General features: G+C 43.3%; 2 protein-coding genes across 4 annotated transcripts in view; both read right to left on the reverse strand.

Annotated features, from left to right (window-relative positions):
• Positions 1-2295: 2295 nt before the first annotated feature.
• znf609b (zinc finger protein 609b) lies at positions 2296-93251 on the reverse strand. Of its 3 annotated transcripts, none has more exons than XM_084436941.1 (9): positions 92843-93251; positions 66487-67377; positions 21544-21769; positions 9794-9881; positions 5782-8086; positions 5215-5578; positions 4699-5067; positions 4097-4166; positions 2296-2692 (listed from the first exon to the last, which is right to left on the reverse strand). In XM_084436941.1, the coding sequence occupies exons 2-9, from the start codon at positions 67246-67248 to the stop codon at positions 2683-2685; spliced, it is 4194 nt and encodes a 1397-aa protein (XP_084293067.1). In that variant the 5' UTR covers positions 67249-67377; positions 92843-93251; the 3' UTR covers positions 2296-2682. The 3 variants fall into 3 exon arrangements, with proteins under 3 accessions (XP_084293067.1, XP_084293068.1, XP_084293069.1); XM_084436942.1 differs by having other exon boundaries at positions 4088-4166; XM_084436943.1 differs by lacking the exon at positions 4097-4166.
• An 11623-nt stretch (positions 93252-104874) lies between these two features.
• The window catches only part of trip4 (thyroid hormone receptor interactor 4), a 68241-nt gene continuing 28936 nt past the window's right edge, over positions 104875-144179 (reverse strand). The window contains exon 13 of the mRNA XM_084436944.1: positions 104875-105148. Coding sequence (XP_084293070.1) covers positions 105084-105148 — 65 coding nt within the window. The 3' untranslated portion in view covers positions 104875-105083. The remainder of the gene's footprint in view (positions 105149-144179) is intronic.

Genomic DNA, 144179 nt, shown 5'->3' on the forward strand with positions numbered 1-144179 from the left:
GGAGAGAGAGGGGCTGTAAACATCCTCGAAAGAACAGATGACTGATACTGTGGGTTCTCCACACGAGGGCTGAGAGGAGGGAGGGGTGGGTTGTAACATGCACTGCCTGGCGATTCGTGACATCAGAAAGTAGTACATCCTCATTTTCACAAGGTTAAGGATATTTTGAAGGAATCATGAAGGAGTAACAACGATTTAAATTTCTCCCCACATATAATAAAAGCCAGTCACAGTCAATAGTCTCAACCCCTATCTGGGCAACCCTGAACACGAGGGGCCCACTGCTGACCAACATGCTCAAACTATCAACAACCCAACTGCAACTGTGATATTTAATATGGTTAAGGTTAGGGATACAGATCATTATATTAGAAGAACCCTCCAAATCACCCCCATCTGACAGAAATTCTCCCGCCAACTCCAGGGGTAGTTAGAATTACACTCCACTGACTTGAAGGACAACATCACAGCTGCCTATATAACCCTACTAGATATGAGCGAGCTCTAACATGTCAAAACACTCACATTCAAATATACAGGCTGGACTATCAATCTGTTTAATAAGCACTCTTTACAAAGTGGACAAGCAACTGGCAATACACCAAGACCACATGTACAGTCTTAGAACTTTGCGTGAGGAAATCCCCATCCATGCCGTTTCAGGGTTGGGACATGACTGGTTTTGGCATTTTTGCCACCTGGCTCTTGATAGACAAGAATACCACTCCTCCCTCAGATTTCAACTGTATGCAGACTCCACCACTTTGGGAGTACATTGATGGGAAAATACATCACGATTTTCAGGGTCGCTTTATGCCATAGAAAGATAAATTCATGACACTGGTGGAATTTGCTCCTTAGTGCTTCAATGTAGGTTAACATCCCAGCATTCCCTCAAGATAGGATTTGTTGATTTATCATAATGGGGTCAAAACAGAACTACTGTAGTGAATACATAACTGAAAGCCCATCTCCTCCAAATGGAAGAGCATCTTCGGAACACAATACACCTCAAAAGCACTCATTGTAGGCTACCCCAAAATGCTTATCCTAGTCTAGCATGGCCAAATGCCAGCCGAACCCAAGCTTCGTTATAGTACCAAATTGCTATTTGCCTCGACCTTGATGTCAAATTGCCTAAATCCTGACTCCACTTCACCACACAGTCCTCAGACAGCCCAGAGCAGCAGCCCACTGAACAACGCCAATAGTCAGGGGAACAGAACGCCATTTCGAGACCGGTTGAGAAGTGAATGTGAGAAGGGAGTAAAGAAGAGATGGAGGAGTCCAGCTGAGACGAGACTATGTTCTGTATAAGTCTCTGAAAGACGGCCTCTGAAGACCTAACATATTAAGAGCTCAACAAGAACGTTCGCCAGGCTTTATCTAATGTACTGGGCTGCCATGTTGGCTCTGAGCTGCACCGCGGAAGTGGGGTGTCAAGGCTGGGCAAAGCGCTGTCTGAAATGGTGGTATAGTGGAAGTGATGGGAGTTATCCGTGGAACTAGCTACCGGTTGGGGTTGTTCCATTCTGTTTTCTTGTTACTGCACTTGTTCTACCTCTTGCTAGAACCTCTTCTTCCTCTGTCCATTCATAGTTACCATTGAGAGGATTGTGTGACAGTATTCTCACTGCAGAGAAAGGATTAACCTGTACTGTAGGCCGGCCTGATTCACCTGGTTAGAAAATGTGGATCCTCAGCGCTATAAGGTCACGCTTAGCCACTAACAACTACGTCTGAGGAGAAATCAACAAGTGTCCGTCAGCCAGTGCAATCTAGTAGTGTGTTTGTGTGTGAGGATACAAGTTGTTTCAGTGTAAGAAGAGGATGAGGCGAGACTGGGTTGAGGACGTTACCAGCTGAGGCAAGAGACATGGAGGAATCAAACCAACTGAAAAAGTTGGTAAACCAACAAGACAACTGTTAGAAAAACAAAAGCAAAAACATGGATATTGTTTTCTGGGGTAAACTGGATGCACCTCTCAAAATATGAGCTTATCCCTGAAAAATGAAACGAGCTGTTTATACCTTATACCTGCAAAAGAGGATTAACGGATGAGGGAGGTTAGAAGCAAACTGAAACTCAGCTCTTGCTCAAGTCTCTGTGGTTAGCATTCGCCAACCCAACGGTCCTCTTGACACGTAACCCGAACACACATCTCATCAGGATAAACTTGTACACTTCATACAATAAACCAAGAACATCAAGCTCAATCATTTCAACATGATTCACTTTTTTTGGTCAGTCTTTATTTTTTTGACCCTGTCCCTCAGCCACCCGACCCCTGCCATATTCTGCACATGACAAAAAACAACGCAGTCAAAACACGTTTCAGCTGTTCAGGCAGTTAAGTTTCTTTTTTGCATGTGTTCATCGACAGTGCAAAGACACAAAGATATCAGCAGTTGGTTGGTTGTCTGCCCAGTTGGCAGAGAGTGATGGCTTGGAACCTTGGTTGAGTTTATCAGTCCTGTTTTAGTCCACGGATAGGAGGGGGTAACAAGGTTAGAGATGCTAGGGAGGGGGAAAAAAAACTGCCGGACAATCTGCTGGACAATCAGGCAGAGAACTAAAAATATATAAACACCATTCAACTGATGTCTAAAATGGAGTTGGGAGAAGGATGTCCTCTCATGTGAGCCAGTCACATGAATCTTTGCAGGGTTGAGGTGAGTCGCTCAGGTCTCCCTGTGACAACATAAAGAGACACAGAAGCATATTTTAATGCAATGCCAAGAGCCAAACTCATGTTATCCTATTCCTAGAGGTCCCTCGGGACTGTTGCCAGACATATTTTAGGCCTAATCCTAAACTTAATTTCAGGAAATCATCCGATGTCCCAAACTAGTCTTAATCTACGTCCAATAATGACTCAAACTAGTACGGTTCGAAAGGAATTACAATTCAAAAAGCCGACTACATGACACATTCTAATCCCCGCTGTGTGTGTCTAAGACCTGTATAAGCTGTACTATAGTGGTGGGCCACATCCATCCATAGGAATCATAATCAAAACTTTCAGTCAAGACAAAGGAAGTATTCTGCCACTAGGGAGCAGTGCAGGCTACGGCACCGCTGTGACTCAGCAGGCAGTTTCTATCATAACCACTATGATCCAATGTAAGCTGCTGTCCTCAAAAGACCTGCTTCGAAGGGGCTAAGCGCTGCAGTGCATATTGAGGCGGGCACTGTGGCGCAGTGAGGACTTTGTTTAAAGCCTCTCTCAGTTCTAAGGGAGCTGATGCAAAGACTGGGACCAAAAAACATACTGTAGGGCAGGGCAACTGAAACAATGTGAAATGCAAAACAGCTGCATTTCTCAATGGCTTGAATGAATGTTCATTACAAGAAACAAGCCATGGGCTGACAACATTATGTCTCTACTAAGGACGCTTCTTGGCCAACATTTCTACACACGCCAGCACATCTGTTATTGAGATTATACCGCTCCATTGTTTACATGCCTGTCACCAGAAATGTCTTGTCCTGTTGTTTGTGTCTTTCTCAGTCTGTGGCTGAAAGTTCTCTTATGTCTACATTCATACATAAGACATTTCACAGATATGGAAATCTGTATGATCTACATGTCTTGTTTTGTCTCCTGGTCTGTTACATAGTATTTGATCGATACAGTTGCATATTAACCCTCATCTAAGACTACGAAGCCCTTTCATCAGAAAACCGTTTTTTGAGATCAGGTTGTGTCAACTTGACTTATGGTGCGTTCGTTTATAACTGGAAGGTGGCAATTTGTGACTTGCTACTAGGAATGATTAAATAAAACAGCATGAACTCGCACTTCCTCGTCGCAAATTCGGATATGTTTCTCAGCCCCCAGTTGCTCGAATGCACTAGATATAACTAGGTAACTGTGATATAATGGTATATAGCTCGAATGCACACAGGTCGGAGGTAGGTATTTTGCCACTTGCGACTTGCCACCTCCGACCACAAACTAATGCACCATTCATTTCCTCATATTTTATCTGCATGTTGTATTTGATCACTGTTGTGTTTGGTAGGTGCCGTGTGGTGGACATGCCTGATAGGTGTGTGTCATGGCTGGGTGTCTGAGGACCTTACCCTTCTCACCTCCGTGCCGGTGGGTAGAGTGAGGGGGCAGCTGCTTGCTGACTGGCAACAATAGCTGATGACGAGAGACCTGCGTGAGGTGGAACATGTATGTATGTCAGTCAGTTAGAGCGCCTATGTCAGTGTTTATATCAGTTATTTAAAAATGTCCAATGACCTCGTACTGCGAGAGATAAATAACATGACCATGTATGGGGAATAGTTCACTTTGAAATTGGATTCAGGCATTTCCATACTCAAACTGTGAATTATTTTTTTGGGGTCAGCTCATTAATTGCTACATGCCATTGATGGTGACACCTTATATCCAAAATGACTGGGAAGGATGAACATATTCCTCAACTTCCTATGACCACTATTGAGGTCTGAAACCATCTGAACTTACCCTTTTACCCCATCAAAACAACTACAATAGAGGGTTTTCACGGCCGGCCATGTTGGAAGTTTGCGCTTAGGTTTAGGCTGACGAGCTAGATAGATAGATCAATAGTCAGATGGATAGACCTATCTACCTAGCTTTCTACATTCAGTAGTCTAAAACCTCCAACATGGCCGTGAAAACCCTCTATAACAGCATCAGCGCTGTTTGTCTTGGGACTGACCTGTGGCGTAGGACAGATCGTACTGCCCCGAGAGCAGTGGGTATCCGAGGTGGTGATGGGAAGGCATGATGCGCTGGGAGGGCGATGAGCGCGGTCGGTCCACCTCTCTCTCCCTTTCCCTCTCCCTGTCGCGCTCCCCACCGCCTCCCCTCTCCCGTTCTCTCTCCCTCTCGTGGGAAGGCTTGTCAGCCACCGTGGGGGATTTGCTCTTGTACTGACTGGCATGCTGGTGTAGGATATCAAGGGCTTTAGAGTCTGACGTTGCTTTGCTGACAGTTGGGCTGGCGCGAGACTTGTCCCCACCTTCTTCTCCGGCAGCCATCTTGCCAGCATAAGGGGAGAACGGGTAGCCTGCAGGCAGGTAAGAACCTGGAAATGAAAAGAGGGACAGGTTGTCAATTAGTAAATGACTTATAGTGTTACAACTCAGGCTTCTAATTTTCCAAATCACAGAGTAATACTCAAAAAAACAAACTTGTATTATTTTGTATTATGTGTTGTTCAGGAGCATCATACCTGGGTAGTTCTGCATCATAACCGAGGGCATCCCCCTGTACCCTGGGTGACTGGGGTCATAGCCTTGACCGTAGGGGTAGCCATGCATGTAGGGCATGTAGCCCTGGTGCTGTGCCAGCGGAGAGGAGAACTGCATGTGGGCATTGCCGCGCGGGTCTTTGCCCATGCCCCGGTGGTCCTCGGAGGACGTCCGAGGGTCTGCTACCTCCTTGCCCTCCTCTTTGGGAACGCCGCTGTCCTTGGGTCTGGCCCTGTCCTCTTTTCCTTTCCTGTCCCGTTCCCGTTCTCTGTCCCTCTCGTCTTTCCATCGAGGCTGTTGTTGTTGCTGTTCGTCTTCTTGCTGGGGCTTGTGGTTATCAGGGTACTTGTAAAGGTAGACACATTACAAACATTAGCACAGGGCTGTCTTCACAAAAATGATGCAATAAGCCCTGAATATAAGGACTGGAACTGATTATGTTATATCATATTCAGCATAATACAACACTCACATGCATTTTCAAGTGAGGCCTATATTTTGTCCATGACATTGAGTAGATTTCAAATATTTGAAAGTAGGTCTTTTACCTGTCTGTGCCACATTGGCTGCTCCATCCCCACCTGTCCTCTATAATCCAGACCTGGCTTGGACTCGTCCTTCCCGTGGTGTCCCCCTTCATTCAGCTTCATCTTCAGTCCCTCTGACTGCTGGGACTTGGAGTCCTCTCCCTTGATTCCGCCAATGGACTTGGAGGGCTCTGAAGGGGAGTCTCTGGGCTTGCCGGGGGGTTGGGGCCCCTTTCCCAAATCTGTTTGGCCAGGGGCTTTGGAGAGGGAAGGAGGCATGGATGCCTTCTGTTTCCACTCCTCTTTCATGGACGCCTCGCGCTCCTTCATGGCGGCGTCAGACTTCTTCTCGGCGGCTCGGTGATGCTCGGCCACCTGCCGTTGCCGCTCCTCGTACTGCTGCCGGTTCAGTAAGTGGTTGTGGTAGGCCTGGTCTGGGTGGTATGCATAGGGGGGGACGTAAGCATACTGGTTGTAGTAGAGCGGTTGCATGTACATGTTGGATCGCTGCTGGATGACGGAGGGCTGTTGCGGCTGACTTGAGGCACTGATCTCAGCTTTGCGATCTTCGTGCGGTTCGACTTTGACCTTCCCCTCTCCTTGGTCCTGGTCTTCCTCCCTTTTGATCTTCGCCTGACCTTCTGCCATTGGTGTGCCCTGGTTGGGCCCACCTGGACTGGAATTGGTGTAGTTGGGTGAGTAGTAAGTCTCGTAGTTGGCATAGTATGGGGATTCCTTATTGGGCGTCGGGTTGGGGAAGAGGGCTTTCTTGGCGCTTTCCCGGACGGCTTGGTCTTCTGTCTTGACTTTCACTCCTTCCACTCTCCCCTCCCCGTCCTCTCCGGCATCCGAGATATCCGAGTATGCCGGGCTGTTGGTCTTTACGGAGGAATTGTCAGCGCCATTTTGGGTCACTACGTGGAGCGGTGTGAGGGGCTGCGGCATCCCGGCGCTATCGATCCGGCTGGCCACGCCGATGGACGGACTTGGGGCATTGTCAGTGAAGCTGTAGATCTTATCAGCTTCGGCCTTTATGCTGGCTAGCCGGCTCTGGTGTGGGTCAGAGGAGCCATTAAGGAGCCCGTCACTTTTGCTTCCTGGGTCAGATGATTCAGAGTATGGGCTTTTGCCCTCCTCTGGTTTCCCGCCTTTGCCGGGAGGCTTGGGGCTATCTGCCTCCTTCCCACCATCTTTCTTCTTTTTCTCCTTCTTTTTTTTGTCCTTTGAGCTGCAAGATGCAGGATTCAGGGAGGAAGGGTCTCCCATATGGGGAGGTTTGGGCTGGGAACCTTTCATTTGGGGGCTTTTGGGGACTGCCTGCATTATTGGGGACATTCCTGGGGAAGTGTTGGGGTTTCCTGCTGGGAATGAGGAGGCCTGAAGGGAGTAGAGTTGCTGGGATGCTGCGGTCCCCTGTGGAATCGGCCTGGATGACTTCTTCTGCGCAAGTTTGTCGGACTTTGCGCCACTGCTTGACTTTTTGGAGCCTCGCTTTTCGTCCATGCCGTCATTGCTAGCCTCGTCCGTCAGGCACGGCCCGTCTTCACAAGCGTCCATTGGTGTGCCACCAGCTTCGGGGTCTGCATCACTGCTCTTCTTTTTACTGGACGGCTTAGAGCCAAACTTGCCAGGGGATGGGGATGTACTTTGAGCATCAAAGCCCCTACCTTTGGGAGTGACTGACCGTGCAGGGGAGAGGCATCCTTTCTGGGTGATGGAGGCTCCATTGCAGTTTCCTGGTTCTGGGTGGAGAGTGGAATCCTCCCCATATTCGCTGTCCCCATCCAAGTCCAGCTTAATGTCATCGTCGTTGTGAGCGCGGGCTTGGTGGTATTTCAGACCATTGATGTGCTTATACTTTTTGTTGCAGTTGGGGTGTGGGCAGTCGATAAGGACAGGAGAAGGGCAGTTGCGGTCTAGAGGCGGTGGGAGGGGTTCAGTCTTAATGGAAGGAATGGGGAGGGAGGGTGGTATCCCCCCCCCACTATTAGAGTTGGTGCGCATGCGCTTGTTGCCTCTGGTGTCCTCGGAGCTGGAGTTGGGTTCCATGTCAGAGGTAGGTTTGGTCTTGCGCTTGCTGGCTGAAGAGGGGCTGGCCTTGATGTCCTCTGCGTTGCTGTTGGGCGGCGTGCGGCGCTCCGATGACGGCTGGCTGCCTCGTCGGCCCTTACTGCTCGACGCCGCTCGCGTCTTGTTGCCGTTGTTTCCCTTATTGTCTGAGGAGTTGCTGTTCTCATTGATGGGCGTGTTGCTGTTGGGCCTCATCCGCTTACCCCGTCCTCGCCCATTCCTCATCTCTAAGTCACTGGTCGGAGATTCACAGAACCTAGAGGCAAAATAAACACACATTAGTACAATGCATAAACATGAACAGTTTACAATGGCAAAATGAGGACAAATCAAATATATGAATATTACATACTATTACATTACTATAATGGAATGAATTTATGTGTCTTTAATTCTCTTAAAGCTGCCCAGACAAGCGAAACGTTAACTTATGATATCTGAAATGTAAATGTCTAAACAAAATAGAATAATTATACAGGTGAAAAAGAAAAAAGGAAGCACACTTTATCAAAGGCTTATAAGAAAAAACAATCTACATTTCATACTGAATAAACATACATTAAATGCTGAAGACTGTGAGCTTCTACCTGCTTTGTAATCAAAATGCATTACATTATTCACAAAAAAGCAGTCTGTCCCCATGTCTCTATAATTGTAATACCATTATCTCTCTGCACAACAGTGAAGTTTGTAGTCTGTGACAAAAAGACACTGGGATGAGTCATAGCTTCCTCCCTGCAAATATATCTTAACAATTTCAACAGCAGCAGGGAATATGAATGCATATTCAGGCTGACAGAGATGTATGAATTCAGACACAATACTCTTCTGAATTATAAGGATGTATTATGTTCAGTGAGTTTGTTGGAAGTCCTCTACGTTTGTAATTAGAAGAGAATCCCATCTGGCGCTCCAGCGAGTGCAGTGAAGTCAGAAGTAAGCGCTGCTCTTGGGGTTTTGGGAAATAAACAGCTGTAAAAAATATATCAGAGATCCCAGGCACTGGGTAGTAAATGGAGGAGGAGGAATGTAGATTAAAAAGCCTTTATTAAGTCATGGCTATAAAGAAGATCAAAAGCCGACATGGTTCGACCTCTAAGTTTGAGTTGGCAATGGCCAAAACGATTGGGCTGTCCTTGAAAAATGTCCTTCTTAAACTACAATATAATATATAATAGAATTATTTGTATCAGTCTAGATATAACACAGAAACATAACATATTGAGCAAAACCATATTTTTTTCCTTAGCATCCACAGATTGTGATACTTAATATTACATACTGATGTTTTTGAAAGTGCTATAGGTTGAGAATGTTGCCGTGTTTGATCAAAAGTTAACCTTTATGAGTTAAGACACCTGCAAGAAGACAATGCAGACTCGTCCCCCCCTACCCACTGCAGTGGAAAATGTGATACAGAGTTGGGAAAAGCTATTAGCACAATAATTGGATTCGTCAATCTGGCTTGTTAGAGGGGTTCTACTTCTATCACTTCCTCCTGGGATGTCAGCAGTTTGCCAGAATATGTTGAGCCCGTCTCCTCAGACTTTGAGATAAAGGCAGTTGTGGAGAGACACGCTCTGCTGCTTCTGAAGAGATAGCTGCTGAAGGCTCTATCTCAGAGCAAGGGTTGATATTAACAGGTTCATATATGAGCATGCCCTTTATACAGGGAAAGGTTAGGAGCCAAGTACTGGTAGATTACGGTATAGAGTAGCGATTGATAATAGAACCCCTCGGAATTCTCTTTAAGCATGACATTCTGTTTATATGACACCATTGTTTTCATGACTACAACATTATACTTAATACTCAATATGTACAATGCAGAGATGAGGTTATTCTGAAATGATTGCAAGCAGTGTTCTTTAATTTTCAATCTAGCATTTGCCACAACAGCAAATTTCAATTTATGGTGGCAATATGTTAATGCCTAGTTTTCAATCAAGGAGAGATCTCTCACCTTGGGGGTGCCCAGTCGTGCCGTGTACAGTCCAACAGGGTGCCCACATAGGTCTTGTTTCGCCAGGTGACGTTAACCACCAGCATGCCTGGAAATAAAAATGTGAATTGATGTTTCAGCCAAGGAATTTTCATTCATAACAAAAACTATGATACTGCATCAACTGATAGGACAAATGGTCTAATAGTTTAATCAAGGTGTAATAATACATTTGTCATCTCATACATTCACATGAATGCATACCCACAGCATTGGCTTTCAAAAGCCTGTAGTCATTCCTAAATCATGTACAAGGCATTCTTCGGATACCACAGATCACTGTAGCAGCTACCATTTAGATTAATCAAAGCAAAGTTTCAGGGTTTGAACAGAGCAATTTCAATGGGCCAGTTCATCATAAATGCAACAGGGACCTTGAGAAAGGAGATTTATTTGTATGCTAAATGACGCCATGTCCTTTCTGACTTTGCTGCTGAGAAGACCACTCATGTGAGAAATGCTGGTGTCAGACTTTGACATAAAGGCGGTTGTGGAGAGGTAGCCAGTGCAAAGAGATGTTAAATTAATGCATGGCATTACATCAGCAGAAGTGCACTAAGGAGACTCACTGAATCTGATACATGAAGGTGAGCATTTCATTATATATTTCATTTCATTGTAGCTCTCCTGATCTCTCAACTGTTGCAGATGACATAGGACAGGGTGCAGGACAGAGCAAAGACATGACAGTGCAAATGCAATACTAAACAAAAAAAAGTACAAACACAAAATACAGAGAAAACAAAATACAGTGCAATAAAAACAAAATACATAGAGATTGTACCTGTACCCTGTATATATAAACCTACTTGAAAGATTCAGAGGAGGACTGGGTGAAAGTGTTGTGGTCAGATGAGTCAAATATCGAGCTCTTTGGCATCAACTCAACTCGCCGTGTTTGGAGGAGGAGGAATGCTGACTTTGACCCCAAGAACACCATCCCCACCGGCAAACATGGAGGGGGAAACATTATGCTTTGGGGGTGTTTTTCTGCTAAGGGGACAGGACAACTTCACCCCATCAAAGGGAAGATGGACAGGGCCATGTACGCTCAAATCTTGGGTGAGAACCTCCTTCCCTCAGCCAGGGCACTGAAAACGGGTTGTGGATGGGTATTCCAGCATGACAATGACCCAAAACACATGGCCAAGGCAACAGAGGAGTGGCTCAAGAAGCACATTAAGGTCCTGGAGTGGCCTAGCCAGTCTCCAGACCTTCATCCCATAGAACATCTGTGGAGGGAGCTGAAGCTTTGAGTTGTCAAATGTCAGCCTCGAAACCTTCATTACTTGGAGAGGATCTGCAAAGAGGAGTTGGTCAAAATCCCTCCTGAGATGTGTGCAAACCTGGTGGCCAACTACAAGAAACGTCTGACCTCTGTGATTGCCAACAAGGGTTTTGCCACCAAGTACTAAGTCATGTTTTGCAAAGGGGTCAAATACTTATTTCACTCATTAAAATGCAAATCAATTTATAACTTTTTTGAGATGTGTTTTTCTGGACTTAGCTGCTGTACAAGCATAAGACAGCTATGAACAAAGGGAAGCCAGGCTGGAATGAATATGTCAAAGAGCTCCATGCAGAGGCTAGAAGGGCTTTCATAGCGTCAGGAAGACAAAAATGTGTGCCTGTATTTGAATATAAGAAACGAGCTAATGCCAACTTCAAATATGCTCTTCGTTTTATCAGAAGGAATGAAAATACAATGAGATTCGACTCACTTTCAAAAAAGCTGCAAAGCAATAGCCCTAAAGATTTCTGTAATGAAATCAGTCATGAACAACTGTAAAACATCTTTGCCATCAAATATAGATGGAGTTAGTGGTTCTGAGGAAATATCACAGCTGTGGCAGAAACATTATTGTGAGCTGTTCAATTGGGTCAAGAGCAGCAGCCCTTTCTCAGTGGGCATCATTGAAAAAAATCAAAATGTGACTGTGACCCCACAAGAAGTCCACGATGCAGTTATGCAGCTAGCAGACAGTAAGGCATGTGGTTTGGATAAAATAACTGCTGAACATCTTAAATATTCAGGTTGTAAGCTTTATCTTTTGCTTTCTATTTGCTTTACTGGTTTCATTGTCCATGGTATTCTACCTGATTCTATTTTATCTGTTTTACTAGTGCCAGTCATCAAAGATAAAGCTGGCAAAATAAACAGCTGAGAACTACCGGCCTATAGCTTTGTCCAGTATTTTATCTAAGGTCCTGGAGAGAACTGTCCTGGATAGACTTGAGCAGTTCATTCTGACCTCTGACAGCCAGTTTGGCTTCAAACCAAAATGGCACTGATATGTGTATTTTAGCTTTAAATGAGATTTTAGATTTATACAATGGACAAAATTCCACAATCTTTATGTGTTTTATTGATGCCTCAAAAGCCTTTGACCGCATTAATCATGTCAAACTGTTTGATAAACTTCATCAGAGAGGGGTCCCCAAGTCACTAGTGAGAATCTTAGTTTTCTGGTATGCTAACTAGCAAATGCGTGTCAAATGGGGCAACTCCCTGTCTGCTCCATTCAATGTGAGCCATGGGGTCAGGCAGGGCAGCATCTTGCCCCCTTCTCTATTTAATGTATATATGGATGATTTATCTGTACGGTTGAATGGCTGTGGAACAGGTTGCTGGGTGGGGAACTCGGTAGTGAACCACCTTATGTATGCTGATGATGTGGTGGTCTTTAGTTCTTATAGTGCTGGGCTCCAACAGCTACTGAGGGTCTGTTCACAATATGGCTCTGAGTTTGATATTAAATACAATGCCAGCAAAAGTAATATCATGATCGTCAGAAGTAGGGAGGATAAAAAGCAATTGTTTCCTGACTTCTTACTGTCTGGCTCTGTCCTAAAAGTGTGTGATGATATAAAATATCTTGGGCATTACATATTGTGTGTATATATATATATATATATATATATATATATATATAAAAAAAAAATATATATATATATGTAATGTACTGTCTTTACTATGTGGGCTACGAGCCTGTAATAAAGTTTATATATATATCAAGTGATCTATCTGGTGATAAGGATATTAGCAGACAATGTCGAATGCTGTATGCACAAGCAAACATGTTACTCCGTAAATTTAATATGTGCTCAGTAGCTGTGAAGACCACACTGTTTAGATCTCATTGCACTTCTATGTACACTGCCCACCTGTGGCGCCGCTACAGGAAGTGTAGTATGCAGAAACTAACAGTGGTTATAATGACTGCATGAGGCTACTGCTGAAGGTACCACGCAGTAGCAGCGTAAGACAAATGTTTGTCAGTGTCTGTGTACCCACCTGTGCTGCTGTGTTACGGAACCTAATGTACAGATGTATGTGTAGACTGTCTGATTCAATTTTTTTTATTTTATTGTAGCCCTAACTAACCCTGCACTGAGTGAGGTCAGGTTCGCATCCAGACTGTGGAACCATTGGCGTTTTAGCCTATATGTGCATATTGATTGATTAATGTATGTCTGTTGTTATGTCTGTTTTGTCGTGTTGTATATGGACCTCTAAGCTGTCTTTAATAAAGTTTCTACTACTCTCACTGTTAAAATAAACCTACCATTAAAATTATAGACTGATCATTTCTTTGTCAGTGGGCAAACATACAAAATCTGCAGGGGATTAAATAATTATTTTCCTCAGTCTACATACATTGTGTGCATACTTAATTTGAATTCAGTAGTAGTACATACTCATTGATACGTGGTAGGCAGTATGTTTTTATGCCATTTCAAACACAGCCTATGTCTCACCTCGGGGGCGAGACAAAAAGTGCACTTGTTTGCCATTGCTCTAACTTTGAGGCTCTCCTTGTAGGATATACAAACATTCCTTGATCAGCTAATGCTGATTAAGATCAACAGAAAATGTATAGGGTCAAATATTGCACAATCAATTTGCAAGGCAAATCCTATTTTTTGGGCAACAAAATAAAAAAGGGCACCAATGACCAAGGTGAAAACACAAGAGTTTATAAGTGGTCTCACTTAAAAATAAAAAAAAAAAGAAGAAAAAAAAAAAAAAAGGCCTGAATATACTCCTACCTGGAGTAATTGAAATCTCAACACTGAGCACTGAGGCTGCAGTGAAGTAACTTGTCTAATGGCACAAGAATGCTGCCTGCCAGCTTCCATTCCTGCTCACATTTTTATTAGCGTAGGAAACCTCTCTCTGTATTTCTCTCAGTACCGCTCACCTCCTCTCCTCTTCCCACTTCCCTCCCCATTCCCAAACTCCTCCACCTTCCCTACCCCTACCGCACAGTTCAGACCTCTTCCATCCCCATTCCCAAACTCCTCCACCTTCCCTACCACACAGTTCAGGCCTCTTCCCTCCCCATTCCCAAACTCCTCCACCTTCCCTACCATTTCCCAAACTCCTCCACCTTCCCTACCCCTACAGCACAGTTCAGGCCTCATTTGTCTTTGTTGAAGCGTCTCTGGCATGAAACCAGTTAGTGAGTGTATAAGGCATTTATATACGTTTAGAGGAACCTGGACAGTTGGCCACTGGCCCTCTGTTGCTCCAGACAGTAAACAGGACGGGTCACCTCTGGTCCTTGCTCTCTTGACCGGCACGAACTGGAATGCAGATTGTGTGGGTGCGTGCTCGTGTAAGCAAGGTCTTTTGAGTTTGTTCTGGCATCACATTAAAAGGATAAGACCTCTATGAAGTACCTTAAAACACCTTGGCCTCTTCTCCCTCTCTTGCTCAACAGACTAGCTCGATGGTACTGTCAGACAATTCTGTCTTCACACAGGACTGAAAGGAACTGAATAACTACAACAGGCCTACTTACTGAAGCAAAACATAATCTAGCTAAATTTATGCAATCTATGGGATTCGGTCAATGTCTGGCCAGTCTAAACAAAACTATTTGAGAGACTTTGCTGTAATATTGACAATGTCAACATTGTCAATGATGAATTTCTACATTGACAGATTATGATAATATCACACCAAATAAAAATAATAATGAATAAAAATTACCCTGATGTGCATTTTGAAAATGATACTCAAGCCATACAAATATAAGGGGATCTCAAAAGGTGTCAGTATGCATTTAATACTAAAATGAGAAAACAGTCAGCTTCAAAGCAGATCTTCATATTTATAAAAAAAGAACAAATTCGATTAGAAACCCCACCGTGTCTGCGTGCATTTATACACAAGGCAATCGTGTGTGTGTGTGTGTGTGTGTGTCTGAATTGAGTCTCTGAACTTGTTTGCAGACTGAACTGGAGGGAAAGAGGAAAAAAAAACAGGCCATCCCTTTAATCTGTTTGTAACCAGAGTCCAGTTGGGAGTGAGAAGGTGCGCTGGTGGCTGCCCTCCCCTTTCAATCTCATTAGTGTCGCTCAGGCCCACTGAGTGAAGCCAACATTAATGTGGGGGAATTGGCCTGTAATTTCACCTCTCATTTCCTCTCAAATGCCACTGAGAAACACACGGCGCCCCTCGTCCACCAGACCCCCAGTCCTTGGATACTTTTATTTAATAAGACCCCAATGGCAATCAGGGGAAGGGGATGTAGTTGGGTCTGGCTGCGCGGGTCACTGGCTCCCAGGTCCCCCCTGACGTGGATCGTTAAGTTGCAGTGGGACTAAATAATCAGGTCCCCTGCTGCTGATCAAGTCTTTAGGCCATGGGTTCAGCGCCTGACGTTTGCTACACACAGGCTCAATGTGGCTTCAACTGGTTTGTGGCATTTTCGTTGGCCGTTGTGGTCATTTGTGTGTCCACCTGTAATCTGCAAGGGTGGTTATCCTACCACCAACAATATGACCACCTATCAGATTGAAAGTTGCTATGTTTTATATTGTATTTCGATTTATATTATCTTTATAAATTAGCAAACCGACCAGGTTCTATCTGCAAGGTTGGTGAAGTGAATGTGTGTGCAGTATTTCTCAACATGCACATTTAAAATTGCAATATAGATATGAAGAAATGTTACAGGCAGTTAGATTAGACATAATGGGAAAATGAAAATGGCCAGATTTGCAGAAATGTAGCTTCTCTTAGAAGACCTTAGCATACATTGTTCATAAGCCTCAGAGCAGAGAGCAATCACTGCTGCTGATGTAAATCGAGCTGGTAATAAGGTTTGCAAGCGCTCAGTGTCCCTGTGGGGACTGCAAATCGCTAACACCAGCCATTTTGTAATAAGAGCTCTGTTCATTAGGGCTGGAAGTTGTTATGCTGGGTAGGTAATACACTGGAAGAGGAATGAATCAAACAGGAAGATTGTGTGAAAGAAGAATAGTAGAAGATTTGGGAAGTCAAGGTTTTGACATCTTTCAACTAACTCGTGGGAAGTAGAGCTCTTCCTATGTTCCTAGATGTTCTGGGGTGTTATAGGTGATGACCTCAGTTTTCTTGGCGTTCAGTTCAAGACCTATCTTGGCACATTCCTTTTCCCCTCTGGTCAGGAGCTCTTGTGCTTGCCTCACATGATTAGATATCAGGCTGATGTCTTCAGCATAGTCCAGGTCTGTACTACAGTACAGCGGGATACTCAGCTCAGCCTCACCCTTATGGAAACCACTCGGTGGTCTGAGCCCACAGTGCTGGATGGTTCAGCATTTGTGACTGAGTTCCTCCACGTGTGCCTTACCAGTATGGAGTCTAGCTGTCTAAACATTACGAAAGCCTGGTTAGCTTGGAAGAATAGGGCTGCCTCCAGCCAGCATTGGGAATTCCAATTCCAAATTTGTCTTGTGTGGTACCGAGTTGAGAGTACTGGAAATAGGCCATTTCAGCTGCAGGCCAAAGACCAAAGATGTGCAGTACCGACTTGAGTAGGGAGGGGTAAACGACAGGTTATGGAGTGAGAGAGGGAGAATGAAAGTGGGTGTATAGGAGTGAGTGTGAAAGGACTGAACAAAAGGCTCAGTTGAGACGGGGCGTTTGGATTTGACTTTTCTTTTCTCCCCAATGTGTCCCTAAGCTGAATACATTACTGAAGTGAACTACTCATGGGCAGATATGGGACCAGCACAGACAGGAAAATTGAAGAAATGGTGGATGATCATGGCAGTCTGGCTTTGCTTTCAGAATGAATTCATGTCTACATTGTTGTTGTATAATTATCTTGAATCTAGCTTGGCATTTGTGTGATGAATTGTGTAGCTTGTTTTTTGTGATCAGATCTGTCATTTGCATATTTTGTTTGTTTTATTACGACGATACGATATAGATAACTTTGTCAGCAATGCTGAATTTGGTCTTGCGACACAGCTCACATATGCAACACAACATAGTACACACATTTGACAAACTAAAAAAATAAGTACTACATCCATACACACAAACACACATGCATTACATGCATGCATGCATGCATACATACATGCGTACAGTAGATGCATACATGCATACATACATACATACATTCTAACATCCATCCATACATGAGAAACGTGAAAGACGAGGGCACAGATGACCGTTATTGTTTAACTGACTATGGCTCAAAGCTGGATTTAATTGTAAGGTTGACTGATGAACAAATGACTTTTTCAGTCTAACCTTTCTCAAGCCAGGGACTCTACAGTATATCTCCTTTTTGAAGGCATTAGCTCATATTCCCCATTCAGAACATGTCTACTATTTGAGGTGATATTCCTTGCTAGCCTTAGTACACTGTTGTTGTATGAAGCTTCATAGAGTCTCTCAAGTGGTTGACCAACAATCTTTGAGCAGATGTTCAGTTGCTGCAGCAGTTGTGATTTTAGGACAACAGACAGACATCCATACCACTATTGTGAGCTTCCTACTGGTCCCATGTCCTTTGGAGTTAGGTCCTGGTCCTAACTCCACATTTCCGCATTGTGATGGGGCTTTTGTCCAAACCTTGTAATACTCAGCCTAGATGCTGATCTACTGTAAGACCAACTTGTAATGGTAGAGGACACATCGAGTTTGAATTCTTTCTTCTTTTTTTTTTAACCTCTTTGGCCTGTGCAGACAGCTACAGGCCACTTGTCAGTGTTCGCTCCGCACTTCAAGGGTATCCTGGGAAATAACTCTCGCAGAGAGCAGCCAGGCAGTACTCCTTTGTAAAAACATTTCAATGAGTCTTTTGACAGGTGGTGTTCAAAAGAGCAAGGAACCATGGCCAGCAGTGAGCCTCAGACCAAAGTGCTCCCTTTCATACAATATGCTCCGTTCCAACAACCTGACACAGTGCCAAAAATAAAAGTCAGTGCAGGTTAAAAGACGTCTTGGAGTGTTTATACAGCAATATCCGTTTCCTTTCTGACCTCTTTTTGTACTCCGACACCCAAAGGATTATTAACGACAATGCAAAAGCTAACAATCCTCCAATGGTGAAACATGTTGGATACAAAGTAATCCTCCAATGGTGTAACATGTTGGATAAATAATCCACAAGAAAAACATTTCTTGCAAACAGCCTGTATTATTAAACTATTAAGGTGCTAAAGTGCCTGTGGGACCCGCCTGCTGTGGAGTGGAGATGGGGTTGATGGGATGTGAGAGGAGGCTAGGGGATACTGGCGTTAGTGTGCAGAATTTGGCTGAAGGGGCCTCTCTTAGCCTGGGAGCCTGAGCCAAAGCTTTCTGGGCCTCGCTACAAGAGCAATAAACTTCCCGAGCGTTTCAGACATGACATTTGGAGGTATCAGCATGCTGAGCCTGGGAGGGGTTGGCCCGCGGCTTCTGCCACTGCCGCGCTGAGGGATTTGTGTCATAGCTCAGCCCTAAAATACCATCCCTGCGTCTACCCTGGTCTTCGTTTCACGCGCCTCGAGTTGTTGCTCATGACAGAATCTCTCTCCCTCTCACTTGTTTGCTCCTGTCTAGTGTTGCCTGCATCAGCGCCCTAGTATACAAGGCATGCCAAAGGGAAATATCATTGATTCACACACAGATCTATATTACTCTTCAAAGGTCGGGATTTGCTAGCCAAATCTATTTCAAAAGATTGTTACTTTCAACAGAAAATTACATCAGACGAGTCATTCATTTGGCAATTTTGAATAATAAATGTAACCTGGGAAAAAGGTGAATCTATCCGTGCTTTCGGTTCCAGAGCCTTTCCTTCATCCAGTGTTCTATCATTTTGTCCTGGTGAGGTAGACGTTTAGCCTGCGTCTGTTGTTCATTTACTCCCACAAGGGCAAGGGCAGAGGTGAAGCAGCAGCTGTTCAGCATGCTAAATGATCTCCACACACAACTCACACACTGCATCGCATGCCTAAGCGGCTCAATGTGAGAGCCGTACAGCAGGGAGAGTGATAACTGCTCAACATCATTACTTAGGAGTCTGCTTTTACATATAGAAACTGGGCCACTGTAATAGTACAGTTTCTTGCAAAAGTCTGCATAGATAACTTGGTTTCCTCATTTGGTTTTCATTTCTTACAGTAGGTTGTGCCACTCTGAAGATCTCAAACTGCTACAGGACATTCAAAACTGTGTTTCAAACAAACAGTAGCTAATTAATTAGAATCATATTTGGTGCACAGAGAAAGGCTATTATTATGAGATTGTACATGGTTATATATAAATTATATGTTATATACATTATATTATATGTATGTTATATACATTATATTATATGTATGGTGATGTAATGGTCTGTCGATACTATACCAACTTGACGTGCTAGCATTTCTGACATTCCTGAGCAGCATTTGCACATTTTCTTTACTTCAGAATCGCCACTGATTACTGGGCTAGCTATAAAAATGCATGTGAAATTCACATTCGTTGTAGCTAAATCTGTCCATGGAAAATGTATTATTTTCAGCAGATATCTTAGTTACTACAAGACTGAGCTAGCAAGGCAGTTTTGTGTTTATATGTATAGTGTTTATTCAGTTTGGGAAATTCTACGACTGTAACAAAGCATTACTAGTACTAGCTCAGGCGGGAGCAAATGCTTTCTAACGTTCCTGGGAACGTTAATTGGACCAGTTTTATTTTTTGATTGGATGACTGGACATCAATTCATACACCTGGTCTCGCCTCCTAGGCACAAACAAGCATGTTAATGTGACGCGTCAGTATGGAAAATGGCTGCTGATTGGATCGTTGATTATTGGACAAAACCACGTTGTTTTTCCTCAGACCAAAATCTCCAGGTTAGAAAATGCAAATTAAGCTCGTTAATACCTTGTGTAGCATCTTAAACCAAAATGATTCTCCTCACAGATCAAAGAAAAGTCACACTGTAACAAAGCAGAGATATGTAACATTCTATGGGGAAGCTTTATAGGAAAGCTTTTTTAGGCTTGTCAAAGGGATGCTCCCCTACCACCACAGTGCTGAAGATTTGTCCGCCTCAAAGGATAAAGAATACCAGACTTCAAAGGGGGGGGGGTGCACCTTGGCCACCCCTATGTTTCTACAGCACCGGGACCGTGACCACCCCACACCTGCAGATCAGAGTGCCTTTACCCCCCCCCCCCCCCCCCCCCCACTCCCTACTAGGCCAGGTAGAGTCTCAGATGAAAACACTGAGGTCTATCAACCCTAACCACTACCTCTTTCAACTGAAATAACAGCTTGAGAGAGTAAGGGGAGCGGAGAGAGAGAGAGAGAGAGAGAGATAGAGAGAGATAGAGAGAGAGAGAGAGAGAGAGAGAGAAAGACACACCAGAGAAAAGGAGCCAGACTCTCTCTGAGGGAGGCAGCGACAGAGACAGCACACGGACTCCGGCTGGCTCGCTGCCGCGGCCGTGTCATTAACAGACAGAGCCTTGTCTACTGGCCGCCCTGCTTTCCCCAAGCCTGTCGTTCTCTCTCCCCTAGCTCAGAGACAGAGTCATGGCACGGCTGGCTGTGTGCTCTCCCACAGGTTGGAGAAGTCACAGAGGGCTGGGATGAATCAGACACACTGTCCATGGCTGGACCGAAAAGAGAGAGGGTGGAAAAAAAGAAAGAAGAAAAACACTTCATAGCTGGACTGTGTTGTGGGAATGTTTCTAGTGGCTGAGAGAACCAGCAGGCGGGCACACTGTCTGTGTGGGCGATTTGTACCCAGTGTGGCTGCTAAGCAATAGAAGACGAGTCTCTTTGAAGATTAGGTATTTACATTATTTTGCATGCATGACAGAAAATGAGGCCAGTTATTCAGACCAGACAAACTGGGCCTGCGAGTGATACATTTAAAAAATAAATATGCTGCCATCAAAGGGAGGAATTTTTGTGACTATATTTCACTCAGACTTTGCTACATTGTGGGAAAGACACCAATGTTATTACCTCTTGGAGGAGTGGAAAAGAAATAGGATACAGCTTTGTGTTCTGAGGCGTGTTGTTGAGAGCAGATCTCAGTGTTCATGTATGCCTACGAACTACCAGCCAATTACTATTATGCTTGGAAAATAACAGTTTGAGTTGTGAAAGACCTAATGTCATCCTGAAAATAATATGGAAATGTATGGAGATCCTCACGAAGTTAGACTTTCACACATAACATGAGCCTTGAACCCTGACAGAAAAGGTGATGAGAGATAGCAAGACTTCAAAAGACTAGGCTAGCGAAACCAATAGCTGTACCATGAACAGCTAGCTTGCCAGTGGGCAATAATTACTATTGCTTTTCATGATAAAAGAACAAAGGTTCAAGGTCTAGCCTTAACAAAACTGCTTTTGCTTATATTCAAGACGCAGCTGTTTTGTCTGTCTCAGTCTCAAAAGCATCAACGAAGTTGGTTAAACCCTGGATGGCACTCACCGTCTTCAGTCTCCTGCCACACAATGCCCTCCAGGTTGACACTGGTGCCGGGCTCACAAGGTCCCAGGCACTCGGGCTCCGTTGCCAATGCCACGTCCGACGTGTTCACTGCCACGGAGCGCGTGCGGACCATGATCTGTTCGCACGGCGAGGCGATCGCACTGTTGCCCACGGCAGCCAGGAGGTGGAGTGGGGGAGGGGCCGGTGTGGTTACTGGAGATTCCATCTGTAGGAGAGACAGAGAGAGAGAGAGAGAGAGAGAGAGAGAGAGAGAGAGAGAGAGAGAGAGAGAGAAAGAGAGGGGGGGGAGACATGAGACACTTCACTTTAAAAAACCACTGTATAAACATCGCCAGCAGATGTTAAATATGGGAGGGATGCCACAAAGAGAGGAAGTCAACAAAATATTCAACGCATGGGAGAGCTCAAGGAATGCTAGTCAGCCCTTGAAGTGAAGCTGATGCCTTGATTATTCAGAGGTGGTTGTTGCTGTAGCGTGGACTTAGCCTTTCTCCTCCTATTGTTCCCAGGTCTGATTAGCAAGCAGGTACAGTAGGCCATTGCAACTGCTTCAACCCCCCACAAAGGCAAGGGATGTGTGAGAACTAGACCACCCCTCCTCCAGCCTGTTCCACACAAGACAGATCTGTGACATCAAATCATCTCATGGACTGATCAGCCACTAGTTTACTCAATTAAGGAGCTGGTTGTGGTGAGGGAACAGGCTGTGGAGGGCCAGTAATTGATTCCACCTGTTCTGAGGTGTTGTGACAGTTGAGGAGAGGCAGTATGTGTTTAACGACCAAGTGAGCATACAGCAAGAGGGAGGGAGAGAGAGAGAGAGTCAGAAACTGTAGGATTTAAGCTCCATGGTGACAGAAGACTTAGAGCTCATTATTCAAGGCAGTCAACATTAAAATGTTTAAAATCATTATCACTGAGCTGCAGGAGGAACAGCAGTCCTCGAAATTGTGACCGCTCTGGTCGTATATGCTCCTGAAATTTAATCTGTGTGACCTCAAAATATAATTGGGAGCATTTGAGCGAGTGCAAATAATTGTTCTGGTGCAACCTTTTTTTTTTTCTCCCGACGAATGTCCCTTTCTCTGTATTTTCTAGTTAGTATACTTTAATGCTGATTTTAGATTGGTTAAAACTGGGGTAGGCGATTAGGCTCGGAAGCACTTGTTATATTTTTTGCAATTCTCTTTACATACTGACAGCAATCAATAAATAAAATGCTCTGACACAAAAAATATGTAATCTGTGGAGGGCGCAGGACTGTAATACATTTACCCAATCATTTCGAGGTACCATCTTGAAATAATTACCTGCCTGTCAACCTACCAACCTGTAGTGAGTGTTTTTAGTTTTCCCCAAATTTAGAGGAGTGGCTTTGGAGGGAAGCCCAAGGGAGGGGCGGGGATTTTGTCAGTTGCATTTTTCAAACTCTAGCTTACGGTACTCTCTCTGGTTTCTCCAAAATCACCTACCCTACCTTTAATATTAGCCTTCAATATCTCCCTTTCGTGGCACTCCACAGTCCACTGTCCATGATACAGCGAGCTAACGCATTAATGTAACTAATGTAACAATGTTTAGCCAACAGGTGCTCCTCTTAACATTTGTCCTTCAAAAAAGAAGAGAATCTGGTAAAAGTAACGTAGAGATTTGCTGGCTATCAATAATTTTTTTTATCAATTAAATTATATATTGTTGAGGTTAGGGTCATCACTGGGCTAATACCATCCCTACAGTCAAGCATGGCGGTGGCAGCATCATGATGTGGGGATGTTTTTCAGCAGCGGAAACGGGGCAACTAGTCCTGATAGAGGGAAAGATGAATGCAGCTAAGTACACCGATATCCTTGAAGAGAACCTGCTCCAGAGCGCTCTGGACCTCAGACTGGGGCGAAGGTTTACCTTCCAACATGACAACGACCCGAAGCACACAGCCAAGAGAACAAAGGAGTGGCTTCAGAGAAAGTCTGTCTTTCAGTGGCCCAGCCAGAACCCAGACCTGAATCCAATTGAACATCTGTGGAAAGAGCTGGACCTGACAGACCCTGCAAGGATATGCCAAGAGGAATGGGCAAAAATCTCCAGAAACAAGTGTGCCAAGCTCAGCTTCTTTCCCAAGATTGAAACTGTAATCGCTGCCAAAGGTGCATCAACCACATATTAGGCTACAGATATGTAACTCATTTTTATCAATCCTATCAAACCTATTTTGTCAGTAAAATAAAATGTCATATTTTCTATAAAAAAATAAAAATAATAAAAATAAAAAATAAAAATCACTGTCATTATTGCCTATTTGTCAATGTTGGAGGAAAATATGAACTCAATCTATTGTAGAATAAGTTTGTAACATAATAAAACGTGGAGAAGGTGAAAGGGGTCTGCAGACTTTCCGGCTTGAAGTTAATTTTGAGCCCTGAATAGGCAATGGCACAGACAAACAATATTAATTGGGTATTAACCGCTCCCTGCTCAAAAGGTGTTGCCAATGCAGGATCTAATTAAAATTATGATTGCAATTGGCACATGAGTTTTACAGGATATGACATGACTGATATGACTAGGCAGCATAGTTTGTTTCAATCTGTTGTCCAGAGCTCAAACAAAAAATGACATCAAAAGTGGTATAAAAAAATAAATTCATGATATTGGAATGAATAAAGAATAACCTTTTTAACCTACTCTGAAGATCAATATTTCAAGATATTAATTCAATTCCTTGTCTTTTTGAAGATTTTCAAGCGTTTCATAGAAATCCCTCTTGTCCCTTGCTTCAGTGATATCTTGTTGATTTTGAGTTGAGAGAGCAAATGAAGGTGGTAGGAGCTGCGGTCAGCTGGGCCTAATGACGTTGTAATCTTTCTGTGTCAGTTTATGATGCATGACTTGGCCGAGCTGTGGTTAGGCTGAGTGAATGGTACAGGACAGGTAATCACCCGAGCCGTCAACCTGCTCTGTTCCCAAGCCTTATGGAGAGGCAGTGTGCTGCCGACAAGCCCACACAATGAACCCTCCTTCAGTGAGTGACAGCGATGCATTAAGACAGCCACAAAGCAGAACGCGGCTGTACTCCAACACACTTTGCTTCTCGAGCCGTGTCACCACACAAATATTTTCACATATGGTTCTCTCTAGGGCCGTACAAGTTACACATCAATATGTTTCTATGAAACCGTATATTCACACCTTGTACTAGGCTAATATGGTTTCAAAAGCAAAATGTGCCATCAATAATACTTGAAATGTATGCCTCAAACTGATATAACCTGAAGCAGAGATTCATCTACACTGGACATTTATATTATTTGAATTTGCCTGTTACCATCACAGCTCTGATCACAATGCTGCTTCCAATTCCTTTCACACTCTGATTTAGATCCCTAGGAAACAACTTAGAAACAACACTGACAACAGGATGGCAGATATCCAGGACGTGTTGAATTAAAAGGATTCCCCAGATGGCATACATTAAGCCTCAGTAGGAGAGGCTGTTTGCTCAACCCAAGCCTTCAGAGAGAACTGCCTTGACTGAGAAAGCGGAGAGGACCCAGCTGAGCTCCAGGCCTACATTATGTCAAATCAAGTGGCAAAATTTGACCTGATTATGCAGTAAGAAATTCAAATGTGTTCCTAAGCGACCTTGGGTTTCATGAAAGGCGCTATATAAATTTAAGTTATTAGGGCCCGAGCACTGGCGGTGCGAGGCCCTATTGAATTTCGAAGGATTATTATTATTCTCCTTCTTCTCCTTATTCTCCTTCTTCTCCCCAAACAAATGCCTTTTTGGCGGCCTTAACATCGATGAAAACGGATGAAACTTTGCAGATACATCAGTCCCGGTGAAACTTAGATATTTCATGGGTGACGGAAATGGGCGTGGCAAAACGGCTCAAGAGCGCCCCCTGGAAAGTTTAAAATGGCGAGCCCCACCTTTCAGTTTGATGTAGGCGAACGAAATTCGGAGGGCACATGTATTTCATCGAGACACACTAAAATGTCTCTTGGAGCTATACCCAACATGCAACAGGAAGTCCGCCATTTTGCTCTTAATGTGCCATTTTGTCCTTGTTTTGACCATTTCCATGCCTCGTACTTCGACGAACTCCTCCTACAGATTTCATCCGATCAACTTCATATCGGGTCATCTTCATCTTAAGACCTTTGTGATCAAAAGTTATCAAAAAAATTGAGTTTTCACCAAACACCCTTGCCGTGGCGCCCCGCCAAAGTTTGACATTTCGCCATAAAACACGAAGTCTTCATAACTCCTCCATACATTATTCGATTTGTCCGATATATCTCACGCTTCATGACGGTTCTGTCCTGAACACATCTATGTGTCAGTATTGCGTCATACTAATAGCGCCACCTATTGGTGAAACAGTACGTCCTCATAACTCATCCATACATTATCCAATTTGTCCGATATATCTCACGCTTCATGACGGTTCTGTCCTGAACACATCTATGTGTCAGTATTGCGTCATACTTATAGCGCCACCTATTGGTGAAACAGGAAGTCCTCATAACTCCTCCATACATTATCCAATTCGTCCGATATATCTCACGCTTCATGAAGGTTCTGTCCTGAACACATCTATGTGTCAGTATTGCGTCATACTTATAGCGCCACCTATTGGTAAAACAGGAAGTCCTCATAACTCCTCCATACATTATCCGATTTGTCCGATATATCTCACGCTTCATGAGGGTTCTGTCCTGAAAACATCTATGTGTCAGTATTGCGTCATACTTATAGCGCCACCTATTGGTGAAACAGGAAGTCCTCATAACTCCTCCATACATTATCCGATTTGTCCGATTTATCTCACGCTTCATGACGGTTCTGTCCTGAACACATCTATGTGTCAGTATTGCGTCATACTTATAGCGCCACCTATTGGTGAAACAGGAAGTCCTCATAACTCCTCCATACATTATCCAATTTGTCCGATATATCTCACGCTTCATGACGGTTCTGTCCTGAACACATCTATGTGTCAGTATTGCGTCATACTTATAGCGCCACCTATTGGTGAAACAGGAAGTCCTCATAACTCCTCCATACATTATCCAATTCGTCCGATATATCTCACGCTTCATGAAGGTTCTGTCCTGAACACATCTATGTGTCAGTATTGCGTCATACTTATAGCGCCACCTATTGGTAAAACAGGAAGTCCTCATAACTCCTCCATACATTATCCGATTTGTCAGATATATCTCACGCTTCATGACGGTTCTGTCCTGAACACATCTATGAGTCAGTATTGCGTCATACTTATAGCGCCACCTATTGGTAAAACAGGAAGTCCTCATAACTCCTCCATACATTATCCGATTTGTCCGATTTATCTCACGCTTCATGACGGTTCTGTCCTGAACACATCTATGTGTCAGTATTGCGTCATACTTATAGCGCCACCTATTGGTGAAACAGGAAGTACTCATAACTCCTACATACATTATCCGATTTACTCCAAATTGCTCATGCTTGATGAAGGTTGCATCTTGAACACATCTGTAGGTCAGTATTGCGTCATACCTACAGCGCCACCTACTGCTTACAGGAAGTCCTCATAACTCCTACATACTTTGTCCGATTTACACAACATTTCTCACGCTTCATCAAGGTACTGTCCTGAACACATCTATGCGTCAGTATTGAGTCACGCTTAGAGCGCCACCTACTGGTGACAGGAAGTTTCTGTCAGTACTGGACACCGAAATAGCACACCCTTTAACGGCGCCACACCCCGACCCGCGTGGGGTGCGAGGGCCCGCTCACTGCTGCTCGCAGCACTAGTTATTATTATTATTATTAATGTGGAGAACGTCCTATGCAACAAGGCAAAGATGTAGGCCTAGTTGGAAGTTGTGACCAACACAATTGCATTTATGACCCTTTGACAATGAGATTCCAATTTTTAATTGGTCGCAAGGATGAAACGGAAAAATGTATCTGGTTATTTTTGTATTCATCTTGCTTTGCTCAAACGATACAATCAACTCTTCAATAACTTCACTTTCTCTATACTGTAAAGTATACTGTACGCTTAGATCACGTCGTCTCTCCCTTTGCCCTCCACATCCCAGATGGGCCACACAAAGATCTCAAAAGTGCTCAACTTCAAATTGGAAATTAATCTTATAAAGAATGGGGCATGCTAACAGGGGCATGCTAATTTAAGAGATGGCTAGTCATTGGCGTGGTTCTGTAAGAAATGCAGGTACTGTAGGACACGCCAGATCAGGCCGTGAGAAAATAGGTGTGAATTATGTGCTGGTACGAGCAACTGAAAATGCTGGCTGCACCAGTGTCACTAGTGGAAAACATTAGTCTGGAATCCTACATGCTTTGCTAGGTGGGATGTAACTACATGCCTCGCAATTGCACATGCTTTTTGTCGTTTACAGATAGATGTACATCTACATGCTCTGTTCAGTTCCTACTCACAGCCTATTTGATTAAAAGAAGTTAGAGAGTTTGGCGAGACAATTACTTTTACCCTCACAGAGGCAGGGGGGGGGTGGGAGTTACTTTCAGATTTGTCATATTCCATGTTCCACCATTCTCATATACTAACACTTTAATTCTGTGGCATAAGTATGGGCAGGCAGACAGCAAAATAAGTCCCAAACTGATCGATATTAAACAAGTCATAACTCAACACTCAGCCAACACAGAATTCTATAACTTTCCTTCATGCAGGATTTACAAAAAATCTCTCCCCATTGCAATGTTTCAGAGGCTTCTGCAGTGTCACGCAAGCCCTCCCTGCAAGAATCCCCTGACAATTTCTTGAGTAAGGCCACAGCGGCAGACGCTGATGATTAATTTAGGATGTCTATGGATTCAGGGCCGGTTTTGAGCTTACCCCATTGCTGACAAAATCACTTCAGATGTAATGAAAATCTCTGAATTTCTCGATGATCACCTCATGGTAATTTCCCCTGACTGGGGTGGAGGGTGGGGGATAGACTTCGTGCTGGACATATAAACACTGGCTTTAACTTGTTTATTAGAGTTGGGATTAAGAAATTGAAAGCATGGCTTGAGCAAGGATTACTAGAGGATTACGCTGCAGTGTCGTACTGAAACACCTGTTTCATTTGGGAGGTTGTGTAAACGTAATAAACTTCAGGGCTCTACAATGCAATCATTTTACATAGTATCGAACTAAGAATAGATGTGTGTGGGAAAATCAAGTATATGCCGTATGTTATTTACATAAAAAATGGTTTTGCCCTCATCTTTCTGCTATTTTGTTTCATGACTGACAATTACATGAATACCATAATACAACACACAGCTAAGCCTCTGAGTAGATACATTGAGACAATGTGTTTGCTTCGGTCAGGGAAGGATGAAGACCATAACAATTTACTAATTAATGCTACAACATTGATACAACAGGAACCTGAGACAGCAGTAAACTTGGTTACCACCATCATCACTTCGCTAGCCAGTGTCACTGCCGCCACACCAGGGAAAAAGAACAAGTACCAATCAGCGTGGGGAAAAGCGTACCCTGGGATTTGAGTTCAACAGCAAATCAAATCTTCTCATTTGTAACTGGGTCTGCACTTTTATGTCCATAAATCTTACTGCTTGCTGGGCCACCGCCGTGTGTCGCTGGCACGGAGTGGCTGCGTTGAACGTCACATCCATTTGTCCACTGAAGCTGAGGCAGCTGTGGACAACCAATGCTTCAGACAGCAATCTGGCATACCTGCCATCGCGGGATCTATCGACGGGACCAATGTCTGCATCCAAGCCCTTTCTGACCACGAATAAGCCTATGTCAACAGAAAAGGGTGCAGATCGCTTGTGATGCCAGCTACAAGATCTTCGACTTGGTGGCAAGGTGACCTGGATTCACCCATGACGCACGCATCCTCTGTGAGAGTGTGTTGTTCTGTCAGTTTGAGGCTGGGAGAGGCAACGAGCTGTTGTTGGGCGACAGAGGGTTATGAACTCAGACGCTGGCTAGTACATAGTAGGACCGAATAGAATAGCAATGAAATAACAATAGGCATATTTTACAGTGCTGTGCAACCATGCATTTTAGAGATTGGGCTGGACTTTTGACCCTTTTTCCAGCATCCTGTTCAAAATATGCTCCCGTGGCTATGTATGGAAGCAAATTAGTCATCAGTCTTGACACAACATAAGTCATATAATTAGCAAACACGTAGTCTATTTCGACCAAGCAATCACTTTGAATCCTACAATAACATTCTGGGCTTTAAAGTTATTTTGCTATAATTTAACTGTACAGAAGCCAAACGTGCGTCATCGTTATCAAAACGAGATCGCCTTCGCCAGCTCACACGAGAGCGGAATCCAGGAAAATTAGAACGAAAACACTCCTTGCAGCATTCTCAAAACTTCACAGGGTTTCACAACACAATCGGTGTGTTCGCGTAACTGCGAGGTGTAAACGAGAACCAGAAGTCCTGAAAACGGGGGGGGGGGGACAAGCTTGTGTAATCCAGGCCTCAGGCTCTCTTCTCTGGGTTCCTGCGTGTGTGGTGCTAGACGCAGCGTATGTCTCAGTTAGCAAAATGGTTAGCAAGTTGTTGGTTAAATGAATGATAATAAATACAACAATAGTACAATACGATATACAGAACAGGCCACGCTTGCTTTTGTCTTTTTGACCAGGTTTTTTCACTCTGAATAGTATATGCTGCTGGATTTTTACCTGATGGGCTTTGCACTGGTATTACATTTCAGATGCAGTCAGTAGACCCAGACACCATATTCACTTTGTATTTAATGGAATGCAAATTACTTTCAGGGATGTTCTGACAGAGCTCCCCTTTCACTTTAAAAATAATTTGATTCGGGTCCGGTTGTTATTCATTTCAGAGGACTATCTGACTGGCAATTCTGATACCGTTAGCCTACTCAATCCATGAAGGAGATCATCAAATATGAATTTAGCAATTTATTCTAAGGCAAAACTTAAATGTTTTGTTAAATAAAAAGAAGACGGCTCAACTTCTCCCACCTCCAGACCACAATCAGGGGGATTAATAAAGTACATTACATTAATTTACATTACAGTGATTTAGCAGATGCTTTTATCTAAAGCAACTTAAAATAATTACATTTAACGTAGGTAGTAGGGATGTGTGCAGCGACTATTTTCACTGACGACTAGACGGTGGTTTTGTAACCGATTATATGACTAGTCTAAAAACAGGATTCCCAAGTTTCTACAACAAGTGCTAGTTAGAAAAAATGAGGATGTTTCTCAAACTCTGCAAGCTAAGATGCATGACTATTCTTGATGTTTCCCAACCACTCAGCGGCAGACAATTTCCACGCGTTGCGCAGGGCTGTCACACTCTCCTTTGTTTGCCAGTGCAAAACAGTAGTTCAGCCTGTCCTTACAGCTTATTACTTAGCAAAGATATCAATGTGATTTATTTTGTTTAATTGAAGAAGAGTAGGCTAGCCTATAGCCTGTAGTGTTACAGTAGGCTAAAACTAGATTTCACATAAAGACCACGGATGTCAGAGAGGGCAATGCAATAATGTTCGAAAGCAAATTTATTCAAACATTGGTCCACAAATGATGATGAATGATGCAAATAATGAAGTGAAAGAAATACTAGCCTACTGTGCAAAAAATAGCCTAGACGAATTGTACATTTATGAAAGTGTTGTAGTGCGTGTTGTAGTGACCTGTGTGTCTGCAATAAAGACCTGTGATTGTTATTGCAGACCTGTCTGCTCTGCCTGCGAGCGCCTGGTGGCTGGGCTTACCACAGAGCCCGGCCGGGCCCAGCCCGAATGAGCAACGTGGCAACACCATCTCATCCTCCATCGTCCCGTGGACCCACCACCCGCAGGAGGAATTGTCGGAGTCGGGTGCGCTGCCAACTAGTTGGCGGTGAAGGCGGGGGGCACCGACGGACCGGACCCGGGCAGCAAAGGCTGGCTCTGGGGACATGGAACGTGACCTCGCTGGGGGGGAAGGAGCCGGAGCTTGTGAGGGAGGTGGAGCGATACCAATTACACCTGGTGGGGCTAACCTCCACGCACAGCACCGGCGCCAGAACCAAACTCCTGGATAGGGGTTGGACCCTGTTCTTCTCCGGAGTTGCTCACGGTATGAGGCAGGTGTGGCTATACTAGCTAGCCCCCAGCTGAGCGCCTCTGTGCTGGAGTTCACCCCAGTGGCAAGAGGGTTGCCTCCCTGCGCCTTAGGACTGTGGGGGGGGGGGGGGGGGACTCTGACTGTGGTTTGTGCTTATGCACCGAACAGCAGTTCGGAGTACTCAGCCTTCCTGCAGACCCGAAGTGGAGTCCTATTTGGGGCTCCTGCAGAGGACTCCACTGTCCTATTGGGGGACTTCAATACACACGTGGGCAATGATGGAGAAACTTGGAGGGGCGTGATTGGGAGGCATGGCCACCACGATCTGAACCCGAGTGGTGTTTGGTTGTTGGACTTCTGTGCTAGTCACGGTTTGTCCATAACAAACACCATGTTTGAACACAAGGATGCCCACAAGTAAACCTGGCATCAGAACACCTTAGGCCGAAGGTCGATGATCGATTTCGTTATCGTATCATCGGATCTGAGGCCATGTGTTTTGGACACAGGCAGCAGAGCAAAGTGGTCGGGCGAGAATGTAGGGCTCGACCATGTGCCGGAGGTACAGATGTGGGAAGTTAGAAATGTCACATGCTGCAGCATTTCACGTCGCGGTATTTGGCAGGGAAATCCCGTTGGAAATCTCGTGGGATTTCAGACGGGTGTTATTTCGTTTTAGTGATGCACCACCGCCAGGTGGCGTCTTTGAGTAGATTTAGCAGGCTGGGCTCAGTGTTTTTCTCCTATAGTCTACGAATGAAGCATCATTAAGTTTCACATTCTTTAATTTAAATGCTCTGTTGTAAAGCACTTTGAGCTGAATTTATCTGTATGAAAGGGGCTATACAAATAACGTTTAATTGTTATTATTACCTTGTTCTCAAACCCATGTTTTCTCCATCTCGATGTAATTTAATTATTACGAACACCTATAATATATCTAGGCCTACAGTAGCCTATCTATCTCGGCAACTGACGTCGGGTCAAGATGTGGTGTCTGTTAAGTCAAATGCGCAAAATAACAGTATTGTAAATATATTTGTTAGTAAAGATGTGGTGAACGTGAGGGTTTTGCGTTTTGTTTCTGGAACGCATTCAACTGGTAGGCTACTCGTAAACTCCGGAAGTAAATTTGAAGACAGGGCACCAGCTAATGTAGCCAAGTCTGAGCGCAGTAGGCTATATGGCTTCAGCACGATACAAAGAAAAAATAAGCTTGATCGGAGGTGTGGATCCATACAAAATTGAAATAGTCGCCATGAGTAAAGATCACTCATTGCCAATCATATCCGGACATTAACTATCTTGTGCATAGCGGCAGGTTTGACAGTGAGACATCAACCGATAATTGTAATAATGCGATTATTGAAATGGTCTTGTGAACGCCTTTATCTGATTTCCAAAATCGGGGTAAGGTCCATAGGACGATTGTGGGTTTTCATTTGCACATAACTATATTTTAATAAAACATTGAAGTCCGCCTGTCAATGACTTTCCCTAAAATTGTGTTCTGTTGCACCCCCTATTGTTAAATTATAAATGAAAAAAACATACACAATATTTTGTTATTTGAATGATCTTGAATATATATATTCAAGATCATTCAAATAACAAAATATCGTGTATGTTTTTATTTATTTATACCGGCCGCCAGCTGTTCAATGAACGGCTATAGGGAATGCGCAGTTTCGCGCTGGCTACAGCCTATTATAAGAACAGTTTCGCGCTATGTAGGCTATTATAAATAGGCCTAAGTATTATTCATTGAGGGAGCTTGGACTCGCTGGGGAATGGTGGAGAGACACAGAGCCTCCCCAGACGCGACATCTCCAGTTGGCTGTGTATTTGAGCTGCCGCCTCAACCGTGCGTATAAGAGCAGAGCGCATCATATAGCTACAACTAGTAGCCCATAGCCATTAAAACGGCTTATTGTTTTATTCATATATCAACTAGATAATTCGATAATAATGAGTAGCCTAGTAGGCTATAAAATGAATTCAATAGGGCAAGCCTTAAGTTGTAGCCTAGGCTACAGTACAATAACAAGACGCATAGGCCTAGCCTATCGTAAAAAGCGTTGCGTTCTCATAGGCCTATATTAACTTAGATAATTATTAATTATGCTCAGGTCATAATGTCCGTTGAAAATAATTCCCTCTAAGCAGAATTTGAATTGTATTAAAATAGGCTAAAATTAAATTTCCACATATTCTGATTCCTTCTAGGTCTATATAAAAAAAAACATTTTTCTAATGTGTAGCCTATAGGTGATGAACAAAACAGCCACAATGTAGCCTGCTTAGCGAGCGAGAGGGCAGTCTACCATAAAGTGTATAACCATAATGTAATATATCTAGACTACATGCATTGTGGTATTTCTTTATATAGCCAATTGTTTCTCAATAAACAGTTATGTCATCCTCTGAGTCCGAATGTAGGCTAATAGACCGGCAGCTCTAAATGCCTTCCCAATCAATGAGACATGGTTGTAAAAATGATGTTTTATTGATGAAAATGGTAAAACTGAAAAACATGGAGAGTCATTGCATTGATCGATGCAGTCCGCTACCAGCAAACACTGAAAATACAGGTCCTCCAGCGAACCTGGACTAGACTATTGTAACCCCCCCCCCCAAATTCTTTTATATTCAAATAAACTGGATGAACCGGTTTCCTAGCCCTGGATCGTGGGAGGGGGGTAGCCTGCGTTAGCGGGTGCTTTGCCATGACCGGCCATTGAATTCGCTAGTTTGATTGATAGATGGATGGATTAACGTCCAAAGTAGATTGTGCAAGTATTGTATAGGCCCATGTGTAAGAGATGAATGGCTAAGCATGAACTCAGCCAGAGGTAGGCCCTACTGTAGATTATCAGCATTATCACCAGTCTCAATTTATGTCTCAATTTATGTCTCAATTTATGTGTTGCCATTCATTTAAACCACCATCTCATCTAGACTACTTCTGTTGCTGCATATTTACATTTATGCTTTCATGATTTTAGAGCGCAATAAACATTTTACAGGATTCCCAAAAGTCCATCCATTCATCCAACTTTGCTCTGAGCGCAGCGCAGGCTGGTAGCCTACTGTCAAGGCTCACGACTGATGCACTCCCTTAACACGTCTCAACTCCCGAGACCATCAAGAGAATTTCAATATGAAAGACCTTGGGATTCCAGGAGTCAAGGCCGTTTCAGACGGGGAGCGACATTCCGCCTGCGTTCTCGCTCGGATCAGCGGGAGACGCACGCGTCCTGCGCGCAGCGGGGAAAGCTGACTACAATTCAGCTCTTGTCGCGGGCGGGCGTGTGCAGCCTAGTTCCATATGAGAACACTCCTCGGTCCAATTCCGTATAGTAGATCAGCCTGTGTACTTTCAACGAATTATTATTATTATTACGTATTATTAGACATAATATCATAATAATATATATAGCCTTCAACGACCTCCTGAGCTGCCTGCCTGATGGTCTCAGGGCTAAAGAGACCGCGCGTCGTTTTCCTCACCCTAACTATTGGCATGCTATCAATGAAAGAAAATACATTGTAAATAAACATGGTTTTAGGCTATTGTTTTTATGTAGGCCTATAGATTAAGCTATTTGTGTTCATAAGGTAACGTCATTGTAAACGAAAGTAGCCTATAGCCTATAATCCAATTGACTGGAACCAGGGGGTTTGACAAAAGTTATGAGGCAAAATAATTTGTCTTGACTGCATTCAAGATGTATCTTTCACATTAAAACTACATACAAAGCTGGGAATGCTAAGAAAATTGCATATGTTTGCAAACTAAAACAAGTGAACACAATTTTACAATCGAAAATGCCATTATTTTACTTATATGGGGCAAAAGTGGTTTCTCTTCCTGCTTCTGCCTAAGCCCTCCACAATACCACAACACAACGGTGTCATGTTTTACCGAAGGAGAAGTGAAGAAGACGGTAGCTAGCAGTAGCTAAAGCAGTTAGCTAATGTTAAGATCATTCCTCTAGCTGCTTTGCTGCTAATGCGAGTTCGTCTCCGTTCCTGCCCGAGAAACAGAAGTTGAACTAATAGCATCAAAATAGCTACAGCTGTACTATCGTGCAGCTTCACAGCCTGCTATTAGCAGACAGCACTAAAGTTGACAAAATCACACTTGCAAATCATTAGAATTCCAACCATTAATATGGGATTTATCATTCAACTAAACATGGAACCTGAATACTACCTGATATTTCAACCTGCTGCCATCAGTGATCGGCGCGTCTGCTTGTTTGAGTCATGGATATCTTACGCAGTTATATTCCATGTAGTGTCCCAAAACTGTTAAATCATTCCCCATGTAGTTCACTATGAGTCGCACTCAATACATCCATGGTAATAGGGAGGGAGTGAGTGAACCATTTCAAACACATCTCTGGTCATCTCCGTTAGCCATCTTCCTCGTCCTGATGCCATGTTCCATATGAGAACACTCAGCCTAATGTATTAAACTTCTACTTGTCCCGACAGTTAACAGATATAGACCCGGCGACATTTACAGAGATAGAAACTATAAATAGATAGGCTTTGTTCGTAATAATTAAATTACAACCAGACAGAGAACAAGGAGTTTGAGAACGGTAGGCTCATCTAATGTGCGAGATGAGCTACAGCGCTGGGTCAATGAGTGGTATTACTGCGCCCCTATGGGCAGGCGAGCGGTGGTGCGGAATGACGTAAAGCGCCTGTTAGAATACCGCGGGTCAAGTTACATTCTTATGTTCCCACATCTGTAGGAAGGAGCTGTTCTTGCATGACCTAAAGAGTATGCAGATGTAGTTTGCTTAGTGAGATTCCCTACCAGTGGCCATGACAGTTCACTGTTTTCAAACTGTCACAACTCTGCACATCCTCTGATTAAGCTGCTGTCTTTGGGATTTTTGAGGTCTCCATCCGGTATCACAGACACTGTTGCATTGTAGTTGCAATTTGGTTAGTCCACAGTACGTGTTCCCAGAAAAGAGCACTAGTAGACAGATTACACCAGAATTAACAGGGTCAAGGTTCGTGAGCAGCAATGAGTGTCGCTGTTAGCCTAAGTCAGATTGCCTTTGAGTCACAAGGTTCATCTTGCAGATATTTAAGTATGACCCAAACATACACTAGAAGACTTTGAAAACATTTGTAAAAGTCTGACACCCTCTCAAATCTAAAGACGTGAAGTTTTTAGTCACAGACTATACGATGTTGCAAAGACTGGGATCATGCAGGTCATTTGCATTTAGACTAAAAACTTCGGATAATATTAAACATGTTTGATTTTACCAAGCCAGAAAAGAAAAAGATTGATTTAAGACTCGGATTGCCACCTCAAACGAGAAGTGCAATCGGACTCTAGCAAAACTCTCATGATTTTATTCAGAGATTGGAAAGTGCAATTAAGTTTATTTAAATCATTTGTATGAATGGACAAAATTAGGTTATTCTCTTCTCATTCTCTTCCAGCAAAGAGAATCCTGAATCTTGAAAACAGCCACAAATCTGCAGTGTTGGTTGTCCACATCTTTTGAAAACTGAATATCAGGCAAACTTTTACCCAGGACTGCTCTAATGAGCCTATTAAAAAAGACACAGATGGTAGCCTACAATAAACATGGACCATGCACAGACCATGAAATGCAATGCGTCCCACAGCATAGAAACTTAACAATACAAGCCACACAACTCTTTTCGATTGGACCTTTACCACTGGGCCCTTGACTTGTACCGGTAAATCGACACCAGTTGCAATGAGGTCTGTTAAGCATGGAATAGTCTGACGTATCCACTTACACTCTAGGTGAGGTATGGGCAATTCAAAACCATCTTGAACACCAGAGAAGGAGAACACTATCAGTCTTGAAAGAAAGAGTACAGTGAAATGTGTGAGATGGCTAAAAGCTGTGTGCATGAATAAGTGGAAAACAATCTCTACGTAGTGTTCCAAATTACTTGAAATGCATGTTTCTACTTCTTTTATAATACATAGCCCTTTGAGGATTTATTATGTGTTGCAGGCATTTCAGGCTATCATCATCACCTCCTCTGACTGCTTTGTGTGAAGTCTAGTCTTTGCCTTGGTTACCAGTCAGACATAGGCAAGAGTGAACAGAAGTCACATGGTACAGTACAGTATATAGCCTTTGAGACCATCCTGATTTCACAAGCTCATATTCTGTTTCTCGTTCAAATCAGACGTTCTTTCTGAGGAGTTTGAAATACTAACAGGTATACTGAGCGAGTTTAAGTGTGATGAAAGTGAAGAGCGTTGAAGTTAGCGCGTGATAAACGGTGATAGAGAGATGGTTCAATCACCTGCCAAGTATTTTGGAAAGTGCCTGCCCTTTTCCAAACTGTTTCCAATGGAGAGTTCCCAGATGGTTAAGCGAAGCAAACCATCTGGTGTGTCAGGCTAAATGGTACAGTATACTAAGCTATCTGAAAGTGTGAAATGTTTAGCTCTAGCTCTATACACAATTATGTCTACCCTCAATACATGTGTAAACCTTTTGTAAAACAACTGACAAAATGACTGCTCTGGAGATCAAAAGGCGCACATCCAAATGAAAGAGGCACACACACATGTATAGGCTATCCAAATACAGACGACAGTAATTGTCCCAACTAATTGTCACACAATTAAAGAGCCTACTTATTGTCAGATAATGGCAGTATTCCCCTTTGTCTATTGTACTGTAAAATGCCTCACTTTAAATCCTTATCACTTTTAAGACTGATGATTGCCCCTACCTTGTCCATTCAGTTTCACACATGGGTCTCTCCTGGTATGGGGAGAGGTTAAGTCTCAGCTTGTGTAACACGATTCTCTGTGTAAAGAAGATGGACTGTTTCACACAGACCTTTTTTTCACACAGACCTTTTTTAAGGGAAAAAAGAGGAGGGGTGCACAACACAAACCGTGCCGACTGAAATTCTTCTATTTGCATATTTTCACTGCCAGGAAAATAAGTTCTGTTTCCTGCTGCATTTAGCCTATGGGTTTTTATGTACAGTACATACCCAATATTTTAACTTGCCGTACAAGTTTTGAGTAGCAATGTTCTATCCTTAGAGGCAAGTGCCTCTGTAAACATGTGTTGGAAAACGTTTAGTATTAGACATTCCCAAACATGTACATCCACTTGGAAGTACAGTAGCTCATTTATGCAACTGATTGAAAATGTGGGCTACTGTATGCAAAAATAACCCCACAACTGTTTTCAGAATAGGCAACAATATCAAATGGATGCATTTAACAGAACACAGTGGTACATGCAAGTGTCTAGTGTGTCAGAGCAAGAAGCAAGAGAGGGCTAAAACAGCTAGCGTGCAGAGAGAGAATGTTCCATATCATGTGCAGACCGCAAACAAGTCAATAACATTAACACAGTACAGCAGACAAGTGTACAGGTGTTCAAAAGTGTAGCCTACAAGTCCCTCTTTTCTTATGAGATGTTTTCCTTGCAGATGGCCATACATACATGGGAATGAGTGGAAGGCAGAGCAGACTGGCTGCAGGTTGCTTGTTTGTGGGGTAGCCTGTGTGACGGGACGCGTCTACGCGTTTCGCAACCCCGTTTAGCGATAACACCATTGAGTTTAGGGTTAAGGAAGACCCTAACCCCTAACCCTAACCCTAACCTTAACCCTAACCCTACACCTACACCTAACCCTAACCCTACACCTGACCCTCACCCTAACCCTAAACTCTATGGTGTTCTTGCTAAACTGGGTTGCGAAAAGTAATCTCGCTGATGGGACGCTTAGCTCCCAAAAAATGAACTACGGGAAGAAGGAGCAGAGCCAATGATTCAGACTGTTCAGTCGCTCCAAACTTTCACATTTGAAAGATTTACATTGTGGATCTAAATATCATTTTTAATAAAAATAGCTTTTCGCTCTATAAATTAGTTTTATTGCTGCGCTAATACTTCAAACATGTAGAAACAAAACCGAGTGAAATGTTCCGTTTTTGCACGTGTTCTACTTTAAGTATGCAATTCAGCTACCAAAAAATGACTTGGCTATTAGCCTAGACCTGACTTATCTCCATTGCAGATCTATACAGCTGTGTAATGTACCCTAGCGCTGTAATCGCAAAGACCAGCCTTCTGTCCTGAGAACTCTATCAATAAACAGAGAAAAAAAATGGTAGACAAACAGTCTGACAGCAGTAGTCTGTATGGTGCCTTCAGCTGGAAAAAGCCACTCTCAGTTTCCATGCAACTCTCTGTTTCAGCTGCTAATTGCAGGCTTACAAGAACAAATAACCACACATACATAACGCAGAACTGAAACTAGGCTGTGACCATGTCAGTCAGCCATAACCTAGAATTTTATTGAAGTCACGAGGCCTGAGCTTAGAACAGATAATGTTTGAGACAGAAGCTCATTATGGTATATTATGGTTCTGAAGCATGGAAAGGCAAGCACAGAGAATGAAAATAACTGTTTTTTTTGTCCAAGAATGAAAATGGCATTGATAGTTCATCAGAGGACTAATGATGGGACTAAATTAGATGTCAATTCCGCCTCTGGCATGCCTTGATATGAAACATAAATAAAGCAAGACTAGAATAGCTTGGCTTTTATTCTACGAAATTAAAAGGGTTTATTGTAGAGGTGGGGTGAACTGAAATGTGACACACCCGAACGTCACAAAGAGAAGGACAAACCAGGGGCAGAGCCGTATGCTTTCATCTCAGTGCCCGGCAACAGCTTGATCACCACGCTGTTACTAAGCAGAGAGAATCTTGGCATTTCCATAAAATTTTGAATGGAAACAAAATCAAATTAACAACTGTCTTTGTGGGACAACAAAGTGTAAATTAGCTGGCAATATGTGAGACATTGTTGCCCAAGGCTCAGGAGAGACTGGTGATTGAAGTGACAGGCCTCTGCACAGAGGAAGAGAAAGTAAACACGTTTCATGATTGGAAAGGAGCCACTTAGGAGATACAAGAGGCGCAGACACCTGTAATTCAGTGATGAAAGTAACAACAGCTGCATCAATAAATAAATTGCTCTTTGCACTACAATTGATGTGAAAGAGAGTAAAAGGGATAGTAAAGACAGAACGCATACAGGACTGGGGGGGTTGATCATCCAAGACAAGCAAAGCTCATCAATTTAATTCCAACTTAACCAATGGTCCAAGGAGAGAGAGAGAGAGAGAGAGAGAGAGAGAGAGAGAGAGAACAGTTTGCCAACATATGAGAATATAAAACATCCCAGAGTAACACAAGCTCAATACAGAACTAGGAGCTCTAATGATGAGGTGGAGGAATCTTGAAATACCATATTCAAGGCCATGATAGCTTAGTCTCCAAAGACTGGCCTGATTTAATGAAAGATACGACTAAAACAGTTTTCTTTTTTTATCCTGCTCTTAAAAAGTGGTTCCGACCTAATTAATGAAATTTGTAGCATGAAGCTTGGCTATAGCTGCAAAACCATAGCTATTGATGTTGTGGATTCCGGCTTCAGAGGCTCAAATTACTGTCTCCATAAATATCAGACAAAGTATGCCTAATGCATTCTGAATGACAGACATCAAACAACAATCGAGTGAAGGACCTTTCAAAAGTAAAGGCGTTCAGTAGTAACATCATAGCTAAATCATATTCACCTCAGAGGAAGCTGGCTCAACTACAGATGGAGTTAAAGTATTCATCACCAATTTAACAGCTCTACTCATTGCCAATTTAACACTCAACATTGGATATGAGATATTAGAAGCTCACAAGAGAGGTTAGAAACACCCAAATGAGTAACACATTTCATTTAGGATAATCAGAATCCAAAGTGCAAAACTCTACCCTAATTACCTCCGCCCCAGCAACAGCGCATGTTTTCTGTGGTGTGTGTTGGTGTGTGTGTGTGTGTGCATGTGTCTGTTAGCAGGATTACGCAAAAACTACTGGACCGATTTTCACAAAACTTGGTAGAAGCGTGTAGCATGGTACAACGTAGAACCCATTCATTTTTGGAGCAGATCCAAAGCATCGGATCTATGGGCTGCCCAAACAGGGCTGGCCATTTACCTCCATTCATTTTTTAAAACCAGGATTATGCAAAAACTACCTGGCCGATTTTCATGAAACTTGGTGGAGGGGTCTAGCATAGGCCAATTTACAACCACTTAAATCTTGGAGCGGAACCGAATCACGGGTCGGGTCCATGTGCCGCCCAAACACAGCTGGACTGGCCATTCACCGCCATTAATTTTTTAGCTGCGACCAGCAGCTCTATACATAGCTCGCTCTGTTGGTTGGTTGGTCGGTCGAACGGTCCACAAAGCTTTTCCTGGATTACTCAAAATGTTCTTGACCAAAAGTGCTCTACATTTGCATGCTGCAACTAGAGACCATGAGTAGCTATGTCAGAAAGACAATAGGTGGCGCTATAGTAACCAAACACATATTAAAACACATATTTCAAAATGCTGGCATTTCCACGCTGTTTGATGAAAATGTATGAAACTTGGTACACTCATGTCTTAAAATCTGCCTCATGAACCCATAAGGTCCGCCATAATGGATTTCTCTGCAGGTTGAAAATTTGGCAAAACCTATAAAAGGTAACTCCTGATAAACTGTAAGTCTGATTGGTCTGAAGTTTCACATATACATGTATGGTGCATATCTCCCCATGTTAAAAGCTGAGAGATCCAATCCAAGATGGAGGATAAAGTCATTTAAAAAAAAAATATAAACAAATTTGGATACAATTGTCAAGTGCTTACAAGTATAACTTGAAGTAACAGTTGTTTTTGTAGCCTACTCTGTGGCCATAACAAGCGATCGGGGAGAGAAGAGGCTGAATCAGTTTGATGGTACAAAAATCCAGTTAAGATTCTGGGATTTACAGCTCATCTGTACTCTGAATAACAGACTTCCATTGAATCAGCAGGAAATTGAGCAAGCTGTTCCACAACAAATACTCATGTTGAAGTATTGCAATGTGTCTTCATGAAGGCCACACTGCAGCTTGGAAGACAATAGTGTCAAGGGGTGAAATATTACAGTTAAGCTTTCCACATTCGCTAAGGTATCCTTGGGAGTACCATGGAATATTTGCCAACATTTTAGGTGACAATCAGCAAGTTTGTGTTCCCTAGATGGTCTTAATACTATTAAGAACAATAGACCAAACATAAAAATATACAAAATTCATATTAAAGTAATTGCCAAAGAAAAGTGTTTTCTGACTGTCTAGCATCCAGCAGGTGTTTTGGTACACTATCAGCCCCCCCTCCCCCAACCTTCCCTGAGGCAGCTGGCTGCCTTGTGCCTTAGCCTGGTATTGTTTGCTAGCTAGGAGGGCTGTGGGTGGGGGATGGGTAGGAGTATATTCTGGTAGACGGCTGGATATTGTCTGCGCTGAAGGCTCCCCAGGCAGATAGATATCCTTCTCCTCTTAGGGAAAGATGTAACCTGAACTAGCCTTAAAAGAGCACCTCAGATCAGACGCTAGGTGCTGGTCTGCGTGGGAAACTGCCTGCAACCATCACCCCACTCCTCTAACAGAAACAATCAGTATTTCCCTTGCATGATCCCTATACTTGGCTGTGGGGGTTCGATTCACAGTGTTGTAACTGATGATTGCATAGCCGGCTGGTCATTTATCAACAGCTACAGCCTCTTTAGTCTGAATATTAAGTGAATCTTGTTTGGTATTGAAGAAAAACCTTACATTTCTTCCCACACGACACGTTCTGACGAAGTTCCATCTGTGTAGTGGAAAATACCGGATATTCCCTCCCCATGGTCGCCTACTACCCCTTGCTTGGCCTCCCACTCTGACCGCAAGTCATTCTGCAACAACAGTATCTATTTACAATAATAAGCCACATTCTCGTCAAGGTCACTCACTCTGGCTCTGAAAGAGAGAGAGTCCTGGGCAGGGAGCAGAAATCCAGATAAGCCGTGCTGAGCCTCCGAGGATGTCTCTCCCCGGCCCTCTCCATAGTCATAAACCTTATCTCACACCAAAGGGAGACCTGACAACTATACTGTGGAGTTGACATCCACAGCGCAGCCGGCTGAATTCCTACCCAAACATCAAAACGATCTAGGGCTGCGACAAGGAATAGTGAAATCGATGACTTAGATAATTTAAAATAGTTAACAACAAATCCAATTCTTGATTTGTTACATGTATCCCAAACTTGAAGTGTGATTTGCATGTAGGCACTATTATCACTTGCCCCTTTGTGTAAACAACTATTTTTGAGTGACAGTTGATTCCATGTCCCGTTCTTGAAGTCCGAAAAATAATACAGTAGCATTTTTTTCTGCACTTCTCTGCTCATCTGATATCAGTGCATTTCTACTGTATGGGCAGGACCGATGTATAAACATTCCTGGCTGAACAATTGATTAATCTGTCTTGTTCTGTCCTGAAATTTGATCAGATCTGTCACTATAATAATAGTAATCATACTGTAACATCCCAGGGACTCCACAGAAAATCAGGCAACTAATAAAATTCCGATTGAAGACGTAGCGAGTGGTGTCCCATTTCTTAGGTAAAGATTTCAACCCCTATCCCTTGTGGCTCCGCTCTGAAGGGCCACTACCCAGTCAAGGGCACTCCAAAACTAGGGGCTAGGGCTAAGGGGGAGTATTGGGATTGGGCCTTTTTCATATCAATCGAAACCGTTGGAATAGTCCTATCACAGTATGTACATTAGTTCTTCAAACATCTTTGGTTGCTTTCATGCACACTGAAAAAAATCTGAGCCAATCCAAACTGACTGATTATTGATTTGTTTATGTGGAACAGCTGTGAAGGCAGGCTGTGGCAATCCATGATGCACACCTGCAAGTAAAAGCATTGTAGGCTACAGTATCGCTGCAATTTACTCCATTTTTAATGCACTAAAAACATTTTATGTATCGATAAATATTTACCCTACATATTCAATCAGCAAAATACACCTTTAAAATTCCAACTAATCAATTAATCAAATCCATAAACTAAAACATTTTCAAAATTGTTAGTTACAACTCTAATATAATGATTCCCTATATAACCTGATGTGAACACAGCTTTGACTAGATATACATACTTGTGGGATTAGACAGGAAACAAGTGGAATTGGTACAGTATGATTCGGAATGGTAACCAAAGCTAAAAAAAAACATAAATCCTCTCATGCCCTTGACTCCGTAAAAGACATGTTTCTTTCAGGACAGTTAAAGCTTGGCTTCCTCCAAGGCAAAGGCCTGAAGGAGTCTGTACACTCCAAGTCTCCAACTGAGCAACAATACAAGCTGCTAACATTTTTATGGACTAGCTAAGGCACAATGGATGTTTTATCGGAGCCCGCATATTAGACAAGGAAAAACAGTTATTATTCAGGCAGTGAGATTTCCCCAGACACCCCAACCACAAACTATTTATAGAGGTTCTGTTTGCCTGTTTCCCTTGTGTGGAGGCACCTCTGTGGGAGGCATCTTCTCAAACCACTTGCTAAAAATCCCTTGTGTTAGTCGAGTTTCTGTAGGAATGATTACCCATCTATCCCATAATAGGAACCTGTTAGAACTCCCATAAGAGCAACATAAAAATAAATGGTAAATGGACTGCACTTATATAGCGCTTTTCCACCTTAGCGGCACTCAAAGCGCTTTACAATGGCCTCTCATTCACCCATTCACACACCAATGGCGGTAGCTGCCATGCAAGGTGCTAACCTGCTCATTTGGAGCAATTTGGGGTTAGGTGTCTTGCTCAAGGACACTTTGACATGTGGACAGTCGGAGCTGGGATTCGAATCACTGATCCTTCGATCATTGAACGACCCGCTCTACCAACTGAGCTACAGTCGCCCCAGTCTAATAATATGAGTTATCCCACAAATGATGTTGGGCGTGTTAAATCAAACTAAATTGAAGTCAGGGTAGGCAGATGAGCTAAGGTTGCTCTGGGAATTGTCAAAAGAGGAAACATTCCATGGGAATTTTATAGAAATGTATAATTCTCTGACATACTGTTCGATACAAGTATACAATCAGTCCAATCAGTTTCACTATATTGAGCTTAATTGAACTACCACATTGTAAAAAAGAAAAAGAAAAAAAAGCTTTTATTAATGGGCAACATTCCCAAGCCAACTTTCTCCTTGTAATTTTTCAGAAATGTACCACCCCTATGGGTAGACCATAACCTTTGCGTCTATGGCTGGGCTTGTTGGTGTCTACAAATAGCCTAGTACCAGCACACTGTACAACCCTCTTCTGCCTCTCTAAGTTACTCTGGGACTTTCTACTTGGATGAAGACCAACATTTGGCTCCCTTACAACAATTCTATTGATCCATGTCTAGCATAACGGAGGTTGATGTACTCTACACTACTACTGACTAAGTAGTTCCTGGACTGTGGCTTCAAAATCCTGTACATGAACATTAACACAGACAACAATGCACAAAATGCACCAAAGGTGAAAAGTTAACACTACGGCGGTAGATTTAGCAGTGGATTTATCAAGCTGAACTGCTAAATGTCAATGTCAGAAATGACAAATCCAGCTAGATTGTACTTTGAAGTCATACTTAAATATCTGGAAGATGAACCTTGTGACTCAAAGACAATCTTAGGCTAACAATGACACTCATTGCTGCTCATGAACCTTGACCCTGTTAATTCTGGTGTCATCTGTCTACTAGTGCTCTTTTCTGGGAACACGTACTGTGGACTAACTGAATAACAACTACAATGCAACAGTGTCTGTGATACCAGATGGAGACCTCAAAAATCCCAAAGACAGCAGCTTAATCAGAGGATGTGCAGAGATGTGACAGTTTGAAAACAGTGAACTGTCATGGCCACTGGTAGGGAATCTCACTAAGCAAATTACATCTGCATACTCTTTAGGTCATGAAAGAACATAGGACTCAGTGTAAGATGTCAAGGAAGCAAGAATGAATTAAACTCCTTGAAAAACAGCTCTACTGGTTCCTTAAGCAAAAGTCTGCAGGCCAGCCATCAGTTTGATGACCTTGTTAGTTTAGTACCTAATCTGCTAATGCCCTGATAAAAATAAACAGGCAGGCCAGCCATGCAGATGCCCCCCACCCTCCTGCCCCCCACCCTCCAATACAGCTGCTATCTGTGGGCGCAGCTGATGCTGCCATCTCCACTCACCAGTGAGCACTGTCAAACTGGCCGTCTGTGTGACCCCACCTCCCAGAGAAGGGGTTGGCATTGGACTTCGCTGGCAAAGACACGAAGCAGGCGGAGCATTCAACAAACACCAATGAGTAATAGTTCAGGCATGCACAAGTGAAGTTAATGTCAATATCATGCTGTGGTACATTATGGAAAAAAAAAAGACAAACAGGGTCTTGAGGCGGAGACCAGTTGATGGAATGAACAGATGAAGGTCAGCTGTAGATCATCTAGAAAGTGATAGGCCATGTGTTTCCCCAGTTTATTAATTTCCTCTGGGTATATTCCATAACCAATTATCCTATAACAACGAATCAGCAGGAGCTCTTGAGTATTAGCCTTGGCTATGTTGTTAACATTCGGAAAATACTGTCATAATAGCATCTGACTTGAGTGAACAGCAGGCTGTCACATTCTCTTAAAGTCATACCTACACCTAATTGATTTGATTCATGTTAATTTGGTTTTCCAGATGGAGTGTTCAACTGTGTGAGCAGCTCCCCAGCCTCTCCAAAAAGAGGGGCTCATTACCATACAAAGTTCACCTTTATTGATCCAAGCACTTTCATGTCTGTCCTGGCCACTGCAGAAAAGCAGTGAAGCATTTGGATTGTCATTTCCAGATAGGTAGATAAAATAGATAAGATAGATTAGATAGATAAGATAGATAGCATTGGGTGTTTCAGCAGTGGAAAAGTACAGCAGCAATGGGAAAAAATTTGAGCAGAATAAAAGATACTGTAAGTACTTAGAAAATATACATAATAGATTAAATTACAAGACATATATATATATATATATATATATACACAGTAGGGGTGTAACAATATATCATGCCACAAAACATAGCGATACAGAAACGTCACAATACGTATCGTCAAGGTGAAAACAATATCGTGATATGTTTATTGTATATCAGTGAACGCTGGCTACACAACGTTGGTAACAAACACGTCTTTTGTCTCTAGGCCTATCCATGATATTACAACAGTTAAGCTCTAAATTCACAAAGTGTAGTGGAGTAGAAATGTGGAGAAATGCACTATTGGTGTGAACAGCAGCGCTACTGCAACGCTTCACACCTGCCCTTAGTGTATCGTATCGTATTGTTATCGTCAACCCAATACCGTGTATAGTATCGTATCGTGAGATTAGTGTATCTTTACACCCCTAATATACAGTATGCATAATTATAGAATATATACATACAAACATAAAAATCCCATTCTGTTTTATCCAAAATAATAGTGTAGCTGAAAACAGCACAGGTTGTTTGTGATGTGTTATTAGAAGGATCACACAGTCAGTTCAGGGGTGGGAGAAAAACGCAACGAGATGAGATAAAGCCAACAGAAAATAGTATTTTGAAGAAGCCTTTTCTATCCACAACAGACAGTGAGCATAGGACTCACTCCACCGACATCAGGGCAGACTGGCATTCATCAGTGCTCCTCTCTGGCGAAATGACTTTGATGTACGTGGTACCATAATTTGAGGAGACGAGAATGACAGTGAAAAATCAAACCTCCTTCTGCCTCATACTATTAAACCCACTGGCAAACAACCAAGTTTTTGAGGAGAGGTGTACACACTAGAGGTCTTCACGGGTCGGGTATACCCGAGGGACCCGAGACCGGACCCGAGACCCGTACGGGTTCGGGTCCACGTTTCCTCGTTTTATTATGGTCAGTCGGGTCCGGGTCGGATCCCATTCTATTACCGTCGGTCCCGGGTCTGTTTATCATTATGTGTAATACCCGAGTGGATCTGAGAAGATCCGTGATCAGCGCAGCGCTGAATCGTTTCTTTTTTTTAATCATTATTTTCTTTTGGCGCGCAGCGCTGAATCTCACGAGAGAAACGCAAGCGTGATTGCGAGTTGAGACAGAGCGGGGAAAATAGCAAACAAAGAAAGATGGACACCGTTAGCAGCTTGTCTGATGTTAAACTAAAGTTACAGAATAATGAATATAAAGAGGTCAAACCCACCGGCACCTCTTCTGTCTGGGCCAACTTCATGCATATTGTCAACAAAGAGGAGAAGAAAGTAGGCGCTGTTATAAATAGCGATTGATTTCATATTGCCTAGACTAGTTCTTCACGTTAGGTCTTTCTGTTTTGATCGATTATTTGATTGATTGTATGAGGCTACCATATGTTAGGGAGACTACGACCTGATAAACGTTTTTAGCAGTGTGGCATTTTAGTAGCAACTTTAAATAGTCTGTCGGATCCGCCGACCCGACCCGAACTCGGGTCTCTGTCCTACTCCTGCTCTCGGACATTTATCGGATCGGGTCTGTAATGTCTCGGGACAAATTCGGGTCGGTATTTTTTTTTTTTTTAAATGATCGGATCCAGTCGGATCTCGGAACGAATTTATCGGATCCATTCGGGTTCGGGTCCGTCTTTTTGGACCCGAGAAGACCTCTAGTACACACCTCAAGGAACATTTATCACAAGTGACATTTAAAGCTTTTAATATAGGAAAGCATGCAACTAAATGTAATTTGGATGTGAAGGGTTGGAGGGATGCCTTCTAAAAGCAGGTCTATGAAGACAAGACCTTGTCTAATCCATCCTATCTTCCTGGAAATTCTTCAATACCTGCTTCATAAAATATGTCAATGCATATGCCTCAACCAGCAAGTACAGGGTATCATTGCTGCCCTTATGAATAAAGAGCTCTTTTAAAAATTGTTTCCTTTTATAGTTCACTCCAACGGTTGGCCTTTCACAGAAAGACAAACATCACACAACACAGTGCCAGAAGGGAGACCACGACTCAGCCGGGCTGTGTAAACATGTTATGGCTCGTGTTCGGCGGTAAATATCTCGCAAATTACCGTGCACTCATAACACAGTGTTTGAATGGGTTGTTTACAGTACAGTCTACAGGGAGTTTACCCACGCTTGCGGCCCTGGGAGTTTCAATCATAACTCTATAGTCTAAGTGTCATGAAGCTGGCCAGTGTGTCTTTACTCCTCGGTGTGTGCCTTTGTTTGGTGCGCTGCGCCTGCACTCATCATGCGGCAAGTTGGCCCTGATGACAGAGCCAATAGCATGAATATAAATGTCATGTAAACACTCACTGGCCAGCGCACTACGCCAAAGTCAATGGTTCCATGTTACCGGGCTTTAAACCATTTGGCAGCTGAGCAAACCTGCGCTGTGAAGGAGATGTGAAACAATTCAACAGGAGTTGGGTCCCCTCAACAGGAGTTGGGTTAATGCTCTGATACTTCTTATCAGGGGCCATTTGATTTGGGTGAGAATACAGCGATTCTGTGTTGATGAGGCATTAGTCCAAGTCTTGGGTCAGCCAGCTGCGAGATGACTCACTGCCTCTGTCTCTGTCATGAACACACAAATTCTCTCCCCTCCATATTATTCAACAAGAGCTCCATTGCACTGGTATGAGAAGAGACCAAGACACAAGCCAAAGAGGGTTAGAGTAGGGGACCAGGTTGAGAGTAGATTGACCTCACTGACTATTCTGCCAAGAAAGGTTTGGCCATTAAGCCTATTCGAAATACACACAATTAGTGAAGCTTTTTTTGTGAGACATCAGTGTCGACAGATAAGCCTCAAGTTCAATTGAAAAATACTGTACGTTGAAGGCCTACAAGTTCTTGCAAAGATTGCATGTTCCCATGGTCTTTGTGGAAAACCAACTGAGCATCTCTTTATGTACTGTACATTCTATATCATTAGGCCAGTGGATAGCATGGTTAGTCTGGTGGGGGATGGGGCAGGTCAAGACTTCTATGAGCATCAGTTATGATCTCTCAAAATAAATCACCATATGGTGTAACCATACCAAGCTTGCACAGATAGTCATGAATGTCAGACATGGCTCCCAAAGAATGGACATGTTCCCTCTTTAATTTCTATCAGTGGCATAATCCCCTTTTGAGGTGAATTAGAAAGGCCCTTCATTCAAAGACATGGAGAGAGAACGGAGCGGTGATAATCACACGGGCTGAGCTGTTTGCCTGGATTAGAATAGGAAAGGAAATCCTTTCATCTTAGATCTGTACTTCCCATCTTAGACGCACGCATGCACACGTGCACACACACACACACACACACACACACGCACAGACACACACACACACACAAACACAAACACACAAACACACAAACACACAAACACACAAACACACGCACACACACGCACACACACAACTACGAATGAGGAAGCAGCAGAATACTTTTTGTGAATTTCCATTTTGGCAAAAAGCTATTTTTTCCTTGGAAATCAAATTATATGAATGTGTTTAAAGGAGACACTTTATTCCAGAGACTGGAGAACAGCCCTTGTGAAAGCCTTGCTCTGCTTGCTCTCCAGTTTGCTTCTTACAACACATAGCAAGCAATATGCATTCAAGCCTACTGACATGCAGTGGAAACACAATGTGAAGGACTGGACAATCTCCCCAGCTAGGCCATTACCTACAACCACATCAATCAATCAATCAAAGCTTTATTTGTATAGCGCATTTCATACCCAGAGGCAACACAATGCGCTTTACAGAGAACAAGGGAGGTGGGCATACGACCCACCTAGGGCTGCACAATTAATCGTGAATTATTCGAAATCGCGATTATGACTTCCGCAATTAACTAATCGCAAAAGGCCGCAATTAATGTGATTAATACATTTTGCTTTGAATTGAGTGTGTTAGGACTACACGGACGAATCACAGGCGCTTATGCTGTCTGACCAATCACATGCGTTTCCGCTGAGTGCGCTGTACGTAGCAATTTCACTGAGAAGACAGATAGCAGTAGGTCAAGACAAGTGTCACAAGAGTACCTGCAGCCGTGAGTATTGAAGAAATGAGCGAAAACGAGGTCAGTGAGTTAGTAACAAGAAAGGGATCAACGTCTGTGATTTGGGAGAATTTTGGTTATTATATATTAATATTATATATTAAATATTAATCGCAATTATTCAGCGTAATTACCATTTTGAAGCAAATAATCGCAATTATTATCTTTTGTCATAATCGTGCAGCCCTTGTCCCACCCCTACATATTCCAGAGGGAAGCAAAAACCAATATCACCCGGGGGCCAGAAAAGTGAGCTGTAAAAATTCTTCCCTGACCCCTCTCAACAAGGCAATCGAGCAAGCTCCTGGAGAATGTTTGTCTAACGGCTAAGTATATTTATAAAGCAATACATTACATTAAATTACATTTTCAGAGTAAGAGAGGCTAAAAACATCATAGGAGAGACATGGCAAACACTGGTGTACAGTACGTCAGTGTGTGCTGAATGTGCCTGGGCACAGATAGAGGCAGGGGTTGGGGTAGGAAAAGGATACGGACCCGGGTTAGGGTGAGGGGATCTGAGTCCAGGACTGGTGTATGTCTGTGTGTGTGTGTGTGAGTGTGCCTGGGTCCGGGTAGAGGCAGGGGTCGGGGGTAGGGTGGGGGTAGGAAAAGGATATGGACCCGGGTTAGGGTGTATTAAACAGTGGATCTTATCTCTTCAACGGCAGGGAAAATCAAGCAAAGGAGAGACAAAGAATGGGGAGACAAATACCGTGGGCATCAAACGGTATGGCGAACTGCAACGACTGCGCAAGGCAGGCACGCTAGCTACAGTATGAAGGGAACGGATTGCTGCTAGCTAGGTAGCTAGCATTAGCTTATGATGTGGGCTGCAATGTATTCTGGCCTGTTTCATCACATTCACTCTGTGACACCAACCTCATTAGAGTGCAAGAAGTTCAACCCACAGCCTCAGCTTGAGACGTATCAGTGAACCTGTTGAGATGCATCAGTGTACCTGTTACACTGCAAGGTATTGATTTTGCAATTTACCACTGTGTGGCTATTTAATTGGGCCTAAGTTTGGACTGCTAGGTCTACCAGGTTTTTCTTGCGATTCTGAGAGCCAAATATGAGCAGAAATCTCTTGCCTACACACAAAGGCTGCACTGTTATCCCGAGACACCGAGTTGAATGGAAATGCTGTAGCCTACACAGAAACGATTTGGCAAGAATTTGTGGTTCAAGAAAAATTGGGAACAAGTTTGATGAAATAGGCTAGTGGTTTAGCATGGGAGACCTTGTGATTTGAGTGTGAGGACTGACATTCTGATGAGTGCTGACAGTTGTAGTTGGCAAATGGCATACACAAACAGTAGAGTAGGGCTGATAGATTTCCAGTAGTTGAATATGGCACAATCTTTATGCTACACAATTACAGCAGGCTTATATTATAATACTATGCATGTTTCAACATCAACACATCTTTAACAAAAGTATAGTCATTTTATTTGAGAGTGGGCCTGTCAAAAATCAAAAATAAAAGCTAATGAGAATACTAGGCTTCATATGCAGAAGCTGAATCAAACAATCGGAGTTAAAGGAGTAGTACAGGGAAAATGCATGTTTAGCCCTGTTTTAAGGTTACTTATGATCATATACAATGGTTCAGATCAAAACGTTGTCAAAACTAGCACTTTTGAGAAAATCTGATAATTGCTCTACCACCGTTTTGGTCATACAATGGGTGGGCACCGTGAAAAATCATTCAAAAACATGTTAAACTCTCGATTTCAAAGACAAGAAGCTCACTGAGGTGTTAGTTGGCGTTCTGACATATAATTAATTAATTAATAATTAATAAGTAAGATTCTAGTTCATCTGGAAAGGCTTTTTAAAAAATACCAGGCTGCTTTTCATGAAACTCGGTGGAGGGGTGTAGCATGGGCCAATTTCTAACCCATTCAATTTTGGCATGCACTGAGCCCCGAAATGCATTGAGGGCGAAGGTCTGTGCTCTCTGAGCACCATCTCTTGTTTTTATTGAATCATTTTCTTTTTCTTTCTTAAAATTATTTGGGAGGACCAGCCTCCTCTGGTGTCAAGATATGAGGAAATGCATTAGGACTATGCTATACTTGACCGCTGAATGTACTGATTAGCCATCTGGCAAACTGGAAGGTCTGCAAAGTAGCCTATATTTTAAAATGACGGTGGTGATTTGTAGTGTCAGGGTGGAATGTGAGGTCATTACACTTTGCAACCCTGGTTCAGTGGGAACCAGGTTTAGGAATTTACTCCGATAGAATGGAACCTCAGTAGCCAAAGACCAAAACCTCTCTTTCTCAGGAAAGAACTGGCAAATACCTTTACTTAGCTAATCCTGTTTAAAACTAGACCCTTTCAATCTGCCGTACAAAAAAAAACCTTTCTATGAGAGAAGAGAGTGCAGGGAGGGGGAATGTTGGATTATACAACCGGCTCCGTGTAAACTCTCACACCCATTGCAAGCCTATAAAAGTGTCTTGAGAAACAAGGTGATAAATATAAACGGATACGAGTGTTTCATTTCAAGTGACTTGGTTTAACTGTCCAATTAGGCGACCAATGCTGGCAGGTTGAGCTAAGAGGTGAGAAAAAACAAATGTCATACATTGTTTGGTCAGTCGACCAAACAGGACTGCATTCATCGGGAATCTGTTGGATTTGTCAAGAGAGAAAGGAAAATATCTGTTACATAATGTTACTATGACAGTCTGAACTGAAATACTATTAACTGAAGAAAGAGATGAGGAAACAAGTTCAGGCAAAAGGGTATAAGGCCTATCAGGATAAATCAAGAATCAAGAGGGTTGAAGGCCTCTCAGTATAAACACAAAAATGAGAATGAGAATTCATCTTACTAACAGCCACCGACGATGCAAGTTACTATGACATCTGGCTTGCTCGCACAATCGTGATTGTGGAAGATAGCCATCTGTCTCAACTTCCATGCACCTTCAGGAATCAAGAGGCAAAATGTGTCATCGACCATCTGTGTGGCTTCACTTCAGAAAGCACAGTGACCATGCAAAACGCAACACACTTCAGAAAGCACAGTGACCATGCAAAACGCAACACACTTCAGAAAGCACAGTGACCATGCAAAACGCAACACACTTCAGAAAGCACAGTGACCATGCAAAACGCAACAAATGCTGTAAACTCATAACCTGTAAGTCTGGCACCACCACCAACCAGGTAGGTAGGAGATATGATGCACATCCAAATATTTGCAAAATGAGGGTCAGAATTCCTCATTGACAACTAACCTTCTTAGACCCAAATCCCGCCCGCGGGATTTATTCCATGTTTGTTATTTCTGACATTATAACCTGTTATACTGCACAATAACAGATAAGACAATCCATCAAACTTCTAGCCATGATTGTGCTGTTTCCATAGAGGTCCAGACTTCATGTATGCACTGAAAAAAGAGCCCACAGTACAAATAAATGTGACAAGAGTAAAAACGGCCCAAAACTGCTTTGGGTCCAACAAACATGAATAATGTTAGTTATGTTTGCTTAGTTAACTAGACAGCTTACTAAGCTAAATACCTGAAGACGATGTTCCCAGCTCAGGGTCATTCACTGCGGTGGACGGCATGAGACGGCATGCGATGGGGATGCTAACTGGAGAAGGATGCAGCTGGCGGCTGCTGCCAGTGAAAATTTGTTTTTTCAGCAATCGAAAACAACTCTGCAACTCTCCATCTTCATGTTGACTCCGTGGTGGTGACAGACTTTTAATTAATCTTGTATGTACAGTACTTGTTCATTTTGCATGTCAGCAATAATGTTGTATTGTTCATCATACATTTGATTTAGATTTTGACAAGATGTACAGTATTTTTTAATTAATCTTTGCAGTATTAGAATAGTTTTACTCTGACTGGGCAAGTAGCTTCATTGTGACATGATCCCTTGTCCTTCTCTTGGGCATTGGTGCATACTTCATTAATGAGAGGGGTAAAACTATATTCAGGTTAGTGAAAATTTAAATCCACTCATTCAACATAAGAACCTAAGTAAGAATCGTTTAGAAACCAGAAGCGAATTCAAAACCTGGAAACAGAACCGGTATCGGAAAATGTTCAACCATGCCCAACCTTAACACACACACAAGCACGCAGTTGCATCCTTTTATTTGTTCAAAGCTGCCTCCATCCTATCTTCTCTCCCATGGCCCTTTATACAAAGGAAGTTCTTTGCCCAGCCACTGTGACAGGTTCAATTTCCTACAATGAATAACTGCTAGACCCTGCTTTTGTTGTTACAGCACATACACATTTGTCAAAATGAAAATATGATTGTTTTGCTGTTAAAAAAGTAGTTATATATAGAGATTATATTTTTAACAAAACTTGAATGATGAATATATGATAAGATATGCTTATGCCCTATAGTTCCATTGTGTAATGTTTGTCTAGTGCTTTTCTGGGTGCCCAAAGTCTTTTTTTTTTTTCACCGCAAGACAGTATATTGGATATGCGATGGATATCACATTTTTATATTGCGATATGTCGTGACATGATCTATCGTCACACCCCTATCAAACAGTAAGCATTTCATCATGTAGGTAGGCTAGCACTTTGATTTGGACTAGTCTTAGTCTATTTGGATAGATTATGTTTGATGAAAACTAGCCTATCTACAAGTGACTCCACAAAAACAAATAATGCAATTACAATGGCAAATCTGTGGAGAATTATCTAGAGCCCTGAAATGAATAATTCACAGCCACATTGGTTCAGTAGCAAACCTCGTGCCAGATCTTCCCTCACAGGCAGAAAAATTGAGGCAAGGGAAAGAGCCATGTCTGCTCCTCCCTACTGTGTGGGCTTTGTTCTGCTAATCACACCACATGCCTCGAGGATTCAGGAACCCTGGAACTGACTCTACCTTAATAGTCCCTTTCAATCTGCCTCTCCCTCTCATTCCACCAGCTCCATGCAGCTGAAGGAGAGTGGACAAAATATTTAGTGTGTAAAGGGTTAAAGACTTCATCCATTCATAACAGTACTCTCTACCCCCCTTCACCTCAGTTAGGTCTTCTACCCATCAGCCCTCTCTCTCTTCCCTCTCACCACAGGTCAGCCATTGTACTTCCCCACGCAGAGCTAGGGTAGGAATAGATTCATAGTTTATGATTAGAAACTTGCCCAACCCCATACCCACCTGGCCTTAAATAGAAAAAATACATTGACTCAGAGCAATCAAAATCTCCAATCTGGCCCCTCTCTCCCTCTCTCTCTCTTCCATTCTTTGTTTGTTTGTTCCACTCTTTCCTCCTTCCCTGGCTCTCTTGCTACTCACGCACTGAGAGGCGAAATGAGGCGCGTTGGAAATTTGCTGGCTGACAATAGAAGACAGCTGCTCTTGCTGTATAAGTCTTTCATGAGCTGAATTAGCAGCACAGGGCTGCCTCCCCCTCCCCCCACATGCCTCTCTCCCAGCGCCCTGATCCAGACACACATGCCTTGTGCAAATCTTAAAGGAGTATTTTCCCGCTGGGAATCTAAAGGTCTATTGAAATTGTGTCACCTTCAGTAGAACTGTGCAGTTGTTTGTGTAATGTGTGCCTTATAGCCAGAGAAAAGACAAAATATGTTTTGCTCAAACAGAAGAAACCTACAACTACCACAATGCATGACGCTCGCTGCCTTCCGTGGCCACACCCAATGGGCGGTGTGTCAAAGCGGAACCGGCTGCCAGACTGTCTTGTGTGCAATCTTGAGCAAAACGCACTTGCCTACATGCTTTGGTCCCAAGCTAATAACTAGTAGAAGGATATCTGCACACTTTCTATGCTCCCAACGTGCTTTAATAAAGTAAGTTTCGACCTACACAGTCTTCATCAGGTACATCCAAGACCGTGTAGGTCGAAACATCTATCTATCTATCTATCTATCTATCTATCTATCTATGATACATTGTGATACTCTACATAATTTACTGAAAATGTAAAAATACAGCTGAAAATACAACTCCATCCCCTGCTCCCTGGATGTGATCCTGAGTGCGGAGGGAATGTAAGGACATTTTAAATCAATTTAAAACATGAATAATGTATCAATGATTGAATTCTATCCTACAAAAATACCTAAAGATATTCCTAAAAATACAAATAACAATAATAATAATTATGCCAATACTGTACCATAGAAAATTGATACAGTATTGCAGGAAAAAATATTGCGACATATGGCTGTATCGATTTTACTGCACAACCCTGATCTGTAAAATGTCTTTCTCCTCCACATAGTTAAGAGGACTATTCTAATTTGCTTCATGCCTATTAATTCACAAGAAAAAGCTAAATTCACCTGTCTTGTAAAGCCTCTTATTTTGTGACTACCAAATATTTAAGGACCAACTGTCAAATTATCACCATGGAAACTGGAATATAAATTATTTCAGCATGAAAGCTGCACATTTCCCACCAGTCACCTTGTTATCTTAACAGAGAAACAAAATGGCATGTGGGCCCCCTGCACGGTGTGGCAAGGTTTATTGGCTCCTCAACAAGCTTTGTGAAAGACAGTTTATTGCACCACTTTCAGAAGCAAATGAACAACGGGCACATTATCCTATTGACAAGGACCCCATATGTTAGTGAAAAGTAGGTTACAGACAACAGTTTTTTCTCAAATTACCCTGGATTAAAGTGCTTGATTAAAGTGAGCAACACAGTAAATCAGAAGCAAAACTAGGCTACAATTTGCAACTTACAAATTCAACAAGGAAGATGCTGCTTTCGGTATGCATTTATAATAAAAACATCAATAATAAAAGCATCAATGCGAAATTACATCTTGAATCTTTACAGATTCTGATTATCTCCACTTAAAACAGGTGCACAGTAAACATGTCCACCACCCTGGGTGCTTCACCTTTTTAGAGCAATGTTTGTTCATCTATGATACAAAAGCTTGCTGGGACTGTCAGTCATGACTGGCCAGTCAGCCAAGTATCAAACAAGCTTAATATTGTGGATAGTTAGCTAGCATTACCAGTTTGTTGGCAATTTGTTAAAACAACTGGTGAGTTGATATGTTGTACAGCATAGGTAATGTTAGCCAAGTTTGCTCAGCCACCATAATTACTACGGCTCGTTGTTTGTCAATATGGACTAGCAGTAAGTTATGTATACAGCTTCACTGACCCAATGTGAACCAGTCAGTGTTTGGCTTGCATCGTGGCAAAAGTGTTCCTGGTAATGTGAAACGACAGTCCGTTTGCACCTTTAACAAAAGGTTAAGTGTAGTATTATATGTAGCTTCTGTGCCTCAAAGAGAATTGAACGCAGAAATTGGAAACGGTGGTAGCCAGGCAGAGCTGCAAAGCAGGCCCAACAATGCACCGGCACCACCAGAGGAATGAAAGGGATCCTTGCCTGGGTCCAGAGAACGCCCTTCAGAATATCGCATCGGGTTATATCAACCTATTATCTACCTCCCAGCCAAGTCTACAACAAATGATAAGATGCCAGTCCGTAAGTTAAGGAGTGGTATAGCGCATTTATCTTCTTAGAATACTTGTTTTTGACGACTGAGCATTTTGTTTGTTTTCCTTGCCGAGCATTTGGTCATGACCGCATGGAACCAGCATTTCGAAGCAAAGGTTTTCAAGCATGGCATAAAGCAACTTCAGCATTCCGTGAGCACAGTGAATTACCTTGCCATTTGGATGCAACTGTGAAGTGGCAAGGATATAGTCACTAGGGCAGCATAGCTGGACAGCCAAAGATATGCAGCAGTGAAAGAGAATCACAAATACCTCAACTGTAATCGAGAGTATTCTGTTCTGTGCATATCAAGGCATACCGTTGTGTGGACATGAAGTTGATGGCTCTAATAACCAGTGAAATCTCAGAGAATTTATGAAACTTTGTTCTAAAGATAACAAGCAAACGAGGCGTTTCTTTTTTCCTTTTTTCTTTTTTTAAATTGGGGGGAGGGGGGTCTGTATTGATACTGTGCCATGGAAAATCGATACAGTATTGCAGAAAAATATATTGCAATATATAGCTGTATCAATTTAATTGCACAGCTCTAGTCAGACATTAGATTTTGTCAAGAAACTATGTGACAAAAATGGGTTTGCCGGCCCTTGAAGCCACGAAAGGGCATACAAAACGAGGCAAAGGTGACAAGACAACAATCACATACAACAGCCATCCCTTCACGCTGTAAACCTCCGCGAAATTCGGATTCGGATGAATTTCGCAGAGGTTTACAGCGTGAAGGGATGGCTGTTGTATGTTCGGTGAAATTAGTACTGTTTACAAGTTACTGTTGTTTCGAAATGCAGAGGCGAAAGGACCTATGGTGTTTACAGGACGACTTCAGAGCTTGGTAAGCATAAACCATGTAATTCCTGAACTTGAAATCCACGTATATAATACTTTTTAGAGTTTTTCGAGCGTGCCCATAGCTAGCAACGAGCCAGGGTGCGCGTGCCGACGTTATTGACACAGAACTCTGTACTGCACAAAACAGAAATATTTTAACCTGTACTAGGCAGATACATGCCAGGGAAGCCAGGGATAGGTCTAAACATGAAATTCAGTGTCCTTCTCCTTTAACATATAAACACTAATTGATGCCATATAAATCGGGAATATTCCATGCTACAGAGGATAGATCCATGAACAGTACCCCCCAGTCTCCCCGAGTGTAAAAGCTACTGTCCCACCAAAATCTCCAATCCAAAAAAATTTTCTATCCAATCTCTCAGGGGAGGAGCCTGGGGAAGAACTGAGCAGTTGGTGTCATACATTTGGTCAATGTTTCTCCACAACATGAGGTCAATGCCTTTTGTTAAGTGAATGCAAATGGGAGCAAACTTAAAAATCCAAAGCTCGACAAAATACAACCTGACAAAGCATACAGCTGCCAATGTAGAGAGGCCCAAAGAAATGCATGCAGATGTAGTATTGGGTAAAATCGCTAAAAGAAACAACCATTCACCAAACAGAGTGTTTTTTCTGCTTCATCATGTTGGCTCATCATATTCTCTATGGATGCAGCGATTGCACTTTTCTTGGCCAATTCTGATTTCCGATTTTTTTTGTCTGACCTGCCGATTCCGATTTGAGATTTTTTCTTTCTAAGAACTATAGTTGATTGCACACACAAACCTCTAACTTTTCATGAATGGAAAACAGAAATTCATTTGTCACGCAAGTGACGTGAGCTACCTCTGGGGATATGCCCCCCTCAATATTTAGAACGTGAAAGAAACAAGATTACTTTTATTTAGAAAAACTGCAAAAGACACAATGAAAGTGAAATCTATTAGCATTTTCACTAATTATCAGCAGAGACCCGCTCCCTTCTCAGCAGCGGCTGTCTCTCTCAAACACACACGTGAGGAGACTGCTCTGAGTGGACAGAATGACTCACTCAAAAGTTTGGTTGCCTTCCAACACTGCATTCACAAATGCATGCAGCGATTTGATGCTTAGACCTCTTATAGCAAATTAGAAACGGGAGGGATAAAAGTTGCAAGATAACGTTTATAGCCTAAATATATAAAGTACATTTCCAATACTGTCTCGGATACATGACATACAGTATACTAGCTGAAAATCGTCCCATTCCAGTCACCTGCTGATCTATCAGTGCATCCCTAATATTCTTTAATAGTGTTTAAGTGCTGAATATGGAAAGTTGGAGGAAACAAGACCTAGTCATACCAAAGCTAATCCCTTAAGCAAACTGCAGAAAACCTTGTAGCAAAAATGTTTGGTTTTGCCCTCATGGCGAAATGAAAAGTTTATTTTGTGCATTGCGCAAATGAGCAGTGGATACTATCAAGACCTTTAATGGCATAGCATGAACTGCATTTTAGTAATTATTCTTGTGGAAATCCACCGACCTTTGGGGAAACAAAAAGATAATGAATTAAATGTGTCCTATTCAAAAGGAGACAAACATAAATTAGAAGCTGAATTCAAATGCAATCTCAGCATAATTATGGATCTACAGCAATAAAGTCTTAAAGTCGCAGTCCAGACTTTTCTTACACTCATTTCTATATTAATAGTTAAGAGGTTTGAACTTTGACCTGACCTCAGATCATCAGCACCTCATGCTACATGAAGCAATTGCTTAGACTGCATGTGTCCAAAAAGGTTGGCACTAGATATGTAGTGGAGACACCTTCCTCATATTTCTCTCTACCTCCATTTGTACAGCCTGTTTGTGCTGAGCTTGTAACCCCAAAGCCTTACATTATTGTGGAGGCAGAGGCTAATGGCAGACATGTGGACAACAATTGATGTTGTGTTTTTCCTGCAGTGGGGAGGGGCTCCCCGAGTTTAAAACAGGCAGAAGCTGCAATGCAGGAATCTCAGCAGCCATCATTCGGATACAGCAAATGCTTCCCTTCATCTATTCCACTAACACACAACAACTTGAGCACATCCAAACAATATATGCCCACATATGAAAACATCTTTCAACAGTAGTTTGCTAACAAAAAACCATAGAAATAACCTCTATTGTAAAACAACTAGACTAATATTTCATCTAAAATGGGGACGACCAAGGATAGAAATCAATATAGCCAAGCCTCTATTCCTCCACCAGGAGAGAAATCAAAGATCACTCCATGGTGAGTGTGTGTGTGTGAATGTGGATCACCATGGCAATGTGAAAACATGTTGATCTCTAATCCAATGAATCAATCCCAAACAATCAGCAAACCAACCCAAATTTGAATACAGTAAAGCTTGTTTTTGAGGAACCAGGTTAAGGCATTTTAGGCACAGTACATGTGGGCTCGTGGATGTTTCACTGGATTAAGTTAATAATGATGATTGTATCATTTGCATTTGCCCAAGACCACAAAAAAAATGTAATTTCTAAGATTATACATGGTCTAAGACAGTGGTTCTCAAAATCTGGGTACTGTGCAAGACAGTCCCATTTACAGATGGATACACTGCTGTCATGAAGGAATGCACTTGATTGACAATGATGTTCAGATATCCCACATAATTCAAATGTTGTAGTGCCATGTCCACTTTCTAAATGATGTTCACATATCCTGTGCCATTCAAATGTTGTAGTGCCATGTCCCCTTTCTAAATGACGTTCATATATCCTGTTATTCAAATGTTGTAGTGCCATGTCCCCTAAAAATCAACATGCCATAATCATGAGGGCTCTGGAGGCACCTAAAGCGGTCAGTAGGCCTGGGATAATAAACACCACCATTACTTTCAACCAATTTAGTCTAAAACAATCACAATATTCATATTCAGATAACTTTATTGTCCATCAAATTTACAATTGACACATGATCTTTCCTCAGTCATGAAATAATTAGCATTTCCTCAGTAAAGAATCAATAGCAAAAAGTTGTCGTGTTGTATGTAGGCTACTATAGTTGGACGATTCTCCCCAAAAAAACAAAGCTCTTCATTTGCTACAATTTGCTTCTATCGTATCTATAAATAAGGAGTAGGGCTGAGCATTGTAATAAAATCCTTATTGGAATAACCTCATTCATTTTTATTGATTCATTTTTTATTGACGATTATTTGTTTACCCAAAATGGAAGGCATTTTTGGCTAATTGTAGGGTTGCAAATTTCAAGGAATTTCATTAATCAATAACTGTTAACCTTAACAAACAATAGTCGATTAATTGATAAGAACGTCCCACGCTGGACTGCGCTTTGCTCGCTTAATTTTAGTGTCTTCTTCCGCTGTGTGGTTGAAATTTGCCGGCATCCCAATCAGCCTTCACTACATGGCGTGGCGCCGCCCTCATATGCAGTCAGACCCTAAATCACAATTACATTTCACGTAACTCCCGTTGATAATGTTCATTCAAAAAAAAAGTTCTGTTCCATTAACAAGCAGTTAATCGAATAACCAAATCTTACGAGTAAATTCTTATCAGCAATTAATCGATAGTCAATTAACTGTTAAAATCCCTAACTAATTGTGTTAATTGTTTAATGTTGTCATATCAGACCATCATGCAGGTACTTCACAAAATAGTTTGCTTCTGATCAGTTCAACATAGAGAAGCAATGGTGGGTTCCATTTGCATCAGAAATGTCAACTGGAACGCCCCATGAACTGGGATTTCCCCTTGGAAAGTCAGAGGAACCTCACCTACCCAGACTTGACCTGACCACAACTTTGACCTCAAAAACAAGATGACTGCTCCGCGCATCAACAATAAGTGAAAGCTGTAGTAATACAGTTTTAGCATTTCTGTCTTATTTATGTCTCATTAAATCAGCCATACACACAGTACTGTTCAACTTATGTGGACATCAACTTATGTGGTCAGTGGGGATGCTCAATCAACCACAATTTTTTTTATAGTTATCGTTATCACAGTGTGGAGGGCCCTATAGTAAGGCAGTAGTTTAGGAAACCACAAACTCTACTTTGAGCTGGACAGAAGTTTTTAGCCCTGAGGTGAAAATAATGTGGTTTCATGGCTGAGCATTCCAAAAGGATCAAGCAGGTTATCATTCCAGTGCATATGTGTAAAAAATCAATGTAGAGGATTTGAGAATTGTTAGTATTAGGCTATCACACAAAACCTCATAGGAGAAAACAGAAAAGAGCAGCAAATAAGCTGAACAGGTATTAGCCCATTTTGCCAAGGTGAGTTATTCTATGACCTCCCTCTCTTCAAAACCCACTGATCCACTTTCCAGTCCTTAAAAGCCAGTCCTGGCACTAGTTAAAAGGAATGAGTTGTAACACAATAGCGCCGGTCAGTTGGTCTCAGGAAAGAAAAGGAAATCAAGCAAGCTCTCATGAGACACTATTCTCCCCGAGCAGCACATCAGCGGCTACGCTGAGTGGCCATGCTCTTTCACTCGAGAAGAGACTTTTTTTCTCTCTCCTTCCTCTTTTGAACTGACATTGCCAATGTAATTTTCCATGAGAGCTGTTCCATTCGTCAAGGCCAGCATCATGTCGAGGCAGCTGATGAATGCCTGGCTCCTCTAGGCTTGTATAATGAGAGGCGGAAGAGAGTGATGTGGGGTGGTGGGGGGGTGCAGGGCAGCATTGGAATTGAGGGAGCAGCGATGATTTATGCCAGCATCAAGAGCAAATCCTTTAGGGGGCTCTGTACTACGACAGACGGTTCGGAGAACACAGTAACACATTCCATCACAGTGGATAAGAGTGTTAGTGACTCATCGTGAAACTAGGAATAAAGACTTAATTTGGAATGGCTAAAATATTACATAAAATATCTAGGCCTAGTGAGTCAAATCAACTATTAATCCTATACCTCCCAGACAGTAACAACTTAAAAAGCCAAATAAAGTCCTCTTATTTCAAAGATGTAAACATTTTCAGCATGCAACCCACAAAATAATATTGTGCAGACTCACGACCCCCACCCTCACGGAAGAGCTTTCGACATAAACGCTCATGCACCAATATAGGCTCTACACATAACATAGCACGATAGCATGCTCTAAGGGCTCTGTCATTGGTTGATTTATATCCTTAAAAATTTTAGGATTATGACTTTTGTAGTTCATGACATAACAATGCTTTTGAGAAACATTATATTATATTATATTAAATAAATAAATAATTTCATATGAATAACCCCATTTTCCCTTTCAGATGACCCCACATGGGGTCACAACCTGTAGTGTGAGAACCACTGCCCCATTTGACTTGATGCTCACACCACTTGTGTTTTGATCTTCATGTCAATTTGAGTGGAGCAATCTCAAAAGACAGTGCCAACTTCTTAATACAATAACAATTTCAGTGAAATAAAATAATCAATCTAGAGTTAGCTCACTTTCATGAACACTTAAATTAGGAAAACAATATTTAAAAAAAATCAACCAGCAACCATTTACTGTAGATCCCCATGATCCAGTGTAAAATGTGAACCTAGCAGTGACCCCTTTCCTTTGTTCCAAGGTCATCAACCAAAGCATGCTCTAATTATAAAGCCTTTTGTCCTTAGAGTTCCTTTCGCATTTGAGTTATCTGAGGAGAATCTGAAGCATTTCTGACAGGAGGAACTTGGGTTTGACAGGAGTCAAACAGGCTTCTCTTTGCAGCCCTTCCTCCCACACTTCACTTTCAGAGCGCCAGGGAAGGCAAAGGCCCTCCCCCCACCAGGCATTGCTGGGGCTTGTGGGATTAAGAGTGGAACACGATGACAGACAGAACAGTCCCTAGCACCTCATTGCATTGCCATCTTTTATGCTGCGATAGAGCATGAAAAGGCAGCTCTGCTGCACACAATAGACAGCTCAATGAGACAGGGTAAGTGCGGGTAAATAGTTAAGCAACTGTTCATGAGTTTCTCGCATGACAATGTTCCTGTTCAGTGGGGCGAAAAATAGCTTTGCTAAGCAAGTCAAGAGCAGCAATCAGCAGTCATCAGAGATTTGAACTGATTCATTGTCATTATAAACAAAAAAGGAACATGTTCTGACATTTACTGAGATTAATCCTCACAGTAGGGATGCACAATTAATCGTGAATTAATCCAAATCGCGATTATGACCTCCGCAATTAACTAATCGCACAGGGACAAACTGTCCTGTAATAGGCAGGCTACACGATCTCTTATTGTTTTCACAAGCCTGTAGTGAATGACTTGCGTCGATGACTGACATCAACAACTTTCACACAGAACTAGAGCAACAAGAGACAAGAAAATAAGCACAATGATATTCAGAAATTAATATTGCTCTCTGTAGGTTAACTGAGAGGTCTAAAACAAAGCTAAAGAAAGGGAAAAAGGGTTAGATCCAAAACAGCAAATTAAGAAATTATGTTCTTACCTTTTCATTTTTCACCTTCTTCAATGTTCTGCATTCACTACTACTGTCCAGTTCCTCCGGTTCCGTTTTAATGGTCAACGCTGGGACTATCCCAACAGATTCAAGTGCAATATTCCCCATTTGATCGGCTCCAGCCAATTCTGACGATTGTGTGTGCTCAAAGGGGGCACTACGATTGCCCCCCACAGTTGTTTGAGCTTGAGAAACAACCTCCTTTTCAGCAGCAGCTATTGCCACCACTGGGCCTCCCTCGCTTTTCTCCTTCTTACTTTTCCCATTTGCCCCATCCTTGTCTTTTTTACCACTTAGCACTCCTCGGGAGGCTTTGCCACCTTTTTCCGTGCTTTTGCCAGTGGTGGAATTGTTGCCAGTGGCTCCCGTACTAGCTGCTGTGCCTGCTGGCTCCGCTTGAGTTCGGCCAGAGATTTCTTTCTTGGCCCCATCTCCAGCTGAGGCTCTGCTACTATTGTCTTTAGAGTTCTTGCTGCGTTTGGATTTGGATTTGCTTTCTTTACCCTGAGGGCCAGACACAGGACTAACAAACCTGATGTTGTCAGGCAACGCTGCCACAGCACTAGGTGGTGCTGCCATGGTCCCTCCGTCCTTGGTGCCAGACATCTCAAGTTTGTCCTTTTCTAAGTCTGCGTCAAGGTCAATGATTAGATTTCCTACACCGATGTCCCATTCATCACCGCTGTCGTAAGTGTCCACCGCATTCGAGTCCACACCTTTCCCGCCTGCAGTGCCACCACTTAGGGACATTTTAGTGCCAACGGCCCAGGTTTGCCTCAGTGAGGTCTGGCACCTTCTCAGATGGCTGGGGCACTGGGGCAGGGGTAAGAGAATCTTTACGGTCTAGGTGTCCCCTTCCCATTTACCCACATTGTTGCCCTGAGGGAATAAAAGAAAGAGAGTTAGGTAATGCACTTGGCCAAAACATTTTAAGCTCTTCCAACAAAGAAAGAAAACAAAATGGAAGGAGCAGCATCCTAGAAGATGCTAAACATTCCAAATGAGCATAGACTGCACTACTACCGAAAAGGTATTACGGATGGGGGAAGAAAATGATTCAGCTGAGTATGACTTATTTTTCAAGATTCGAAATTGATTCCCCGAGCCCTGGTATTGATACATTGTACATTAAGCCAGCTATTGTTCACATTAACAAATTAAAGGTTTGTTATATATATTTTTTAGGGGTGTGTCCGAATACGGTATTCGGATGAGCACAAATAGTAGCTTTTTTCCGAATAGTAAATTCGTACGAATATTGTAAAAAAAAAAAATTGGGGAGGGGGGAGAACAGTGAAATACTGTATGAGCGAGCGATACGCGCACGTTCTGTCTGCTTGTTGACATGACACGACGAGGGAGAGAGAGAGACAGAGGCGCACGCGCTTGCAGTCGTGCACCTGCTGTCTGTCTAGACCTCTAGACAACGCGGAGAGGGAGAGAAAGTTTGGAGCGCGCTGATGAGCCAGATAGTAGGCAGGCAACGAACGTAAGCAGCACCAAGGGCTTTTGTCCCTAGTTAACTGGTTTATTGAGACAGTTATTGGATTTTGTTTTCTTGTCGTAGCCTACCTGCTGCAATAGCCTATGTGAACTGTAGCGTTTTTTTGAGCAGAGGAGGACCAGTAGCTAGCTTGTTAGCTCAGTGTAGTATATCTAGCTAACGCTAGCTATTTCTGCTACGCATGCTCAGCCTCTCACTAGCCTATATAATATCCGGCTATTTTGAAATATGAAATAATTATGAAAGTATCTTTTAACAACTGAAACACAACTGATCAAATGTTTGATCCATGCCGTTCAGTTATCAGCACAACAGAGTAGTCTAGTGTAGGCCTAAGATAGGCTATAATCAAAGTCCTTATCTCTGATATAACAATAATAAACTAAAAACAGATGTAAAAAATAATAAGAATAATTTCACTAGAATACCCTACTTACCCATGGTTTAAGCACTGTTGAAACTTGAGTAGGCTATAGGCCTACAATTAGGCCTATAGTCATTTTCCTCAGCTTATTAGCTTATAGCCTAAGCTACATTTAATTTTATAAATAATTTCAATTATATTTATAGTAATACATGTTTATTGCTGGGTTTGTGATAACCATTGCTAGTAGGCTACACCACGCTGCCTGTGTCACATGGTTGCAGATAATATATTAGATATTATGACATGGGAGAAATAGAGCTACTATAGCTGTTCTAGCAAAGTTGCTATGAGGACTTATATTTTGATTTAGAAAAATTAAGTTTGTTAAATTAAAAACATACAGGATGATAATAATAATAATATATATATACAGCAATTCTTATGCTTATGCCAATTAATATTAGGCTAAAGAATTTCCGTTTACATTTCCCCTCAGTTTAAACAGTTTTGAACCGACTTCCGGTTTAAGCCCCGCCCACTTCTGAATATGAATACGAATCCGAATAATTAGCTGTCAAATACAAATATAAATAGTGGGCTCCCGGCACACCCCTAATATATATATATATATATATATATACGTAGTACACTGATATGTATGCTATCACGAGGCCCTTGCCAATACCCAGCCCTACAAAGTATGGACTTTAAAGGAAGTATTTAGAAGCCAATGCCCGGGTCAAGTCATAGTTTAGGGTTTTTAACACAATAATATAACCACTAGGCAACTCCGTGGGAATCCCACTGGTATAGCAGCCTTGCTCAAATATCCTGGGTCTAACCATTTCCCACAGTTACTATGGGAACCATTGGAAACGGATTGCCCAAATCCTGATTGACAGGCAATATGGCCCAACTGTTCTGACAGTCTCTTTTTTCACAATTAGCTGCTGATAGTGTCACTGTTGACAGATGAGGAATAACTGGCCTCACACACTCATAAGGTTTCAAGTGGATACTGACAACCCTGCATCAAGAGAACTGCTTTAAAAAAACAACAACACTTGACTGAAGCTAGTGGAAGGGAATTACACAATACTGAATTGTTATTATTTTATTGTTATTATTTATCTATTGAAGCTGCTTGTGTTGCTCATAGATATGCAGGTAGCAATGCTCTATTAATCTCATGTTAACCTAAGAGGGCTGCACTTTCTTTGACTGGAAACAGTAGACCTCCTTACACACAGGGCTGGCTGGAGTAATTTCAGTATTCCACTATTCGTTCGGTAGGTTGGTTTGGAGCTCAATTCAGTATTCAGAGCTTCATTTAAAAAAATAATAATTTTGCAACAAAACTCAGCAAAAGTAGCTCAAACTACAATAGTATTGGTACTGGGGCCAATACGGCACTCATGTACTCGTTCTTGTAAGAATGTCCCGATACTCCAAACTGATACCAACGTTGTCATAACGTTACACTGAGTGTGCAACTGAACTGAAGCAATTTTCAAATTTCAAAGCGATTTCAGCAATGGAATCAGCATGATTGAAAAGAGTGCTTGTGTTTCCTCCCTCACAGCAAAAGACTGACTCATTCTCTCCGTCTCTCTGAGTGGGTCTCTGCCTGGTGCATGTGTGTGTGCAATGTTGCCAACTTGGCGACTGTCGCTCTATCTGGCAACTTTCCAAACCTCCTTTGCAAAAGTGACCAGCGACAAATCTATCAGGTTTTATGGTCATTTGGGGAATGATTGTGTTGACAAAGCTCTGCAAAAGCATCTAACATATCCCGTTGTGTGGTTCATGTTACAACCGAGCTCTCGAGAGCCAAGTACAGCGAGGGCTGCCATCACCTCCTCCACAGCGCTCACACAGCGCTCACACGGCCAGACTGACTGGTTAGCAGCTCCACAGCCCCAGCAGCCAGCGGACACCGTGACCGCTCTGAGCAAGAACTGCTTTTCTATTCATTTTGCCTTTCAGAATTGCATATTATACAAATTAGTTGATTACATCAACTAGCTACCTCTTCTAACTACTTTTGGGAGAGCCAACCGTTACTTCCCTTACAGAGGAGTTGGCAACACTGTGTGTGGCTGTGTTGATCAATACCAGCTCCAGCAAGTATTCTTCTGATAATTAGGAATAGCAAAAATGCTTCTTAGATGAATATCTTAACCTTATTGCAAGTTAGAAACGAGGCTGGAGATGAAAGGTGCAAGATAATGTTTATAAAATAGCCTAACTTAGGCTAGCTAACGTTAGCTTACGTAACAACATTAGCCTCTGGCAGCTAGCACTGTTAGATAGCTTTGAGTGCTTCACTGAATCAAACCTGTGTAAGTTGACAGCCCTAACATAGCTACTAGCTTGTTATTCAGCTAGCATAGCTAAAACATCATCACATTTTCTCCATCAGGTAAGCTTATAGGCTTAATAATATAGGCTGGTAGGCTTAATAATACAGACTATGCAGTGCTTGATATTCGTTCGTTAACACCAAAAAGTATTCAAAGCCTGTAAAATGGTATTCGGGACAGTCCTACACATATGATTAAACAGGTTAAACTTTTATTTCATGGGGCTATGCAGCTACTACGCCTTAGCTAGGCCTGGGAACACAGGCTGAGAAGGAAGGAACACATTTGGATGACCCAGTCCCCCCTTCATAACCCCCTTGCTCCAAACAATTGTAAATAATTAACACACATCTTCAAGGGCAAACAAACCCAGTCTTGAGGACGCTTCAGAGCACTTGGCTGCCAAACGGGAGGGTGAATCAATAGTTCCTCAAAGAGGTCTGAATTCTGATGATGTTTTCAGGGTTATGCCTGCAGAGGATTTTTTGGCGCCCCCCAAAGAGATTTTAGCCAGAACCAAAGGAAAATCACCCGTGCTAAAATGCAAAAAAAAAAGAGAATAAAAACAGCAATTAAAATCCTCTCCAAATATGTTTGATAGCTTCTTTCAAGTGCAGCCCATCGCTCTTTCTTGCATTGTCCACGGTTGGGACGACTAGTAATCAAGATAATTAATAGACAGCTTATCAGAATCTTAAACATTTTGTCTTCATATCCATTTTGTGTCATGTCAGGAGATTTCCCGCGATTGTGAAAAGTGTGCTCAGTCAGAATGACAGCAAAGAATATAGTATATGGTGGTAGGCTACTTGGAATAAAACAGAGGTTTCCCTAAAAATTGTGTGCGCATCACCCCCCAAAGACCCATTCTGAGCCAGGAAAAACCCTGGCTCTGTACATGCACAGGGCTTTGTGTAACATTAGACCTAACCTTAGCCTTGACCTGATGGTCTGCCAGAAACAGTGGGGGACCAACAGATTGTTCTCTGTCTCTTTGGTTTGAGCAGGTCGTTGGCAAGAACAGGAATCTGCAGAAGATTCAGCACGTTGAATCTTCCGTCAGCCACTTTGACTTTGAGCTTAGAGAGAAGATTGTCTCTCAGTTGAACTAGTTATCTCATAGTTGTGTAGCAATCCTCTCATTCCAGGGCAAAATTGGAACCGGATTTAGGCCACAGTTCAAGAACATTTTGAAATAACACCCAACAAACTATGAAAATGGAGATTTGTTTATTAGTCAATGATTTGTAATGTAGCCAATACACTTAAATTTGAACCAGATTTCCCTTGACTGAAGTTTTGATAAACATTGCTAAATTGTTCAATAATATTTATTTCCATCTGGCATCATACATCCAGGCTCAGAACAAATTGAGCTGATGCACTGACAATCACGGTGATTAATCCTTTATATACTGTCATTTTGACACGGTTATTAAAACGTGCACTAGGTACTGTCACACTTGTGCCACTCAACATCAACTGTTTAGCTACCCCTTTTGGCTGGTCCACATCAGAGTGGGGGAGGAGGATAGAAAGTAGGCTAAAAGCTGTTCAAATTATTCAGCTGTCATTAAGAAAAGTCTTCTAAACGGTTGCCTCACAAATCACTAGCTTTTCAGGAAGTAGTGGCTCAGAACTAACTACTGGCTGGCAATTGATGTAAAACTGGTAAACTGCCATCTGATCCCCCTGCTTGCTCACCACTTGCAGATGGCTTCCCATTGGAAGAGGGAGTCGGGGAGAGGGGTCGGGTGGGGTGCAGTTGTCCCCGTTTGGCTGGGTAAACAGTTGCGGGTTCTAATTTGTACAACACCTCCACAAAAGAAGAGTTGTAACTCTATAGGCAGTTGACCTACTGTACTGCCCTTATAGCGGGAACTGCAGATCAAGCCCTTTTGAAAAGGCCTACTGAGGAAACGTCCCATTGAGCAGCATGTTGACCGAGAGGCATGGGGCTGTGTGCCTCCCTCAGCGCCTGGCCTTTTATTCTGAGATCCGATTTCCTCTAGTAATCCATCATCGAAGCCATGTTGGCTTGATTTTATCTCAGCTGTTCAAAGTGGAAAAAAAGAAAACACTTTTTATATCCACTCTTCTTAGTAAAGCTTATGTAAATTACCATTGTTCTAATTAAATGGCCCAGTCTAGAGAGCCTCATCTGTGTGTACACTGGTGCCAAGCACATAGCTCTAATCAGACATGGAGAACAAAGATTAGAATGGATTCAAAGACGAGCACCATCACACTCATTCTGCCGTTCTCTCCACGCTATCTTACTGGAATTGATCCCCTGTTAATGCTGCATACACATGAGCAGAATAGCAAAGCACATTATCGATCTCAACTAAAGTGAACAATGCAGATAGCCTAGATCTTTAAAACAATATCAATTTGAAGAACCCAAAGGGCTGTTTTTAACCTCACTCCTGACATGTGCTATGCAAACAGTCACACCTGGCAGTGACTGTGGCACCTGCCATTAAGAGCCCAATAATTTACTCTGGAAGAGTAATAACCCAATAAACAACTTCAATTCAATGTGAAGTCTGGCCAAGGTGCATTTCCTCTCTGCCTGCTGCTGGTTGAAGACAGGTTCCAGTCCAGAGAGTCACACAGTAACCTCCATGTAATTGGATTGTGTGCTTGAGCTGCTTCCCAAAATAGAATTGCACAGGGACACTCCAGGTGATGGGAATCCGGAGCCTGCGGGTCAACCAGCATCTATCTCAGCAAATGCAGAGCCACCCACTTCTAAACCAAGTGGAATCTAGGTTCATTTTCTGTGCCATACAAGAGAGTTTATTAAAGTGATCAGTCTGTTAGCATCATTAAGACTGCAAAAAAGAAGAAACATAAGGGAGAAAAGGTGTAATCTGAGGAAGTCCTTCATCTCAACCCAACATCAATGAGCAATGGTACTGTACACTAAAGCAGATCAGTATTTGTGATCGCCACTGGAGGTTTGGTCCTGATGCTGGCAGTACTCAAAATGCGCTAGAGGGTAGGGCTGGGTTTAAAAAATTGATTCAGAATCGATTCTGAGTCAAATGATTCAGAATCGATTCATGAATCCCAAAATTTATATTTTATTTAATGAATGAATGAATAAATGAAGGAATGAATAGTTAATTAATTCATTCAATGATTCATTCATTCATTCATTTTTGGAAATCAGTATCGATACCCAGCCCTAGTATTGATGTGTTGCATAACTTGGCAGTCATGTAATTAAGGTTACAGCTAGGTTTTAGTAACACTAACCGAATCGATATTGAATCGGAATCGAATCGATTCTTGAAATTCGACTCGATACCCAGCCCTACTAGAGGGCAAAAAAAACCCGGAGATGTTAGATGTAGATCTGAGTGAAATAGATAGAACAGCTAAATGATGAATAAAGCCCGATACATCACATTTCAGTCATTTAACTGACGATTTTATCCAAAGCAAACAATAATTGCATTTAATGTACTGAAGGAAAAGCTAATGTACTACTACTTAAGAACTCAAGTGCATCTCTTTTCGAAAAACAAGTGACTAACAGCATAATCTAGTGGAAGGGAGGGAGGATCATGGTAGTACTTCTTGAAGAGATGAGTTTTGAGCCTGCAGCGAAAGATGACCAGCGACTCTGCTGTCCTGACGTCAGTGGTTCGTTACACTACTGTGGAGCCAGGACAGAGAAGAGCCGTGACCGTGTTGGTCGATAAGAATCATACTTTGCGGCAATTGTTAGAACATCAACGAACACCAGTGACCATTCGGTGAGTTTCCTGCCTTTGAAAATGAGAATTGATGTTGTTTTTTAAGCAATTTGCACCTCAAGATCCATTGTGTATGTTAGCTGCGACATATCTTGAGAGTGCAAAGTTTGGCGAAATTTAGATATGGTCCGTTATATATGATATATGATGGATGGAGTTTAGCATAGTGAAAATTAGCATTGCGGCAAGTGGAAATTTTCTGACTGGGAGTGAGAGATGATGAAATTAAAATATGTTCTGTTGCTATAAATAGCTACATAAGTAATGTACACAGTTTAGTCTATGTCTTCTGATGTTAGTAACTGTACATTAGTAGGGCAGTGTAGGGCATATACAGTGGTGGCCAAAATTATTAGAACACCTGACAGATCTGAAAATATTGACCTTTTTTGCCTCCAAAACATGATTTCATTCCATAATGTTCATGAAACATGCAGATGGTTGCTCTGAGCACAACAAATATCAGATAAAGAGAGTCCTACTGTTTTTATCCACTTTTAACTTTAATATTTGGTGTCAATATATTTCCTGAGAACATCAACACCAATGTTATCCCATGTCTGCAACTCAAGTCAAAGGCTTTCCTTTGAATGTACAATAGATCTGTCCAGTTTATTTTCCAACTCGCCCCAAATTTGCTCGAAGGGGTTGAGGTCCGGACTTTGAGGGGGCCAGTCCATCATTGTCAATGTTCCAGAAGATTCCTTCCGTCACAGGTAGTTCCGGCAATAGTTAGAAGAATGGCCAATTCAACAAAAACTGAAAATTTTGGCCACCACTGTACTTTGTAGGCTAACATTAGTTGTGTGTTGTGGACTAAATGGGTTAGTTCCCATTTTTCCTCATTTAGGCTATGCTTTTCAGCAATGCTTTTGCTTTGTTTTTCTGCAATAATTTTTTTTTTCTAGTAATGTTTTTATTTTTTGTAAATAAATATTGTTAATATTGTTAATATTTATTTACCTAAATGCTAATTACCTTACTATACTCTGCGTCTATGACAACACCATGTTGACACCATGTATCTATGACATGCCCGCCCCGCGACAACACTAGTAGTTTTGGGGGGGGGGGGGGCTACCACCCCCCCTGAAAAAAATCCTAAGGGAAACACTGAACACTTCTACCTAACACCATCAATGACATACCAGCTAAAAAGCAATCCTTGGCTTCTCGACAGGTGTAGACTTGTGACCCGGAAGTGGCTCTTCTTCTACGGTAGCCTCCAAACTCAAGACCTCCCAGAGTTCAAGCGGAGGTTTACAAATGTATGTACTGCGAGTGAAAATAGTTCTTTGCTAAATGATACATACAACCTGATAGGAAGCATACTTTGTGGTGATTTTTTGTCAGAACATCTGTGACCACTCGGTGAGTTTCCAGTCTTTGAAAACAAGAGATTATGGCGTTTTTGAGGGATTTTGTCACCGAGTGTGTTAGCGGTGACAGGCCATATCTCGAGAATGCACCATTTGTCAAAATGTTAAATATCATATGTACACAAGTGTGCACGTCCTTTCATATGACACCTAAAAGTGAGCTGAGGTGCATTTTGTTTTGACTGATACTGCTTAATTGGAGTCCACCTGTGGTAAATTCAATTGATTGGACATGATTGGGGATTGCCAACCCCTGCCTAAGGTCCTACAGTTGACAGAGCTCCAGCGTGTCCTTGTGGAGATGGGAGAACCTTTCAGAAGATCAACCATCCAGGCAGCACTACACCAATCAGGCCTTTATGGTAGAGTGGCCAGACGGAAGCCACTCCTTAGTAAAACGCACATGACAGCTCGCTTGGAGTTTGCCAAAAGGCACCTAGAGGACTCTCAAACCATGAGAATCAAGATTCTCTGGTCTGATGAAACCAAAATGGAACTTTCTGGCCTGAATACCAAGCATCAGGTCTGGAGGAAACGGGCACTGCTCATCACTGGGCTAATACCATCTCTACAGTCAAGCATGGCGGTATCATCACCGGGCTAATACCATCTCTACAGTCAAGCATGGCGGTATCATCACCGGGCTAATACCATCCCTACAGTCAAGCATGGCGGTGGCAGCATCATGATGTGGGGATGTTTTTCAGCAGCGGGAACGGGGTGACTAGTCCCGATAGAGGGAAAGATGAATGCAGCTAAGGTACACCGAGATCCTTGAAGAAAACCTGCTCCGAAGCACTCTGTAACTCAGACTGGGGCGAAGGTTTACCTTGCAACATGACAACAACCTGAAGCACACAGCCAAGAGAACAGTGGCTTCGGTGAAATTCTGTGAATGTCCATTAGTGGCCCAGCCAGAGCCCAGACCTGAATCCAATTGAACATGATTGATTGATATATTTTATTAAAGTGTCATGCTTCAAAAAGCCCAGCCCATATGGGCTTACAAGACACTATTCAAAAGACATATAACAACCAAAGTAAGCAACAGAAGACAACAGAAGCAAGAGAAAGACAAACAAATACAGGTACAGCTCTACGTTTCTCCAAAGACAACATGAATAACATATGTGCACACACACATACACACACAAACAGGAACATACAGTACAAATACACTTACACAAACAAGCACATATGTCATTAACATCTGTGGAAAGAGCTGAAAATAGCTGTGTATCGACGCTCTCCATCCAACCTGACGGAGCTTGCAAGGATATTCCAAGAGGAATGGACAAAATCTCCAGAAACTAGTGTGCCAAGCTCGTAGCTTCAATTTCTTTTTTTTAAGTGCACTAGTGTGCATCACGCTCCTACTATGTGCAGGGCTAACCGGACACAGCGTCATGCGCTGTCGTTTTGCCTGCAGTTTGCGGGGGGCCATTAGATGCCAGCATTCTTTGCCAGGCTATAAACATTTTTGAATGCATCCCTTTGTTCCATTCATGGTAGCTATTTGTCACACAAGCTGCAGGCCAACCTGCTATTTGCTAGCTAGCCAGCCAGTCAGCCAGGTTGTTTTGCCAGTTCAGTCAGCTAGATAGAACAAGTCAGCCAACGCAAAACACATGCATATAGGTACCCTATGATAATCTTGGCTCAGGCCTTGAAGAAACATTTAGCCCATCAGGTCTGTTTAAGTTGCATATGGCTGTGTATCCTGCTGTTTTCTTAGTCATTGAGCTAGGCTACCTGATAATTGAAATCTAAATTTTCATTTCACAGCATCAGCTAGAAGATTGTTTTTAATAAAGTAGACTAGTGTATATTGAAGTACATGGGATTTGTTTTATTTACTGTGGTATCGAGAATCGTGGAATTTCACTGGTATCAACTACACATTTTTTGGTATCTTGACATCCCTACTAATTAAGTATCAATGCATCCTAATTCATCTTCAGGAACAACCTGACATGCCCCGAGACACTTCTGACACTTCACTATTGGCACTATTCATGTTACCTTTTAACCTTAAAATAACTGCCCTGTGCCTGGTCACACTGCCACCAAACAGAGGCTGAAAAAACAAACAAGGCTCGAAATAGCACTTCGCTCTCACAGGGTAGGGTAGAATACAGACAGCATAGGAGGGAACAATGACTAATTTTGGAATTCAGATGGGATAATGAGAAGACCTCATGTCCTCCTGTCTCCTCACCTCCTGTCTCCTCATCTCCTGTCTTATCTCCTAACCTCCTGTCTCACCTCGTCTTATCTCCTCACCTCCCTTCTCCTCATCTCCTGTCTTATCTCCTCACCTCCTGTCTCCACATCTCCTGTCTCCTCATCTCCTGTCTCATCTCCTCACCTCCTGGCTTATCTCCTCAGCTCAGTCTCTTCACCCTCCTCCCGTGTCCTCTCCACATCTCCTGTCTCCTCACTTCCTGTCTCCTCACTTCCTGTCTCCTCACTTCCGGTCTCCTCACTTCCTGTCTCCTCACTTCCTGTCTCCTCACTTCCTGTCTCCTCACTTCCTGTCTCCTCACTTCCTGTCTCCACATCTCCTGTCTCCACATCTCCTGTCTCCTCATCTCCTGTCTCATCTCCTGTCTCCTCATCTCCTGTCTCCTCATCTCCTGTCTTATCCCTCCTAATCACTGGAAACTACAGTACTACACAAAATGTGCACATGTTGGCACTCTATTGTTTTTCTTGTCGAGAGCTGGAGGTGGCACGCAATTTGACGGAGGCGGCCGCCTCGTAATTCTCTATGCAGGAAAAACCCTGAACCATACAGGGCAAAGTAGCATTGGTAAAACTAATATGGGTTGATATCTATGGAGATTAATTGTGGGGAAGGGCATGAAGGACCCTATGAAATCCATGCTATTTTTCCCAAATTCAGTTTTATTTTTTTCCCCATTAGGCTAGGACGTCAGAAAACGGCGCACACAGCCAAACTAATTAATGTGGTATTAAAACATGTCTTTGTTCATCATATTTTGTTTCAAACTGCTCAGAATCTTAACATTTCACAAACTTTAAAGCAATACATAGCGTTTTCTCCGGTTTTCTCGGAACTGCGCCCCCACAGGCTCTGCGAGTAAGTGCACTATCGTACTGTCGTAACGTTGCCAGATTGTCTTTTTCTTTTTCTGGCTTCCTCCGTGATGTTTCGCTTCGGTTTTCTCACCTCATCTCATCCAAAGTGAACAATATTGCACTTTGGATGCTTATTACTGTTGCAGACTATGCTGTCCGCTACATGCATACCCCAGGCTATAATAGTGCCACATCCAAGGATTTCCGCCACCCTCCCTCTGGGAATAGAAACACAGATTCAGTGAAGTTCCAGAAGACGACAAGTTGTGTTTAATATGTGATCGAGGGGAAAGTGAAATCCACTTTGTGCTTTATTTCCCTCTGTATGACAATCTACGACAGGTATTATTAGAAAAAATGTTTGGCGCCCACCCTGAAGCGGTGAATTATTCTTTAAAAGGGTTACTGAAAATTATTTGAAACTAACCAGGGCGAGTTTGTCAGCACAAGGGCACAATTTAAAAATAGGTTTTGAAGCCATCACGTTCAACTTTTGAAATGTAAGTAAAACGCAAAAAAAATGCTAATATCTTTCTCTATCCAGTATTGCAACTAATTTGTATTGTATCCTAACTAATGTGTATTGTATCCTATCATATTGCAATGTATTGATACAATCGTATCATGACCCATGTATCGTGATACGTATTGTATCATGAAGTCCTGCAACAGCGTATGCCTTAACCCTAGTCACATTCCTAGTATGTGTGAACCTTATGCATGGCTCATTAGCAGATATTGAATATTGAATACCCAGCCCAATTGCCTACATCTTAAGTTGAATTCTGATCTTTACCTGAAGGGGAAAATATTTGCACACTTATGCCATCTTGTCAAGTGAAATGGGAAAAGCAAAGCCTGCAACTTCCAGTAATTAGACCTTTGGTGCAGCTAATTAGACTGGTGCCTTTGCTACAATCTGTTACAATCGGAAAAGCTGCTTATGACAGAGACATAGCCTAATGAATGCCGGGCATACCATGTGATATATTGAACCAATGATTACTGTCAGAGCCAAGCAGGGTGAGACTGATTTATGGTGCCAACTTGTTCACAGTAATAAATGGGGATTAAGGACAGTTCTAAAAAGCCCCAGCATTACTCACACATTTCAAAAGCAATGTTTTGAACGTACTTGATGCAATTAGACAAACACCTGATTTCTATAGGATGTCAACACCCGATGTGTTGAGAAACATCCGCCCATGAATGCATTTTGTGGCTCTGTGCGTGCGCATGTGTGGTACTGCTGCATTTTTCATGTTGAGAGCTTTATGCCAGTCCAAACCCTGAGTCTCTGTGACTTTCCCATGTCAAAATATGGCCGTTTCAATTCTCCCGTTGAATTTTTTCCTCCTGAGCCTCAGTCCAAAAGAGGACTGGAGGTGAATGGGCAGCCGTGTTTGGGTGGCTCTGTGGCGCCCCCCCCCGGGTCACAGCAGGTGGGGGGCAGAGCACTGCACTCTGGGCTGTCCCTCTGCACACCTGAGTCCGTTTACACCTTGCATTAAAATGCATCTTGTATCGAGATTGTATCTAGATAATGATTTAGCCTGATTACATTTACACCTGGCATTAATATGCGTTTTGAGTATCTTCAACCCGATCCGTTCGAGTTCCGATCGACTCTGTCCAGCTGACAATCGAATGTCACATCCTGTTTGTGCTTGAATATTTTCGTCCGACCAAATTGAGAGTAGACTCGTCTGGACTCCAACCTTGACCAGGATCCATTTTAATGCTTTCTTGCTATCACAACATCAGCTTCCATAATATTAACTTGGTTAAAAAGCATCTAACTGCATCATGATGGTCAGCGATGAGACGGCTGATAACCCTCCGTCGCGGGAAGGGAAAGTGCATCAGTCGGCTGTAGGGCTGGGTTTAAAAAATCGATTCATCAATTCTGAATCAAATGATTCAGAATCGATTCATGAATCCCAAAATCTATCTTTTATTTAATGAATAAATGAAGGAATGAATAGTTCATTAATTCATTCAATGATTCATTCATTCATTTTTGGAAATCAGTATCGATACCCAGCCCTAGTATTGATGTGTTGCATAACTTGGCAGTCATGTAATTAAGGTTACAGCTAAAATAAAAAATGTTTTAGTAACACTAACCGAATCGATATTGAATCGAATCGAATCGAATTGAATCGTGATAATCGATTCCGAACCTTGTGAATCGGAATCGAATCGATTCTTGAAATTCGACTCGATACCCAGCCCTAGTCGGCTGTGATCCTTGACACTCCACTCCGAAAGCTTAGCTTCAGGTTAAGATAGGATTCATTCATAAACAATGGTTAGTTGCTGCTTCTTGCTGGTCAGAAACTGGCGCGTGCCAACGAATACGTATTTCTGCCCACGTTGTTCATATGTGGATTAAAAACGCATTCCCGTTTACACTTTTATTAAATGTGGTCGACATGCGTCCCTGACCACCTCCGGAGGTGGTTTGGCCGATCGGATCGCAATCCGTCCTCGAAAACGTTTTGGGCACATATACACCTGTACTTTCATGTGGTTTAGCATGATCAGATTGCAATCTGATCACCAAAAATGCATTTTAATGCCAGGTGTAAACAGGGTCTCTGTGTCTCTAGCTCCCCCACACAGGAAACTGGTTTTGTTCTAAGTTTTGTTTTCATTCGTGGATCCGGGCTGTGATTCAGATCCGCTCCAAAATGTAATGGGTTCCAAGTCTGCGCATGCTACACCCCTCCACCGGGTTTCATGAAAATCAGGTTGGTAGTTTTCGCGTAATTGTTGTACAAAAATGAATGGAGGCGAATGGCCGGCCTGGCCGTGTTCGGGCGGCCTTTGGACCCGTCCCGTGATTCGGATCTGCTCCAAAATTTAATGGGTTCTAAGTTGGACCATGCTACACCCTTCCATCGAATTTCATGAAAATCGGTTAATAATTATAATTCTGCTAACTAGGGATGGGACGGTTACCGGTGTCACGGTGAACCGCGGTGAAAGCGGTACAACCGGTTAAATTTTCATTTATCAAGATAACCGTGCATAAAAAAGAAAAAAAAAGAAAAGAGAACCGTGCATGACTATGTCACTGAAAAATCATACTAAATGCTGTCCGACTTTGAAAAACATCCTAACTGCTTTCTGACCCTCATCCACGTTCAATTTCCGAGGAAAAGCCACACAGGTAGCGCGTAGGCAGAGTTTTGACTTCAGGCGAAAACAACAACACTAGCGGCATGGCCGAAAGTGAGATGTATTTTGGCGGAGAGAATGGCTGAGCGCACAAAGTGATCTAAGGCGTGGTTACATTTCACAAAAGTGAAAGAAAAGGAGGAGGCGAAATGCAACCTGTGCTCTAAGATATTTTCTTGCAAGGGGGGAAATACAACTTCTATGCTAAAGAACTTAAATGGTGCCCATCAGATTAGAATTAGGAGTTGCTCTACATTTGATAGTCTCAAAGTGCGAGACAGACCAACTCCCTCGTCCTCTTCTACCACCCCAGGTATGCATGCTGTGCGCACCTCAATAAAGTAGGGTATCAATAGTGGGATCGATAAAGACTTGAATCATTAAGCAGTCTCAATAATGGTATCAGTATCGATAAAAATTAACGAGAACCATCCCTAATCGTGATAAAACCGTGAACCGTGATAATTTTGGTCACTATAACCGTGATATAACCATTTCAAACCGTCCCATCCCTACTGCTAACAGACAAACACACGCCACCAAAAACTTTACAGTACATCTTGCCCCTTAAAATCAAACGTGAACATGAATGGTGCACAGCAGAAATAGACTCAAGAGAAATACCAGTGTTTCACCTACCATTGACTTAAAGGTGCGGCCCGCCCCCCCTGAAAGACCCAAAAAGCCCAACATCGCATCACTTTTAGCATCAGTCAATGGAGTTTAACATAGCAATAATTTGCATCGGGAAATAAACATGCCTTGCCTAATAATGATGAACACAAATAGTGTAACAACCCATGAAGTGGGGCTTTCACATGTAAATTACTTAGTGACCAATTTTAATGCCAAATTGAGTGCTGCCCTTCACTCTGTGGCACCTATAAAACTGACAAAGGTCATGGCCAAACAAAAAGCTCCCTGGAGAAATTAGGAGATGAATCAACTTAAGAGAACATGTAGAAAAGCTGAGTGCACATGGAGGAAGACAATCCCAGGGTGGTTTTTTTCAACAATTGACAGCCTCATAAACCCTGCCCCTACACACCTGTCAACATGCTCTACACTTCCAAGTGTGAGCATTTGTAGCATATTTTAGAGATAAAATAACTGACATTGGGATGAATATCACCCAAGCAAGACCAAATGTTTTACTTGATGACCCTCTTCCTCCAGGAAGCAGTGGGATGAGCTTGTACTGATTGATACAGAGACACTGAGCAAAGTGGTGTCACAACTTAAGTCGTCTACATGCCCTCTCGATCCTATTCTCAGCAAGTTTTTTTCACTACTTTTTTACTATCTCTCTGAGGACACTTAAGCCATTGTTAACTGTTCCCTCAGTACAGGTTTTTTGCCATTGGCTCTTAAATGGCTCTTGGCTCTTTGCCATTGCCCTGGTAAAACCCCTCTTGAAGAAAAATAACCTAGATTCCTCAGTCCTCAGTAATTTTAGACCGATTTCCAACTTCACATTTTTAGGTACAATTCTAGAAAAATTTGTATTCAAGCAGTTAAACTTCCTAGATGGAAATTGTATCCTTGACACTTTTCAGTCTGGTTTTCGCTCTCATCATAGCACGGAGACAGCACTGGTCAAGGTTGTTAAAGCAATACATCGCGATATTTGGACCTTTACAAACATGTCTGGTGCTAATTCTCCAATTAGATTTACTAAAAGTAAGCTGAATCGTCCAAACAGTCTACTCAGAAAGATAATACATTGACCTTTATTACCTTTTAAAACTTGTGCCCCCGGGACGCAGCATTCAGTCGAAGTGCGCATGCGCAACATTGTGCTTAAACAACACAGTAGTAGCTAACTATTCCGGCGTCTATGGATATCATGCGTTTTTTAGCTCAAGGATATCATGGCTGAGGTGAGAAAACCGAAGCGAAACATCACGGAGGAAGCCAGAAAAAGAAAAAGACAATCTGATAACTTTACGACAGTACAACAGTGTTCAGTTCAGTTCCGAGAAAACGCTATGTATTGCTTTAATGATCTCAGAATCAACGCTGATGCGAAAAAGCTCTCTGTCCTTGTCCTCCTGGACCTGAGCGCAGCTTTCGATACTGTAGATCATGATATCCTTATTAATATTAATAACTTATAAGACTTGAGAACTGGGTTGGCCTCTCCGGTCCAGTCCTTGACTGGGGCGTTACCAACGGACGTAGATCAAAAAGCCTCTGGACACAATTGGATGGACCTACAACCAATCAGCGAAAATGCCTCTACAGCGTTCCGTCATCTTATTAAACCCGCCCCATATTAGATAAACAATTGTGATTGGCACGAAAAAAAATTCTGTTTGAGCGGATTCGTTGGAACAGTTGGATGTCCAACTAACCCCAACCCTAACCCTGTGAAAGGGAGAGACTATCTGGGCGCTGAAAAACACTGACACTGAACACCAAATGCCAAGTCAGAAACCTAGGTGTCATGTTTGATTCAGATCATCAGAATTTTGAGGCCCATATTAAGAATGTGACAAGGACTTTTATCACTTGAGAAAAATTGCTAAGGTGAAACTTTTTCTCTCCCAGGCCGACACTGAAAGACTAATGCAAGCTTTTATCAGTAGCAGGTTGGATTACCACTCTCCTATCTGGTCTACCAAAGAAAGTTATTAGCCAACTTCTAATAGTACAAAATGCTGCAGCATGTATCCTCAATAAGACCAGAAAGAGCGTTATCGAAATCAGGACTGGCATTTATCAATCAACCTATCAAATTCGCAGCAGACTAGCCTGGTGTCGCCAGCCTGATCTCACGAGCTCACATTCGATTTCACATTTGTGTAGTAATAGTCAGTAATATCCAACCAGTAATCCAGATCCAGATCAGTAATATCCAACCATTCTAACGGAATCTGCTCGAATAGAAATTTGCTCATGCCAATCACAACCGTTTATCTAATATGGGGCGGGTTTAATAAGATGACAGAACAGAGGAGCGTCGTAGAGGCATTTTCACTGATTGGTTGTAGGTCCATCTAATTGCGTCCATTTGATCTAGGCCCACTGGTAACGCTCCTTGGGAATCAGAAAGCAACCGTGCGTTTCCTGACCCTTTCATTTTTGTGAATTGGGTCTGGTGAAGCCAGGCTAGCGGCAGACCGGCAAAAATTTGAAATGGAATGGAGCGGTCACCGCCAACAGCACAATAGAAGCCCTGGCTGGAACTCGCTCCACAATCCATTAGTCCACTGGCTATGAAACACATTCATCCTGTTCATTTGAATATGAATTAACAGGTAACAGGGGGAGGGGTGTTGCAATAGCCTAGTACAGGTTCGTTGCTGGCGAGTAGTGAGCTAGTGTAGCAAGTCAAGCCATGGAAAAGTCTAGCTATAAGCTAGGTAATATGGAGCATATATCAACTGACCAGTTATCAAAATGAAATACCATCAAACAGGTTATGCTAGCTTGCTGTTTCCAAATAAATGTCAAGCTTGTTTGATTTGACTGCCTACATGGGCAGCCATCCAGTCGCAATTGACAGTCAAGCGGTTGCATTTCTTCTGAACCAGTCTAACTGAAATAATTATGTAATATTTCAAAAGCCAAAAAATCAAACACAGCAACCCAAGTGGCACAACCGTTAGTGCAGCAGACTTATAACATAAGCCTTGCGGGTTCAACTCCCGTCCTACCATTTCATGTTTGAGTAGGTAGTAGCCTACCTTTAGAATTCCATTAAATCATATTTTTTATTACAGTAGTTATTCCTAAACTCATGGTTGTGTCCTAGACTATTTCAGATCTCATAGGCTAAAAGTGAAAAATGAGGAAAATATAGGCCAGGTATATATTCACAATGAAACAGCTGTTGCACAAGTCATTCAGCCATTTTTGAAGCGAGTAGTCTAATAGAATGAGAGAAACAGCAGTAGCCTAGCCTAGTCCGTTTGCTCCAGCTGCAGTGGGTGGAGGGAGGCGACCAACCATGATAGCTACACTTATTTGATTCAAGGCATCCTCAAACACGGCAGCACAAGTGGCACAACCGTTAGTACAGCAGACTTTTAACATAAGGCTCGCAAGTTCAACTCCCAGACCTACCATTTGATGTTTGAGTAGGTAGTAGCCTTTAGAATTCAATTAAATCTTTTTTTATTACAGTAGTTAAACTCATGGTTGTGTCCTAGACTATCTCAGATCTCATAGGCGATTGTATCTTTTGCTTAAAGGAAAATGCTCGTTTTTGACAACCTGGACCTTATTTACGACATATTATAAGAAGTTTGACTCACCGAGATCACTTTGGTGTAGTTCGGAGGCCTGTAGAAGAAATTTAAAATCCAGCGCGAGCCAGTATATCCATGTAATGACGGTGGACGGGGCAACGAGAATGCAGTTTCTCAAAATCTATTTTCGGCCGCTAAACGGTTGTTTTCATCAATCAGATTGGATGAATCGACAGTTGAGATTCCTCAACGCGAGCCATTGTAGTGGTTTTCAAATACGGGGTCTTTAGCCTCTGTAATATGATCTTTACACGCCTTTCCCCACTTGCTCCAGCACGCATGCGCACAGGCCAGCGCGCAGACTGGCTATTCTCCGGCTCACATTCTCTGCGCTACGATCGTTGTTGGTGCCGAGAATATTGTCGTCGTCATTCGTCCGCAACAATCCGATCGTAGCGCAGAGAATCTCAACTGTCGATTCATCCAATCTGATTGATGAAAACAACCGTTTAGCGGCCGAAAATAGATTTTGAGAAACTGCATTCTCGTTGCCCCGTCCACCGTCATTACATGGATATACTGGCTCGCGCTGGATTTTAAATTTCTTCTACAGGCCTCCGAACTACACCAAAGTGATCTCGGTGAGTCAAACTTCTTATAATATGTCGTAAATAAGGTCCAGGTTGTCAAAAACGAGCATTTTCCTTTAAGCACCGTTGTGCAAGCACTGTTTCAAAATGTGTCTCACGAAAGTAGGCAACACATCAAATCAACAGGTGAGTGACCGAAATTAACATTATACACTCCTAGACCTGGTGCAGGGTGGTGTACTATTCAGGGCTGCTATACCCCGTAATACCACCCTGCCAGGGACCCTTCATTGCGCCACTGACTTTTGTCACTCAGTCTGTAGTACTGTCTACAGATAATATTTAGTTCACTCACCAAATAGGGCTGTAAGGATTTTGCATTACAGTTGTCTCAGAATTATTCACGATCAACAATATAATTGCCAAATAATGATTTTTTTTTGTAAAAAGTAAATGAATCTGTATGTGCAGTGAGTGTGCTATTTTTTTGGGTGCGCTTGCAAAGCATGCCTGACAGGAGATTTCTAGGTACAGGGTTTCCGTTAACCGTTAAAGGATCATACCGGTCTAAATATGATTTAATCTCCTTAAAACCAACGTATATCACATTCCCGCAATCAATTATCCGAAGTAAAGCTCACGTTAAAATATATTTGCATTTTCGCGTTTTACTTACATTTCAAAGTTGAACGTGATGGTTTCAAAACCTATTTTTAAATTGTTCCCTCATTGCCTAGCCTGGGGCCCCCGGCATCCACCATTAAACCCCTGGAACTTGTCCAGAAAGCTTTTCTTTAGATTCGATTTTTTACGATTTTTTGGGTGCCGATTCGATTTAAATTGCGATTCTTAATCTTACAGTATTGCGATTCGATATTGCCGATTATTGAGATTTTTTGTTTGCTTTTTTTAACACCAGACGACTTGAAGTTGGATGGTGGAGGTCTTAACTCCGCACATGTTCTTCTCACATTGTCCGCCATTCTCCTCTTTCACCTTCACCAAAGACATTTCCCCCTCTGCTGGAGAAAAGCGGTAACTTTTTTCCACCTCGGCTTATAAACATGGACTGAAATGAAGCATTTTAATAAGAAAAAAATCGTTTTGAATAAAAAAAATCGATTTAAAAGTCATAAAACCAAAAATTGCGATTCTGATGAGAATCGATTTTTTCCCCACCCTTAGTGTTCAACCACCCCAAGTTCTCCCACACAATTTCCCTTCTGCGTTCCCTACACTGGCTCCCTGTAGTGGCTCGCATCCAGTTTAAAACTGTGGCTCTAGCCTACAGGACAATGAAAGGAACAGCCCCCTCCTACCTCCAAGCCATGATCAAACCCTATACCCCCTCCCGACCGCTACGCTCTGCTACCTCGGGGCGACTGGTTGCCGCATCACTCCGAGGCCCCTGCGGCCGATGGACACGGTCACGACACGCTCTTCTCTGTCCTGGCCCCGCAGTGGTGGAACGAACTGCCCACTGACGTCAGGACAGCAGAGTCGCTGCCCATCTTTCGTCGCAGGCTCAAAACTCATCTCTTCAAGAAGTACTACCACGATCCTCCCTCTTAAGCACCTATTGTATTTGAGCTATTCTTGCACTTTGCCTTCAGCACTAGATTATGCTCTTAGTCACTTGTTTTAGAAAGGAGATGCACTTATGAGTTCTGGCAAGTAGTAGTACATTGGCTTTTCCTAAGTTAAATGCAATTATTGTTAGTCACTTTAGATAAAAGCGTCTGCTAAATGACTATGGATGGGGATCATACATTTTTATTGATACCGTTATCGAGTCTGCTTAATGATCCGGGTCCTTATTGATACCACTATCGATACTTTTCTATGGGAAAAACGAGACGGACGGCAATACATGTTTAACAGAACTGGTTTTGCAAGCACTTGACCGTTTTGCACGCTCTGCCATTTTCTCAACAAGCAAACTTGTGAACGAGTGTGCAAGGCAATAAAATAACAGCGGTTGGCATGCAATCCAATTTAATTCAAAAACGTTATCAATCATATGTTTGTGCACCACGAACGGACAGGACGTATAATGTGGGTGACCAGACATCCCGATTGCCCGTGTCAAGCCGGTTGTACCGAGAAATATCTGTAGAACACGTTTTCAACATTCACTGCCAACGGTTTTAACCACAACATAATGTGATGCTTGTTAACAGTGCTCACATGACATTTATTAAGTTAATATGATCTTTACTTCGGCATTCCTACCTACAAGACTAAAAGTGTAGCCGAGTGTGTGCAGACCAATATCTTGCTTGCTGGGAAGCTGTCCATGATGCTGAAACTGAAATACTTCAGCCTACTTGTGCGCTTGCATGATCGTGCAGTAGCCTAGCCTACACTTTTGATTGTCCCGGTTAAAATGGTCACTCGGCTGTAGGCTCGATAGCAGACCCGATAAGCTCCGACCTTATTGATTACCGGGTCTTGAGAAATTTGGAACAAGGTCCTTTTGGACCCGGGTTTTGATACCCATCCCTATAAATGACTGTAATGTAATGTACCCAAAACGGACCACGACAGACATTAGAGCCAGCGGCAGATTTCTAAAGTATTTGCCGATATAAGGCTGTTGTCGGCGGTGTACCATGAGTGCTGACCACCCAGTCATCTTGATGGCTATCTGGCTCCAAAAAAACGTGCAAGCAAATTTTCAAATTGGCTCTATCTAATGTAATACATTGACCGCAGATGTGAAGTTAAAAAAGTACATTACTGCCCAAAAAAATCTTTAAATGATATTCCGTGACAACAACGGTAGTATTTCGGAAATGTGTGGCGTTCTTCTGTTGCTTGCTCATAGCCCTTGGTTTGGAGTGTGGGTCTGAACAATTTCCGTTTCGAGGGATATGTAGCCCTCGCCCTTACACCTACACTTGACACCCTCGAGGATTGGGACGGCCCTACCTCTAAAGGTGAACGCGCAAAATGAAGCGTTAGGGGTAAGAGGTAGGGCCAAGGAGTGAATTGGGATTCAGCCTTAATGTACTACTTACTTTCTATTATTGTGCATTTTCAGGCAAGTTGTGGAGGCATACAATGCCACAAATCAGTCTTATGTGTAACCTATTCACCAATCAAATTCGAGAATCTTGCTGTCATTTCCAAACAAAAGGAAGGACTAACCATGTCATTTCTTTTGAGGATGGCGTCATTGCGCATTGGTAAACAGAGCTGGACAACGCATCAGCGCGTATTCATGAACAGGCGAGCGGGAATGGATGATTGAGTGGGTGTGTGCATACGTCTTTGATTACGCAGGAGCAAACGGGGGCAGTGACAGAGACAGAATTGTCAAAATGTATTAAAACTAATTGTTTTGTCAACAGCATCTTCAAACACACAGAGTGGTGCTGGACAAAACACTCTTAAGGACAGATTTTTTTTTTTTATTACGTTAATGAAACAGACACCGACACCGTTGCTATTTTCAAATACCCCGGTATATGGCATGACCGTATTACCGCCCACCCCTAGTGCAAACGGGGTTCTTCTATCAGGCCTATAACCTAGTCAACTGAAAACAAAACAAGAGGAATAGCCTGTAACGCTGGTCCACTTGATCAGATTCAGTGCTTGTTTACAAAGTTGCCTGCCGGCTGCCGAAAAGACGTGCTCTGATCTTAGGAAGCAAGGTATTTCCTTGCCACAATAGATAAATAGATACTGTAGACAGTCATTGACTATTTTTTGGCCATGTCGAAAAGAATGAATACTAACGTAATGTCTTTTGGCATGATTAGAGGATGGGCGGGACTAAGCATGATTAGAAGATGGACAGGATTCGGGAGGCTGTGCTGCTTTGTGGCAACCTACTGATCGAATCGACATTTTTAAGATTAATTATGCATTGTTTCCCCAAAGTCGACAACTAGTTGAAGTTTGAAATATTTATTTGACAGCCCTAATGTCCATGAAAGAATACAGAGAGATGCAAAAGCCGCTCTGCAGTAGTTATACAAGTTATCCCTCCACACTCAGGATCACCTCCAGGGAGTGGGGGATGGAGTTGTATTGTATTTTATTACATTTTCTGTAAATTATGTAGAGTATTGCAATGTATCGCAATATTGTATCATATCACAATGTATCGTGATACAGTCGTATTATGACCCATATATCATGATATATATATTGTGAAGTCCTTGCCAATACGCAGCCCTACGCGCCACCAACACATGTACAGTAGGCCTACAGGTAGGTAATAACCCAGGCTATGTCATCATCCCCTGCTTGTCTCGTTGAAGTGTATGCAATGGGGAAATTCAACATTTCGACTAATGGATCAACCTTGAGGCTACACCACAGAATTCACTGCCAGGTACTGGTTTTCATCGACAGTCTGCCCAATGGAGTTGATTAGACATTCACCCATGGTTCAATATATCACATCACCCATGGACTTGAACATGAGTGGTTTTAATCGTGGGGGAGCAAGGAATTTGCATTTGTCTGGGCCTTGGAGATAAAACGTAAAACAGAATGATGCATAATAACTACAGTGGGGTTTCTAGTGCACCACCTTCCTATTAACAGATTTAAAGCTATCATCAATACAATAGGATTAAGAGATTGTACACAAAGTTGATTGGCCCATGTATTACCCTTCGACCACTCAAATAAATGGGCCATGACTCTCACATTTAGTCAACCCTAATAGGCTTTGTTCAAGTAAAGAGAATATCAAGAGAAGTTTCGAATTTCTAGCTCAGCTACCTCTCTGTGTAAATCCTATCTAGTTTGTCATCGAGTGGTGCACTGCCATGAGATGATTGGAACCTTACACAAGAACAGAGTAATCCCCTGTACCAAGATACACACTGGCAAAACAAACAGGCTGGAAATCCCCTTCTTGTGGGTTTTGAGGCTCTGCTGTTGGTTCAAAAATCAACCTGTCAACTTAGTATGGGAAACAACATACTTCCAATAGCGAATGGCTGATCCAAGCTCTTGTGAAAATGCTATTGGACCTGGTGCGTAAACGCTTGGCAACTACAGTGGTGATGTGATGTGTCTGCAGATATTATGCACTGTATTTCACTGTATTTTGGTGGTAAGCTAGCCCTGACCATGAACAATGATATTACCACAATGATTAAAGCTATTTCACATAAGACTAGCTATTGGTTGGCAAGCATGTGCAACTGGGAAATGTTTTGGCATACAATGCATGTGGTGGAGCAATCCAGCTGTGATTTAGCTAGCTAACCCACTTGGCTAGCTACCTGCTGTTTATGTCCCAGTGTACATGAGGTCACGTCACTTTATCATGCCATACAGTTCCAGCGACCCACTACAAGTTTCAGACCACTGTAGTTAAGACACATTTCTGGTTAACCAATGTAGCCCACAACCCACATTAGCTAGCTAGTACCTAGATAGAGAGCCACCTGCAAAGAGCAGACATATCATGAGGTGACAAAGTGACAACAGAACTCATGATGAATGGAGCTTGCCTTGCTAGCAATGCCTGATAGCAAGCTAGTTAGCGTTGGATAGCTAACGTTAGCATAGCTACAATAGAATGTGGATGGCCAGCTAGCATTGCATTTTGTTAACTGTACAGGTAGAAATGTGGCTACCTTCGTGGTTTGAAGTAAGTTACTGTGACTGCACTGTTGTGGAATTAGCTAGTTCACTTATTTTGTGATGAACTTCTGGCTAACGTTAGCATGGCATTTTGAACAATGAAATGTTAGTCATTGCCAAAGTAGCCAGCAACTGCATGGCTGCTAACGTAGCTAGCTGGCTTCCAACTACTAGTGTGCTAAGCTAATGAGCTAGCCAGCAAGAGCTAGCCCCCCTTGGCAGCTTGATAACACAACAGTTAAGCACAAATCAAGAATAAGGAGACATTTCCGACAACTCTTACCCCTCTTCCCGAAATCCGATACGATGACAGGTTATGTACACTCCATAGATATATATGACTGGAAGTAATCACAAGAACAACGTAAAAATCTCAAAATCAGCCAAAATAACCAAGGACCAATGCACTCCTCAAGACATCCAACGCAACGGCAGGGTAAGGAGAGGCCAGCGATTCACTGGACTCCTGCCATCACACTTTGAGATCCCCTTTCCGAATCAAAAACACCGGCTCGAGCTGGCATTTTTAAATACAATTTCACACGCTAAAAAATATGTAATCTATTTCTTGGTTCATCGTAAAATAAATCCAATATAGGACCGATCCCACCCAGGGTCATGTCTTCGCTTTCGTTGTTGCTCGTAGCGATCCTCTAAAGCTGGAGATTGATACAATGTAACCAACAAGCAGCGCGAGTGGTGAGGAAATCCAGGACAAATGTTCCACTCGGATTGAACTGTTAGAAGGGTGCGTGTTCGAGTAAAAGAGACGGAACTGGATCGTAAAATTCTTTGCACTGATTATGACAGGTATGAAGACATAGGTATATGTACTGCATTGATCCCCACGGTGTACCGTTACAACATCAGTCAAAAAACAAAGACGACAATCAAGACTAGATAGACTAAATACAAATGTACGAGACACGAAATCTAAATATACAGGAGTGAGTAGGAATTAAAGGTGCTCTCATTTTTAGTGTGACATACCTTACTGGTTCAGTTATTTATATTAAACCTACAAACTCTGTCAGGTTTCAAGAAAGAGGGTATATATGAAATTTGGAAATTAACATCTTGTGATAGCTACCCTTCAATATAATGTTGCTGCTGGCTGAAAGTTAATACTTTATGTCCAAATAAATAATAAGATATTGTAGCCTATAGCAAGAAATGAAAATGTATATTGGCCTTCTGTATAAGCAACATGTTACAGAATATGCTAGCGTGAAAGGGGAAATCTTTTTAGCCTCAGCAAATCATACTTTATTGAGTACCTCTTCAATTTAAGACATCCCCCAGTGCTATATTTGTTATCACTGTCCTCATAGCATCTTAAGAGAATGAGAAATTTCCCATGTGGGTGTCATAACATACTTCAGAGTGGAATATCTCACAAAAATCTGTCAGCTATTGGTTTTGTACAGAAGGGAAGATATACTGGAAAAGTAATTGACAAGGGAACACACACACACACACACACACACACACACACACACCTTCAGTTGATGTGTGTATCATCATGCAGTACCACTAACAATATCAATCACATGGAAAAAAAATTTAAATCATTAATTAGGTTATAGTTGGGCCTCACAGCATTCAACTCAAGATAGATTATACACTTATACACATTAGATTATACACATATACACAGCTGGCTGTTTTCACTGTTTTCATTTCATTCTTGGCAGAAGCACCTTTGGCAGCAGTTACAGCTGTGAGTCTGTTTGCAAGTCTCGATCAGCTTTGTACATCTGGATGCAGCAATTGTTGCGAATTCTTCTTTGAAAAATTGCTCAAGCTCCATCAAGTGGGATGGGTGCCGTTGGTGAACAGCAATTTTTAAGTCTTGCTACAAATTCTCAATTGAGTGGTGAGGTGATGTCTTCATTTTGTGGGCTTTAAGTTAGCATTGCCACCATTGTGGGATGTAGTCCAAAATCTCTATGGGAAAAATGAATGGGATTTGTGAAAAATGCCGAAATAAGGCCAGTGTGTAAAAGACACTTCAAGAATAGGATAGCCTATGTTTTGTTCTAAAAGTAAAAATGCTGAAAGGGCATCATGTCCTTTGCTATGTAATATGGAAGGGCTGCAGTGAGTTATTTGGCATTGTTGGATGTGGGTGCGTAAGAGTATCATTTCCTCTGAAGTGGAAACGGGGAATGACATCGGACTGTATGTCTATAGTAGCCTATTTACCCTGGTTATTCAAAGCACGGTAATCGAACATGGTTTTAATGATAATTTATTTTGAAACGGTAATACTAATCATTGGGAATTATCACCGTGGTTTACCGTGAAACCAGTAACCGTTTTATCCCTAGGTGAGTTGGTACATCCTCTCCCCCCAGGCTCGGGGCTATCCTTTTACCACCCCGAGCCTGGGTGAGGGTTCACCCGGGCTATATATATACGGGCACACCTCCAGGAGCCATGTCAACGTTTCGTCATCCACGACCGTCAGGCCACACATTCCGTTGGGTGCTGATATATCGGACAGGTCTGGATGATGTGGTCTGCGGTTTGTTCCTCGGCGCCACACTCGCACGTCGCACTGGATGCCAAGTCCCATCTGTGCATCAATGAGCGGAAACGTCCAACGCCAGTCCGGAGACGATTCAGAGGCCAGCGGGCTGGATGCCTGCAAGGATGGGAAGGTTGTCCACAGGAGTGGGACGCAGGTATCCTGTCAGGATGCGCAAGGCTTGGTTGGTAGGCAGATCAATGAGGCGGATGTGAGCGCTGCGGCACCACACCGGTGCACAAAAGAGTGTTCTATTAATGATTAAACTATAAAATCAATTGTGCAATTGTGTATAAATAGCTTAACATATAGGTTACCTGTTGTAGTTGATTTGGGCTTGTGTTGGTGACATATGGAGAGAGGTGAGCAGCCACTGGTGTAAAGGGGATCTATCTCCTATTAGATGACAACCCGGCGGCACTAAGTGCCTTTCAAACAGCTGCTTCAGGCCACTTTCACTCAGTATCAGTGCATCATGAGTAGACCCAGGCCATTTGGGTACCACATCCAAAAGGTTGTAATCTGTATCAAACACTGTGTGTTGATGTTGTAGTAGCTCTTCCTGTTGACATACATGTTCTCATTTACCCTGGGAGCAATGATGTTTATATGTAAGATCAGTAAGATGATCATAAGATGATCTTTATATAAGTGCCATCAATTGCATGTATTACTCCTGGGAGGCCGGCTATTTGCATGAATTGTGTTTATTTCTGTTGGATTACGCAGGGTGTTGTTGGGAAGTCGATGAAACGCGTGACAATGTGTGGAGCTGTGAGTGCCATAATTGTTTCCATGACAATTCAGTTTATTGAAATATGATCTAAAGATCATATTACACAGGCATGTGAAAACCACAACAAGCCCTCGCTTTAGGGAAGCACAACTATCGATTCATAAAAATAGATTGATGAAAACAACCGTTTCGCGCCAGAAAATAGATTTTTTAGAAGCTGCATTCTCAGTGCCCTGTCTGCCGCCATTACATGGATATACTTGGCTCGCGCTGGATTTTAAATTTCTTTTACAGGCCTCCGAATTACACCAAAGTTATCTCATTGAGTCAAACGTCTTATAATATTCCGTAAATAAGGTCCAGGTTGTCGAAAAAGAACATTCTCCTTTAAAAAAGTGACAACACATTAAAAAAAGGCGCAACACATTAAAAAGTCACACCACATTAAAAAAGGCACAACACATTAAAAAAGTGACAACACATTTAAAAAAAGGCACAACACATTAAAAAGGCACAACACATTAAAAAGGCACAACACAAATCAGCCACAACATAGTGGAAGTGAGCAACAACAAAACAGAAGTAAGCAACAATTTTTTGTTTGTTTTTGTGAGGAACTACTGTATGGTTTGCCGGTGGACTACTATTGTCTACATGGAAGAGGAATGTTCTATCTTGCCCTTTTCAGAAGTGAAACAGAATTTGTAACATTAGTCTAGTCGAGTCTACCATGCAATGTACTGTATGTGTGGGACTCATGTTAATGTTCGACATAAGATTGGACACCTTTATATTTGATTGTGTTGTTTTGTTATTTTACACATTGCTCGTTTGTAATATTCTGTAATACGATGTCCACTCATATAATTGTAATGCAAATGTACTTCAGATGATAGATGAACTTTGAGTAATATTCTGACAGGCACTAGTGGGCCTGCTCAGGGGCTACTGGGGCGAGCAGGGTAGCGTTATGAATGATGTATCAATGCATGTCCAGCAAATAATGAAATAATAAAGCGTCTTCAATGAAATATGTGCAGTGTCACATGTTTAGTGTAAATTGCAGGCCCCCAGGATTCAAAATCTAAAGTGAAGCCCTATAGAACCGCGCCATCTTTGAAAAAAACGCGTCATTGATACCTTTGACATGCGCAGTCAAAGGTATCAATGACGCGTTCTTGTAGTCCACGAACAGATTGCGTTCATTGGCCTGTGAGCCGAGCTCGGCTGGTTAGCCGCGAACTTCATGCCGCAGCGAGAGATCCCGTCTCTGGGTGGACAGCTGTTCAACTCGCCTGAGACCAAGTCCCCTGGAGCTATTTCGCCTGGCTGCCCATCGCGTTGTTGTGAACAAAATGAATACAACCTACTAGCAAACAAAACATGTTCAGTCACAATTATACTGTTAAAACTAAGATGCCTGCATAAAAAAATATGTTTTCCGGATATATTTGACGAAAGTAGATTAATAAGCAAGCCGCTTTTCATTGCTAACTCAGAGCGGGGAGAGCCATGAACATGAACGCAATCTGTTTGTGGACTACAAGAACGCGTCATTGATACCTTTGACTGCGCATGTCAAAAGTATCAATGATGCGTTTTTTTCAAAGATGGCGCAGTTCTATAGGGCTTCACTTTTTCGAGCAGTCAGTGAATGGAGTGACCCTGTCCCGTTCTATTAATACATCCATGGTAAATTGTCACTTTTTACTTCCTGTTTTACGCCATGAGAAGAGGATGGCAGCATCAAAGCATCCAAGTTTAGAACATTTTGTAGATTTATTATTTTACTTTTACATTATATAGTACTTTGTTTATCAGTGACAAAAAAACTAAATTAAATCCATTGTGATTCCATGTAACACAATGAAATGTGAAAGCCCAAGGGAGTGAATACTTGTATACACCCAAAAATTAAGTGGATGGAGGCTTATTTCTGATCTCAAATCTTTTTGAAGCTCAAGTCAATAAATTCTGTTTAACAACTGAAACTGTCTATTGGAAACATACATCTTACCTGATCTTACCTTATAGAGAACAGTGGGAAAATATTTACAGGACACTAGAAAAATGTCAGGATTACAATTTCCATAAAACACCACAGCTAATCTTTCATGTTTACCCACTTCAAACATGGTGGTGGCAGCTAGATTCTCTCTCTCTGCTGGTTTCCCCGGCAACAAGAATATGATAATGTCGCCTCTGACATGACAGAAGGAATCATCTCGCTAACAAACGGAAACAACAGACACAGGGAGGGCTGAATTAATGGGCTCATTTTCTCACACAGGGAGGAGCAGCCGCCAGTCCCCGTTCTCCATCTTCCCATTGGCTTCATGTGTTCCCTCTGGCAGGCACTCGCATGGCTCCACAAGAGAACAGCCAGCTCCCAATGGAAAGCCAGATTAACAGCAGTGGACACAATGGGGAAAGAGATCAGTCTTCAAGTCGTAGGCTTCAAACCGAGCCTTCTGTCTGAGTGACAGTGACATGCCAGGCGTAACCTAAATGGTCAGAAAAATGCTGTGGATTTACAACATTAAAGAGACTTGTTAAACCAATAAAGTAAATTACAAATTATTAATTGTTTCAGAGAAACAAGTGAGGATAGATTATGAGAACAGATTATTTGTCATAAAATGCATGGGCCAATTTCCAATATTTATATATATTTTTGGTCAAGGATGTTTAATCTACTGTATAACTGTGAACTGGCTGTATAAGGAGCGAAACCTTTGTCTACTCTATCATCATATTCCATACAGACAGTGTTTGATTTAAATTATTTTTCCATGTCACCTAAATTGAATTGAAAGACACTTCTTGTGGAGACTGTTTGGCCAGGCTTGGGTGATTTGGAATTTAATTAGTTGAAATTGGACAATATAATATCATAGGCTGACATATCAAAGCTCAAGAGAAACACCATTCCAGGAGTGAAAATTTAAAAAACAATGTTGCAGGTAAGGGCATTTGAGAATATCACAAACCATAGTACAGATATATGAAACTCTATTGTACTCCATCTCTCTGACAGCTGAGAAAAATAATGACTCCTGAGGATGATGGAAATTTTACAATGAAGAAGTTGCGTATTTATCCATTTCCATTATGATGCTCTTCCACTGTATGTTCCCACAACAACATCAATTACGCTGTTATTTCATTACTAGAGTTAATTGAGTGAAAACGACAGGTATTGTTATAGTTTCATATGACCAGACTTGATATATGAATAGACTTTAACTGCATGAACTCAACATTTATTGAAGACTCTTGTATTCATGCACTGATTGCACTCAAAGCTAATTTGAACCACTGAACCAAACTGGCATTGTTACTCATCCACCTCCATATCAGTTTCAGTGCACCGGCATTACATGTACTACATACAGTATGACAACATTGTTATGTTAAAACTAGACGAAAATGTAACTTTTATCACGCTTTTCAACACATGCACACCCTTGGGTAATGAGAAATACACCTGTCGCATATGAACTTCATGGGCGTTTGTGTAGATATTTGGGTTACAGAGAGACAGACAGACAGACATGCACGGTTTCTCTAAATATACTAGGGATTGACTTGTTGCAACACTGTAGGCTACTCAGCTTGTGTGAATACTCCTATACAGTACCAGGCTGTACCATTTCTCCTATACAGGACCAGGCTGTACCATTTCTCCTATACAGGCAGGACCAGGCTGTACCATTTCTCCTATACAGGACCAGGCTGTACCATTTCTCCTATACAGGACCAGGCTGTACCATTACTCCTATACAGGACCAGGCTGTACCATTACTCCTATACAGGACCAGGCTGTACCATTTCTCCTATACAGGACCAGGCTGTACCATTTCTCCTATACAGGACCAGGCTGTACCATCTCCAGCATTCCCCTCTAGATTAGTGCTGCAGCTATGAGGTAAGGTCAGGAGGTATGAGGACATTGATCACTTTATCATTAAATATTTTTTATTGACAATAAAATAACAAAACCAATAATAAATCCAATCCAATCCATTTGATTGGTTTAATTAATGCATCCTCGGCCAGAACTTGGCAGCCCAAACCCTAAACCACCTGAATAAGCACCTTTAGTCAGTTTGAGCTAGGGTTCACTACAGATCGTCCAATCCTATGAATCATGTAGAGGTTGGCATGATTTATAAATCAGATAATGGTACCATGTGCCCAGCCCAGCAGCTGACCCACGAGGACAAACAGACAGGCTCTATACCTGCATTCCTCATGTTATTCCCTTCTTCTCCGTTTTACCCACTTGCCTTGAGGGAACCAGGCTTTCAAAAGTGAATGTGCTTCGCTTCTTCCTACCGGGAATGCCTTGGACACCCTGACTAACCTAAGCTGACGAGCCATGAGCCAAACTGCAGGCTCTGTGGATGAACACAGGAGCTGGCAAGCCTCAGCTGCCGAGGACTTCTGCTCTACTTAACAGCTTTGTAAGCCCAGCCTTACATCAAGGAATGTGTGGCATGCATGCCCAACGCAGCCATGGGTGGGTGGGGTGAGCAAAGATGCGTTCCACACAACCTTAGGAGAGTAGATGACGGGAAGAGAACACTGATAGCATCAGAGTTAGTGTTGGACTGGACAAACATTGCAGGGCTGCCAAGTCTCACGCATTGAGCGTGAGACACACGCATTTCAGCCTCTTCTCACACTCACACGCCACACTTAACAATTCTCATGCGGAGAAATGACCAACCCTACAGGCCCGTAGCTAGGGGGGGGTCGGGTGGATCGAACCCCCCCTCACGACCAAAGGTGCAGAATTCAGGGCAAAAGTACCACCCGCGAACAACTCGCGCGACAATCAAATTAAAAATGATCAATTGCCCCCCCCCGTCAACAACTCGCCCGACAATAAAATGAACGGGGAAGGGGATAAATCTCACTCCAAGTTTTTGGTCAAACTTGGCAGCCTTGCATTGTTTGTTAGAAGATTGAGGTAGAGAGGTGTCTTGGCAGCTTGAGAATATTTATTTCATTTTTTGGGTATGTATTTCAGATTTTATTCCATTTTCAACCAATTTGGTAGCCAATCATACCTGACCTATTGTTCAATTTCCCCTTGTTTCTGTGGAGGATTCGTCACACAACCTATTGGTCGGCGATCCGGAAAAGAGAGCCAGCTACCTGACTGTCTCAAGCCGGTGAATGTGACTCCGACTGCCGACGGGGTTTCTGTGGAGTGACGACCCCTCGAGCCAAGATCAAACTCACCGCCCTCAGGGAGCGGCGGCCCAATATGCCCCTCCCTCTGGGATCTGGCCATACTCAGAACTGGCATGTCCCTGGTGGACAGCTGCACCAAACATGATGCTTAGACCACTACACCACTGCAGACCTCTGCTTGACAGTATTTTTGATTGATTGTGTTGCAGTGTTATATCATCAGACTTTTTACAGCTAAAATTAATGTTTAACATGATTAAGCATTTTATGAAACTAGTTTGTTCAAATAAAATATAATTTTCATCCTTATAGAAAGATTTATTTTATTCCCTACAAATCAAGCAGTTTATACCTGGGGAACAAAATCTAGTTTCTGGAAGAAGGGATGGTTTACGACTAAAGCCACTTTCAGACCCCGGTACTTTTACTTTTAGTAAGCAGTTATGTGTGTACATGTGTGGTATTTATTCAGTTTGAGAAATCCCTGTGATTGCATTAGTTAAAGATGGAAGCTTTCTGGTTGTCATCTCGGATGTATAAATCTCAATCCGCCTATGGGGAAAAATATTTTTTCAAGCAGATGTCCTAGTTACAACAATATCGAACTATGAAAGCAGTTTATTCCGTTTGGAAAATCCGCACAATAGATCGCTAATCTAAGCAGGAAAAAATGGCAGCATTTTTTTTGCGCAATGAATTTAAACATGGCGCCATTGAAATAAAACTTTGCCGGTACTCAACAGTTAGAAACGTTAAGCGCTGCCAGCCCCACCCACAAACTCCCTGTGGACCAGGAATTAGTACCACCTCGCCACTATGGTCTTTCTTGGGGAAAATTAGTTCCCTCTGTTAGATCCTGGTCCCTGTGTTGAGAACACAGCTAGAACCCCCAAAAGGTTCCTAGTTCCTGGGGAAAAGTACAGTGGTGTGAAAGGGCTCAATGGTTCAATGGATGGGCCATAAGCCATTCTTTTTTTTTTGCTTTGTTCTCCTGCTGCCACCTTTAAGTGTTCTACATCCCAGGTAGATTCCTCCCTCTCTCCAAACCCCTTAACCAACCAATCAAAGCTTTATTTGTATAGTGCATTTCATACCCAGAGGCAACACAATGCGAATTGGGAGTCTGAGTACTAAAGCAGGTTGTGTTTGCCTCAGAGGGCTGGCTTCAGGTACCCTCATTTGTCTAACTCCCTAATTCGTCTTACTTCATAGGCGTAGGAAACAGAGGGGTGTCATGTGAAGTAGTAGATACCAGAAGCTTCAGACAGGAGAGAGCAGAAGGGACAGTCAGAAAAACAGAAGCAGCTCTGAGGGAGCTGGCATGATTGAGAAACAGGAAGAGCTGCTGTAGCTCACATTCCATCCACAAGTTCATTCTCTCTCTCTCTCTCTCTCTCTCTCTCTCCCTTTCTCGAGTGCAGGACTGAGTTCTTTCATATTCAAATTTCAAATGGCTTACACTGGGCCTTTTGTTCCCATAATGACATCTCTCTGTCATTTGTGTGATCTATGCCATGTTTATTTAAACATGGTCAGTTAAAATTGCTAATGCAACCCCCCTGAAACTTGTCCAGAGAGCAGCTGCTCGCCTGGTGTTCAACCACCCCAAGTTCTCCCACAAAACTTCGCTTCTACGTTCCCTACACTGGCTCCCTGTAGCAGCTCACATCCAGTTTAAAACTCTGGCACTAGCCTACAGGGCAATGAATGGGACAGCTCCCTCCTACCTCCAGGCCATCAAATCATACACCCTCTCCCGACCGCTACGCTCTGCTACCTCGGGCGACTGGTTGCCCGTCACTCTGAGGCCCCTGCGGTTGTTTGACACGATCACGGCTCTTCTCGGCCCTTCCCCCGCAGTAGTGGAACGAACTGCCCACTGACGTCAGGACGGCAGAATCAATCCCCATCTTCCGCCGCAGGCTCAAAATTCACCTCTTTAAAAAGTACTACCAGGATCCTCCTTCTTAAGCACCTATTGTATTTTTAGTTTGCTATTCTTGCACCTTGCCTGAAGCACTAAATTATGCTCTTATAGTCACCTGTTTTAGAAAGGACATGCACTTGTGAGTTCTGGAAAGTAGTAGTACAGTGGCTTTTCCTATGTTAAATGCAACTATTGCAAGTCGCTTTGGATAAAAGTGTCAGCTAAATGACTAATGTAATGTAAAATGCTTGATTGTCGGGATAACACAAACAGTCTATGTTTGTGTGAACTTGGTGTCAGTTCACTTCCCGAGAACTGCCCAGAACTGGGAAAAGGAACTCGAGGGGCCACCCACAGGGCAGGAAGCTGTTGATTGATACACAGAGACTGAATTTTGCAAATTATTAAACACCCCTTCAAGAAAACACCTTTTGTAGGGGTAACTTCACAAAGGAGAGCTCTTATGCTTGCTGGGTGGCTGAGATGACTGGAGGATTGGTGTAATTAGGTGGTCTCATGCTGAATGCTGTAAAGCAGGGGGTTGTTGGGTAATCTGCAACTCAAACAAGAGATAATCAATGCTGAATTACAATGGAATGGGTGTGTGGTGAAGATTCATGCAACATCCTTCAAATCACAGTAAAGTGCACCCTTAGGCAAGAAACAGCTTAGTCAAACAACCACTCAAAACATTTTAGCAGAAATAAACACACAGCAGCACAAAAGCAGTTAAAACCTAGAAGTATACAATTGCATTGCATTATAGAAAATTTTAATCAAAACTTGTGTTGCCACTGTTTTTGAAAGAAAATTCTTTGAGAACTTATCTGCACGCTTGAAGGTTAAAGAGTTAAAATCACACTAAATTAGACATAATAAATGGCTTCAGAGCTTCTAGCTTACCCAGACTGAGCCTCGGCATGGAGTCATGGTGTTCATTTGGCACCTTTGTTCATTTCTCATTGAGGTAAAGATGCTGCTGTCAACAAGAGGTCTCTCAATCACAGTGAGGCCTGGAATCCCAGAGGCCTGCCTCTGACAGCCATTGTTGCAGAAATAATGAAGAGGGACTTAATCGCTCTCGTAGCCAATTGGTCCTTCAGTCACCACTGAAATGGCATGTCCTAGCCTCTGCGGCCTCATTAAACCAAGAAAGACCTGAAGGCTTAGACCAGAAGGTTTGCTTGCTTTGGAACAAAGTATTTTCTCATATTCTCCAACTTGTAAAAAAAAAAAAAAACTTAAGGTGAAACTGGGCTTTTACTTTAGGAACAAGGCATGTTTTTCCTTCGAGGCTAAAAGGAGACTGGTCGCAGCCACCTTTATATGTGTGCTAGACTATGGTGATGTTTTATATATGCATGCTTCTTCCCAATGTCTTCACTCGCTGGACTCTGTCTACCATGGAGCATTGACATTTATAACGAACTTAAGAGCCCTTACCCACCACTGTACTCTGTATGCTCGGGTTGGGTGGTCTGCTACAAAGCAACACCAACCTTCAAAAGCTGGTCCCACTGGATGCTTTTAAATCGCTATTAACTGATTTTAACTCAACCACATCTGTCTGCAGATGTTTTGAATGATGATGAATTTATGTACTGTCCCTCTAATTTTGTAAATTGTTGTTTTTATGTTATGAAACCATGTCACTGTGCTGCTGCCTATCTTGGCCAGGACCCTCTTATAAAAGAGATTTTTAATCTCAATGAGACCCCCCTTCCTGCTTAAATAAAAATTATCATAAATATGTCCTAATAATTGACAAAAGACTCATTTTGATTATTGTGAATCATAAAATATAATAAAATAACATAAAATGGCAATACAAAGATCAAAGCAGCTTCAACATTATTTTATTGCAGAATGCAATGCAACTGTTCAAGAAAATAGATACATAATTAAGATATCCAGGTTATGACATATGGTATTATGGTACATATCTGCACAGTCATGGTCAAACTGTAAAACCCTCGACTTAGACATAGTCTTATGCTACTGTATGTCCATGTGGTTATCCCGTTGAAACAAAGGGGTCAGACAAAAGATCTGAAGTATGTTGCCTCTGTTTCTTCTTTAGCTGACCATCTACGCAATCTCCATCTCTTCTCCTCCTCTGTCTTCCAGAGTCACACAGCTGCTGCTGGAACCAGACCCTTCTTAGCACCCTGGTGATACTGGCTCTCCAGCTTCCCTGTGTGTGAAAGAGAGAGATAGAGAGAGAGGGGGGTGGGGGTGGAGAAAGAGGGGAGGAAGGGATGAATCAAAACACCATCAAAGGGACAGAGTGACCTTTCTGAGAGCTGAAGGCCTGCTGATTAGAGGGCCTCTGCAGATAGGCGAGACAGTGAGAGGAGACTGCTGAGGGAAAGGCCAGCAGAGATTAGCCCCACATATTTAGCTGTACAGACATTAAACCATGTCTTTTAGTCTGGTCACAAATTGGCCTCTTCGCTACAACGTTTTAATATTTTGGATTTCTTATCTCCTGGACATTTTGGATTTCTCGTAACCTTGGATTTCTTGGAATCTACTTTAGCTTATATTTATTCTTGATTGTGCTTCTTTGTTCTCCTTTGTATCCTGCTGAGTGATGATGCAATTTCCCCTTAGGGATCAGTAGAGTGCCTACGCGGAAGCAGGAAGCTACCCCATGGGACCTTATTTCAGAAAAAATATGTACGGTAGTGAAAGGCGAGAAACAAATAATTTCTTGATCCCGTTTGAATTTTGCCATGAGCATATGATGTTTGTCAATTTAAATAATAATTTTGCAAAATAAGAAATTCACAGTTTGTCATAAAACTGTAAAGCAGTTATTCCAGAATGAGTTTAAAAGTGGTCACCAGGGATAAAAATTAGGAAATGAATAAAGCTTTGTTAGCCTCTATCATTCTACTTGTCATTTAACTAAACCATCCCATACCATCACAATGTCCATCCGTTTATGAGCCAAAGAACTATATGTACACGTCCATGGGCAAACCCTAAAACTCTTGCTAATGGCGGATGCTCCAAATACTAGCTAATCCACCATGGCAGCGAGCAGTGACTGCTTGAGCTCCAAGGCACCATGGCTATTCACTACTCCACTAGTAGCACAGTGCAATTTAGTTACCATGAGCGGGCTATACACTGTCCTCCACTTCACACCACCCTCCGGAGACTTGTAATCAAGTTCAATGACCGAATTTACATTTTCATGTTTTTAGCATTGCAATTAGCATGCCTATCCCTCAGTGCTTGCTAATTCACATGTATCATTTTAGGCTAGAAGCTAGCCTCGAAACAAATCCCCATCCTGTTGTTCATTATGCAAACACCTTTGCTTTGCTCACAAATACCCTAGGGTTTATATTGTTCCCTTTTCGCTGATTCAAATAGCTTTGCTATTTTCCCAACAGATCTCATTCACATCACACCCTGGCCCCTCAAGCACGCTCTGCCCAGCAAAGCCAATACTGTACTAGGTTAGATAATCTGCATGGAACCAGCAGTTAACAGCTAAACACCAATTCAAGACTTCAGAGCCCCAAGACCCTACTTGCTCTTCAAAACGTTAGCACTGACATGAGCTATTTTCCACTGGGCCTACGTAGGAAAAACATGAAGTCAGTGTAACAGGCAGCGTTGGAGGTTGTCACGTCAGTTTTCTATCCGTCTCATCACATTAAGGATGAACTCTGCCAGGGTATTGGCAGTGTAAACAAGCTGTTAAGGAGAATTACTGTTTGCTCACCCTTTCCAAACTTGTCATAAATACTGCCAGTGCATTTGAGTATGTGTCTGTTATGCCTTGAGCAATATTTCCAAAGCAAAGAGAGTGCCTGGATTCTGGATTGTCTTGCTGCAGAGGTTATAACCTCGTGACACGGTAGAATAGGGCTGTGCAATAAAATGAATACAGCAATACATCACTATATTCTTTTCTGCGATACTGTACCGATTTTCCACGGCACAGTATCGATACAGTAAAAAATAAATATATATCGTTTTTTTTTTTTTTTTAACAAGGAAAAGACACAGAACAAGTCAGGGAGTAGATATAGAAAATTAGGATAGAATTCAGTCTTAAATACATTATTCCTGTTTTCCTGGATCCTGCCCTCAGGATCACCTCCAGGGAGCAAGAGATGTTGTACTTTCAGTTGAATTGTAAGATTTTCAGTAAATTATATAGAGTATTCCAATGTATTGCAATATGTACTGTATCGTATCACAATGTATTGCGATACATATCGTATCGTGATCCATGTATCGTGATATGTATCGTATTGTGAGGTCCTTGCCAATACCCAGCCCTACTGTAGAATATCTATAGGGAACGTCAAAACTGGTGATTTTAACCTGAATATTGGAACAGTACTTAACCTCACTTATGTGTATGTATACAAATGTTCAAATATTGTCTTGTTGAATAAGACATGACTTTGTTTTGGAGACCACAATACTTGTTGCATTCTGGCTAAAACTAGATTTCTCACATTACATGACCTCCTGGTTAAAACAGATTAATTGAACACATCAAGTAGTATCAAATCAAAAGTTTGTTTGCACTACTGCATTTGTTCATGGCTACATTTTCAAACATTTTGTGGAAACTGCTGAAACCTCCATGTTACACATGCACCTGTGACATTTACATGCAACCCTTGATTGCTTGTCATAGTGTAAAACCATCTATGGCTTCTCACTTGGCAGGTTGCTCAAGAAAGATCATGACTTGCCCTTGGTGTATCGTGAGTTCATGCTCAGGGTGATGCAGAATAAAAATGTGAATGCATACACTTTATGCTGTGTGACATGATGTTAAAGATATTTTAAACTTTTATATTATGGTCCGGGCAGTTCTGCTGACAGACTCATGTATTTGCCATTTGTCTCATCTTTCTCCTCTTCTACCTCATGCACATCTCCCCATAGTTTAATTTAGCTCAGCTATTAGCCTTTATGCACATTTTGTCCTTAGGGGAGTATCCCAGTGTAATTTCTTTGTTGTATTTTTAAAATTAGTTAAGTTTGTCACCCTCTAGCAGTTGCGCAGTGCTGCTTCAAGCTAGATCAGGCCAGCCTGTTCCTAATCTGTAGCAGGTACTGTTACTGTTTCTTCATCTTGTTTGCATCTCATCTGACCAGTCTTTTGTCTGCTTACATCTCAATTAGTCCCATCTGTGTTCAATCCAGGGCTTCGAAACAAAATTATATTTTAAATCGGTTTGTTCCGAGCAAAACCAGTATTTTAACGTTTCTGTTCTTGCATTCCGCCCCAACATAACGTTCCTGAACTGGTTACTTAAGCAATTGACCACGAGAGGCAGTGGCTTACACAGGATTTTACAACAGCTACGGGGCGTTGTTGTAAAAATCCTGTGTAACCCACTGCCTCGAGTGGTCAATTGCTTTTCTACAACGGTTACTACATATATATATATATTCACAAAAACAGTAGTAACATTCAATCATTTATTTACTGATCATTCTTATCATTTTAGTATTTACATAATCTTCCACGATAGGCTATAGTTCTGAATTAAATGGTTGCCAGGCAACATAGGCTATCTTGCCTATTTGGGTTGGCCTTGCTCACATAAGCCTCTATAGGCATAATTCGGGTGGTTCACGTTTCTTTGAACATTTCCAGCTATGGTGCAGTTATTAAAACAGTTCTCCAGAACACTTGTTTTTGCTGGTAGGGGTGTGGAAGTGTTTTTGTAATTGGATACAAAAAAGGCGAGGTTGCTTCGAGTGGTTGCTACGCAAAGCATAGTAGTAGTTGCAGCACTGAGTTACAGAGTATTTTACAACGGCTGCTAGCCAATCAGAAGCAAATATCCAAACAGATTCTACAACGGAGAGTTTGGATACTTGATTCTGATTGGCTAGCAGCCATGGTAAAATACTCTTACCAGCAAAAACGAGTGTTCTGGAGAACTGTTTTAATAACTGCACCATAGCTGGAAATATTCAAATAAACGTGAACCACCCGAATTATGCCTTATGGCTTATGCGAACAAGGCCAAAAATAGGCGAGATAGCCTATGTTGCCTGACAACCATTTAATTAAGAACTATAGCCCATCGCGGAAGATTTTGTAAATACTAAAATGATAAGAATGATCGGTAAATAAATGATTGAATGTTACTACTGTGTGTTTTTTGTGAATATATAAATGTAGTAACCGTTGTAGAAAAGCAATTGACCACTTGAGGCAGTGGGTTACACAGGATTTTACCACAGCTACGGAGGTTTTAACAACGCCCCATAGCTGTGGTAAAATCCAGTGTAACCCACTGCCTCTCGTGGTCAATTGCTTAAATAAAATACCGGTTAATACAGTTTTTTTTCCAAAACATGTGTAAAATATTGGGTCACGAAGGTGCGTTGTAATAAAGTATGTGTACTTGAAGGCTTGGAAATACCAGACAACACTAACTTGTATGACAGCGTGTGCAAAACACAGCAGCGCTAGAGCCAAGCAGGTCTACATGGGAGGAGGGAGGGGTATGGAGAGCATGGAGGGCAAAGAGAGGTTGAGAAAGAGAGAGAGGGAGAAAGATACAGTGAAAGAGCTATGGGAGGAGAGGGAGAGATAGAAAACCTGGCTCATCGATCGCTTGAGATAATTTCCCATTGATTGCTACTCTGTTTGGGGCCTGCTGTAGAGAAATTTATTGCCCTCCCAGTTCAACAGGGGAGGGGCTGTATAATACGTGCAGAGTGCTCACAGAGGGCTAGCTCTCCATCATCAAGACAATAAAATACATTCTCCCAAGAGCATCTGTGCTATACAGACATATAGCTAGAGACATCACCTTGCAACGCACGATTCAGACTGTATGCGCACACACACACTGTTTTGATTAGAAGTGATGGGATAGTCCATTCACATTATTCATTCAAAACCCAGGAGAGCTAATGCAGAGGACTATTACCGTATCTACTAGATGGTGTTTGAATGGCCATTGATCACCATTCGATGTACTGAATTACATTGGTCTTGATAATAATCACTAAAAGCCTAAGCTTCACTTGATATTGCAGTTTTTGTCTGCAATGAATAATGCGTACATACTGCAGAATAGAAATCAAGAAGCTAGATACTCAATTTTATCACCTGATTGAAACCACCACATCTATCTTGCCACTTTAATCTAGCCTTAAGCCAGAGCTCACAGAAAGTGAAGCAATCCTACATGCCAAACATCCCCCCCAAGCTCTCCACTGCTGCAAAGAGGATGTCTACAAATCTCTCAGTAGTGTGGAGGAGGGGGGGGGTGGGTATTATGTTCCATTCCTGCGCTCTGGCTGGTGAATTTAGCAGAGATGGTGCAATTTCTGAGATTTGTGTAGGCTTGCTGTTAGTAGGGATTAGCAACAGCTACGTGGTCACACACTGATTTTGTCACATCCAGAATTGTTTGGGGTAAATTAAAGCAATGCATAGCGTTTTCTCCGGTTTTCTCTGAATTGTGCCCCCACAGGCTCTGCGAGTAAGTGCACTGTCGTACTGTCGTAACGTTATCAGATTGTCTTTTTCTTTTTCTGGCTTCCTACGTGATGTTTCCCTTCGGTTTTCTCACCTCCGCCATGATATCATTGAGCTAAAAAACGCATGATATCCATAGATGCCGGAATAGTTAGCTACTACTGTGTTGTTTAAGCACAACGTTGCGCATGCGCATTTCGACTGAATGCTGCGTCCCGGGGGCGCAAGTTTTAAAAGGTAATAAATGTCAATGTATTATCTTTCTGAGTAGACTGTTTGGACGATTCAGCTTACTTTTAGTAAATCTAATTGGAGAATTAGCACCAGACATGTTTGTAAAGGTCCAAATATCGCAATGTATTGCTTTAAGACCTATTTTGCTGTAAACACCAGCAACAACAAGATCAGGTTGTCCAAAGGCTGTCAGATGTCATAATTTCCCTGGAAGTATCCCTAAATAGTTTGACCAATTGAATGGATATGTGGTTTCCTTGCAGGTGTATATTTCATCCATGAGCACATCATTGTTCTACCCTTCTTCCTCAGTCTAACACCTGGGGGACCCTTCTAGGGGTCCTCGTTGTTGCCCAGGAATAGTATCCCTGACTACTGCATCATCCTCTACTCATAACTCAACAAGTGCACAGTGAACCTGTCGTCCCCCACCCATGATGTATGCTGTTGAATGAAATGTTCAAAACAAATACAGTGGGGAGCTGTGAATGAAATTCAAGTCTCACCAAAGTGTTCTGTTTTCCTACTTGACTGTTGTTCTAACTTTGTAGTTCGTTCTCATAGATCAGCCTGTTAAAACTACAAATTCTTCCTGTGTGACATCACTTCCCTGTCCTCTTCATCCTGAAACTATGTCACTTCCTTTTTCACTGTATAACCTATCGACCTCGTCCACATCTGACTCACTCTGCCTGGATTCACTTCCTGTGCTAGAGTCCGACTCTGCAGAATCGTAACAGAATAAAACTATTGCCTTTGTTTAAAACCAGCTTGACTGACCACTCAGCGTGTTATTTGAAATCTAAAATAAACCAAGTAAGGTTTTTCCTTAACAGAGCCTCGACCACTTATCCCTGCCGCAGCATTTCATCATTGTGGTATTTCATGGGGGAAATCCAGTGAGACTTTTACTTTGATTGTTTCTTTTAAATCTGTTCTCACTGTGTTTATATGATTTATGTTTTTATCCATCTCTTTTTATGGAAAGCACTCTGCTACATTGATTTGAATGAATGGTGCTATATAAATAAAATGACATTGGCACTGACATACTGCTCCCTCTTGAGGCTGGGAGCGGTACTTCCCGAAACACTGTTGAGATCCAGCAGGTAAGATTACTACTCGCGAGGGCTAGCTACTGTAGTATGTTTAGAGACAAACAAAAACTGGTCTCCAACGCCAGAGAGAGGGAGAGATGGATCACACTACTTAACACCTTTGATCCCTTTGGACTGAACGAAAAATATGGACTTGCCTGTACAAATGCCTCCATCTACTGGCACATACAAATCCAGGCAACTAGTAACACTGTGCACTATGAATGTTAAAAACAAGCACCAAAAGAGATGCTAAACACCTCAATCTCTGAACTCTGTGTATTTAGAAAGTAGGACTGGGTCCTAAGTATAAGAGACTACTTTTACTGAGACCCCAGGCTCAGTTCTTTATACAAAGCAAAATGTTCTTTATAATTGGGAAAAATGAATTGTGGCGAGGGCCCCCCGGTGGTGGGATTTGGTAAATGTGTGAGGGGATGCTTGAACACACGAACAAACACGTGCACTAACATACAGGAGTCAAATTAATTTTCTTCCCCTCCGCACTAATGCACAGGGGTCAAATCATTTTCAGCCCCCTTGATTTTATCGGCGGGGGACAATAATCACCAGTCAATAGCAACAGGGGAACTCCCAACACAAGTGAAAAATATCTCAGTAACAAGGGTCGCCTGTGCTAATGTGCCCCACCAGGAAGAGCAGATTCCTACTGCGATCATGAGTAATTCGTGGGAGGGGCTTGCATCTCACTGGTTATCAATCATCTTGGGCTGTAAGGGCGAGAGACTGACTTCTGCAGAGCTGTGTGTGCAGCGAGCTTGCTGTGGCGCTATTACAGTGCTCTGTGATAAGATGATAGCATCTGTCAATGATAAATTGATTCCTGTATTCAACTGAGCTCAAACGCATAGTGGTGGAGAAATGGTTCAATCTCATGATAATAACGATGAAAACAATAATGATTACTTTTGTTTGTTACGTGATCATATGCCCTATGTATGCTGATGTATAATGTATACAACAATTATATATAGTTGATATAAGGATAATATTGTATATACTCAATGATTGACAGCCATCGTGGTTGTGAACAGTGTGTGACAGATAATAATCTAGCCTATTTGAATTTGAGCAGCGCCCCCTAGCAGAGCGAAGTCAATGAGCTTCCGGTGGACCATAATGCAATGATGTAGTCCATGTGATCATATCAGAATCATTGTCATCCTTGTATGAATGCCCATGGCAATGCAGTGATGGGATACACATCCAGAGGATGTTTTATTCATGACCTCCTCCCCAGCGACTGCAGGGCAGAGAGTAATGTTTTCTGTCGTGTGTGTGGGTGGTTCTGTTAGCTAGTTAGTTAGCTTGTAAGTAAGCAGGAAAACACAAAAACTACCAGACCAATTTTCATGAAACTTGGTGGAGGGGTGTAGCATGGACCATGGAAGAACCCACACAATTTTGGAGTGGATCCGAATGATGAGGCGGATCCATAAATTAAAACAAAACTATGAAAGAAGCCAGCTCCCCACGTGGGGGCACTAGAAACACAGGGTTTGGACCAGGGTGTGCATGGGGAGAGTGCGCCGAACTGGCCCCTGCTGGCTGCGACCAGAGGGAGGCGCTAGAGAGTCGCCCATTGGCCTCCATTCAATTTTTGGAGTGAAAAATTCCCCTTGCTTGCAAAACAAAACTTTGAGCTAAGCGTTTCCAAAATGGCTAAAATGTTGCCTGGGCAGGGAAGAATTTCTTCTTGACAACTGATAAGTTGATATGTTGCACAGCAAATACTTTTTCCCAGAATTATTCTTGTAATTTCATATTTTTCATTGCGAGTTCATAGGAGTTCTAATACTTCCCTCCAACCATCTCTGCTCAAAGATAGAGTGCACAGTACTATATGTTACAGCTCACAGTACAGTATGTTGACAAATAATATGAATGTATCTACGTGAGATGTATCAACATTACTATTGGGCGAGAAGAGATCAGAGCTGAGAGCAACAGAAACTATAGCTCCTTCGGTCGGGTGCATGCCTTCAAGCCAGCAGGTTCAAAGTTCAAGCCCAACAACAGCTCAACTGATTTTGGGAGGTGTGCCTACTGAATGGATTTGGGAAATTAAGGTGCGATCAGTTGTAAAATCCTCTCCAATAACCAGTTTTATGTAGGCTACTGTCTCTGCTGTAGCTAGTCCACAAAAGCAGACTGCAATTCAGACTTTAATCCAAACTGAGAAACGTCAACCAGTCAGCTTGTCAGAGAAGCCTGTATACTGTAGGTTCACTCTAGTAGCTTTTATTCAGGTTCTATTGTAGCTCGCTCTGCGATGGTGCAGGTGGGTGATATTTATACTGAGTGAGTGAGTTTAACCAATTCAACTCGGTTACACTGACAGAATGCATTCATGACTCTCTGAGCACCCTTTCTACTTTCAAATTAACTTTAATTCAATCATATACATCTATCTCCTTAATTGTTGTTGCTTAAATCCTAGAAGTAGACAAAGTTACTTTTTTTTTTCTTATACTAGCAAGCAGCTTTAACAGCTTATTAAAAAACTGCAGGTTGACAGAAATCATAATCCTAAAACAGAGTAATATTACAAGCTGTCTCTCATGTCTACATGGTAGTGTCATAACAATAGCAACGCATATTACAAAACAACAGTGACAGTGGGCTTGATAACATGTCCATTCATAACGACAACATAATATAAGACATACCTGTGCGCCTATCTATCCATGGGTATATCCATCTAAAATACATTTTTACTTCATTATGATAATAATGGTCATGAATAAAGCCTCTACAGCATAATGTGTATCTCTAAGGATTCAGAGCAGCATCCATATCAAACCCTCAGGTCACATTGGAGGAACCCAGTGGTCAGGCAGCAGTACGAGCCTCTGTGCTGAGGTTTTTAAACAGCTCCTTCATTCCTCCCCAGCCATAATGTCAAAGGGACAAAACATCATAAAGTGAATATCTCCAGTTATTATTAAAGGCTTCAGAAAGGCTACCCACATCTAATTACAATGTAAATGTACCAGGGGCTTCAAATGGATCACAGGGGATAGACATTGGCATTTAGATTAGGTGGAGACTAGATTACTGATGACAGCGTGTGTTGGCGAGATAGCCTTTTTGAGGGGCTTGGTGACTGATTAATTGTATTTCATCACTGGCAGTAAAGGCTATCACTGTTGCATCATGGTTAATTAGAGAGAGGAGGGAGAAGTACATTGTGTACAACACACAGCTGTGTACAACACACAGCCCAAACATTACAGTACCACTGAAAACAGACCCAACGTGTGCATACTGTACATACACACATGCTGTACACACACACACACACACACACACACACACACACACACCCTTGTAAATGCGAGGCTGAATGTGTGGACCTACTCTGTAGCCTGGGCTTTATACTATAGTCTCATATGTGCCCCCCCTCCCCCCATTCCCTCATCATATAACACAAACAGAGCAAGCAGAGACTCAATAGGGAGACCAGGAAAGAGAGAGAGAGTGGTGATATAGAAACAATCAGAGCAAGGGAGAGAGAGAGAGAGAGAGAGGAGAGAGACAGAGAGAGAGAAAAAGAGAGAGAGACAGAGAGAGAGAGAGAGAGAGAGACAGAGAGGAGAGACAGAGAGAGAGACAGAGAGAGAGGAGAGAGACAGAGAGAAAGAGTGAGAGAGACAGACAGAGAGAGAGAGAGACACAGAGAGAGAGAGAGCAAAGTGGGGGGAATAACTTGCAGCTGATCTAGTGCTTGGCATTCTGTGGAGACGCTGCATTTGCATATGTGTGCAGCGGAGCAGAGGGAGAAATGTGTCAGCGCTGACAGCCAGCTGAATATCTGAAACCTCTGCTGACATCCCTGCGCTCACACACACCCTCTCCTCACACACACACACACACACACATTGGACATACACACAGGTGTATACACATTTCACACATTCATACCTGTATCAAAATAGATGTTTGTGCACACCCAAACACTCACACACAGACACAAAGACAGACAGGCTTAAGGTCAGGAGATTGGAAGCTTAGTGCATGGCATTGTTCCCATGAGGCCCTATGCGGTAGTAGCGTTTGTTCAGCGGGCGGCTCAAGAGCAAGCCTGCTCTCTGGGGGAAGGTAGCCATCGAAACACACGCACACTTTATCTCTAATATGTGTCTGTCTGTCAGCCAGTGGTGTGTGTATGTGTGCGTGTGGTAAAATATTTGCACAGTTTTAGACCGGAGGATACATCTCTACTTTCTGACAGTGGAAGTGGAGTAGCTGGCGAAGAGCACTTCTGAGACTTATGCCGCGTTTTAGATAGGATTTTGAGCCTGTAAGTTACGACTTCAAGTCACGACTCACAACTTCATAGCGTTCCAGGCAAACTGTCTGAATGTGTGGCATTCTGGATAAATGTAAACAAGCCGATATGGTAAAAGCTTGAGATGTGGCACATTGTCAGAGCTGGCAAGCTAAACATTGTATGCCTAATTTCGCTATGCTAAGAAATCGTACGTTACATTTTATTTATTGACATTGACTTTTCACCGTTTGCATGGTCACGTTCAGGTTTACCTTAATGTTAGCTAGCTAGCACTAGCTATCTCTTGTCAACATATTTGGGCATCATTACATACACATAGCAGATTGTAGTGCATAATCGTTTGTATTATTTTGATTACAACGTACAAATTTACTTTACGTTGCCCTAAAGTTATCTTTGTCGCCATACCCATGGGGGCTGCCATCTTGCTTAGAGGGCTGTGTGACGTCAGAGAGCGCAACTGGGAGTACATCGATCTGGTACGAGTTCACGGGTGGGAAGTTACGGGTTTGACTACCATTCCAGTGCATTTTCACGTGTAGAAGGTCGGAAAAACACGAGTTACAGGTTGCCTGGAACGCGCCATTAATTTTCACAGAGGCTCGTCAACATCCTCTGAAATGTGAGACCATGGCTATTCATCTGACATGGTCTAACAGCCATCATCATTTCTGACAAGTCTTTTACAGTAAGGAAAACCCCTGTGGTACTTTGAGTGCAGCACTGCCAAAAAATAAAATCCACAGGGCCAAGCTGAGAGGCAATGAATGTATATAATATCTTATAATCTATATTGTGATTCTTTTAAGATACATTAGATTTGAGTTTTGAAGGGTCCACCAACGGTACTTCTGAATAACTCACAGCCAAATCTAAAGTTACATTGGATCAGGCTAAGTAGTCTATTTAGCCCAAGGTTATGTGAGCTCAAGGTTAGGTTCCAGTCTCTAACGGCTGTGTCTCAGCATGTTTCTGTCTCCATGAGGGAGAGCTGCTGTCAATCTCCATCCAGTCGTCTGATCGGTGTTAAAGGCATAGGGGGACTGACTGAACGTGTGTGTGTGTGTGTGTGTGTGTTCGTGTGTGTGTGTGCACGTGTGCATATGTATGGAATTCCACTGTATCTTGTACATATAAGAAATGCATATCCTTGAGTGTGGATATGAGGTTGATGGCAGCCTGAGAGAGCACTGGCAGCGCTGACGGAAACACTTTTAAAAACGTAAGGACCATAAAAAAAGAGGAACGTGACCAAAAAGGTCTGCCTGAACGTTACCGTGTGCTTCCAAAATTAAAAGAATCAGTTTAATAGTACATTTAGATTTTACTAGGGATGCATCGGCCGAACATCGGCATCGGCCGATGTTGGCCTTGTTGACTGCCAGCGGCCCATTGGCAAATAAAATGACATTCACCGATGGTAGTGGCCGATGTTATGTCGCAACAATTACGTCTTTTTTTGTGGCAAAACGTAGCCTACCCAGCTGCAGATTCTGAGAAGATCTGTGACGTAACGCCACAAACGCACGTGTAGTTTGCTTTCAAATTAAAGTGAAATAAAAATCTGCGTTTTGCAACAAAACACTTCATTTCTTTGTTTCCCTGGCACAAAAGGGGGAATACAAATTAAAGAAAATAAACATCGGCCATCGGCCGGATTGTTATTCTAAACATCGGCATCGGCCCAGAATTTTGCAATCGGTGCATCCCTAGATTTTACCTCACAAGCCACAAACTGCGTAAAAGAATTGTACAGTAATGTGAGTGGAGAGAGGGAAACCTGTAGGGAGTAGGAGGTGCAGACAGGTCAGAGGTCAAAGGAAAAGGTCACAGGTCGCGTCAAGGATAATGGAAGACTACTGTGAGCATTAGGATTCTCTGGGATCAGCGGATCAGGGCGTGGCTCGGTTGCTCCGACAGAAGTGAGACATCAGAGGGAGAGAGAGGCTCGTGAGTCTAAGCCCGTCAATATCAGCACCAGCACAAATGGTATCTCCGAAGGGGCCAAATGTCTCGCCACAAGGAAGGGTGAGGAGGGAGGAGCCCCGGGTGAGGAGGGCGGAGCCGGGACGCTCGGTGGCCCGTTGGGGGCGGAGCTATCTCAGGGGAGGCACGCAATGACGGAAAGGAGTGTAGAGAGTGATGAGTATTCACCATCATTAAGATTTCACAATTCACAGAGATCAGAACGAGCAGCCTGGAACATCAGATTGAAAGCGACTGAGAAAGGGAAACTGCTTAATCGGAAATGATAGAAAACGGTGATCAGAGCTGTAAGCCCTAGGCTTAAATTGATGAGCTACCTGGAAGGAAAGATTTAAATAACACTCTGTACTCTGAGGCTCCTGACAAATGTTGTCCACACTGCACAGCATGGGTTTGCAGTGTGTGTGTGTGTGTGTGTGTGTGTGTGTGTGTGTGGCGTGTGCATGCATGTTGAGTTGATGGAAAGCAGTTAACACTATGGCCAGGCTGCTTAGCATGCCAGAGACACCATGACATTGATCTGCTGGACCTCTTTCCATCAGGCCCTGACAGACGTAACTGGATTGTTCATAAAAATGGAAATTGAGCCATACTACTCTCATGCATACACAGTCGTGCATTCGTACATGAGAAGAATGCCTGAGTGCGTACACCCACACTCACACAAATACACAAACAAACACGCACACACACCTCATCCCAGCCCGCAACCTCCCAGAGCTGCTCAGCCCACTGCCATTTCAACACAAGACACACACCATCGCCTCACTTCTCAAAACACACCATCACCTCACTTCTCAAAACACACCATCACCTCACTTCTCAAAACCCACCATCGCCTCACTTCTCAAATACACCATCACCTCACTTCTCAAAACACACCATCACCTCACTTCTCAAAACACACCATCACCTCACTTCTCAAAACACACAATCACCTCACTTCTCAAAACACACCATCACCTCACTTCTCCCCATCACCTCACTTCTCAAAACACACCATCGCCTCACTTCTCAAAACACACCATCACCTCACTTCTCAAAACACACCATCGCCTCACTTCTCAAAACACACCATCGCCTCACTTCTCAAAACACACCATCACCTCACTTCTCTGCTGCGTTCCTCTGTTCTTCAGGCACACTAGCAGAACCAACGCTTAGCTACCAAACACATTAGGAGAGGAAGAGACGGAAGAAAGAGGATTTACAGTTCACTGTCATGTGTCTTATGAAAGCACTTAAGAATTCAATCCAGTCTTGTAGTGGTGGCGGCGAGGGGGTGATAATTATGGCAAATATGCCACAACACGCTATAGCGCTCAAATATTCATCATGTGTTAACATAGCACTGTTCCCTGTCACACACTCATTAACGGCACAGCAGGCGCAGCGAGCGAAGCCGGCGACCGGCGCCGAGGCACGAAATCTGTTGACACAGTTTCATCAGGAACAGGAAAGCCTAAAGTCTGCAAGATGCATTCACTTGGATGTCAAGGCGCTGAATGTATGATAGACTTACATCATCATTGTGGGCGTAATATATTTCATGGGAGATGAAAGAAAGGAAACAGAGATCTTAAAAAAAAAAAAGAAAAAAAAAAAAGATAAAAGGATAAAAGGGAGTTAACTGGTCAGGGAGGGAGCGTTGGAAATATGGACATGTTGTAGAATAGGAACGACCACGCCTGATATCCACCAGGCCTCTCACTATCAAAGAAACAAGGAAGAGGCCAAGGCTGCTAGTCTGACTCCTGAATCCATCATTACTAAAAAGTGGGATGATACTTAATCAATCTAGCGCACCCTCTGCCTCTCCACATCTACAGCCCTTCGCAGACTGAGCTGCACGCCATCAGCTGAAATTGATTTCTCCAAGGATGAGGGTTTATTTAGACAGGGTGTATATAATGGTCCAAAATTTCTGAGAGGCTACCGGCTTTTATGGGGAGCCATGTCATTATTGATCGACCAAGCCAAAGACAGATTAGTTATGCTGGCCATTGTGTGACCTCTGAAAGACGAGGCAATAATGGTTCTGAAAGCTAGTCTGGCAGCTCTTCAGTTTTGGCTAGCACATGCAGGCAGGGACTCCAAAAGATAATTGGTGTTGGGTGTTCCTATCATCCGAGTGCAGGGAGAGTATTGAGTCCATGATGGCAACACACTATCAATTGATAATACTGTCTTGTTTGAATAACTACACAGTCCAATTTCACAGTTCATTACACATTCATTAATATTATATAGCCATAGCTATGTCTAAAATATAATCGGCTTAAAACAGTTCTTGGAAATACAGTATAATGTTAAATTCGGTCATTTGGGCAGAGTATGCTAACAGAAAGATTAGTAATTGTATCCACTGGAAACATTTAGTGATTCACTATGGTCGGTTAGTCTCCGAAACCCAAACCGATATGTCCCGTGATGAGTCTGGGACAAACTGTAGAGAACTTCTACCTCAAGCCTCCACCCCATGAGCACCCAAAGCCTTTCTTCAAATTTCACCTTTCGAGGTGGTTGGCCCCGGACTCTTTCTCCCATAGGAAACCAGCATTATGAAAGTGGCCTACAGCGCCCTCTATGGAAAGCAGGAGAACGCTGTATAGCCATAGACCTCTCAAGTCTGATGTCACACTGTCGTCCAAACTATTCTACATTTTTTCCTCTATTGAAAAACTGAATGTGATTTTAAATGATTGGTCTGTGGATAACACAGGATTTATCCAGATGCACATTGCAAATTCCTCTTACGATTACCACTGGATCTTTTGAATTCTGGTTTCAGGTTTAACTACTATAAACCTGAGGTGCACACTTACCCATCTCTGTGGTAGCTCACCGGGTAAGGCGCACCCCATATGAAGGCTTGTCCTTTGCGTGGCGGACCCAGGTTCGATTCCTGGCTTGGGTCCTGTGCCGCATGTCCTCCCCTATCTCTCTCTCCCACGTTTCCTGTCTCTCTCAAACTGTCCTGTCCCATTAAAGCTGAAAAGCCCTAAAAAAAAAATCTATTTATTTCTATCTATTTATTCTATCTAATTTTTATTTTTATTTTTAAAGACTCTCCAGCCACCCACTTCACCCATGGCAATATCTACTGCAGGTCTGACATCCTTCTTCATGGATGATCAGAAAACAGTTTTTAGTGGAAAATGTGTTCTGGAAGCCCTGATTGGGCTGGTACCCCCTTATCTAGGAGTTCTGTTGTGTATTAGGCAAAACCAGCATGCTCTTCGCTCCCAAGATGCTCTTCAGGTGGTTGTTCCCAGAGTGAGAACTAGGAAATAAGGCTTTTAAATATGCTGCTCCATCAACATGGAATGAGTTGCAAAAGGACCTGAAATTGCCAGGATTGATTACACTGGGTGAATTTAAATCCATTTTAAAAGACTATGAAACCAGTTCTTTTGGTCAGTGCAACCGTGTTTGATAACTTGCCCTACAACTGATTCTTGCTGTGAAAGTATGTCTCTCTGTATTGTCTGTTATGATGTTTCTTTTATTGCTGTAACTTTGTTTCTGCTGCCTTCTTGGCCAGATCGCTCTTGAAAAAGAACTTTTAATCTCAATGATGCCCATCTGATTAAATAAAGGATTTGATTTTTAATTGATTTAGAAAGCCCTGCGAGTGACGTACCAAAAAGTGACCGGCGGCTACATAGCCGCTAGTTAGCCGTAAATGTAGGCTACTATTAAAAATAAGTTAAAGCATACAAATATATAAGAAATGTGTCAAAATCTATATTTCTTCCTGTATACACAAATGTACAATGAATGTAAGCCATAGTTTAGCCTTTAGAAAAAAAAACATTACTTTTCCCCATAAGCTTTCTGATTTTAGAACTGCGGAAGTTGCAGATGCCACTATTCACCTACAGAATGACAATAACACTTGATCCAACACTTGGGTCCATTGGTTCATCCCAATGTCCCTCTTCTATCCAGCAAAGACACCCACAAGACAACCAAAAATTAAGGAACATTCCTCCAAGATTGAAGGCACCTCATTGCTGTTGTCTGCCAAATTCCAATGACCAAAAAACATTCCCCAAAACGTTCACTCCCCTTTATACCAGAACTGCATCGCTGTTTTTCCAAATTCTCCTGTGGGAGCAGTTTAGCCCGGGGCATGGAGACAATGAATTCCTTGCCCCCATGTTACGATTGTTGCCATATCGTAACAAGTGCACACAACCAATAACTTATAACTGAGTCCCACAGTTCTTTGACAGACGCTACATAAATGTTATGTATGCTTTCTAAACGAGACTACAGTTAATGTATTCACTCTAAGAGTTTTTTTTTTTCCCTGGTGTTTTCAAACCCATCCATCATCTAACTCCACAATCAGAAAGACCTAGTGTTTATTTGGATGTGCGGGAACAAACCGAGTGCTTTCCTATAAATAGAAATATACTGTAGGCCTAGGGCTTATCATGTAAAACAGCCATTATATTCTGTCACTCAGCGTTAATGAAGTATTAGTTCTAATCTAAACAGTGATATTTTTTCCAGGCAACAGGCTGTGAGGGACAGGTTAAATTCCCTGTTGTGTGGCAGTGTGGCTCGTTCAAGAGACAGGTGTTCATCCAGGGCTCACTGTTTCTCTGTGTGTTAAGTGGGTCAACCCAGCTGCTCATGGACAGAGCAGGGTTGATGAGCAGCCAGAGGAGTCAACATTCTCAATAACTACCCCCAGATGGAGAGAGGAGGCGGGCGACCTGGGTAGATGGAGGGGAGGCCTTCAGATAAGGACACGAGTGTCTAGCTGTGTTTGGAATCGCTCCCTATTCACTATATAGTGCACTATACAGTATGGGGCGTCAGCCATTTTGTTTGTAGTGTCCGAATTCTCCACAGAATTTTCGTTCCCTATATAGTCCACTATTTATTACCCACAATTCACCTTGATTTCCAGGGAACAGTGCATGTACCCTACATTTTCTTCGTTTCTCCGTTCCCTAGGTAGTTCACTACATGGTGAACTCTATAAAGGGAATAGGGAGTGAGGGAACGAGGGAGCGATTCCAAACACAGCTTCTGTTTAGAAAGGACTAGGGAGGGTTGGAAGGGTCCTAACAATCCCTGTCACAAAGCACACACCTTTACATTTGCAACACAGTTAAAGCAGGTAATCACTGCACCTTAGAATTATAATAGCCACAAATGAAGATCCATGAACAATTGGAAAAAGTCATGGACAAGACAGTTCTCTTTAGGCTCTGCCTGTGGAGAATATTTGGTTTGACTGCACCCCACCGCTAAGCTGAAGCAGGGCGGTGGCGTCCCAGTAGGCTCAGCTGAGCAGTGACTCTTATGTTTGCTCTGGTCCAGAAACTGAGGAGGTCCCTGGCGGAGTGTGAACAGAGGTAAACAGGGTGACGTGAGACTGAGAAATGGGGTTAGGGGCAACAGAGCAGGAAACCACATCACGCACACTCATTTCAAAACCAACAAACATTAAGAACTACTGTACAAAAAGGAAAAAAAAAGATGAAGGATTGTTGTTTTTACTTGGGGAGTCAGGGCTCTATACAGAGTTCTATAGTCGCATAGCGCAAGGACATGGTCACACAGTAGAGCCCTAGGACAATATGTTGGAGAGCTAATTCCTATAAGCCTGCTTAATGGATCTAACCCTAGGACAATCAGCTTTTTGGTCTATTCAGCTGTTTTTGGACTGGTTGTAGTTTAAGCAGGAGAAAACTTTTTCTTTTTTAAAAACCTTTCTTTTTTAAAACATGTATAAGGAGACAATTTAAATCAAATCTATCACCTATCACTGCCTAACCAGATTCTAAACCTAAACTCTAAACCCTTACTAAATCTTTCAGTATCCAAACCATTCAATATGAACACAAACCATGAATTCCAAAAACTATCCAGACATTAAAATTCATAGAGATGAAAATGGTGTAGATAATGAGATTTATGTGAAAGGAAGAGAGAATTCATTAGCTACATCAGCTGGTGTCCTGTCCACCCCCCCTCACGCCTCAGTACCATGGGGGCCTTCAGCTGCACCGCCCCCAGGCTATGGAACCCCCTCCCTCCACACATGCCTCCGTTTGATTCAACAGACACTCTCGCTCAAATCCCACCTCAAAACCCACCTGTTCAAACTAGCCTACTCATTGTAATTGCACCACACTCTTATGTTTCTTTCCAGTTGTCTGTTGTACATCCCCCTCCTATACGTCTGTCTCCCTCTGTCCTGTACTGACTTTGTTTGTATTTGCCCTTACTGTTGTTGTACTTTTTACTGTATATATTATCATGCTTTGTACGATGACCTTGAGTGTCCTGAAAGGCGTCTTTAAATAAAATGTAATTAATATTAAAATGTAAAAAATAATAATAATAATAATTTAAAAAAAAAAATAATAATAATAATAATAATATTAATTATTATAATTATTATTTAAATTATAGGCTGAGAGATTAATGTAATCCCCAAACCCATTTGACAAAATAAACCCTTTTAGAGTCTCGTCGTAAACCTTTTCAACTGAGAGCCAATATGACTGTGTGCTTGATTTCCCCCAGTACCATGTCCTGTGTTTTGGCTGTTCAGTAAATCACTCTGTTCAGCTACAGAGCTGTATCTCGGTTCATTCAAATCCCTAGTCTTCAAAGTGGAGTTCATCAAGTCTTGCCATGAGAAGTACCCAATGCCCCTAGGGCAGAATCTACTTTCCGTTTCAATTTATCTTTGAAAGTAGCCTTGCTTTTACCACAACCCCTCTTCTCCTCCTCTTTATCCCCCAGTTCTCTCCATAAACACAACCTCCTTCTTGACAGCACTTGCACTTGATACTGTGGGAACAAAGCTCACTGTGATAAAGCAGGTCAAAGGCAGTAATGTCTTGGACTGTGAAAGGGAAATATTCCCTGTGCACTGTGAACGCCTTGTCGTTTATCTTACAACTACTGTATCTACTTCACTGTGAGCAGTAGAGCACGGCCCTGTGTCTTCACTGTGAGCAGTAGAGTAGAGCATGGCCCTGTGTCTTCACTGTGAGCAGTAGAGTAGAGCACGGCCCTGTGTCTTCACTGTGAGCAGTAGAGTAGAGCACGGCCCTGTGTCTTCACTGTGAACAGTAGAGCACGGCCCTGTGTCTTCACTGTGAGCAGTAGAGCACAGCCCTGTGTCTTCACTGTGAGCAGTAGAGTAGAGCACGGCCCTGTGTCTTCACTGTGAGCAGTAGAGTAGAGCACGGCCCTGTGTCTTCACTGTGAACAGTAGAGCACGGCCCTGTGTCTTCACTGTGAGCAGTAGAGCACGGCCCTGTGTCTTCACTGTGAACAGTAGAGCACGGCCCTGTGTCTTCACTGTGAGCAGTAGAGCACGGCCCTGTGTCTTCACTGTAAGCAGTAGAGCACGGCCCTGTGTCTTCACTGTGAGCAGTAGAGCACGGCCCTGTGTCTTCACTGTGAGCAGTAGAGTAGAGCACGGCCCTGTGTCTTCACTGTGAACAGTAGAGTACGGCCCTGTGTCTTCACTGTGAACAGTAGAGCACGACCCTGTGTGTAGGAGTCACATGACAGGGTTGTGTGTTGTTTATCGTGTCGGCACAGCGGAGAACCGTAACAACTACAAACAGCCAGCGGATATCAAATATGCAGCCCCTTTTCAAATGAATTGCAAATACATTCATCACTCCTCAGTCCTCAATAATATATTGACTATTATTATATTTATTTGGGTGACTTTATAAATATGTATCTTCTTTCAGCTTGGGTACATAATAATACATAATATTCAGCCTCGTTCAAAAGACAATTGGCTCAGCAGGTAATAATGTCAGCTCAGCAGCCCAATAATGTCAGAGCTGGGATGATGTCCATGAAGAGAGGAAGGAGGAATACATTCCAAAAGTGTTGGAACAGAGGCCGATAACCAGCTCACCAGCCTCTTTCAAACTGGCTCAGCCGGTAGGCCTGCAATCACGGAGGTGAGGGAAATTCCTTCAACAATCCCAATCATTTCAGAGGTGGGATGATGGAAGACTGATGGAATGTCAGTCTTAACTTTTGTTTTTCATTCCTTGTGAAGTTAAAAGGACAGGTTCGGAATTTCGCATTATGAGCCATGTTATACAGTTATTTACAATCATATACAATGGCCGATATCAAAGTTTCGTAAAATGGTGTACTCTTGAGGTATAGCCTGTTGCCACTAACACAGTCAATGGATCCATAGGTGCATCTAGACAAAATCCCTCAAAAATACCATAAACTCTTGTTTTCAAAGACAGGAAACTCACCGCGTGGTCGCTGGTGTCTCTTGACCTGTCCTTTAAAGGGGAGTGTACAATTAGCCACGATGCTAGAGGAAAGGATGGTCTCTAGACGATGGCATCCATAACTCCCCCAAAATCCTTTAAAGACTTTCAAATGATTTGTTACACTAATAATAAATTGTGGGGCAGCACATAGCTTGTAGAGTGGCTGGCTGGGGATCGCAAGGTCCCCAGTTCGATCCCAGATCCTGGCATTGTGCCAAAGTGTCCTTGGGCAAGACTGAAGCCCAAGCCCTAAGACTGAGCCCCAAAATCGCCCAAATGCGGCCTCCGGGCCTTCCTGTGCGGAGTTTGCAGGTTCTCCCCGTGTTTGCAAGACTTTACTCCCAAAGAACCCAAAATGAAAAGCATGCAGAAGACTGAGTACGTGGACCGGAGGATCCCAGCTTGGATGGGAGACATGCAGGGAACAATTTTCACCGCCGACCCCCATACATTTCATATGCGTGTGCTGTGTGGCGAAATAAAGACCCCCCAACCCCCCCGGTCCTGCAATTTAATTTAATTTAATTTAATTTAAGGACATAACCTCAAAGGCTATCTGGACATTGTAGGAATCCAATGTTGGTTACAATGTATCCATATACTCCACTACATATGGGTGGCACAATACTAAAAGGCTTCCTTTCATTCCCAATAAGGTTTGAGCTAAATCAGACTAATTCCACCACCTGCTGAGCACTTTGTCATGGATCTTATGAGTCATTCAGCAGAGCAGGGAACCATCTGAGCAGAGTGATGACTTAGAATTCCTCATTGATCCATTTACCAAATGCTCACTTTAGCTACTGTAGCAGCCAGAGATTCATTGGGCAGAATGGTGGTGAGCTCAAGAGGAGGAAATGCTTAGCGAGAGCAGCCCGCAGGTGCAGCGGCTTACGATAGAGCCACAATGACATTGACATATTCCTCTTTCTCTGTTTACCCAGTGGAGAAGCCTCTGGCTTTCACATCCACTCTGACTAGTCAAGTTGAGAGGATTACTCTCAGATGCTCGGCCGGTTGCGCTGCGCTGCAGATCTCCTCAAGCAAACCAAACATTTAAAGCAGGAGAAAGTAGAACTCAGTCTTGAATTCAAGTGTGTTTTGTGGTTCTGATTCTTCGAGGAACCAGAATGCCTGATTGCACAGCTCTGATGAATTACAAACTTGTTTGAGAGTTTGGACATAGGCTGAAATGGCCCCTATACAGTAAAGTACATCTAAGAAATGGAAATATTCCTACTCACATCGGACCTTCATTCATTAAGCCCCACATATGCATTATACAACTGAGTAGGGCCATACGGACAAACATTAGCACCTTATTCCAAAGAGAACATTGGCATTGAGAAGTTTTGCTTTTGCTCAATATTATTTTCCCAGTAGAAACAGGACTTAAGCTCCCTCTTTGGCCACAGCATTATGGTCTGATCACCCGCTGCATTATAAAATACAAGCCGCAATAAACTCAGTTGGACCCCATGGTTTCCATGGCATTCCCACAGATACGCAATCGCTGCTAGCAAATAACTAGACAGATATTGATAGTAATGTAAGAACCTACTATGTACCAAAAGTAATTTTAAGGGTATCAGTTTTGGAAGTATTCTTTTTATCTAGACTTTTGCTCCATATATGGCAGGCCTAATCGGACATAAGACCTGGAAGCATACATGGACTAAATAGCAGTGTGTCCAATGCTTCATGTTCTTCCTCTAGAGCGTTGTTCTTCTGCTTGAGGCGGCCATGTTACCATATCACCATCTTTCCCGCCAGCCTCTCTCCCCACAAACCGTTGCCTGCTGCTTTACCTCATTAGCATTGCAAATCTCACCTTGAGCAGCAGCCGCGCCCGCAGCGGCAAGGAAACAGGGCAGAATTAACAAATTACCTGGAAAGCCAGGAAGGGGGGCAGCGCAGCAACAGGAGGACGGGGGAGAGGGCACGTTGCTCATCTGAATATTATCCAGTAAATTGGTGTTCTCAGAGGATGTCCCCTGTTCAAATGAGAGGCGGTGTGCGGTCCGCACTGGGGGAGTGGCATGTCGTGGCGCTGAGATTAGGCGGTTAAGTGCACATTACAGCTGGGTAATGGGCTCAGTGAAACACTAATGAAAGACTATGGAGGGTGGGTGGGGGATAAGGAAGGAAGGTCACAAAGGCAAAGCGTCAGCTCTTCATTGGCTGAACTTAGGGTCATGACCCCACTGGCCCCAAGGTGTTTGCTTTTAGCTTTCAGAGCAAGACAAGGGTTTTGGACTAATACAAGTGGCTCATAGTAAGCTATAGACTGGCTTCTCAAAATGGCTGTTCCTCCATTCGCACTGACCTTGTTCAAAGTTATGCTAATTTTCAATTAGTCTTGAGACGAAAATCATGAAAAAGTACAGGGCTTTAACATAAGTGTGGCCTTGCATTAATTTGTCATTAGCAATGTTTCTTGTGCTCAGTGGTGGAAGCTTGTTTCAGCTCATGGTACAGACATGCTACAGTTGGTCTTTACTTTGGGTCCATTTTTTTCTTCATCTTTTTTGGCGGGTGAATTTGAATATAACTGCCGTTGGGTCCCTCTCAGTCCGTGGGGATTATGCGGTGTGAAGGCTGGTCTGGTTGAGCCGTGTCTACGCTGGGCTTGCTGAGAGTGGACGGGCGCTTCAGCAAGGGTGGGAAAGAGAGAGAGAGAGAGGGAGGGAGGGAGAGAGGGAGAGAGGGAGGGAGAGAGGGAGAGGGGGAGAGAGAGAGAGAGAGAGAGAGAGGGAGAGAGAGAGAGAGAGAGAGAGAGGAGAGAGGGCCTGACTCGTACGCTCCAGTACCATGGCTGCTGCTCTGCTCTCTCTGGGGCAAACACAAGGGGCCCTGTAGTGGTCTAATGCAATATTCATGGCGGGCACAAGGCGAGCGGTTGAATACAGCCGAGTACTGAGGAGACCTTCGAACCTGCTATCAGGGAGCAGCTGCTGCTTGCTTGCTTCTCTCTCCAAATGTGGCCTCTCATCTCTCCATACAATTGTCTCTCTCTCCCTTTGCCTCCCTCACCAATTCCCTCCCTAGCTCTCACTCAAGCATTAATTTTTAATCACAGCTTAAATGGCCGTCTTGGCAGAAGCTGGGGGCAGAAGGTCAAGGGCTCTTGCCTCTGGTAACAAAGTACTGTAGGAGAACCAAGCTAACCACAAAGCATGAGGCTGATGGGAAAAACATACGGGAAGTGAAAATATCACAATCAACTCCCCACTGCTATTAAAATGTCACTGTCATTAATATATCACTATCAACTCCCCACTGCCTGAATCACTTAATTGGAATTTAAACTCTTTCATCTTGGATTGTTCATTGCCACCGGTGGAGGAAATTGGGATCAAATTAAGAATATGAACTTGATGTTGCATAGTGGGCTATTTTTCAGACTCGGGCTACGTTTACAATAATATGTTTTCCTTTTAAAATGCATAACTTTTGCTGCATTTACACCTTGCATCAAACTCTGGGATTGAGTTTCAATCTGGACGGGCAGAAACAAAGACTTTTTAAAATGAAGCTTTCACCACTACTACCAGTGGTTAATTCAAAACAATCCCTGGCTAAATCCACAGACTATAAAAGGAAAACATTATTTGAATGTACAAGCGTTGTGTAGTGTAGTACTGTTTCATGGCATAGTGTGCAAGATGTGCACATATTTCTCAAAATTGAAAATTAAAACTCAAAATTGAGTGGTGACCTAAAAGATGATCTGTTTGAGTGAGAGAGTGTGTGGGAAAGATAGAGATGAATCTTATCTTATATCTTATAGTATCAAGGCCTTTTATTACAGGTTCCACCTCGCCATCAGTCCAAGCAAAGACATCTCTGGTCTTCCTTTTCACCACTGCAGTTCTTCCTCTGCAGTATTTTCTAGAACTAAGCAACCAACCACAGAGTAGACAATGTGCTTCCTGCTTACACCGACATGCGGAGGCCCAGTGTACATGAATGATGATCTAATATGCGTTTTCAGGTGTATTAGTATGAAAGGAGATTATTTCCGAAACAGTGCCAAAACACAGATTGTTTTCGTTTTAAAATGCTGTTTTAAAATGAAAACGTATTAGTGTAAACGTAGCCTAAAAAGAAAAAGGTGAAAAAAGTGGAACGGTGCCAAACAGAGATGTCAAATGTCATATGTTGCAATCTCTGTCTGTGTTTGATTGTAATGCATTTTATTTGACGTCAAGGGAGTTTGGCAGTTCTGTTATCAATTCCTAATAAGGATTTCCTGTGAGTTCACCAGCATGTTAGGTTCCTCAGGCCAAAGGGGGGGGGTGGGTAGGGGATGTTGTCAGTGAGGTGGGGGGGGGGGTAGGGGATGTTGTCAGTGAGGGGGGGTGGGTAGGGGATGTTGTCAGTGAGGGGGGGGTAGGGGATGTTGTCAGTGAGGGGGTGGATAGGGGATGGTGTAATTGAGGGGGGGGATAGGGGATGGTGTCATTGAGGTGGCAACACTCAGGTTCTCTCTGCATTATTTATTTCCCATACTCGGGTGGTCTGACCCACTCTGGGGTAATGAGCACTGGAGTCATGGTCTGTTTGGAGTCGCAGGGAAATGTCGAGCGTGTTCCTGGATCACTGCTCAGCCACACAGGGCTCCACACAGGGCTGTTTGCTTTCACTTCCCTCCGACTGTAAATGTCTGCCCTGTTGACACACAGCTCTGCAGTCTCCCTGAGGCTAATAGCTATTACATCTGCCTCCTCAAAATGGGAGGAATGAGAAGGGAAAGTGCTAACAGCGGACTGAAAGCTGACAGTTTCCTCATAGAAGGGACTACAGTTAATATATCTCTCAAACATAAATAATTAAATACTGTACTGGTTAAACAGTGAACAGTATGTCTGTAAAAACTATGGTGTGGATAAAATATATCAATATAAGTGGAATATCATCATCAATATATTTCAGGCAGTTTTTCAAATGTTATGTGCCCAGAATATTCTCACGTTGGCACAAGAGGAATCAAGACATACCATCATCAAAATATATGACAATATAAAAAACGGATGATGAAACTGTAAACAAATTGCTCCAATCCTCACTTCCTGTGCAACTGAAAATGCCCATAATAACCTTATCCACCGTTCTACTCAAATCTAAATCGCCCATCAATCCTCGATTCCTAACCTGACAAATTAAACAAAAACAAGGCAGGAACTTAAATGCCATTGATGCTAACTGGACCAGCGCAGCCTCACACCTGGGTAATCACCCGCTGATCAAGGCTATTGATCACTCTCAACCACATGTCTGCATCCGCCTCAACATCAATACTGTAGCCCTGAAAGGCTTAACAGAAGAAGGAGGTGGAGGGGAAGAGAGTGCAGAACAGTGGTGATGGAATGGTAGAAAGAAAGAAAATAAATCAGAGTATCATGGACACAGAACCTGATTGTCAGACTGATGGGGAAATAGGATATTGGCAGGCAGGGGGCTACAGTGGGATTGGGATAGATTGGGAGATTGGGAAATAGTAAACAAATGCGAATTCGCAATAGCTGCGACCACGCACACGCATGAGCAAACAAATGCAAACCGAATGTTTGTTGCCCAACCAACCAACAGACCCAGTTAGAGAGCTGCTGGTCGTCCCTGGCTGTATGAGGATGAGTCAACATTGTCATCCGCTGAGACCACTGCTGTTCTCTCCACTGCTGGTCTCTCCACCTCCCCTCACCTCCCCACCTTCTCTCTCTGCCAGCGATGCTGCTTGACTGGTTTAGTCTGTCCAGCAGCTCTGCTCTCTCCACTCTGCTCTCCCCATTAGCTGCGTGACAGATCAGTAATAAACACAGCCTGTCACCTTCCAGGCCTGCCACCCATTCTCTCTCTCTCTCTCCACCCCCTTCATCTGCGAGGCACATTGGAGCTGAAACCCGATTTTGTCCCGGCCGCCTCCGAGGAAGCAAATTCTCCTACGCACCCAGATAGCCCTGGAAAAGACATGAATATTAAATGGGACCCATGAATAAATAACGAAAAAAGGACTTCCTTCTCTTCCTAACCTCTTTCTGTCTCCCGGTGGATGGGTTTGGGGGGGAATGGAAGAGGGAGAGAGGGGGAGGGGGGAATCATTGGCACCTCAGGAGAAAAGCTGGACGCTGGTTCGGTAATTGGCTTTCTCTGTTTTCAATCCCACGGTGGCTTGTTTTCACGCTTAAAACAAAGAGGTAACTGCAAGATAATAGTGCAGCTGACGGTTACTGGAGCTTATCCCCTCTACTGCTTTGCATATGTGTGCGAGGGATGAAAGTCATACATACTGCAGTGCTTATTGTTAATGTATGCACTGTATACGCAAATGACCTTGTGAAGGAAGCTGGATGTGTATGGAGATATAATGCTTACAGCTTTATAGACATGATTTCAGACCTCCAATAACAATACACCTACATTACAGTCATACACAGCCAAAAATGGAATATTTCATGCTAAAGTCTATTTCATAATAATAATAATAATAATGAATATACCTGCAAGCAGGGATGTGGGGGCCAAGCAGTCTAACTGCAAGCAGCCAAGGAATCAGCTAGACTGACGTGGCGATATGAGACATGTTTGACAAGGGTCAAGGATGTTCCAGAGAATTTTGAAAGTCAGACATATGATTGAACGGGATTCGATCTCTGTACCTGCTGCTTGCAAGGCCAACATGCTAACCACTGTGCTTAAGAGTTAGAAACAGTTAGAGATTCTAGAGCAAAGAGAGATTTTCTAGAGCGTGGCTCCATTGATTTCAATGGAGGGGGGGGAGTCATTATTCGAACTGTCACAGAGTGAAAAATATACATCGAAGAGCTTAGCTTTTTTGATTTTATGAATCCCAAGAGTCGTGTGAACGTTTTGATGTATAAAATGTGTATGAGCTGTGAGAATTAGAAGAGGGATGGCAGTTTAGAAAATGTGACTTTTTCCAAAATGCGCCTTTCACCACTCTGAAACTGGTGAAATTGTGCAGAAGACAAAAAGTGTTCCTTTCATTCTGCAATCAAACAAATGAAGTAATAATGAAACCATGGGGTGTTTTGAACTCAGCATGAGCCAGGGAATCCATTGCTACTATAATTTTGAAGATTGGACATACACTTCAAAAGTTACTGGCATAAACGCAACTCCAACTTTGACACGATGGTGGCGCTAGAGTGCACAAGATGTCAACATGAGGCTTGGTGACAGATGTCATGGGTGTGTCCCGGATGAGTGTGCCAAATGTGGTTTTGATAGATTAAAACATTACTGAGATATGACCCCAGTTCCTGTTTTGCAGCTTTTCTGCCAATTTTGATTGGCTGTCACGAGCGAACGCAATGGATAATCAAAAATCCCTGTACATCCTTTGTAGACATTGGTGTATAGATGACATCCACCGATTTTCGTGCAGATTGGTGAAAGTTCCTAGGAGGAGATACATTTTAAGGGTTTTGCACATCATTCAAAATGGCGGAGAAGCCAAGATGGCCACAATGACGTCTTAGAGTGCGTTGAATCCGGCTTGAGCCAAGGAATTGAAGGACACCTGAAGTTTGAAAATTGGACTTGCTGAAGAAAAGCTACATGCATAAATGCACCTCCAACTTTGACACGTTGGTGGCGCTAGAGAGGGCGAGGTCTGGACATGAGACTTGGTGAGGAGGGTCAAGGCACTGTCCCGAATGAGTGTGCCAATTTTCATAACTTTCTACCATACGCTTCTATGGGCTGCCATAGACTACAATGGCAGAGGAATAATAAGAAAGAAAGAAAGAAAGAAAGAAAGAAAGAAAGAAAGAAAGAAAGAAAGAAAGAAAGAAAGAAAGAAGAAAAGGTAGAAACTTAGTGGTGGCCTACGCAGCTTCGCTGCTTGGCCCCCAATAATTACAGGACCCAACGGGTCTTTAAGATTCCTTGGAACTCAGTGTGCGAATAAATAAAAATAATAATAAGCGAATAGTGAAAGTTACAGATTGTCAGCAAGGGAATGGTTTACTGTATCTTTGTCAGCTGCTGCTTGAGCCATATTTTGCATATTTTTTTTGAAGTCATGCATTAAGTCCCACAGACTGTAAGACATGCACGTCTTTTTATTCAATTTTCAAGTCTTTATTATTTATTTTATTATTATTTATTAGCCTACTTGTTTTCCCGTTCCTAGGAACAAAGACAAATAAACGACATTTTAATTTAATTGTTAGGCCTACCCATGCCTGGAAATACCTTCTTTTCATAGTCTACTCTAGTTTCTCCATCTCGAATTTCACCTTTTTAATCTTCATATATAGACTATATTTAATTTTTGTTTAATCTCAATCTTAACTCAGAGACCACAGAGAAGAGTACAGAGACCACATTGTCTGCCAAACCTGAAACAAACTAAATAAAACCTACACTTCAACATTTAAGCCTTGTCCCTTTGCAAGGCTCATGGGGTTGCAGCGCAAAGAACAAGGGTAGGCCTACGACTGCCTTTCATTCCATAAACACATTCATTTCATGGCACAGCCTACACAGTTGTAATTGTAGTCATCTACTCGTGCATAAAAACGATGGTAAAAAACAATTGTAGCAGAAACGTATGCGTGTTTATTCCCTTAGCCGAAGTTGTTGTTGTTTTTAGAACGCAGTCAAAACAAAGGTGTCTGCGGGTTAGAAGCCCCACTGTTTCTCGTCTACCGGGTTGCTGATCAGAGGGTTGAATTCTAAGCAGCCTGCTTAGTGCTGAGTACATTTGTTTGAAGTACAGTAGACCAACATAGCTACAGTACAGTAGACCAACACAGCTATAGTACAGTAGACCAACACAGCTATAGTACAGTAGACCAACACAACTACAGTACAGTAGACCAACACAGCTACAGTACAGTAGACCAACACAGCTACAGCATAGTAGACCAACACAGCTACAGAACAGAAGGCTAATAGCTACAGTACAGTAGACCAACACAGCTACAGCACAGTAGACCAACACAGCTACAGAACAGTAGACCAACACAGCTACAGAACAGTAGACCAACACAGCTACAGCATAGTAGACCAACACAGCTACAGAACAGCAGGCTAATAGCTACAGTACAGCTGCCAAGGCTGTGTGCTGGACACATCTTGTTAGTGCACTGGTGTTAGAGTTAGGGTTCCGTTGGTCATTTGAATTTCCCATCTTTTGAGGCTTAGTAACTCTTAAAATGTATTGTTTTGTTTTTAGTAGTACTCAAGGCTACAGAGACACAATTAAACTGCAGTAGCAATGCACAGGATCACGTCTAGGTCATCATGACAGACAGACTCTCTCACTTCCTTATTAACAAACTGATTGACATGTCATGCTCTTTTGGCCATGGGAACGACATTGATCCAAATCAAGGGGGCTGTGTGTGTGTGTATGGTGTGTCATGTGTATGTGTGTGTATGGTGTGTGTGTGTGTGTGTGACATTCTGTGGGGTTGTGAGATTTTGTATTAAGTTTAAGTTGTGTAATTAATCATATGGGAATCAGTTGAGTTTGTATGTGATTTCTGTATGTTTAGGTAGAACACTTATTGTGAAATGCTTGTGATCCGGGGCCTCGATTGGGGAACGTCGGTGATTGGCTGGTTGCGTTTCAGGGAATTGTATGTATAAAATCAGAGCCCGGTGTTTTCTCTATGTGACAAAACGGGAGGAGGAACTGGTGGGTATGATTGCGAGTGTGTTTGCGTTATATTGTGTGTCGATATTAGTTCGAGCAGTATGTAATTGTATGTTTATGTTGCGTTTCAAGGTTCGTGACCTCATTAAAGGTTTACAGGAAGAAAACTACAGCCTTTGAGTGACGTCCCGTTCATTCCAGCCCCAGCTGCGGGGCATGAAAAAGAGTTTGCAGCACAGTCACGAACCAGAGCGACGGGCAGAAGAGTAGCTGAACCGTCGCCTGGAAGATAGAAGTAAGAGAGAAGCTCACGGAAGACCGAGGCGGACCATTGGAAGGTCCGGAGAAAGGTCGTAGTATCCGTGTGACGTTAGCTAGCCCAACAAACTCGCACATAAGACCACGTGAGGTCAGCGAGCGGGAGGTGCGCTGCTAACCAACGTGCCCACCAGTAAAGACGTTAGCTAGCATGAAGACCGTGTAGCTAGCTAACATAAAGTGCACAGCTAGCAGGCTAAAGCAATGTTAGCAAGCTGTAGCTAGAGAAGATAGCTACAAGCAGTAGTGTAGCCAGTAAAGATAGCGTTGTGGTAGTGCAGCTAGTGAAGCTAGCGGAGTGCTAGCATAGCTAGGAGGTAAAGCTAACGCAGTTAGCAGAGCAAGAGCTGACGTCAGCTAGCAAGGAAAGCTAGCGCAGCTAGTAGGAAAAAGCTGTATAGCACGTTAGCATCCTGTTTGTTAGTGCCAGCTATCACATTAGCAGCCCTCTATTTAGTGACCTTAGCTTAGCTTTTGAGCGTACCTGGGTAGCAAGCCTGCGGGGGGAGGTAAGACCTTCCCCACTTTGTTTGTTTGTGTTGTTTTCTATTTTGGGCGGTATCCCCGGGGGGACCTCTGGTGAGCCTGGTAACGCCGCTGAAGACTAGCCAGGCTTAGCTAGTCAGGGAAAAGGTCTGAGCTAGCGTAGGCAGCTAGAGAGGGCGGAAGATTCTGAGCTAGAAAAGGAGATACAGGTACGCTCAGGGCTTAGCGTCTGAGGTAAAAGGCTAAAATGGACGCGCTAAAGAAAGAGAGGGTAAAGATAAAGACTGCGTTCACAAAGAGAGCCAACTATGTCCTCAGAATGGCAACGACCATGGTGCAGGATGAGTTGAAAGGTGAGTGGAAATTACTTTCTACTGATGCAAGAAAGCTCCTCTCTGCAAATGATGACTATGAGGCTGTTTTGCTGTCTGAGGTAGATGACGACGCAGGGGCACTCGACGCGCAGCTCAGAGCAGACATTGAGAGAGTAACCAGAGAGTGTGAACTTAAAGTCAAAGAGGTGAGTCAAGCAGTCAAATCCAACCTTTGGTCGAGGTATGCAGAGACCGAGCTAATCACTGCCGTTGGACGGGCGGAAAGAAGCTATGAAAGTGCTGAAGGAGCCGGCCTGGAACGGGTAACCTATGAAAACGGTAAGGAGCAAAACGCACTCTTGGAAGGTGTCATCAGCAAGGCAGAAAGTCTGCTGGCTGCCTGGGAAGAGTGGATCCCTGAAGACGCTAAGCGCATCATGAGCAAGCGGCTACAGACACTGGGGGACAAAAGAAACGAGCTCTGGCTGAGGTGGGTAGCGGAGTTCGGCAAAGCTCAGAGGAAGGAGGCCGACAGGATCGCTGAAGCTCAGCAAAAGGCCGCCGATGGGATCGCTGAGGCTGACAAGAGAGCCGCCGAGGCCAGGCAGAAGGCTGCCGAAGCTAGCGCTGAGGCTGAGGAAAGGGCCGCCGAGGCCAGGCAAAAGGCCGCTGAAGCTCAGCAAAGGATGGCAGAAGCCGCCGAAGAGGAGCGCGCCGATCTAGGTAAGGCTCAGCGGAAAGCATGGGAGGAAGCACATGATGCTAATATGACAAACTCGGGAGCGAGAGGCGTTCAAGCAGGAGCCATGCCGAAAGTGCGCCTCCAACCAACGAGGTTACCGACGTTCAGCGGTTGCATGCGAGACTTCCACCGATGGCGGAAAGACTGGGAGAGCCTTCAGCGGCAAGGGGATCCATCTGGGTCGCCCGAAGTGAAAAAATTCCAGCTCTTAGACAGTGTGGAGCAAAAAATCATCAAAGACCTTAGACTTTCGAGCTACGACACAGCGGAAGATATGTTCAGGGTTCTCGAGAACCGGTTCGGGAATAAGACCACCATCGCAATCCAGATAATAGAGGAGTTGGAGAAGTTCCCGGCGGTGAGAGGAAACCAACCGAGAAAGACAATTGATCTTATCCAAGCTGTGGAGAAAGCCCTTACTGATCTGACGGAACTGGGGAACACCGATGCCATAAAGAATCCGCTGGCAATTAAAGCTATAGAGAGCAAACTGCCTGACCGCGTGAAGGAGAACTGGCTCACCTTCGAAACTAAGTCTGAGAACGGCGTCAGCTCTAGTGGCCGCTTTGACGCTCTCTTAAAGTTCTTAAAAGAGCAAGAGGAGGTCCTCGAAAAGCTGGAGCAGCTAAGAGTCTCAGAAGCGCCTGAAAAATCAGGGAAATGGGAGAAGAGGGCATTCACAAGGGCCACAGGGAAGGACTCGGCAGGAGAAGAGTGCAGCGTGTGTGGAGACGAGAAGCACGGAGGCAGGATCTTCTTCTGCAAGAAGTTCAAAGGGCTCAGCCTAGCTGAAAAGAAAGGCATTGTCAGAAAGAATGGAGCCTGCCGGAGATGTCTGGCATCCCATGGTGAGAATGGAGAATGCAGTGACAGGTTCCTCTGCAAGAAGAAGTGCTGCCAGAAAGGAGAGGCCTCAGACCACCACTACCTCCTGTGCTCCATGGAAGGAGGGCAGAAAAGTGATGGGGAAAAAAGGGGAAAGCAAAGGGTGGGAAAGAGCGACATAAAGGCAGGAAGGTTCTCAGAGGAACAACAGAAGATCTTAGCCAAATTCTCTCCCGAGGTAGCAGAAGAGGTGATAAAGGCATTCACAAACAAGGCGACGGTATCAATGAGCGCGAGCGCGAAGGGTGAAGGTCTCCTCGAAGAAAGTGGCCTGGCAGAACATCCAGTGCTCATGATGATCATGGAGGTCACAACCAACGGAGGACAAACCATCGGGACCCTGGTAGACCTCGCGTCTGACACTAATTACATAACCCACCAAGCCGCCGACAGACTCCGACTGAGAGGAGAGAGAATAACGTTGGTCGTGCATGGGGTGGGTGGAATGAAGGTAAGAGTCAAGACGAAAAGGTACCTGCTTAAAGTCAGAACGTGGGCTTCGGAAGTTGAGTGGAGTCCCCATGAGATGGTCTGTTATGGCCTGGACGAGATCGCCCGAGCAGACCGAGTCGTTAGCCCGAGGCAACTCCAGAAGTTCTTCCCGGAGGTCAAGACGGAGGAACTGGTCCGGCCAGAGAAGATCGAACTCTTAATTAGCCACCGAGAGGGTCGACTTGCTCCGCAGCGGATGAAGAGAGTGGGAGACTTAGTGTTGTGGGACGGCCCGCTAGGGAAGACTGTGGGGGGAGCGCACCCGGACCTGTTCGAGGAAGTGAGGGTGACCACACACAACTCTAAGACACACTTTGCTCGCTCAATGAGAGCAAAAGCGGTCAAGGTTGAAGAAATCTCCAGAGAGCCGAATAGCACCAGAGAGGGGCCTCAGGGCCTGGAGCAAGAGAGCGGTGAGGAGATCAGGAACACGGCCGCAAGCAGTAAGGAGGTTCTCGAGTGGTGGAGTTGGGATAGTATCGGCGCCGCCTGCGAGCCGAAGTGTGGGGGATGTCGGTGTGGGAAATGCCAGCCAGGGGGAAAGGAGATGACTCTAGTCGAAGAAAAGGAATTGGAGAAGATCAAAGAAGGCCTGACCTACGTGGCTGCTGATGACCACAGCGACTTACCGCACTGGGATGCAGGATACCCCTGGATAGAAGACCCAGCTTCACTCCCTAACAATCGGAAAGTGGTGGAAGCGACGTTCCTAAGGACTGAAAAGCGCCTCATGAAGGACCCGTTGTGGAGAGCGGCTTATGCAGCACAAGTCCATGAGATGGTGCAAAGAGGAGCAGCTATTGAGCTGAAGAAGGAGACGATCAACAGTTGGAGAGGGCCAGTTTGGTATGTGAGTCACCTAATCGCACCAAACCCTCATTCAGTCACTACGCCGGTGCGCCTCGTCTGGAACAGTAGCCAGGAGTTCAAAGGGGCGAGCATGAACAACCTCCTACTAAAGGGCCCGGATGTTCTAAACCCAATCCGGGCGGTTCTGCTCAGGTTTAGAACAGGGGAGCATGCGGCCATAGGAGACATCAGAAAAATGTATAATTCTGTGTGGCTGAAAGGAAGAGAGGTCCATCTTCACCGGTTCCTCTGGAGGGACTCACCAGAGGAAGAGATCAGAGACTTCGCCATCACTCGGGTCAATATCGGAGACAGGCCTGCTGGGTGCATAGCGCAGCTGGCCATGAGGGAGACGGCGAGGCTGCCCAGGTTCTCCCACATGGATGAGGAGCGAAGAGTCCTTGAGGAAGACAGCTATGTAGATGACATCCTCACGTCCCACAATGACCTAGAGAAACTGGACGAGATCACGAGAGGAGTGGAGGAAATACTCCGCGCCGGAGGCTTCTCGCTCAAGCCGTGGGTCCGGTCCGGTCAAAGTGGGAGGTGTGAGGGTAGTCAGGCTGTGCAAGCTGTCAAGAGCCCAGGTCCAGAGTCCGAAACCCTGGTGTTGCCCAACCAGCTAGGGCATGAGGACAACAAGGCTCTCGGCGTCGGTTACCACGTGGGCAGTGACAAGCTCTTCCTAATGGTCTCGATCAACTTCTCTAAGAGAAAGCAGAAGATGAGGATGGAGGCAAACCTCTTGGAGAAGGAGATCAAGGAGAAGACGCCGGACCCTCTGACCAGACGGGAGCTCCTAAGCCAGGTGGCAGGGCTTTACGACCCTGTTGGTCTAGCTACTCCGGCCAAAGAGAGAGGGGCCATTCTGGTAAGGAGGGCCTTCCAGGAGGCTGGGAGAGGGGGCTCCAAGCAGGACACGTGGGACAGTCCACTTCCAGCGGACCTCCGAGCAGATGCCGTCAGGCTCTTTGAGGAGTACGTGCGGCTTGGTCGGGTCAGCTTTGAAAGGAGCCTCACTCCTTCCGGATGGAGGGGGAGGCCGTGGGGCGTCACATTCTCGGATGGGAGTGATTACGCCTTCGGAGCTGTCCTGTACCTGAGGTGGGAGACGTCTACCGGGGTGGACATCCGCCTTGTGGAGTCAAAGGCCAAGCTGGCGCCCCTTGACCAGAAGGGCGACGCGGTCAAGGCAGAGATCTGCGGCGCAGTCTTCGCGGCCAGGTTGAGAGGGTTCATGGAGAGGCAGGGTCGGCTGGAGGTGGAGAGGTGGTTCCACTTCGTAGACAGCCAGACTATCCTGGGAGCTATCCAGAGGGAGAGCTACGGGTACCAGACGTTCTTCGCGAACAGGGTCGGAGAGATTCAGAAGTCTGGGCCTGTAGCTGACTGGTGGTGGATTCCAGGGGAGCTGAATGTCGCCGACCTTGTCACGCGAGGATGCCCTCCGGAAGACCTGAATGAGGGTTCCACTTGGCAAAAGGGGCCTGAGTTCCTGGTGAGGCCGGTGGAGGAGTGGCCCATGAAGTCCGCGGCGGAGGTGGCGGCCAGCGCCAGGGAGGCTGTGAGTAAGCTCCAGCGGAGGGCATTTACGGCGGTTCTAACTCGAGCCCAGCTGAAGAAGGCGTCAAGTCAAGGTAGTGTCGAAGGAAGAGTGGAAAAGGCCAAGGAGCCTCCGGATGGAGCTGATGAGTCTCTTGGCTCCTCTGAGGAGGAGGTGGAGTCGACCTTCTCAGAGGCCGGAGGCAAGGAAAGACTCTGGGGGGCAGCCATCGTTGATCTGGTTAAGCCGGAGAGGTTCAGCAGCTTGACAAAGCTCTGTGGAGTGATTGGATGGGTCCGCCGAGCTGTTGAGAGGTGGCTGATTCGCGGAGGAGCCATGGAGAGACCAGAGTGGGAGGCCAAGCACCTGAAGGAGAAAGTGGGTAAGCCCGTCCTTAGCGTGAGGGAGATCGGAGCTGCATTTCGGGATCTATGCTTGGCAGCCCAAGAGGGAGTGGCTTTCCCTGAGTCGACACTGAACAGGCTTGTAGCCATCAGGGTTGAGACTTCAGGGCTACTGTTGTGCTTCGGAAGGGTCCAGGCCGCGGGTGAGTCAGGAGTGCCGCTGGTTCCTTATGGAGCATGGATTAGCACCCTACTGGCTAGAGAGGCTCACGGAGCAAACCATGAAGGGGTGGCTGGCACTTTGCTACGGATGAGGAGAAAGGCTTGGGTGGTTCAGGGTCAGCGAGTAGCCTGGAAAGTCGTCGACTCCTGCATCCCCTGCCGGAAGACCAGAGCAGAGATGTGCCAGCAGGTAATGGGTGACCTTCCCCCTGAGCGGACCGAGCCGGCCGCTCCATTTGAGTACACAACCCTAGATCTGTTTGGCCCGTATACAGTCAGAGACGTAGCAAAGAGGAGGTCTAGGTTAAAGGTCTGGGGCGTGGTGTTCTCCTGTATGGCCTCTAGAGCCCTGCATGCTGATATGGTAGAGAGCCTGTCCACAGAGGGTTTCTTGAGTACTTACCAGCGGTTCACTGCGCTCAGAGGATACCCGAAGAAGATCTGGTCGGATCAGGGTACGAACTTCGTTGGAGCTCGACCAGCCCTGAAGGAGCTCTATGATTTTCTGGGAAGTGTTGACAAGGAGGAAGTGAGAGGGAAAGCCGCCAGGCAAGGAACCGAATGGGTCTGGGTCTTCCACCCAGCTGACTCGCCTCACCGAAATGGTGCGGCAGAAGCAGCAGTCCGCGTACTCAAGCGAGCGTTGAGCAACGTTGGGGGTGTTGGAAGCCTCACAGGGCTGGAGTTTCAAACTCTGCTCTACCTGGCGGCCAATCTGTCAAATGAGAGGCCGATTGGCGCCAGAGTCCAGGTCCGTGACGATGCGGTGGAGGTAGTTACTCCCAACACCCTGCTGTTAGGAAGGGCTGGGCCCACAGGGGACACGCGAGGCTTCGAGTTCCAGGACTACCCGTTTGTGAGGTTGAGGGCAGTCCAGGCCGAGGTAAACAGGTTCTGGCTGCGGTGGAGCCAATTGGCTGGGCCAGGCTTGTTCGTCAGGCCTAAGTGGCATAGAAAGGCTCGCAACGTTGCAGTGGGGGATCTGGTTTGGCTAGCCGATCAGAACGCTCTGAGAGGCCAGTTTAGGCTAGGTCGAGTTGTGGAGGTGGCCCCTGACAGCAAAGGGGTCGTTCGTGATGTTAAGGTAAGAACATGCCCCAGCTGTCCTGTGTCCGTAGGTAAGCGTCTAGAGAAAAGGAACGGCGGCGGCCGGAGTCTCTCCACAGTGCTCAGTAGAGACGTGCGAAGACTTGTGGTGCTCCTACCTGTTGAGGAGCAAGAAGGTCAGGAGAGCGAGCGACCCCGTGACGCTGGCTGTGCCTCTGCGGGGGGACCTGGCTCCGGGGTCGTGGGAAATCAGCAGCGTACGACCCCGTGACGCTGGCTGTGCCTTTGCGGGGGGACCTGGCTCCGGGGTCGTGGATGACTCCAAAGAAGAGAACTGAGAGGAACCCATACCTTCAGGCACCACCATCAATGAGAAAGGGGTAGTTTAGGTTGATGGTCTCCTTGGGTCTAGAGACCAGGAGGCCAAGTGGGAGGTGTGTGACATTCTGTGGGGTTGTGAGATTTTGTATTAAGTTTAAGTTGTGTAATTAATCATATGGGAATCAGTTGAGTTTGTATGTGATTTCTGTATGTTTAGGTAGAACACTTATTGTGAAATGCTTGTGATCCGGGGCCTCGATTGGGGAACGTCGGTGATTGGCTGGTTGCGTTTCAGGGAATTGTATGTATAAAATCAGAGCCCGGTGTTTTCTCTATGTGACAAAACGGGAGGAGGAACTGGTGGGTATGATTGCGAGTGTGTTTGCGTTATATTGTGTGTCGATATTAGTTCGAGCAGTATGTAATTGTATGTTTATGTTGCGTTTCAAGGTTCGTGACCTCATTAAAGGTTTACAGGAAGAAAACTACAGCCTTTGAGTGACGTCCCGTTCATTCCAGCCCCAGCTGCGGGGCATGAAAAAGAGTTTGCAGCACAGTGTGTGTGTGTGTGTGTGTGTGTATGGTGTGTGTGTGTGTGTGTGTTTGGTGTGCAGTCCATTTA

This window comes from Borostomias antarcticus, assembly GCF_949987555.1.
Source record: "Borostomias antarcticus genome assembly, chromosome: 4".
NCBI classification, from domain to species: Eukaryota; Metazoa; Chordata; class Actinopteri; order Stomiiformes; family Stomiidae; genus Borostomias; species Borostomias antarcticus.

Coding starts and splice junctions, on each gene's coding strand:
- znf609b (XM_084436941.1), bottom strand. CDS start 67,248: ATGTCCCTAAGTGGTGGCACTGCAGGCGGGAAAGGTGTGGACTCGAAT. Junction 9,882..21,543: donor GTGGCAGGAGACTGAAGACG/GTGAGTGCCATC, acceptor TTTTATTTCCAG/GCATGCTGGTGGTTAACGTC. Junction 5,579..5,781: donor AGCCAATGTGGCACAGACAG/GTAAAAGACCTA, acceptor TACCTTTACAAG/TACCCTGATAACCACAAGCC.